This window comes from Pelobates fuscus, chromosome 8 (assembly GCF_036172605.1).
Source record: "Pelobates fuscus isolate aPelFus1 chromosome 8, aPelFus1.pri, whole genome shotgun sequence".
NCBI lineage: Eukaryota > Metazoa > Chordata > Amphibia > Anura > Pelobatidae > Pelobates > Pelobates fuscus.
In genome coordinates, this window is record NC_086324.1 from 124718399 (window position 1) to 124862577 (window position 144179).

A 144179-nucleotide genomic window follows, 5' to 3' on the forward strand; every position below is an offset into this window, starting at 1 on the left:
TTCTGTTTAGAAGGATTTCATATATTTAGTAGGCTATTTTTTAGCCACTCTCTCTCTATTTTTGATGTTGGGCTATTTCCTCTGGCTGACTCTCTCTATTTAGATATACATTTTATTTATACATGTACTATATACCTTAATAAAGTTTTTTATTATTTTTCTCTTTATACTTACTATTGGAATTGGACTGGGTGCCTTTCCTCATGGTTGTCTCCTAGTGGGACAACCTTTGGATTTATTTTTCTCTATTTTTGTCTTGATGGTAAGGTATGTCGTTTTGCTGATGATACTAAGATATGTAACCGGGTTGATGTTCCAGGAGGGATAAGCCAAATGGTTAATGATTTAGGTAAACTAGAAAAATGGTCAGAGTTGTGGTAACTGACATTGTGGATAAGTGCAAGATAATGCATCTTGGACGTAAAAACCCAAGGGCAGAGTACAGAATATTTGATAGAGTCCTAACCTCAACATCTGAGGAAAGGGATTTAGGGGTGATTATTTCTGATGACTAGTGATGTACCGAACTGTCCGCCGGCGAACAGTTCCCGGCGAAATTAGCGTGTTCGCGTTCGCCACGGCGGGCGGACACATGCGCAGTTCGATCCGCCCCCTATTCGTCATCATTGGGCAAACTTTGACCCTGTGCCTCTTGGTCAGCAGACACATTCCAGCCAATCAGCAGAACTCCCTCCCTTCCACACCCTCCAACCTCCCTCCCAGCATCCATTTTCGATTCATTCGGAAGATGCATGCTTAGTGAGAGGAGGGAAAGTTTAGCTGCTGCTGATTAGATAGGGAAATTGATAGCTAGGCTAGGGTATTCAGTGTCCACTACAATCCTGAAGGACTCATCTGATCTCTGCTGTAAGGACAGCACCCCAAAAAGCCCTTTTTAGGGCTATAACATCAGGCTGCTTTTTTTTTTTTTTCCCCTGTGTAATGTAATTGCAGGTGCCTGCCTGCCAGCTTCTGTGTGAGGTTCACATTGGATACTGTGCCTACTTGCCCAGTGCCACCACTCATATCTGTTTTAACAATAGGTTAAGCTTTACATTTAAAATAAATATTTTTTTCACTGTAATAGAAGAGCAGTTGCCTGCCTGCCAGCTTCTGTGTGAGGTTCACATTGGATACTGTGGCTTCTTGCCCAGTGCCACCACTCATATCTGTTTTAACAATTGGTTAAGCTTTACAGTTAAAATAAATATTTTTTTTTCACTGTAATAGAAGAGCAGTTGCCTGCCTGCCAGCTTCTGTGTCAGGTTGGATGCCTTGCCCATTTGCACAGTCAGTGCCACCACTCATATCTGTTTTAACAATTGGTTAAGCTTTAGATTTAAAATAAATAATTTTTTTCACTGTAATAGAAGAGCAGTTGCCTGCCTGCCAGCTTCTGTGTCAGGTTGGATGCCTTGCCCATTTGCACAGTCAGTGCCACCACTCATATCTGTTTTAACAATTGGTTAAGCTTTAGATTTTAAATAAATATTTTTTTTCACTGTAATAGAAGAGCAGTTGCCTGCCTGCCAGCTTCTGTGTGAGGTTCACATTGGATACTGTGCCCACTTGCCCAGTGCCACCACTCATATCTGTTTTAACAATTGGTTAAGCTTTAGATTTAAAATAAATAATTTTTTTTCACTGTAATAGAAGATCAGTTAGTTGTCTGCAAGCATCTGGGTGTCAGGCCTACTTCAGCGTGTGCTCTGCAGACCTGTGCCAGCGTGCTTTGACAGTTGCCAATCATATCTGGTGTCTCTTTAGCGTGCTTTTACAAAGAAAAAAGGTTTCCAGTGTAAGCTAATAGCAGACAGTCAGTGTCCTTCAAGCGGCTCTGTCAGGCCTTCCTTCAGCGTGTGCCCTGCACAACCCTGCCAGCGTACTTTGACAGTTGCCACTCATATCTGGTGTCTCTATAGCGTGCTTTTACAACCAAAATTGTGTTTCCACTGTAATAGAAGAGCAGTTGCCTGCCTGCCAGCTTCTGTGTGAGGTTCACATTGGATACTGTGCCTACTTGCCCAGTGCCACCACTCATATCTGTTTTAACAATTGGTTAAGCTTTACATTTAAAATAAATATTTTTTTTTCACTGTAATAGAAGAGCAGTTAGTTGTCTGCAAGCGTCTGGGTGTCAGGCCTACTTCAGCGTGTGCTCTGCAGACCTGTGCCAGCGTGCTTTGACAGTTGCCACTCATATCTGGTGTCTCTATAGCATGCTTTTACAACCAAAATTTTGTTTCCACTGTAATAGAAGAGCAGTTGCCTGCCTGCCAGCTTCTGTGTGAGGTTCACATTGGATACTGTGCCTACTTGCCCAGTGCCACCACTCATATCTGTTTTAACAATTGGTTAAGCTTTACATTTAAAATAAATATATTTTTTTCACTGTAATAGAAGAGCAGTTGCCTGCCTGCCAGCTTCTGTGTGAGGTTCACATTGGATACTGTGCCTACTTGCCCAGTGCCACCACTCATATCTGTTTTAACAATTGGTTAAGCTTTACATTTAAAATAAATATTTTTTTTTCACTGTAATAGAAGAGCAGTTAGTTGTCTGCAAGCGTCTGGGTGTCAGGCCTACTTCAGCGTGTGCTCTGCAGACCTGTGCCAGCGTGCTTTGACAGTTGCCACTCATATCTGGTGTCTCTATAGCATGCTTTTACAACCAAAATTTTGTTTCCACTGTAATAGAAGAGCAGTTGCCTGCCTGCCAGCTTCTGTGTGAGGTTCACATTGGATACTGTGCCTACTTGCCCAGTGCCACCACTCATATCTGTTTTAACAATTGGTTAAGCTTTACATTTAAAATAAATATTTTTTTTTCACTGTAATAGAAGAGCAGTTGCCTGCCTGCCTGCCAGCTTCTGTGTGAGGTTCACATTGGATACTGTGCCTACTTGCCCAGTGCCACCACTCATATCTGTTTTAACAATTGGTTAAGCTTTAGATTTAAAATAAATAATTTGTTTTCACTGTAATAGAAGAGCAGTTGCCTGCCTGCCAGCTTCTGTGTGAGGTTCACATTGGATACTGTGGCTTCTTGCCCAGTGCCACCACTCATATCTGTTTTAACAATTGGTTAAGCTTTACAGTTAAAATAAATATTTTTGTTTCACTGTAATAGAAGAGCAGTTGCCTGCCTGCCAGCTTCTGTGTCAGGTTGGATGCCTTGCCCATTTGCACAGTCAGTGCCACCACTCATATCTGTTTTAACAATTGGTTAAGCTTTAGATTTAAAATAAATAATTTTTTTCACTGTAATAGAAGAGCAGTTGCCTGCCTGCCAGCTTCTGTGTCAGGTTGGATGCCTTGCCCATTTGCACAGTCAGTGCCACCACTCATATCTGTTTTAACAATTGGTTAAGCTTTAGATTTTAAATAAATATTTTTTTTCACTGTAATAGAAGAGCAGTTGCCTGCCTGCCAGCTTCTGTGTGAGGTTCACATTGGATACTGTGCCCACTTGCCCAGTGCCACCACTCATATCTGTTTTAACAATTGGTTAAGCTTTAGATTTAAAATAAATATTTTTTTTTCACTGTAATAGAAGATCAGTTAGTTGTCTGCAAGCATCTGGGTGTCAGGCCTACTTCAGCGTGTGCTCTGCAGACCTGTGCCAGCGTGCTTTGACAGTTGCCAATCATATCTGGTGTCTCTATAGCGTGCTTTTACAACCAAAATTGTGTTTCCACTGTAATAGAAGAGCAGTTGCCTGCCTGCCAGCTTCTGTGTGAGGTTCACATTGGATACTGTGCCTACTTGCCCAGTGCCACCACTCATATCTGTTTTAACAATTGGTTAAGCTTTACATTTAAAATAAATATTTTTTTTTCACTGTAATAGAAGAGCAGTTAGTTGTCTGCAAGCGTCTGGGTGTCAGGCCTACTTCAGCGTGTGCTCTGCAGACCTGTGCCAGCGTGCTTTGACAGTTGCCACTCATATCTGGTGTCTCTATAGCATGCTTTTACAACCAAAATTTTGTTTCCACTGTAATAGAAGAGCAGTTGCCTGCCTGCCAGCTTCTGTGTGAGGTTCACATTGGATACTGTGCCTACTTGCCCAGTGCCACCACTCATATCTGTTTTAACAATTGGTTAAGCTTTACATTTAAAATAAATATATTTTTTTCACTGTAATAGAAGAGCAGTTGCCTGCCTGCCAGCTTCTGTGTGAGGTTCACATTGGATACTGTGCCTACTTGCCCAGTGCCACCACTCATATCTGTTTTAACAATTGGTTAAGCTTTACATTTAAAATAAATATTTTTTTTTCACTGTAATAGAAGAGCAGTTAGTTGTCTGCAAGCGTCTGGGTGTCAGGCCTACTTCAGCGTGTGCTCTGCAGACCTGTGCCAGCGTGCTTTGACAGTTGCCACTCATATCTGGTGTCTCTATAGCATGCTTTTACAACCAAAATTTTGTTTCCACTGTAATAGAAGAGCAGTTGCCTGCCTGCCAGCTTCTGTGTAAGGTTCACATTGGATACTGTGCCTACTTGCCCAGTGCCACCACTCATATCTGTTTTAACAATTGGTTAAGCTTTACATTTAAAATAAATATTTTTTTTTCACTGTAATAGAAGAGCAGTTGCCTGCCTGCCTGCCAGCTTCTGTGTGAGGTTCACATTGGATACTGTGCCTACTTGCCCAGTGCCACCACTCATATCTGTTTTAACAATTGGTTAAGCTTTAGATTTAAAATAAATAATTTGTTTTCACTGTAATAGAAGAGCAGTTGCCTGCCTGCCAGCTTCTGTGTCAGGTTGGATGCCTTGCCCATTTGCACAGTCAGTGCCACCACTCATATCTGTTTTAACAATAGCTTAAGCTTTAGATTTTAAAGAAATCATTTTTTTTTCACTGTAATAGAAGATCAGTTAGTTGTCTGCAAGCGTCTGGGTGTCAGGCCTACTTCAGCGTGTGCTCTGTAGACCTGTTCCAGCGTGCTTTGACAGTTGCCAATCATATTTGGTGTCTCTATAGCGTGCTATTAAAACCAAAATTAGTTTTTCACTGTTATAGATTGAATAGCAGTTACTTGTCTTCAAGCGGCTCTGTCAGTCCTTCCTTCAGCGTGTGCTCTGCAGAACTGTTCCAGTGCACATTGCCAATCATATCTGGTGTCTCTATAGCGTGCTTTTAAAACCAAAATTTATTTTTCACTGTTATAGATTGAATAGCAGTTACTTGTCTTCAAGCGGGTGTCTCAGGCCTACAGTGTGTGCTCTGCAGAACTGTTACAGTTCACATTGCCAATCATATCTGGTCTCACAGTAGCTTGCACGCATAGTACCACTAATCCCCAAAAAAATGACAGGCAGAGGCAGGCCACCCCGCAGGGGCCGTCGTGGTCGTGGTGCTGTGATTCCCTTTTGCCCTACAATAATGCCCAGTTTTCAGAAGCCACGTACCCTGAACTTGAAAAGTTCTGAGGACTTAGTTGACTGGCTAACACAGGACACCCAATCTTGTACAGCCTCCGCTCGGAACCTTGACGCACCATCCTCCTCCAGCTTAGCTTCAGGCACCTCTCAAGATAGCACTCACCCGCCTGCCGCCACCACCAAAACTAGCACCACAGCCGCTTTACTTGGTATGTCAGAGGAGTTATTCACACACCCGTTTGAAGAAATGAGTGATGCGCAACCATTATTGCTAGAGGATGTAGATAACAGGGATATGTCTCAGGCAGGCAGCATTAAACACATGGAGCTACGGTGTGATGATGATGATGTTGTACCCGCAGCTGCTTCCTTTTCTGAGTTGTCAGATACAAGCGAAGCGGTTGATGATGACGATGCGTCCATGGATGTCACGTGGGTGCCCGCTCGGCAAGAAGAAGAACAGGGCGAAAGTTCAGATGGGGAGACAGAGAGGAGGAGGAGACGAGTTGGAAGCAGGGGGGGGTCGTCGCAAGGAGCTAGTGGCACAGTCAGACAGCATGCATCGGCACCCGGGGTCAGCCCGACAGCACGCCAATCAACGCATGCTGTGTCCACCACCAGAATGCCGTCATTGCAGAGCTCAGCAGTGTGGCATTTTTTTTGTGTGTCTGCCTCTGACAACAGCGATGCCATTTGCAACCTGTGCCAAAGGAAACTGAGTTGTGGGAGGTCCAACACCCACCTAGGTACAACTGCTTTGCGTAGGCACATGATCTCACATCACAAACGCCTATGGGATCAACACATGAGTACAAGCAGCACGCCTACTCTAAGCCGCCATCCTCCTCCTGGTCCAGCATCTTCAGCCACGTCAACCACTGCTGTCTTTCTTGCCCCCTCTCAACCATCCGCCACTCCGTCTCCCGCCTTGAGCAGTTCCCGCTCATCTGCCCACAGTCATGTGTCTGTCAAGGACATGTTTGAGCGTAAGAAGCCAATGTCACCAAGTCACCCCCTTGCCCAGCGTCTGACAGCTGGCTTGTCCGAACTATTAGCCCGCCAGCTTTTACCATACAATCTGGTTGAGTCTGAGGCGTTCAAAAAATTTGTAGCTATTGGGACACCGCAGTGGAAGGTACCCGGCCGGAATTTCTTTTCACAAAAGGCAATCCCCAACTTGTACTCGATTGTGCAAAAGGAAGTCATGGCATGTCTGGCACACAGTGTTGGGGCAAGGGTCCATCTGACCACTGATACCTGGTCTGCAAAGCATGGTCAGGGCAGGTATATCACCTACACTGCGCATTGGGTAAACCTGCTGACGGCTGACAAGCAAGGAATGCGTGGCATTGCAGAGGAGTTGGTGACACCGCCATGAATTGCAGGCAGTCCTGCTGCCACCTCCTCTACTCCTCCTACTCCATCCTCTTCCATAACCTCCTCGGCTGAGTCCTCTTGTGCCGCTGCTTCTTGCTCCACATCAACGGCACCCCCCCCCCAGCTCCCCAGGTACTATTCCACATCCCGGATACGGCAGTGTCACGCCGTCTTGGGTTTGACTTGCTTGAAAGCAGAGAGTCACACCGGACAAGCACTCCTGTCCGCCCTGAACGCACAGGTGGAAAAGTGGCTGACTCCGCAGCAACTGGATATCGGCAAAGTGGTGTGTGACAACGGAAAAAATTTGATAGCGGCATTGAAGTTGGGCAAGTTGACACATGTGCCGTGCATGGCACATGTGTGTAATCTGATCGTACAACGCTTTGTGCATAAGTACACAGGCTTACAGGACGTCCTGAAGCAGGCCAGGAAGGTGTGTGGCCATTTCAGGCGTTCCTACACGGCCATGGCTCACTTTGCCGATATCCAGCGGCGAAACAACATGCCAGTGAGGCGCTTGATTTGCGACAGCCCTACACGTTGGAATTCAACACTCCTAATGTTCGACCGCCTGCTCCAACAAGAAAAAGCTGTTAATGAATATTTGTATGACCGGGGTGCTAAGACAGCCTCTGGGGAGCTGGGATTTTTTTGCCACGTTACTGGACGCTCATGCGCAATGCCTGTAGGCTCATGCGTCCTTTTGAGGAGGTGACAAACCTAGTCAGTCGCAACGAAGGCACCATCAGCGACATCATACCATTTGTTTTCTTCATGGAGCGTGCCCTGCGAAGAGTGCTGGATCAGGCTGTAGATGAGCGTGAAGAGGAAGAGGAAGAGTTGTGGTCACCATCACCACCAGAAACAGCCTTATCAGCATCGCTTGCTGGACCTGCGGCAACGCTGGAAGAGGATTGTGAGGAAGAGGAGTCAGAGGAGGATTGTAGCTTTGAGGAGGAGGAGGAGGAGCAAGACCAAACACAACAGGCGTCCCAGGGTGCTCGTTGTCACCTATCTGGTAACCGTGGTGTTGTACGTGGCTGGGGGGAAGAACATACCTTCAATGACATCAGTGAGGAGGAGGAACGGGAAATGAGTAGCTCGGCATCCAACCTTGTGCAAATGGGGTCTTTCATGCTGTCCTGCCTGTTGAGGGACCCACGTATAAAAAGGCTGAAGGAGAACGACCTGTACTGGGTGTCCACGCTACTAGACCCCCGGTATAAGCAGAAAGTGGCGGAAATGTTACCGAATTACAACAAGTCGGAAAGGATGCAGCATTTGCAAAATAAATTAAAAAGTATGCTTTACACAGCGTATAAGGGTGATGTCACAGCACAACGGGAATCTAACAGGGGGAGAGGTGGAAGTCCTCCTCCTCCTCCCACGACCACGCCGGCAAGGACAGGACGCTTTAAAGACGTGTTGTTGATGGAGGACATGCGGACCTTTTTAAGTCCTATGCATCGCCACAGCCCTTCGGGATCCACCCTCAGAGAGCGACTCGACCGACAGGTAGCAGACTACCTCGCCTTAACTGCAGATATCGACACTCTGAGGAGCGATGAACCCCTTGACTACTGGGTGTGCAGGCTTGACCTGTGGCCTGAGCTATCCCAATTTGCGATAGAACTTCTGGCCTGCCCCGCTTCAAGTGTCCTGTCAGAAAGGACCTTCAGTGCAGCAGGAGGTATTGTCACTGAGAAGAGAAGTCGCCTAGGTCAAAAAAGTCTAGATTACCTCACCTTTATTAAGATGAATGAGGGATGGATCCCGAAGGGACTGACACTGGGCGATACATTCGCTTAAAAAAGGCCTGATGAGATGAGCTGCCTTGGGCTAAAAATGGTCCACACGCTGCTGTATTTTAGCTCTGAATGACGTTTGACTTACGTGACTTATCCGCCACCAACTAGGGTTCAAGCCGCCATGTTTTAGGGCACTTTCTGCCTGTGAAACAAACATAATTTTTTCTGGCCGCTGCTACAGCAGCGGCTGCAACAATACCAAATTTTTCAGGCATGTGTACATGCCTAATTTTTAGGCCCACTGGTGCAGCACTGTGGCTTCAAAAACCAAACCAAAAATTAAAATCCTCCAAGATGGCACCAATATACCAGTGGTCTAAGCATCTTCCCACCTTGGCCTAAAAAGGGGAGGTGATTCAACAATTAAAAATCTCTGCCATTTACACGTCCACTGATAGGAGACGCGGAAGGTATTAAACTGATATGAACAATACTCCACTCCTATCAGTAGGTCCGTCCCATTGTGATTTATGCCCCCCACCCACCGCGCAGGGATGGGGGCCGGGGGGAGGAAAGTAGGCCCCCCCATTGTGATTTATGCCCCCCACCCACCGCGCAGGGGTGGGGGCCGAGGGGGGGAGGACAGTAGGTCACCCCATTGTGATTTATGGCCCCCACCCACCGCGCAGGGGTTGGGGAGGACAGTAGCTCCCCCCAGTGTGTATCAGGGGCTTTGAGGACAGGTGTCAATCCATACCTGCCAAGTGACCCTGTGTAGGGGGAACAGTCTCTATTCTGCTCTGTGTCAGTGTGTATCATGGTCTCTGTGGACGGGGAACAGTCTCTATTCTGCTCTGTGTCAGTGTGTATCATGGACTCTGTGGACAGGGAACAGTCCCTATTCTGCTCTGTGTCAGTGTGTATCAAGGGTTTTGAGGACAGGTGTCAATCCATATCTGCCAAGTGACCCTATGTAGGGGGAACAGTCCCTATTCTGCTCTGTGTCAGTGTGTATCATGGTCTCTGTGGACAGGGAACAGTCTCTATTCTGCTCTGTGTCAGTGTGTATCAGGGGTTTTGAGGACAGGTGTCAATCCATATCTGCCAAGTGACCCTATGTAGGGGGAACAGTCCCTATTCTGCTCTGTGTCAGTGTGTATCAGGGGTTTTGGGGACAGGTGTCAATCCATATGTGCCAAGTGACCCTATGTAGGGGTACAGTCCCTTTTCTGCTCTGTGTCAGTGTGTATCATGGTCTCTGTGGACAGGGAACAGTCTCTATTCTGCTCTGTGTCAGTGTGTATCAGGGGTTTTGAGGACAGGTGTCAATCCATATCTGCCAAGTGACCCTATGTAGGGGGAACAGTCCCTATTCTGCTCTGTGTCAGTGTGTATCAGGGGTTTTGAGGACAGGTGTCAATCCATATCTGCCAAGTGACCCTATGTAGGGGGAACAGTCCCTATTCTGCTCTGTGTCAGTGTGTATCATGGTCTCTGTGGACAGGGAACAGTCTCTATTCTGCTCTGTGTCAGTGTGTATCAGGGGTTTTGAGGACAGGTGTCAATCCATATCTGCCAAGTGACCCTATGTAGGGGGAACAGTCCCTATTCTGCTCTGTGTCAGTGTGTATCAGGGGTTTTGAGGACAGGTGTCAATCCATATCTGCCAAGTGACCCTATGTAGGGGTAACAGTCCCTATTCTGCTCTGTGTCAGTGTGTATCATGGTCTCTGTGGACAGGGAACAGTCTCTATTCTGCTCTGTGTCAGTGTGTATCAGGGGTTTTGAGGACAGGTGTCAATCCATATCTGCCAAGTGACCCTATGTAGGGGGAACAGTCCCTATTCTGCTCTGTGTCAGTGTGTATCAGGGGTTTTGAGGACAGGTGTCAATCCATATCTGCCAAGTGACCCTATGTAGGGGGAACAGTCCCTATTCTGCTCTGTGTCAGTGTGTATCAGGGGCTTTGAGGACAGGTGTCAATCCATACCTGCCAAGTGACCCTATGTAGGGGGAACAGTCTCTATTCTGCTCTGTGTCAGTGTGTATCATGGTCTCTGTGGACGGGGAACAGTCTCTATTCTGCTCTGTGTCAGTGTGTATCATGGTCTCTGTGGACAGGGAACAGTCCCTATTCTGCTCTGTGTCAGTGTGTATCATGGTCTCTGTGGACGGGGAACAGTCTCTATTCTGCTCTGTGTCAGTTTGTATCATGGACTCTGTGGACAGGGAACAGTCCCTATTCTGCTCTGTGTCAGTGTGTATCAGGGGTTTTGAGGACAGGTGTCAATCCATATCTGCCAAGTGACCCTATGTAGGGGGAACAGTCCCTATTCTGCTCTGTGTCAGTGTGTATCATGGTCTCTGTGGACAGGGAACAGTCCCTATTCTGCTCTGTGTCAGTGTGTATCAGGGGTTTTGAGGACAGGTGTCAATCCATATCTGCCAAGTGACCCTATGTAGGGGGAACAGTCCCTATTCTGCTCTGTGTCAGTGTGTATCAGGGGTTTTGGGGACAGGTGTCAATCCATATGTGCCAAGTGACCCTATGTAGGGGTAACAGTCCCTTTTCTGCTCTGTGTCAGTGTGTATCATGGTCTCTGTGGACAGGGAACAGTCTCTATTCTGCTCTGTGTCAGTGTGTATCAGGGGTTTTGAGGACAGGTGTCAATCCATATCTGCCAAGTGACCCTATGTAGGGGGAACAGTCCCTATTCTGCTCTGTGTCAGTGTGTATCAGGGGTTTTGAGGACAGGTGTCAATCCATATCTGCCAAGTGACCCTATGTAGGGGGAACAGTCCCTATTCTGCTCTGTGTCAGTGTGTATCATGGTCTCTGTGGACAGGGAACAGTCTCTATTCTGCTCTGTGTCAGTGTGTATCAGGGGTTTTGAGGACAGGTGTCAATCCATATCTGCCAAGTGACCCTATGTAGGGGGAACAGTCCCTATTCTGCTCTGTGTCAGTGTGTATCAGGGGTTTTGAGGACAGGTGTCAATCCATATCTGCCAAGTGACCCTATGTAGGGGTAACAGTCCCTATTCTGCTCTGTGTCAGTGTGTATCATGGTCTCTGTGGACAGGGAACAGTCTCTATTCTGCTCTGTGTCAGTGTGTATCAGGGGTTTTGAGGACAGGTGTCAATCCATATCTGCCAAGTGACCCTATGTAGGGGGAACAGTCCCTATTCTGCTCTGTGTCAGTGTGTATCAGGGGTTTTGAGGACAGGTGTCAATCCATATCTGCCAAGTGACCCTATGTAGGGGGAACAGTCCCTATTCTGCTCTGTGTCAGTGTGTATCATGGTCTCTGTGGACAGGGAACAGTCTCTATTCTGCTCTGTGTCAGTGTGTATCAGGGGTTTTGAGGACAGGTGTCAATCCATATCTGCCAAGTGACCCTATGTAGGGGGAACAGTCCCTATTCTGCTCTGTGTCAGTGTGTATCAGGGGTTTTGAGGACAGGTGTCAATCCATATCTGCCAAGTGACCCTATGTAGGGGGAACAGTCCCTATTCTGCTCTGTGTCATTGTGTATCAGGGGTTTTGAGGACAGGTGTCAATCCATATCTGCCAAGTGACCCTATGTAGGGGGAACAGTCCCTATTCTGCTCTGTGTCAGTGTGTATCATGGTCTCTGTGGACAGGGAACAGTCTCTATTCTGCTCTGTGTCAGTGTGTATCAGGGGTTTTGAGGACAGGTGTCAATCCATATCTGCCAAGTGACCCTATGTAGGGGGAACAGTCCCTATTCTGCTCTGTGTCAGTGTGTATCAGGGGTTTTGAGGACAGGTGTCAATCCATATCTGCCAAGTGACCCTATGTAGGGGGAACAGTCCCTATTCTGCTCTGTGTCAGTGTGTATCAGGGGTTTTGAGGACAGGTGTCAATCCATATCTGCCAAGTGACCCTATGTAGGGGGAACAGTCCCTATTCTGCTCTGTGTCAGTGTGTATCAGGGGTTTTGAGGACAGGTGTCAATCCATATCTGCCAAGTGACCCTATGTAGGGGGAACAGTCCCTATTCTGCTCTGTGTCAGTGTGTATCATGGTCTCTGTGGACAGGGAACAGTCTCTATTCTGCTCTGTGTCAGTGTGTATCAGGGGTTTTGAGGACAGGTGTCAATCCATATCTGCCAAGTGACCCTATGTAGGGGGAACAGTCCCTATTCTGCTCTGTGTCAGTGTGTATCAGGGGTTTTGAGGACAGGTGTCAATCCATATCTGCCAAGTGACCCTATGTAGGGGGGACAGTCCCTATTCTGCTCTGTGTCAGTGTGTATCATGGTCTCTGTGGACAGGGAACAGTCTCTATTCTGCTCTGTGTCAGTGTGTATCAGGGGTTTTGAGGACAGGTGTCAATCCATATCTGCCAAGTGACCCTATGTAGGGGGAACAGTCCCTATTCTGCTCTGTGTCAGTGTGTATCAGGGGTTTTGAGGACAGGTGTCAATCCATATCTGCCAAGTGACCCTATGTAGGGGGAACAGTCCCTATTCTGCTCTGTGTCAGTGTGTATCAGGGGTTTTGAGGACAGGTGTCAATCCATATCTGCCAAGTGACCCTATGTAGGGGGAACAGTCCCTATTCTGCTCTGTGTCAGTGTGTATCAGGGGTTTTGAGGACAGGTGTCAATCCATATCTGCCAAGTGACCCTATGTAGGGGGAACAGTCCCTATTCTGCTCTGTGTCAGTGTGTATCAAGGGTTTTGAGGACAGGTGTCAATCCATATCTGCCAAGTGACCCTATGTAGGGGGAACAGTCTCTATTCTGCTCTGTGTCAGTGTGTATCAGGGCTGGGCTTTGAGGACAGTTGTCAATGTTAGGTGATTTCTGCCCTTTATGGATTAAAAGCAGACTCTGCATCAACTGTGCAATTTTCCATGGGAGTTTTGCCATGGATCCCCCTCTGGCATGCCACAGTCCAGGTGTTAGTCCCCTTGAAACAACTTTTCCATCACTATTGTGGCCAGAAAGAGTCCCTGTTGTTTTTAAAATTCGCCTGCCCATTGAAGTCAATGGCGGTTCGCGCGGTTCGCCGGTTCGCGAACATTTGCGGAAGTTCGCGTTCGCCATTCGCGAACCGAAAATTTCAAGTTCGCGACAACACTACTGATGACTTAAAGGTAGGCAGACAATGTAATAGAGCAGCAGGAAATGCTAGCAGAATGCTTGGTTGTATAGGGAGAGGCATTAGCCGTAGAAAGAGGAAAGTGCTCATGCCATTGTACAGAACACTGGTGAGACCTCACTTGGAGTATTGTACGCAGTACTGGAGACCGTATCTTCAGAAGGATATTGATACCTTAGAGAGAGTTCAGAGAAGGGCTACTAAACTGGTTCATGGATTGCAGGATAAAACTTACCAGGAAAGGTTAAAGGATCTTAACATGTATAGCTTGGAGGAAAGTCAAGACAGGGGGGATATGATAGAAACATTTAAATACATAAAGGAAATCAACACAGTAAAGGAGGAGACTATATTTAAAAGAAGAAAAACTACCACAACAAGAGGACATAGTCTTAAATTAGAGGGACAAAGGTTTAAAAATAATATGCGGAAGTATTACTTTACTGAGAGGGTAGTGGATGCATGGCATAGCCTTCCAGCTGAAGTGGTAGAGGTTAACACAGTAAAGGAGTTTAAGCATGCGTGGGATAGGCATAAGGCTATCCTAACTATAAGATAAGGCCAGGGACTAATGAAAGTATTTAGAAAACTGGGCAGACTAGATGGGCCAAATGGTTCTTATCTGCCGTCACATTCTATGTTTCTATAGAAGTCCACCCAAACATCATCTGAGACTTGATGAAGGGTGAAACAAAATATATTTTATTGTGCAAAACACACACATTCATACCTACAGTGTTTATCCACCCCACAGGGGGTGATCAGCAAAATAATAGTATAATCCCTCCTCTGAGCCACTCTGTCTGGGTTGATAAGTCTTATCACCATCAGGCAGTAGTTATTAGAGTATCCTCCTGTTGAGTACCAGACATCAAGATGCTGTTCTGCAATAACCACAAAACACCTCTTTTTTAAAACAGCTAACCCCTCAAACATTATATATCCCCGGATAGCTCACGTTGTCAGCAACCCTGCGTCCAAATACATAGTTGTCCAAGTTCCAGATAACTCAACCAAGTTCTCCTTCAATCAACAACCTGTTTACACACGTCAATTATATCCTTTAATATTCTATTTATGCAAAAAAGCATTCAAGCCTCTTTTAAATGTATCTGTAGTATTTGATAACACAAGCTCTTTATCCTGTGGTACCCAATCACCGGTTTGCTGTGAGGCTTTTGTAGGGATTTTCAAATCTACAGCCATAGATTATTCTGTTTGCATATCTGGTTGGAAGATATTACTTCTCATACTCATCAAAATACCCCTGAGTGGGTGAAAGGCCTGATTACCTCATCCGTTTGTGAGTGCATTCATATCACATCTATTTCACATCTTTATATTATACTATTTTACGCTTTGTTAGCTATTTGATTTATTTACAGAGAGCAAATACCTGGAGAGTCTACTTAAATACAGGTCATTCTATTATATATTATTTTTATACGTATTCTGGGTGATTTCTACTTCTTTGCATATATGTATATTTTCCTAGGTGGCTGTGAAGTACACCTGGGATCACTTTCAGCTATACGGTTTTTTCACTTCTAGTGTATATATTTCTTTTTTTGGTTTTATAGATTATTCTTCACAGGAAAAAGTTATTTGAGTGCTATGGTTTTACATATCAGGATATAATAACAATCATCTGTTCCATAGCATGTCTTAAAATTAGGTAAATATAGCCTAAGATGACCAACAACACATGACATATTACTGTGTGTAATGAATTATTTAACACAAATAAAGTCAAAATATAGAAGCCATGTGTGACTCTTACTGCTTCCATAAGAATTAAGGGACTTAGTAGCAGACAGGTGCTGCTAATCAAATGCCCTTGATTAATGAATCATCAGCAAGTGTGACCACCTCGATTAAAACCAAAGTTTTAGCAGTTTGCTTGTCTGGAGCATTCAGGTGTGTGTTTGCACGATGCGAAGGAGAAAGGACATCAGCAATGATCTTAGAGAAGCCACTGTTGGTGCCCATGAAACTGTGAAGGGTTGTAGGATGATTTTAAAAACTAATTCAAGTCCAATATTCTACAGTGACAAAAGATTATTCAAAAGTGGAAAACATTCTAGACCGTTGCCAATCTTCCCAAGTCTCAGGAAATTCACCCAAAGTTCAGACTGTGCAATGCTCAGAGAAATTGCAAAAAGAGTTACAGCTCTGCAAACCTCCGTTAGCACATTACATGTTAAAGTTCATCACCGTACAATTAGAAAAAAGCTGAACAAGTATGGTTTGTTTGGAAGGGTTGTCAGGAGAAAGTCTCTTCTCTCTAAAAAGAACATGGCAGCACAACTTAGGTTTGCAACATTGCATCTGAACAAACCACAAGATTTCTGGAACAATGTACTTTGGGCAAGTGAGACCAAAGTGGCATAACTCACAGCGCCACATTTGGTAAAAACCAAACCCGGCACATAAGCACTCATACAAACTGTCCAGCATGATTTAGGCTTGTTTTGCAGCCAACAGTCATTGAGTTGATCATGAACGCCTCTGTATACCAAAGTATTTTTTAATCATATGTAAGGCCATCTGTCTGACAGCTAAAGCTTATCCGCAATTGGGTCATGCAACAGGAAATTGATCCAAAGCTCGCCAGCAAATCAACAGAATGGCTGGAAAAAGAAAGAATCAAGGTGTTGCAATTGTCCAGTCAAGGTCTAGACCAGTGGTTGCCAAACTTTTTAGGTTCAAGGCGCCCTTAATATTTCCGTATTTTTCCAAGGCACCCCAAGTCAAAATTTCTAGGTTGTATATCTGTACAGCGCTGCGGCATTTACTGGCGCTATAGTGTAATAAAGTTTTAATAAAGGGGTTTATTTGTATGTAATGTTTGCGTTTGATTACAGGGGTGTGTCTGAATGTAATGTTCACTTTCAAATGTGGATGTACATTTGTGTGAAGTATTTGTGTTTGAATGCAGGAGTGTATTTGTATGTAATATTTGTGTTAGATTGCAGGAGTGTGCTTATATGTTGTGCTGGTGTTTGACTGATTGGTTGTATGCAAATACACTACCACATACATAGCTACTTACACAGATATTTATGCACATTAACTCACAGATGCATATATATACACCGACACATACACACAAATTCATATAGACACCGACACATACACACACATATAGATACACACTGACACATACACACACATATAGATACACACCGACACATACACACACATAGATACACACCAACAGGCTGCAGAAGAGGGAAGAGCCACAGTGCCTCTTCTACTGATTAAGAAGATGCCGACCCTCCGTCCTCGCTCTCTTTGGCTATTGGTTTTTCATTTACAAGTTTAGCCCATCTAATTTGCCCTTTTGCAAGTCTTATTGGCATGCTTATATTTGTGCAACTGGCCCCTCTGATTTAAATGTTTTAATTTTGAATTTAACCTTTTTGTACAGCTCATATAAATATGTGGGTTGTTTTGAGTTCATTTCGAATGATACCACATTATGGTCACTATTTTCTAAGTCCCTAAGATAGGCGAGTGCCACCTGGTAGAAGGTTGGACAGGTGGCATGTGAACAGGCCCAGACAAAGAGTCAGTCACTTCCTCTATGGAGTACCAGAAACATATGCATTGAGCTTCTATTAGCTCTCTGGAGCTAAACCCAAGTTGATCAAATAAAGTGAGCTAGCAGCTCTCACAGATGCAGTGACCAATGACTGGCTGTTAAGGTTTGACAGGAGGAGCCCAGGTAGAAAAAATAAGCCAAATCAAAGTACAAAAGAGTTAAGCATAAGAGTAATCAGCCCATTAAATATATTGTTCGTGGGGACTTCACCCAGGGGCGTATTAGCCGCGAGGCAAACAAGGCATTTGCCTTGGGCGGCATTTTTCAGGGGGCGGCAAAAAAAGCCGCCCCCAAATGCCTTGTTAGCCTTGCGGCTAACAAGGCATGCTGTGCGGCCGGCGGGCTGCTGGGAAGTGCGGGTAGGCGGGCGGCCGGCGAGGGAGCACTTCCTCTGAGCGGTCTGCTCAGCTCCCTCGCGCGCCGCAGAGTGAGGCTGGGAGCCGGAATATGACGTCATATTCCGGCTCCGCCTCCCAGCCTCACTGTGCGGCGCGCGAGGGAGCTGAGCAGACCGCTCAGAGGAAGTGCTCCCTCGCCGGCCGCCCACCTACCCGCACTTCCCAGCAGCCACTGGACCACCAGGGAGACAGATACCCCCCCCCAGCATTCCCAAAGGTAAGGAGGCTGGGGGGTTAAATTTAAAAAAAAATTATTAAATATGTGAGTGATTGAGTGTGTTTGTATGTCTGTGTATGTCTGTTAGTGTGTGTGTGTATGTCTGTTAGTGTGTCTGTGTGTGTGTGTGTGTGTGTGTGTGTGTCTGTTAGTGTGTGGGTCTGTGTGTGTGTCTGTTAGTGTGTGGGTCTGTGTGTGTGTGTGTTTGTGTGTGTGTTAGTGTGTGTGTATGTTAGTGTGTTTGTCTGTTAGACTGTGTGTGTGTCTGTTAGTGTGAGTGTGTGTGTGTATCTGCTAGTGTGTGTGTGTATCTGCTAGTGAGTGTGTGTGTCTGTTAGTGAGTGTGTGTGTCTGTTAGTGAGTGTGTCTGTTAGTGTGTGTGTGTTTCTGTTACCTAGTGTATGCATATTTAACAGTGAATGTGTGTGTGTGTATTTAGAAGGCGGGACAGGGGAAGGGTTGGGTGGGGGTGGCGCGGGCGGGGGGAGGGTTCGGTGGTGGTGGCGTGGGCGGGAGGGGGGCACCTGAGTTTTGTCCTGCCTAGGGCAGCACAAAACCAGGATACACCACTGACTTCACCCCCATTGCGGGCGATGCTGCCCCATACTTTGAAAGCACTGCAGGCTGCAGAGAAGAGGGAAGAGCCACGGTGCCTCTTCTACTGATTAAGAAGATGCTGACCCTCTGTCCTTGGCAGTGACCACGCTAAAGGACCCTGCATGCGCCCAAGAGGGGATGCGTTGGACAAGGTGTGAGGCACAGCAAGGGAAATCCAGGTGAGTGAATCGGGGACCTAGACATTGGCGGACCCACAGAAACTATTGGCGGTTTGACTACTTGCACAGGGGATGGTGCCAGATCACTCCTGGCACCATAACTACTACAGCACACTGACTAAAATTGTCAGATATTGTTCTTTTGTTGTTAATTATGCCTACCCGGTTTAAAATTTTGCCCACATTGTTTTGTTATATGTACACTATTTCCACATGAATTCAATAAAATAAAAATAAAAAAATACCTCAAGTATAGAATTATTTTTGAACCATATTTGCAATAATTTTCACATTTGTATTTATGAATATGGAATATTTGTATTATAAAATGCTCATTAAATGAGAAAATATTTAATTTTAAGCTTTTTTTCCACAATTCCATAAATATACTCAGAAAGATTATAATAGGAATTTGGATTAGTAAAATACTTAAACACATAGAATTTAGTGGGGATGTGATGGGTTGCCGAATAAATCTCTACTTTAAAATTACGTTTCTGTTACCCACAGATATTTTTAGCTATGCCTCTTTTGAAAAATGTTGTTCCAAGTGGCAGTCATTTCTTGTGAGTACAAATAAACCAAGCCAAGAAAACAGGCCAATTTCATTACTAGTGAAAGCAACAAGCATCTAGAAAACAGATTTGTTTTTTCTGGACATAGAACTGTGTATTTTTGTTTAACTAGGTTTAACAGTCATTTCCTTAAATTTAATATATAGGAAACTTAGTTGGCATAAGATAGCCTTTAATTTAATATGATGGTTCTCCTATAACTAGAACCTGTAGTTCCTGCTGTGCGTTGAAAACTTGTACTTTTTTTAATTCTTCTTTCCCTTGTAGTGAATACTATTTATATGGAGATGTTTCCCGACAGTTTTTTGTAATTAGAAGTTATTACATCCTCGACCAGTTAACGAAAGATGACATTTTTACTGTATATTTTATACCTGCTTATGTGACTTGTATGTTTTTGTTTTGTTTGTTTTTTTTGTATTTTTTTAAACAAAATTTTAAATGACTGTGACAATAAATGTCTCCTCCTTCTGGGTTACTTTTTATGTTCTGTAATGTAGCTAAAAGCTATTTTAACTGATTTTTGTTTGGTGGAGTTTTTAAAATTGAATTTATTTGCTTATGATGTGAGCAGGATATTACTTTGCTGCAGAGGGATTTAGATAGATTAGGGGACTGGGCACTCACATGGCAGATTAAATTTAATGTAGATAAATGCAAAGTTATGCACTTTGGGGCAAAGAATGCACAAGCAACCTACACCCTAAACGGTAGTGAATTAGGAATAATAACACTTGAGAAGGATTTGGGAATTGTTATAGACAACAAACTAGTCAACAATATGCAATGCCAATCAGCAGTTGCTAAAGCTAAGGCCAGTAAGGTATTGTCAAAGGGGTGAAAATATAATTTGCCTCTTTATAAATCAATGGTAAGACCACATCTTAAATATGCTGTGCAATTTTGGGAAGCAGTTCTAAAGAAGGATATTAAGGCACTAGAAAGAGTGCAGAGAACAAAATTGATAAAAGGAGTGGATCGTGGGGGCGGGGCCGGGCCGCCGAGCCGAAAGGTCGCAAGATAGATCGGCTCCCGCACAATATGACCTGATAAACATATAAATTGAATTTCTCGGGGGAATTAACGGTCACCATCCACGACCCTCGATGCACACAGGCTACCGGAGCTGGGGAGAGGCTTGCTCCTCGAGTTCTAGTCCCTCGGAGGAGAGGCACCTACTGTACCAGACGGAGGGCCTACCTGGCGGTGAGTGGAGTGGACGGCCGCCACTCCACTATCCTGCCCAACGGAGCCTGATGTGAGCATGGATCACGGCGGACCCAGCCCCGGTTCCCCCCCCCTCTGGACCGGGGGGGTGATCCCGGTCCATGCCTCAGAGCTATGCCCGGGGACCCTGCCGGGCCATCGGGCCCAAACTTAAGATGGCGGATGCCAGGCGAGCGGGAACCGCACCACAGAGCCCATGGCGGTATCCGGATACCGTCTACCCGACGGCAACATGAACCAAGCGACCCGTACCTCACGGCAACGCCTGCATAAGGAGACAATCCAGAGGCATGGCGCTGATCACCCGTCACGAAACACCACCCACGTGGACGGCCCGGCGGAAGAGACCGCTCACCCTTCTTCTGAGCTGGGAGCTCACCGGGAGGTACCCCTCCAGAGCGCGCCATACCCCCCAGGGGAAAGCCGGCACCCGATGGAACCCGGGGACCACGGTCCTGTTGATGGGACCAATGGCGATCGCACACGAGCCCCCACTAAGGCATCAGGCCGAAGAACAGCGGCCCCGGATGCAGAGTCGCCACGACACTGGGATGATCAGTTGCTTGGGGCTGTTCTACCATCCAGCTAAAAAGCAAGCGGCACCTACCCCGAGATACAGCGCAATACCCTGCGAACCGGGAAGACTGCAGACTAGAACAGCAATGGACTCCCTGGCAATAGCCATATTACTTACCATGGCTGGGACTTGGGCCTCACAAACGTAACTGCTCAAACCCTGTGGGCTCAGCGTGCAGAGATAGCATTGGCTAGGGCAATGTATGCTTTATATGTTTACTGCTGATTGTCTACACACTCTTAACTATCGCCCTGATGCACTCTCATCTCATTAGTCTAGCAGTTATATTCTCTCCTCCATGCTATTAACCTGATAGTTATGAGCAATGTCCCAATGACTAAACCATTGACTCTGCTGCTCCACGGGTGTATCAAACACAGCCTAGTTTTGCCAAGTCTAACAAGATTGTTGTTTTACTACCTAGCTGCGCATAAACCATGTAATGTACATCTTACACAGCTGAATCCCATGCATCCACTGTCCATACTGCAGATGCTACTAATAGGTCTTAAGCCCCAGCCTGCACCTGGTGTAAATCTAGCATGTCTTACCTGTTTTGCTAATAAGCTCAAAGCGAGTCCTGCATATATCGTCATAAGCGACGTGAACTTCCCTATGATCCTTGATTACATACTTACTTATACTGCTAATGAGTCCACACTGCTTGTGCCTTAAGCTTCAGTTAAACAACCGTAAATATATAACACTCTCGCATGTAGCCAATCGGATCCTATGATTCTTAGCATGCATTTAAACTCGAATACTAAGACATATATTACAGTACATCTGTTTTCACAAATTAATGTTATATAATACTCTAGCATGTAGCCAATCGGATCCTATGATTCCTAACGTGTACTTAAACTTGAATACTAAGACATATACTTCTGTCCACCTGTTTTCACAATTGATGTTTTAAGCGTGTTTATATACATATAAAATGAGGCTGATAAGTCTAGGAGATGATGTACTTTGTTATGCTGTCCTTAACCTGTATAACCCCTGCAAGTCTCCTTCTCTTTATTCTGTATCACCATAATCATATGCCTCAATAAAAGAAAGATTTACAAAAAAAAAAAGGAGTGGATCGTTTTAGTTATGAAGAAAGGTTAACAAATTTAAATGTGTTTAGTTTAGAAAAACAGAGCCTCAAAAAGGATATACCATTTTACAAATATATTTGAGGACAATGCAAACCATTATCTGGAAATCTATTCATAAGAAGGACTATACATAAGACACAAGGTCACACATTTAGACTTGAAGAAAAAAGATTTAGCCTTAGGCAAATGAAACATTTTTGTTTGGTAAGAACAATAAGGATATGGGATTCTCTGCTTGAAGAGTGGTTTTATCAGACAGCAACTTGATGAATACTTGCAAAAACACAAGATTCAGGGATATAATTTTTCATTTGTGGGGTAATAGATTCTTAATCCAAGCAGATATCTGATTGCCGTTCTGGGGTCAAGAAATATTTTTTCAGAGGCGGAGCCAAGCAACCAACCTGAATGACCGCACGCCAAGCGAGCTCCACAGCAAAAGAGCACTTTGGGCCAGCTAACGAGAACCCTTCCCATTGGAACCGGCACCAAATCGACCCGCGGGCTGCCACCAACGATATGGGCTGCAAAACCAAAAAGCCCAAGCCCGTCAACCCGCAGCAACATCACAGCATCAGCGACATGTGGAAGCAAACGCTTAGCGCCCAAGGCTCAAACATGGCTGCCTACAACGACTACGGCTCGGATGTCTCCGACGACTTCACCATAGAGGCGGAGATGGAGCACCCACATGCGGGAATACCACGCCACCAGTCACCCCCGAGACCAGACTCCTCAACGGTGACCGTCACGGTCATGAATGACCTACTAGTGGAGCTCTGACTAACAATACAGGCCGACATGGCCCAACTACGCAAGGACCTACAGGGCCTAACGCTCCACATAGGCACACTGGAGGCAGACTCCCAGGCACCAAACAACAAATGCAACTTCTGCAGCAAACGGTCCAAGAGCTTAAACTGCAGCATTTTACCTACAAGCAGCGCATAGCAACATTAGAGGATTGGAGTCGCAGCCGGAACATCAAAATCCAAGGCATTGGAGAGGAGATACCGGAGACTGAGCTCCCACACACACTGCAGAGGCTACTACAAACACTCTTGCCTCCCAAGCAAGCCAAACAGGTGCCCATAGAAAACTTGTTTCGCCTACCACCAGCAACTAAGGCCCCAACAACGGCCCCACGAGACCACCTGGTTAGTTTCCAAAATCACGGGGACAAGATGGCGGTAATGCAAGCCACACAGAACCACTCACCGTATTTGTTTGAAAACATGCAACTCTCTTTCTACGCAGACGTGTCGGGGTCCACTCTGGCTTGGCGACGCACACTCCAACCCTTTACAGCCCTCATACGCTAGCATAAAGTCACCTACCATTTGAGAGGTTCGCGCACACTACTAATCCACCACGGGAATGCGGTCTCTGCCATCCGGGACTTACAAGAGGCAAATGAACTGCTACCGACACTGGGACTTCCCTCGATGTCTCATCTCCACTTGGAGACCAAAACCACGCCGGCTCATGGCTCCACCTGGAACCCCGCAACGGTGGTCCCGTTTGTCCCTAGACAAGCAGTTACAGCAACCAACGTGGCAGCCAAAACCTGAGGTAGCCCTGAAGCCACCCGGTTTCTTGACCAGTATATTTTAGCTGCATCACTTACTGCACCTACTGAACTCGTGAACCAGTTACAACGTGTTATTGTTGAAATCTTCTTGCAGCTTCTTGTTAAGGAGGAGCCACACTAGCACTGGCAACTAAGGGCACTTTATAGCCATTTATGTATAGCTCCTCCGAACTCCCCCCCCCCCCCCCCGGGGTAACAGGGGTTATTTAAACAACAGCTAACAGGGTGCACTAAATTACCTGCTATAGCCCGGCACTAGTTAGACAGACCACAAGAGCCACCAGCTTATTGTATTGTTACACAGAGAGGTCCACACCACTACAAAATGAGAACCTTCTCAGCAGCTACGGTGTTACAACCTCTCATTAGGTACAGCTTTGTGTAATGCCACTGTGAAAAAATAATGACCAACCCATGCGTGCTGTTGTGGCACTTGACAATTGCCTGTAACTACCTCTGCACAGAAAAATAAAGAATTAAAAAAAAAAAGGATTTTTTTCCTAGATTGTTACAAAATTGGAAAGTGTTTTTTTTTTCCTTCTTTTGGATCAACAGCAAAAACAGATTTGAGAAAGACTGAACTTGATGGACATATGTCTCTTTTCCGCCTATGTAACTATGTAAATACAAGAACAATATAAATCAAGTATGGAGTGACTGTTTACTGAGATCTTTTTGTCTCCCTACTGACTTCTGGTCAATGGTAGGGCCTGCTGGTGGCACGGTACCAAGCAGCTGTATAGTTCAGGCCCATTGAACCAGCACTCAAGGAGAAAGACCACAATTTTTCACTCTTACTGATCCTAATTTTCCTAAGCCATTTTTAATAGATAATAATTGAATACCTGAGTCAGTGTCTCTGACCATATCGCATATCAGATGTTCCTAACATATTTTTGACATAAAACTAAATTATGTACCAATTAATGGCTTTTACTGGTTGCTCATTCTTTAATTTACATATATTACATTATATATCACAAAATAATTCAAAAAAACACAATAAATCAATTCTTAACAGTATCAAATTGAACCATCATTGTACTGGGGAGGGCAGTGCCAAAACCGTAACTTGTATATTGTGGGAAGTTGCCTATGTCCTGATGATACTATGTGCCTATTACAATGTGATGAATATGATGTTTTTGTTCTGGCATATGTTACCCCTCTGCTTACTCATTTTCTTCATCCCCTCTACCTTAGTCTCTGCATTATGTTTAAAAAATACACTTTGGGCTCATGGGCCAAGTAGTATAGCCCACTATTTGGTTCACAGAGTCTGGCCCAAATCTGTTGCAACAAGCACCTGTGTGACCTTGCAGACAGGGCCGGCCCGTCCATAGACCGCGGTGGAGCCACGGCTCCAGGCGGCACTCTGACAGGGGTGACATTTTGCTGCCCCTGTCATAATCTAAAACAAGAGTTCCCAACCCATGACAGAAAATCAATTCCTCCCAGCTCACACACACACAACCTTGAGGGAGGAGGGAGGAGCCGTGAGGATGGGGCTGGATCAGGACAACAGGCCCCCGACTCCCCCCAGCCACAGCCAGCAAAAGGTAAGAACCTGCTGGTTGGCTTAATTTCTTTTTAATGTGTGTATGTGTGTGTGTGTAGGTGTGTAGCTGTGTGTGTGTATTTGTTTGTATGTGTGTAATGTGTGTGTAGTGTGTGTATCTGTATGTAGTGTGGGTATCTGTGTGTTTGCATGTGTGTAATGTGTGTAGTGTGTGTAATGTGTGTGTATCTGTGTATGTGTACCTGTCTGTAGCATGTGTGTATCTGTATGTGTGTAATATGTGTATCTGTGTGTATATAGTGTGGGGATCTGTGTGTTTGTATGTGTGTAATGTGTGTTTGTGTGTGTGTGTATATGTGTATGTGTGTGTGTGTATCTGTTTGTTTGTGTTTGTGTGTGTGTGTGTATGTGTAGTGTCTGTATCTGTGTGTAGTCTGTGTATCTGTATATCTGTTTCTGTATGTGTCAGTGTGTGTATCTGTATGTGTCAGTATATGTGTGTATGTCTGCGTATCAGTGTGTCTGTACATCTGTATGTGTGTCAGTTTTTGATACATATACCGACACACATGCAGATGCACAGACACACATACAGTTGGACAGACACAGTGATACACATGCAGATATACAGACAGACACACAATTGCACAGATATACTGATACACATGCAAATATACAGACATACAGCAGATACATAGACAAACAGATACAACCACTGACACACATACAGATACAGACACACAGATACAAACACTGACACACATGCATATACACAGACACAGTGTATAGGTAAGTGTATTGGCTGCAGTGCACACACAGACACAAGCTACATCCCCAGCATACACACAGAAACACACTACATCCCCAGCACACACAGACATATACTACATCCCCAGCACACAAACAGACACATACTTCACTTCCAGCACACACGCAGACACACACTTCATCCCCAGCACACCCACATAGAGACACTACCATTGCAGAAGCATATATATTTTTTGATGGGTAGAAGGGGGGTGGGGGGGAAGCGGGGAAGCATTTCATCCTTGGACCCAGGCAGCACAATGTCTTGGGTATCCAATCGCCTCTCCCAGATAAGCAAAGAATAAAAAGGGAGAATCTGTGGTTTGCTGAACATTGGAAACAGCTACCAGAGAGACTAGTAAAATCCATGTTTTTATTTAAAAAAAATGTACATCTGCTTTAGATAATAAATGTGTTTTAAATCGTACATTATTACTCCATGTGCTCTATTTGCACTAATCCCTTTATAAAATATTTTCATACGAATAAGAAAGTGGCACTATATAAGTTTTAAAGACGCAGAGTGGATGAATTACAAGTACTTCTAATGACATAAGATCCACTGCCAGGCTTTTAACCTAATTAACTTTGCATTTACTGGAACTGAACTGGTTCATATATTTGCTGCAACGTGGGATACTCAATATATTGTTAATACCTTTTCATGTTAGGGATGTATATAACTCCATTTGTTTCTCAAATCAATGCTTTCTACAAACCACCCTTGAATCACAACTTAGCACAATATTTAAGCAGTTGCAAAACACGAATAAGTCTCTTCAGGTAATGTGATTATTTACCAGACAAAGGCAGAACTTAATAATGGAATATTTATTATGAGCAAAATATAGTCACAGTGCAAACAACAAATAGATGATAAACAAATTACACCAATAACAGGTAAAAACAAAAGGGATAAAATAACAAAAGTCCTAATCACTTACTCAGGTTTTCAAAGTAAAACTTTCTGCCCAGGGGGTCTCTGGTAAGGGAGATGGTGACTCACTCAGAATTAGATTCTGCCCCCCATGCAAGTACATAGAAACATAGAAACATAGAATGTGACGGCAAATAAGAACCATTCGGCCCATCTAGTCTGCCCAGTTTTCTAAATAATTGAATAATTAGTCCCACTCCCTGGCCTTATCTTATAGTTAGGATAGCTTTATGTATTTAAATGTTTCTATCATACCCCCCCGTCTCGTCTTTCCTCCAAGCTATACATGTTAAGTTCCTTTAACCTTTCCTTGTACAATACACACTTCAGTATCATTAGATATATACCCTTTGGATTACCAAGCCTCCCCCAGAAGTGGAGATAAGGCGTACATATAGTAGCTATAAGTGACCACCCCCTTGTGTTCCAGACCTATATCAATCCAAATGGAAACATTTGGTTCTATCTCCTCTTATGTACTTGCCACAGAAATAATAATTGCATTAATACATTTGTTACCATTTTTCCATTCCATAGATATCTCACACACCTTACTTGTGACCCAATATCATCTAAACGTCATCTAAACAGACTCGGAAGCCTTTACAGCCAGAGCTAGGTTTAATAGCTCTGCGATATGTGAGTTTTCCATGTTTGACATTTCTATATATGTGCTAAAAGGTTTTACACTAATTCGTATATATTTGCTGTTTCCTTAAAGTTATACAGTCTGGATTTTTGAAAAATAAAACATCAGATAACTGACACGTTTTTGTTGTTGTTGAAATTACTATTACATTTTATTTTGCCACTTATGTTTTATTGATTGCACTCACTTAAAATACAGAGCTCTACTTTACATATATTTTATGGTTTAATGCTTTTTTGTGTGCGTTTTGGGTGAATTACACATGACAGTGTGATAGCAGCTGATTTCATCAATATTACTTACAAATGTATTTATTTATATTGCTTTTTGTATTAGATTAGCGCTTTACACCACATTTATTATTCTTTTGAGTTATCTGAAAATGTCGAGACATCATTTCAGCAGCTCAATATTAACTCTGAATACCAAAATAGTTGACACAGAGAACATGAGTTGCAGACAAATTATTTTTGTAACCATGTTTTCAGTGTTTTCAGTAGAAGCATTTAATATTTGATATTCTGTTGCTGAATACTATTTTGCAACATTTAAAGGACAACAGTTCTTTAAATAGAATGCAATATATATCAAACAAAACATGCTAAGGATTATTTGTCAAACAGAAAATAAAACTGTGGCGGACCCTGTCCTATCCCCATTCGGTTGCCCGTATTCCCCTTTGATTTCACCGAACAAACAGTGTTCCCCCTCCCAAATTTATCCAAATGCTCGCTCCCTGGCAGTAGTTCTGGCTTATGTATTTGTGAACAGGCTTCAGTGGTACTTAGTCGCAACCGCTATGGAACACAAATTGGTTATGTAACTTCACGGTTCCCGGTCACCTTGACCCAGTGTGATAACCTACTTGCCGACCTGCCAGGAGAGAGCTAATTGGAGGGAAGGTGCTATGGACTATGAGAAACATTCGCTCCCTGAGAGCGGGGGCCTCCTTTTGTTTGACCACAGGAGCTCCCAAAATTTGACCGGCCAAGACCACTTTCGCTCTAGAAGTATTTTGGGCTTCGCCCATGTGTGTGGCCGGTCAAAACTTTACCCTATTGGCGATTGGACAATTCCTTATGGATTCGGGGCTTTTTGGACAAACTGTGCACTCGGACAAGAGCTATCTGAGGATGTATGACATGTGGGGTTCCTGTGTGTTTTAACTGTGTTTTGGGGTACTTATATGGTTTTTATGTTTGGCTCTCTGTATCTAGGAGATGATTAACTTACTGGTCTTTGACTCAATTGTCTCCCAGACACAGAGACGCCTGGACAGGGATTGAAATGGAGACCCCTGTGCATAAAAGGCTGAGTTTGGCTCAATAAAGTCTGTTGTAAATGTACTCCCAGAACTGTGTTTTGACCAGTTACTGGGGGAATGGGCTATATTCACTAAGCAGTTCTTTGTTCCAGCTTGATAGGATTTTGGCAGAGATATTCAGTCTCAGCATTGCAGCTCTGCTACAAAAACAATAAAATAAATATTGCCTATACCTCACTGATGATACCTTACAAGGTAGAAACGATCGTCTGGGGTTGCCGTATCTCTCGTCCAGAGGGAACTTGCTGGCATTTCGGATCTGGTCTGCCCGTATGGGTGGGACCAGTCTGATATGCTTCGGATATGTTCTCTCTGTAATGGCACAAGTTGAGCTAAAACCAACTTGAGATCTGAGCGGGGACCCACCGAAGGGCAGGCTATTTGAGCTGTTGTCCGTCCTCACCTCTTGCTACTCTTTTTTTCAGTATAACAAAGTCACCTGACACTGGACGTCCTCATGCTTGTAGGGCTTAAAAGTAAACAAAAGACAAGTTTATTTTAAGGAGAAGTGTATTTGCATATAACCAACATTTTAGTCCAACTACCTTGACATATAAAGAAATTTTTGGTAATGGGACTGAAATGGTGGATGTTTGCTGTTGCACAGCTGTAAAAAACAAATTCTGTTATCTTGTTTTTTTTGAAGTTCTATAAGTGTGTTCTTCACTTTGGCTGAGATAATCAAACTTGATGATCTCAGCCAAACCAATGCTTTCCAAAAGCAAAGCATTGGGAGGCTATTGTGCATGTGTTGAAAAAGCTGCGCGGCCAAACAGCATCTCCATGGGGAGCGTCAGCGCCTCCATGCAGACCCAATCTAACACACTGTCCATCTTCCCATTCTAATACACTGCCCACAAATCCAAAACATTGTCCCCCCTCCCTCCACTGTTATACACTGCCCCTTCACCCAATCTAATACATTGCCCCTTAATCTAATACACTGCCCCTCCTCCCTCCACTCGAATTGAATAGACTACCCCCACTCCACTTTAATACACTGCCCTCCCTACCCCTAATTTAACACACTGCCCCCACCACTCTAATACATTGCCCCCCTCACTCAAATAAATATATACACTGGCCCCCTCCCTTCCTGAAAAAAATACACTGCCCCTCCTTTTTTCAAATACACTGCCTCCTCCCCCCCCCCCCCAATTTAATACACTGGCCCCCTGACTTCCCTAAATTAATACAGTGCCCCCTCCCTCCCTAAAATTAATACACTGTCCCTTCCTTCCCATTAATATACTGCCCCCTCCCTCCCATTAATACACTGCCAACACTCCCTCCCATTAATACACTGCCACCATCCCCAATTTAATACACTATGCCTTCCCATCCCCAAGTTAATACACTGTCCCTTCCCACTTTTAACTTAATACATTGCTCCCCCCACCCATTTTAACACACTGCCCCCCACCACCACTCTAGTACACTGGCCCACTCCCTCCCTCAAATTAATACACTGACTCCCTCCTTCTCTCAAATTAATACACTGCCCCCCTACCTCCTACTAATACACTGCCATCCCTCCCCAATTTAATACACTGGCCCCTCCCTCCCCCAAGTTAATACACTGTCCCTTCCCTCTCTTAAATGAACACACTGCTCCCCCCACCCATTTTAACACACTGCCCCCCCCCACCACTTTAATACACTGCCCCCTCCCTCCCTCAGATTAATACACTGCCCCCCTCCCTCCCTCAAATTAATACACTGGCCCCCTCCCTCCCTACAAATACACTGATCCCCTTTGTCTCTCAAATTAATACACTGCCCCCCTACCTCCCATTAATACACTGCCATCCCTCCCCAATTTAATACACTGGCCCCTCCCTCCCCCAAGTTAATACACTGTCCCTTCCCTCTCTTAAATGAACACACTGCTCCCCCCACCCATTTTAACACACTGCCCCCCACCACCTCCCTTAAATTAATACACTGGCCCCTCCCTCCCTCAACATACACTAGCCCCTCCCTCCCCCAAATGAATACACTCGCCCCCTCCCTCAAATTAATAGAGTGCCCCATTCCTCAAATTAATGGTGGTACACAGTCCATAAGTCCCATCATGTAAGAGACAGGCAGCGTTACCCGTTGGAATAGGCAAACATAATCCTGTTCTAGTTCCCACTCCCAGTTAGCAAAAAAAGATAGGTCTGGCTGAATGGCAGCGATCTCAGTAAGGTCCCAGTTGTCTGCCTACTCAACACCGATGGGCCAGAATGGAGCAATGTCGGTTTCTCCAAACCAGAGACTAGTTTTAATAGTATCCCACAACACACCAGGGCCATCGTAGTCTCCTCCTTCACTACACTCGTACTCGATCAGCCACGGGTAGAGGTGGTAAGCATGTCACGCAGGGCTCAGAAGGAATCATCCAGCCACACCTCAGTCTCAATTAGCTTCTCCAGTTCACTTACCCATTCCTCTGAGGGCTGGTTTCCCAGGAACGGCATCCACAGCTCTAGCTGTTCTGCTTGGTGCTGCTTGGTGGTCAGGATTTCCTCACTCCGGAAGGGTCGGATTTTGTCGAGGTCCTCCTTCCAGAGATCTGTTCGAAGTGCCACCCTCCACTATGTCTCTCTATCCTCTGGGATAGGGTACTCCATACTGTGCAGCACACCCTGTAGTCGCTGCTGGAGCCTGGCGTCGAAGCCGGATACTGCCCGGCAGTACTTGCCTTTCATACTGCAGTAGTGCTGGTTTTCCCAAGGCTAGGAAGCCATCCCACCGCTTGCCACCAATGTAATAGAGCTCCCTGTACCCCTGGCTGGGTACCTCTGCCAATGACCGCTTCTTGCTGGAACAGGGGACAAACCGCAGCACTTCTGCCCACAGTCGTCGTGGCTTGACTGGGGCCCTGGAACCGCTCCTTCCTGGAGCCGAAAAGGGGAATTAGTTGTAGTCCTTACAAGGACTTTCCCCGTTGAATCCCCTGCAAGCTGGAACAGCAGACACAGGAGTAAATCTTCTTTCCCTCCAATAACAGGACGACACACAGTTTTGGAGTGTAAGCTGGAATAGATTATAATGGTGCCTGGCCACACTGGCCTTTTACAACAATCCCCAAGCAAGGTGTACACCCACATGGACCTTGTTGGGGACAGGGGCACAAACATACAAACCAATGATAACACATTTACAATGTAAGGCACTCCCACACATGACACACAATCCCTCCCCTCTGCTTGGGAGATAATTGAATCATTAATTGTACTAATTCTAATCCAATTATCTCCAAGCACAGAAAAAACATACATTTCTAAACAGTCCCCAAAGTACCCCAAAACACATGCTATCCCAACAAATTACACCCCCTGATAGCCCTGATCTGGGCGACCAACATATCCAAAAATCATCCAGATCAGTTCAGGGGTTCAGGAATGTCCTGGAAGTCATAATTTTGACAGACCGTGCACATGGTCCTATGCTCAAAACAGTTCCATGAAATCCGTGCTACAGTCAGTCAAGTTTGGTAGTCTTTTACAGGTTTCCCTGCAGTGCCCATAGTCTGTGGGCAGGAAGCTGGCAAGCAGGCTCCTCCAGGAGCTCGTGGCAAATCGCTTGGCGAGGGGAGTTTGTCATAATTACCACTGTAGGGTTAAGGGACATGGGACATTGCACCCAGACCACTTCAATGAGCTGAAGTGGTCTCGGTGCCTATAGTGTCCCTTTAACCCCTTAAGGACCAAACTTATGGAATAAAAGGGAATCATGACATGCCACACATGTCATGTGTCCTTAAGGGGTTAAATACAGCAAGTCAGTATAGTTGCCAAAAATTAAATGAGTGCTAGAGCGGAATTTGCTAAATCTGTCATGGCAAAGCAAACTTGTTTGTATTGATCTGCACTGCAAAAATAAAGATTGTAAAAAAAAAAAAAAAAAACTAATTGATATTTTATTTTCACAGAAAAAAAGTAACACGGTATAATATCTTCTCAGGCAACTTCCTGGTTGGAGTTGTTGGAGTTCTGCTTCACACATATTGGCTTTCAATTCACTTCTATTCATGGGAAAAATTCAAAAGACCACATAGTCACATGCCACATAATAGCTATCCAGACTACCTTTCTTATTGTCCAGCTCAAATTGACTGCTTTCAAGTCTGACAACTCTATACATTTTCCAAATCAAGACCTTCAGCAGCTCTCCACCTGTTCTCCACCTGTTGTAGCTATTCGTCAGGACTGCTTGGGCAAAGTTTCTGTACATGTTCCTTCACAGTAGGCATCACAGAATGACAGCTGTCATCTTAGTAGCTTGTACCATCCGGCTATATGTTTAAATAAATAGCAGTGTGAGGGTGATTCCTGCTCGTAATTTTCTTTAGCAATGTCTAATGGACCTTTGGGATGTTTTGTATGTAACAACTCAAAACGTTAAAGGCATACCTCCCAGCATCTCAAACGGACAAAGAGGAACCCTTTAATTATAAGAGTATAAGTGGGGTTGTAGTCATAGCGGGGCTGTTCTCAGACATGTTAGATGACTTACTAATAGCAACTAAAATGTAATGTTGCACTAGAACAATGTATCATATTTACACAGACTGATTTCAAAAGTAATTTGGGCTCAAAAGAGGGTCTGTCCCTCCTAAATAGGCACGATTGGAAGGTTTGAAAAGGTCAGTGGAAGTTTGTGGCACCTTTCTTCTGTAGAACATCAGATAGGGAAATAAATCATGAGAATTCTTAGCATCTTTGTCAGCTACTGTTCTTAGCATACTGTATATATTATATATAACGTCATGCTAAGTGTATTTGTTTTACTAACATATATTTATATATATAAATATAAAAATACAATTAAAGTAAAATTACACACATATATATAATATATATAATAATTATATATATTGTATATATATATATTATAAAAAAGTATTAAAAATAAATAAAAGTTTTTAAAAATAATAAAAACATTAAAAAATATATATATATAATATAGTAATTTTATTCTAACTATATTTTGATATAAATATATTTATATATTTATATCAAAATACACTTAGAATTAAATTTGATATATATATATATATATATATATATATATATATATATGTATATATGTATATATAAATAAATAAAAATAATACGAAATTTACATATGTCCATATACATAATTACATAAATAATTTAATAAATATACACGTAGACTTCAACTATATAAATATGTATATATATATTTAAATTCTACGTGCATATTCATGTAATATTTTGACATAATTAAGTAATTTTATTGAATGCAATTTGGGGGACCTGCCTGACAACCCAGGCCGAAAGTCCAGAGAATTTAATTTGCTAGCACTATATTTAACCCTGTAACTTTCCAAGACACCCTAAAACCTGTACATGGGCGGTACTGTTTTACTTGGTAGACTTCGCTGAACACAAATATTAGTGTTTCAAAACAGTAAAACATTTTACAGCGATGATATTGTCAGTGAAAGTGATGTTTTTAAATTTTTCACACAGAAACTGCACTTTCACTGATGATATCATTGTTGTGATACATTTTACTGTTTTGAAACACTAATATTTGTGTTCAGCGAAGTCTCCTGAGTATAACAGTACCACCCATGTACAGGTTTTATAGTGTTTTTGAAAGTTACATAGTCAAATATGGGGCTTGATTTGTAATTTTTTTCACATTGAAATTTTCCAAATTTGTTATGCTGCCTTTGAGAGCGTATGGTAGCCCAGGAATAAGAATCACCCCCATGATGGCATACCATTTGCAAAAGAAGACAAGCCAAGGTATTGGAAATGGGGTATGGTCAGTCTTTTTTTTAGTAGCCACTGTAACATATTCATCCTCACCCTGCGGTCAGCGGCCGTGCATCTGCATGACTAACACTTGCGGCATGTTAATGGATGCCGGCTGCTGCGGATCCACGGCTAATTATACCCCCACGTCCGCTCACGTGATTGACGACGTTGGTGTGCACATTTTGGGGTCAAAGAGCGATCTCGGCCAATCGGAAAGGTAAAGCAGGTATTTAAACCTAAAATTACCTTTCCTCATTGCCCTGTCGTGATTTCCCTAGTGGTTGTCCGAGAGCGCGTTCCTGATTCAAGTTTATTCTGGTTTTTGACTTTGGCTTTGATTTTGACTTCCCTGTATTTGGGTATCCCTGACCTCTGGCTTTCCTTTATCATTGTGTCCCTTTCTGTGTCCCCTGACCTCGGCTATTATCCTTACTATTCTTTGGTACATTAGTCCGGCCATTACCTATTAGTCATCTGTGTGACACAATACTATGTGCTGGATCATATAGTAATCCTGACAGCCACTTAGTCACAAACACTGGCCAAAGTTAGCGTTCATAATAGTTTTTTGCATTTTTAACACACAAACAAATATAAATGCTAATTTTGCCCAGTGTTTGTGACTAAGTGGTTCCTAAAAAAGACTGGACATACCCCATATTGAATACCCTCGGTTGTCTACTTTAAAAAAATATGTGCATGTGAGATGTGATTCAGAGGTTTATGACAGATAACAGTGTTACAATGTCACTATTGATAAATTTAAAAAATATATATTTTGAAACAGCAATGTCCTACTTGTACTTATAGCCCTATAGCTTGCAAAAAAAGCTAAGTACATGTTAACATTGGGTATTTCTAAACTCAGGACAAAATTTAGAAACTATATATGGGTGTTTTTTGGCGGTTGTAGATGCGTAACAGATTTTGGGGGTCAAAGGTAGAAAAAGTGGTGTTTTGAAAACTTTTTTCATCATATTTTATAATTGTTTTTATGGTAAATTATATGATATGATGAAAGACCATTTAGTGGCGAGAAAAACGGTATATAATATGTGTGGGTACAGTAAATGAGTAAGAGGAAAATTACAGCTAAAGAGAAACACAGCAGAAATTTAAAAACAGCCCTGGTCCTTAACGGTAAAAAACATAGAAACGTAGAAAACTAGAATGTGATGGCAGATAAGAACCATTCGGCCCATCTAGTCTGCCCAATTTTTTTAAATACTTTTAAATAGTCCCTGGCCTTATCTTAAGTCTAGGATAGCCTTATGCCTATCCCACACATGCTTAAACTCCCTCACTGTGTTAACCTCTACCCAGGGACATATTAGCCGCGAGGCAAACAAGGCGTTTGCCTTGGGCGGCAATTTCCAGGGGGCGGCAAAAAACGCTGCCCCCAAATGCCTGGGCAAATGCCTGGGCAAATGCCTTGTTAGCCTGGTGGCTAACAGTCCAGGCAGGCGGTTGTCCGGCAAAAAATCCGGTCGCGCGGCGCTGCCGAGGGAGCACTTTCCCCTGAGCTCTGCTGCTCAGCTCTCTCGCACGCCGCAGAGTGATGCCGGGAGCCGGAATATGATATCATATAATCAGTGCTTCCTCGCCAGCGCCACCCTACCGGATTTTTAGCCGGACAACCGCCTGCATGCCTCCCTTCCTGTGAAAAGCCTCACTGGACCCCAGGTAAAAAATCCACTCAGCACTCCCAAAGGTAGTATTTAAACTAAAAAAATAATAATAAAAGTAATCGGTTAATGTTTGCGGAGGGGAGGGGAGGGGAGTCAGTGTGTGTATGTATGTCTGTCAGTGTGTATGTAAGTGATTGTGTATGTATGTCTGTAAGTGTGTATGTGAGTGATTGTGTATGTATGTCTGTCGGTGTGTATGTGAGTGATTGTGTGTGTCTGGCTGTCAGTATGTATGTGTGTGTCTGTGAGTGTGTATGTGTCGGTCAGTGAGTGCGTGCGTCTGTCAGTGTGTGTTCAAGTAATAATGTGTGTGTATGTCATTGTTTGTCAGTGTATATGAGAATGTGTGTCTGTCAATGAGTGCATGCGTCTGTCAGTGAGTGAGCGTCTGTCAAAGTGCGGCCTTGACAGGAAGGGGTGGGGAAAATTTAAATTGGGGGGGGGGGGGGGGGGTAGGGGAGCATGAGCACCATCCTGCCTAGGGCAGCCCAAATCCTAAATACACCACTGCCTCTACCACTTCAGCTGGAAGGGTATTTCATGTGTCCACTACCCTCTCTGTAAAGTAATACTTCCTGAAATTATTTTTAAACCATTAACCCTCTAATTTAAGACTATGTCCTCTTGTTGTGGTAGTTTTTCTTCTTTTAAATATAGTCTCCTCCTTTACTGTATTGATTCCCTTTATGTATTTAATGTAAGAAAATTGAAAAACGGTCTGTTCACTAAGGGATTGAATTCAATAAGCTTTCATAATTCTTTCAGAACATTAGACAAAACATTGGTACTCTGATCTGTTAAATTCTCTTCTGGCATTCCCAATTTGATAAACTAGTCTTTGCTAGCATTTTAGCTGACATGGTATTATAATGCCTAGTTTGTTTATGTTTGTTTATGCCTAGTTTGTTTATGTTTGTGGTGGGGTGTATTTATTTAGCTTTAGAATCTGTAAATTACAGTGAATTTGTGTGAAATTTGTCTATATTTTAGCTACGTTGGTATGTGTGTTTGGAATTAATATAGCTCAATAATTTTCACCGTCTGACACCGGTCCAAGGCTCCCCGTCCAGTGCAAAAGCAGTGCCGGCCAGAGGTGGTAGGAGTTGTATCTCTTGCTGGTTTCAAGATTCTGTGGAGGAGGTCCTGTAATCTGTGTCTGGGCGCCATTAAGCACAGGCACCCCCCCTCCCCCCAGCCATCACCATTTGGACCTTGTCAAAGTCACTCAGATATTTCTGCTTACCCATGAAGTTCAAGAACTGACTGTTCACTTGCTGCCTAATATATCCCACCCCTTGATAGGTGCCATGTAATAGTTATCCTGCATACATTATACCTTCTATAGCAGGGGTGGGGAACCTTTGGCCCTCCAGATGTTCTGCACTACATTTTACATAATGCTCTTAAAGCCATAATGCTGGCAAAGCATCAGGGGAGATGTAGTCTACAACATCTGGAGGGCTGAAGGTTTCTCCACCCCTGTTCTATAGTGTCAGGGGGTTAAAGTACTAACAGGGCCGGTGCTAGGATTTTTAGTTACACAGGCGAAGATGCATTTTGGCGCCCCCAACCCTCATTAAAAAAAAAAAAAAATGCATCTTCACCTGTGTGTCTTTCCTCCCAAGCCACAGGCACACAGGCATCATTTTTCAGTCACACAGTCAAAGTCATACAGGTACACTGTCATACAAAGACAGCAATAATCATACAGAGACATACAGACACATATAGTCAGAGACATACAAGCAGAGACATACATGCATACAGAGACATGCAGGCATACCGTCATACAGACACATACATACAGACAGGCATACAGAAACATACATACAAAGACATTCAGGCACATACATACAGACATACAGGCATAAAGAAACATACATACAGAGACATACAGGCATGCAGACACATACATACATACATACATACATACAGGCACACAAAGACATACACACATACAGATACATGCATGCATACAGAGACATAACGTCATACAGACACATTCATATAGACAGGCATACAGACACATACATACATACAGAGGCATACCGTCATACAGACACATACATACATACAGAGGCATACCGTCATACAGACACATACATACATACAGAAACATGCATACAAAGACATACAGGCATACAGAGACACACAGACACACACATACGTACATACAGAGACATAAAGGCATACAGTTACATACATGCATACAGAGACATATATACAGACATTCAGAGACAAACATACATCCAGTTACATACATGCATACAGAGGCATACAGAAACATACGTACAAGACATACAGGCATACAGACACATACATACATACAGAGGCATACCATCATACAGATACATACATACATACAGACAGGCATACAGAAAAATACATACTCACTCACACACACACACACACACGCACACAAACTCACAGACACATACTCGAACACACACACACACATACTCACATGCGCACACACACACTGACATACTCACACACACCGACAGACACACTCACTCACACACAAACTCATAGACACACTTACACACACACTGACAGACACACATACTGACAGACACACACACTCACTCACACACACACTGACAAACACACAAAAACTCACAGACACACATACACACTGACATACACACTCACACACACAGAAACTCATAGACACACTTACACACACACTGACAGACACACACACACTGACAGACACACACACACTCACTCACACACATACACACTGACATACACACTCACACACAAACTCATAGACACACTTACACACACACTGACAGACACTCACACTCACATGCACACACACAGTAATTAATAAAGTAATTAATAATAAATTACATTTAAATGTCCCACCCAGCCTCCCTACCTGGAGTGCTGGCGTGGGTCTCTCATTGGTGGTCCAGTGAGGCTGCTGCGCGGCGTGCGGCTGAAGTTGATTAGGAGGCGGCGAGGGAGCTCTCTGATCTCTCTGACCGGCTCCCTCGCAGGCTGTTTTCTGATGCCGCGGGAGCCGGAATATGACGTCATATTCCGGCTCCCGCGGCATCAGAAAACAGCCTGCGAGGGAGCCGGTCAGAGAGATCAGAGAGCTTCCTCGCCGCCTCCTAATCAACTTCAGCCGCACGCCGCGCAGCAGCTCCGGGGATCCAGGAGGTGACCAGGCAGGAGGGAGCACTTCCCTCCTGCCGGTCACTGGAATTTTGCGCCCCCAGAGCCGGTGCGCCCTAAGGCGGCCGCCTGTGCCGCCTTATGGACGCGCCGGCCCTGAGTACTAACATAAACATGAGACCTGTGAACTTAATATCCCACTGCCTATGATATATCCATGGCAAATTAATAACTACCAGCATTATTTAAAGGGACACTATAGTCACCAGAAGAACTACAGCTTAATGAATGTGTTCTGGTGAGTAGAATCATTACCTTCAGGCTTTTTCAGAGAAAATGCAGTGTTTACATTACAGCCTAGTGATAACTTCAATGGCCACTCCTCAGATGGCTGTTAGAGATCCTTCCTGGGACATGGCTGCCTAAAATGCATCCAAACATTCAGTGTCTCCTCCCTCTGCATGCAGACACCATGGGCGTAGGAACCGGGGGGGATGGGGGGGACGCATCCCCCCCAGCAAATCATGCGGGGGGGACAGGTATGGGGAAATCCCCCCCAGCTCCGCCGCCCCCCCCCTGATGCTGCAGCCGCCCGAGCGCTCTGCAGAGAGCCTCAGGCGGCTGCAGCTTTGCCCGGGCTGGTGCGTCCATGAGAGCGCACCGCCCGGGCGCAGCATGAAGAGAGGAGCTGACAGGAGGGAAGCGCTCAGCGCTCCCTCCTGTCACTCCTTCACTGTAGCGTAGCCGAGCGCTGTATAGTCCGCCGGTACAGGGAGCATCTGTCTCCTGTACCCGGCCGGACTAACAGGAAGTGCACACTGAGTGTGCACTTCCTGTTAGTCCGCCGGGTACAGGAAACAAAAGCTACCTGTACCGGCGGACTATACAGCGCTCGGCCACGCTACATCATAGGTAGGGGAGGGAGGGAGAGAAAGAAACAGGAAGGGGGGAAGAGGGAGGGGGGGGAATAAAGAAACAGGGAGGGAGGGAGGAAGGGGAAATAAAGAAACAGGGAGGGGAGGGGGGGGGGAATAAAGAAACAGGGAGGGGGGGGGAATAAAGAAACAGGGAGGGGGGGGAATAAAGAAACAGGGAGGGAGGGGGGAGGGGGGAATAAAGAAACAGGGAGGGAGGGGAAATAAAGAAACAGGGAGGGAGGGAGGAAGGGGAAATAAAGAAACAGGGGGGGGAAGGGGGGGGAATAAAGAAACAGGGAGGGAGGGGAAATAAAGAAACAGGGAGGGAGGGTGGGGAAATAAAGAAACAGGGAGGGGGGGGGAAAGAAGCAGGGAGGGGGGAGAAAGAAGCAGGGAGGGGGGGAAAGAAGCAGGGAGGGGGGAAAGAAGCAGGGAGGGGGGGGGAGAAAGAAGCAGGGGGGGGAGAAAGAAGCAGGGAGGGGGGGAGAAAGAAGCAGGGAGGGGGGGAGAAAGAAGCAGGGAGGGGGGGAGAAAGAAGCAGGGAGGGGGGGGAGAAAGAAGCAGGGGGGGGGAGAAAGAAGCAGGGAGGGGGGGGAGAAAGAAGCAGGGGGGGGAGAAAGAAGCAGGGAGGGGGGGAGAAAGAAGCAGGGAGGGGGGGAGAAAGAAGCAGGGAGGGAGGGGGGGAGAAAGAAGCAGGGAGGGGGGGAGAAAGAAGCAGGGAGGGGGGGGAGAAAGAAGCAGGGAGGGGGGGGAGAAAGAAGCAGGGAGGGAGGGGGGGAGAAAGAAGCAGGGAGGGAGGGGGGGGAGAAAGAAGCAGGGAGGGAGGGGGGGAGAAAGAAGCAGGGAGGGAGGGGGGGAGAAAGAAGCAGGGAGGGAGGGGGGGAGAAAGAAGCAGGGAGGGAGGGGGGGAGAAGGAAGCAGGGAGGGAGGGGGGGGAGAAGGAAGCAGGGAGGGAGGGGGGAGAAGGAAGCAGGGAGGGAGGGGGGGAGAAGGAAGCAGGGAGGGAGGGGGGGGAGAAGGAAGCAGGGAGGGAGGGGGGGGAGAAGGAAGCAGGGAGGGAGGGGGGGAGAAGGAAGCAGGGAGGGAGGGGGGGAGAAAGAAGCAGGGAGGGAGGGGGGGGGAGAAAGAAGCAGGGAGGGAGGGGGGGAGAAAGAAGCAGGGAGGGAGGGGGGGAGAAAGAAGCAGGGAGGGAGGGGGGGAGAAAGAAGCAGGGAGGGGGGGAGAAAGAGTGACAAGGGAGGGAGAGAGATTGACATCCACCACACACACACACACACACAATCACACAATCATACCACCCTTACACACACAGAAACACACAATTCATCCTTACACACACTCAATGCACCCCGTGCACACACACACACACACTCACACAATCATGCAACCTTACACACTCAATGCACCCCGTACATACACTCAATGCACCCCTTACAGACGCACACACTGCATCCCGTACATACACAGAATCACACCTTGCAGCCCTTACACATACAAACACAGATTCACACAATGCATTCCTTACACACATATCAGGACATCCCCTACACACTCCACCCCCTGTGAACAAACTCATTGGTGGAACATGAAGGTGGACCCTGGGATCCAGACCTTGAGCTGTGTAAAGGACCCCCAAAAAATGGAGCTGCTTCCCGTTCTCACAGAACATTGATTTTTGTGACCACAGTTACAAACAGCCTCCAGAGAGCCTGTTCTACACCAGACCAGTGGAGCCAGACTGCAGCTAGAGCCCATCATCATCCTCATCTGGTTGTAAGTAGGCAATCTAGCATATTATTCGTTGCACTAATCTCTAATTTACCTCACATTAAAGAAACACTATAGTCCCCAGAAGCACTGCAGCTTAGTGTAGTGGTTCTGGTGTCTATAGCCTGTCCCTGCAGGCCTTTTAATGTAGGCACTCCAGCACTGGCGTTAGTTAACATGGCAGAAAAATAATTGGAAAGGGTTAGAGGGGCTACTAATAAGGATAGGGGAGAGGGGTAGGTAGAAAAATAATTGGAAGGGTTTAGGGGGGCTACTAATATGGATGGGAGGAGGGGGTAGGTAGAAAAATTATTGGAAGGGGTTAGGGGAGTACTAATATGAATGGAAGAGGTAGAGTGGGTTCTAATATGCATGGAAGGGGTTAGGGGGGTACTAATATGCATGGAAGGGGTAGGGAGTTAATGTGCGTGGAAGGGGTAGGTGGAGTTCTTTTGTGCATGGAAGGGGTAGGGGTGGTTCTAATATTCATGGGAAGGGTAGGGGTGGTTCTAATCAGGAGGATCCCGGCGCTGTATCCGGGTAAGTAAAACCCCTTCCCTGTGGTGACCCTTTAATGTTGTTATTATTTAATCATTTATATAGCGACTGCAAATTCCGTAGCGCTGTACAATGGGATAAACAACTCCTAGTTTACGGAATAAGAATATACCCGGCGAGTAAAAATGCTATCCCCCCCAGATTTTTTTGGGTTCCTACGCCCATGGCAGACACTGAACTTTCCTCAGAGATTCATTGATTCAATTCATCTCTATGAGGAGATGCTGATTGGCCAGTGCTGTGTTTGCTGGCTCTGCCCCTGATCTGCCTCTTTGTCAGTCTCAGCCAGTCCTATGGGAAGCATTGTGATTGGATCAGGCTACAACATCTGATGATGTCAACAGACTGCTTGTTTTTTTTTTAGGCAAACAGCATTCAGAGTTACAGCTTCAGGCTTGAATACAAAAGAAAAAAGAGGGATGGAACAGTGCTATCCAATCTGATCACAACTGGGAGGGGGAGGTTGCACGCCTGAATGGAAGGGTAACCCTCAAAACCCTTCAAAGGACTGGAAAAACAGAAAACAACAAGTACAGGGTGCGCCAAGAACAAAGTGAATAAATAAAATAAATAATAGAAAAAAATACCTGGGAAACAGGCAAATTAAAGTCTCTAATTCACAGGTATATTCTTCAGAAATTCTCAAGACGTCTTGGGTCAAATCCTCATCAGCATATATGAAAGAAAAAAACACACAGAGGGGACCAATGGTGCAGTAACTTAAAGGAGTATGGCCACAGACAACACTGAGGTTAAGAAATGCCAACTCACATTTATGGGAGCTATAACCAGCTCGAGTTAAAACAGCATACAGTGGTATTTAAACTCCCCACATGATTATAGAAACAACTACACTATTAATATAAAAGACCACAGTCCAATCTGTCCTAGACCACCCATTTTTAGTCAACAGGAGCTTTTTATCACACGAAATTAAAATAAAATGGGAAATCGCAACTTTTAAAAAAAGATATTGATGAAGGAATTACCCCCAGAGGTTTAAGATTGTTTAAACTTCCCTCTTCAGACCAAGAAGATGAGGAATTTATGAATGAGTGGTACAGCAAGCTATAAACTTGTACTTTTGGCCTGATGGATACATTAAAGGACCACTCTAGGCACCCAGACCACTTCAGCTTAATGAAGTGGTCTGGGTGCCAGGTCCAGCTAGGGTTAACTAATTGTTTTATAAACATAGCAGTTTCAGAGAAACTGCTATGTTTATCAATTAGTTAAGCCTTCCCCTAGTTCCTCTAGTGGCTGTCTCACTGACAGCCGCTAGAGGCGCTTGCGTGATTCTCACTGTGAAAATCACAGTGAGAGCATGCAAGCGTCCATAGGAAAGCATTATGAATGCTTTCCTATGTGACCGGCTGAATGCGCGCGCAGCTCTTGCCGCGCGTGCGCATTCAGCCGACGGGGAGGAATGGAGGCGGAGAGGAGGAGGAGAGCTCCCCACCCAGCGCTGGAAAAAGGTAAGTTTTACCCCTTTTCCCCTTTCCAGAGCCGGGCGGGAGGGGGTCCCTGAGGGTGGGGGCACCCTCAGGGCACTCTAGTGCCAGGAAAACGAGTATGCTCTCCTGGCACTAGAGTGGTCCTTTAATTATAAAAAAAAGCAAAAAATTATCCATCTTAGATAAAGAAATTAATGACCTTAAAGAACAACTTGCACCATTCATAGACTCACCAGTGTTCAAACAAAATTCGATCCTTATCCAAAATAATATCGAAAAAATCGAAATGGACACAAAACATATAAAGGTAAAAAAATATGTTGAAGACAAACATGACTACGCAAATAATCAAATCAGGACATACCACCAAAATAAGAAATACAATTCAACTCTACCAGATCACAACAATAAAAGTCCTCCACCATACTATCAATCTAAACACTTCACTCACTCTCAAAGATTCGATCCCTCACACCACACAAAAGAATCAAAATATACATCATATCATCCCCAGATGTTTCACACTCACAATAACTTTGACTATGGTCAGACAGAGAAAATCCATAAATCACTTCCATCAAGTAGATATCTCAGACCTTCTCACTATGCCCACACCAGAAAATTCACTAACTCACCCAATTATCATCACCACAATAAACGTTATTATCACAATTACCCCACATCTTACAAAAATGACACACACACCAACTATAAAACATATAAAGATTTTTCCCCAAGACCACAAAGGTCAAGATATTCACACAAATATTATGACCGCACAGATCAACCGAGATCTCCTATTTCTTATACTCATCCAAATAGGTACAAACTTCTATCTATGGACTCAGAGGGAGACATAGAAGAATTTTTTCTAGAAATCAGAACAAACACCAACCCTCACCCACCAACCAAGAGCAAGAAAAAGGAGCCTAACATTAGAGGAGGGAGAGGTGGAAGAAGACAACAAAAGAGAAAGGCTAGCAGATTAAAAAACACTAAAACTGAAAAAGAACTTGGTATTTTTAATTTATCCCAAAAGACACTCACATCTACTCAAATAGCTGTGTTAAGTAAGGGATTAAAATTTACACCAACTAACTCGTTCAAACCATTCCAAGCATTTCTGGACATTAACAAATTTGAAAAGCCACTTTAAAGAGATTTTTTAATGAAAAATAAATCACACCCTCCCAGAAGACCCAACAAACTACACCCGCACATTCTGTTTTAACCACAAATCCAAAAATGATTAACACAAATCTTAAATCACAATCAAAATTGTATCCGTCTAATTTTAAATCCGGTCCACTAGAAGTATTTCAAAAGCTTGTTTTAAAAGATTTTAATATTAAGAATAACAAATCAGAAAAAAAGAGCTACAGGCAGATGAGGACATTGTTATAAAACCAGCAGATAAGGGAGGTGGTTTGGTGATTCTTTCTAAACAAATGTATTTAGATGAAGCTCTGAGACAATTAAATGGCACTAACATATATGAAAAATTGTCTTTGGATCCTAGTTCCCAAATCCAAATGGTTTTAAATAATTACTTACTAAAAGGAAGTAATCTCAATATCCTTAATAAACAAGAGTACAACTATTTAAATAAATTATATCCAAAAATGTCAGTAATTTATTTTTTACCTAAAATACACAAAAATGAATCCTGCCCTCCTGGTTGCCCAGTCATCTCAGGTATAAACTCTATTTTATCAAATCTGTCAGAGTATATTGATATTTTACTTCAACCATTTGTAAAAGAAAATAAATCTTACCTAAAGGATTCCATGTCCCTTCTCCTATTCTTAAATGATTTTATCTGGCATCCAAATTATATTCTGGTGACTTGTGATGTACAGTCGCTCTATACTATTATACCACATCAAAATGGATGTGAAGCAGTCACCAGAATATTAAGAGAAGAGAATAAGATTTCAGAATCCCAAATTAATTTGATTATAGAGGGTATTATGATTATTTTAACTAATAATTTCTTCTGGTTTTTAGATTCTTTTTACGTTCAGAAAAGAGGTACGGCAATGGGGACTAGGTTTGCTGCCAGCTATGCTAACTTATTTTTGGCTGACTGGGAAGCAGACGCTGTACGGGGCGATCATAGCTGGCGGCCAAACCTGGTCTCCTATTTTCGGTATATCGATGATTTTATCTGGAATGGGCCAGAAAGTTCTCTTATCTTGTTTTTAGAACATTTAAATCATAATGATAGGGGAATTATTCTAACTACTGAATTTAGCAGAGAGGAAATCAATTTTTTAGATCTTAATATTTTTTTCAAATAAGGCAAGATAAACACCAAAACCTTTTTTAAGAAGGTGTGTACAGGGGGCGGGGCCTGAGCAGCATGGCGGCTGGACGTGCTTCGTGAGAGCTCCGAGCTCAATCCTCTTTCTAGCCGACATAATTGCACTCCAGCCAGCCAGGAACCGTAAAACCGACTGAAGCCTGATCGTACTCTCCTCAGGACCCCACCGAGGTGCCCCGGGTCTGCAGCCTACGGGTGCACAGAGCGTCCGTCGAAGATATAGGGAGTGAGGCCTAGCAGTATCGCCGGACGGGTGAGGCGGCCGATCCCCCGCTCTGCGCGACCTAGTGCCCTCCCAAGCCTGAATGGAGCCCTGTTCCCCCCCCCAGGACCGGCGGGGGTTATCCCGGTCCACCCTAGCCTGCACCGGTGACCAAGCGACTCAGCAACAAGCTCTCGCCTACACTTTCACCTCACGTGACGAATCGGGCTCGATGCGAGACGGGCCTCGCACACAGGCCATACCACAAATGGCGCCCACACAGACAGACTCTAACGAGGACCCGACTGAGCGCTCCCTCCGACGGATAGATGAGGCCTTCCAGCGCTTTTGGGAAAGACTAGAGCAGCGCATGGCACTGCAACTGCCAGAGTACGTGCGGGAGAAGAGGGAGGCCAAGAAGAAGGGGCCGAGCGAGCCCCGTTCGGGCAGATTCCGTCCTGGAGCACACGCCACCCAGGCTCTCTGTCCACCTGGGCCGAAGGCCAAATGGGGTATACCCCCACAGCATCGCCCACGACGCCGGAGGGCCACGCGCCGCAGGCGGCGTTTCACCACCGGAGCCCTCCGTAGCGCCCATAAAGGGGAAGACCCGGCTGCACTGCATACCCGAGTCTGTGGTACACGGATGCGGTCCTTCCAAGTGGCCTGGGGCTGGAGCGGGGTCCGCCATGGCACACGTAGCACCGCCTTCGTCAGCAGAGCCGCAGAGGCCTCTGAGCTCCCCTCTGACCAGAGCATAAAGCCACCACTATCCTTACGCCTGAACAACCTACAGGAAGACCAAGCGACTGCTTCACAACTGCCAACCACGGGAATCGGGTGATGTTGAAACTACCCCTACACCCTGGTGTCAGCTCGGTAGGCGACAGCGAGCACATACCCGCACCACATAGAACACTTGAGTAAAAACCTGCCTCCAGTTCCTATTGACATATAATCCCCGGCTTCCGAACATCAAAGTGGAGTGCCAGATTTACGCTGCACATGGGACTGTTCAACCTACCAGCTGTACATCTACGGCGGCCTAACACAGAGGGGCATCGGCTGTGTAGCCCACTGGGACTTTAAGTATCCTGGCAGGAATTACGGCACCCGAGCCCCGACACTGCCCTACTCACCTTTCATGAGTCACGATGGACGCACTCCAGCCCTATCTGCAACCCTCCAGGTCTGCTACCTGCAAGAACCAACACGGCGCCCTTACATCTGACCGATATATACATGTTGTCTCTCCTGCTCTTATCACGCTAATGTTTATTTGGTTAAGTACATAATCTTAAACTCGCAGAAACTACCGCTATTACACTAAGCTGAACATGCCTTCATTTACTAAATAGCGACAGCGCAAATTTCGAGGGGAGGTCCACAGTTACTACTGTGTGCGCAGCATGCTGGAGACTCCCCATTTTATGGTGCGGTCATATTAGCTCAGCCTTGTACAGTTCGTAATTTTTGACCATATAGGTCCTGCAGTTTGATGTTCCTGGGCCTGTACCCAGAGGCATACTGGTGCTACCACATGCATGCCTTCATGTTTAGCTAGCCGGCCCACACACACAGCCACTAATAAACAGCACCTCTTAGCCTGATGTCAATAGCCCACATAGCCACATGAAAAGCCCCCAGATTCTATACAGTAGCGCTAATAAGCAAAGCTAGCGCGTTTTGGCTAAACAGTCAGTCCACAGCACACGTACGCCATTTCTAGCCCGGGCAACCGCACTAGCCTGTTCATGTTCTAGCATGTTATCACCAATTTTGCAAGCAATTAATCATTTATTGTGTAAGCGTGTTCCTACTATCTTAGTTCAATTTGCGCGACAAGGAAACACTGAACCTGCGCATCTATTCTGTACAAAGTTTGCGCACTTAATCCCTCGCAACTAGTTAATGTTAAGCGAATTCAATTGCGTATAGACTAAACCTGTTTACAAATGCGACTTTAAATCATTATATATAAAAAAGAGGTATTAATGCTAAGGGAATGTTAGATGCCATTGTTATTGAACCCTATACTGTATTCGAATTGCAAACTTCCTCTCTCTATTCTGTACCCCATCTAATATGCCTCAATAAAATACAGATTGACAAAAAAAAAAAAAAGAAGGTGTGTACAAATACTGAGATTGACCAAAAAAGCTGTCATCAGTGGCGTACATACCGGGGTCGCAGGGGTCGCGGCTGCGACCGGGCCCGGCCCACCAGGGGGCCCGGCCGCCCTGCGGCCCAGGTATGTAGGTCACTGGGCCAGCCTCTTCTCCTGGGGGGCCCAGGAGCCGCCCACCTCAGGGCCCCCCGAGGCTGGCCCTGCAGTCACCCGGCTGGCCGGTCCTGGGGGCGCGCGGGGGAGCACTTTCTCCTGGGTGCTTCCTCTTCAGCTCCCTCGCGCACCGCACTGATACCGGAGCCGGAAGATGACGTCATCTTCCGGCTCTGGTATCATTGCGGTGCGCGAGGGAGCTGAAGAGGAAGCACTCAGGAGACAGTGCTCCCTCGCACGCCCGCCAGCCGGGTGACTGCCGGGTGACACCACTGGACCCCAGGGAATCCCCTCAGCTCTCCCACAGGTAAGGAGGCTGGGGGGATTTAAAAAAAAAATGTGTTTGTGTGTGTGAGTGTATGTTAGTGTGTGTGAGCGTATGTTAGTGTGTGTGAGTGTGTGTTAGAGTGTGTGTGAGTGTGTGTTAGTGAGTGTGTGTGAGTGTGTGTTAGTGTGTATGTCTGTTACTGAGTATGTTTGTGTGCATCTGTTAGTGAGTGTGTATGTATGTCTGTCACTGAGTGTGTGTCTGTCAGTAAATGTGTGCGTCTGTTCATGAGAGTGTGTGTGTGTGTCTTAAGCACTTACCTTTCTCCAGCGCCGGACTCCCTTGGCGCTGGGAATCTCTCCGCCCGATCCGCCTCTCAGCTCCGAATGCGCATGCGTGGCAAGAGCCACGCGCGCATTCAAACCGCCCATAGGAAAGCATTACTCAATGCTTTCCTATGGACGTTCAGCGTCTTCTCACTGTGATTTTCACAGTGAGAATCGCAGAAAATCCTCTAGCGGCTGTCAATGAGACAGCCACTAGAGACTGGATCACCCTCAGTGAAACATAGCAGTTTCTCTGAAACTGCTATGTTTTCAGCTGCAGGGTTAAAACTGGCGTACATACCGCGGTCACACAGGTCGCAGCCCTGCAACCTGGTGCCGCGGCCATGTGTTGCGGCCCCAGCCCGTGCAGAGTAAGCGCGATCAGTTTTCGCACCGGGGACGCATGGGTTGTGTGTACGCCACTGGCTGTCATTATACCCCGTGGCTTGAAAGAGCTCCAAAAAGCCCGTTTTTAAGACTAAAAAGAAATAGCGCTATACCAGAAGATTTTAATACACAAACCACCATTTTAAAAAATAAGTTTTTAGAAAAAAATTACCCGGAAAATAAATTAAACTCTATAATTACGAAAGTAGAGCTCAATGATAGAAATAGTATCCTTAAATATAAAGAAAAAAGTAAAAATAAGACTGTTACATCAATCCCAATTATATTTGAGTATAATAATAAAAATAGAGACATCAAAAAAATTATTCAAAAATATTGGCACATTCTACTTCAAGATAATGTCTTGAAGGATATCATCCCCACAAAACCAAATATTATCTTTAGAGGTACCCCTAATTTTAAAAGCCTTCTCACTAAAAACTACACAAAAAATAAGACAATTAAATCCTCTACCTTATCCAATGCTAAAGGCTTTTTTAAATGTAGAAAATGTATCATATGTTGAACTACAAAAGATTTGGTTCCAAATAAAACCACTCATTTTAAATCCAATATCACCAATAAAACATATAATAAAAAACATTTTATCGCATGCAACACAAAAAATGTAGTCTACCTATTGGAGTGCCCTTGTGGCCTCCAAAACCTAGGCATGACATCCAGATGTTTAAAAATTAGGATATCCGAACATTGCAGAAATATCATGAATGGTTATGAAAATCATACGGTTTCCAAACATTTTCTGACACATCACCAAAAAAAATCCTTGCGATCTAAAATTTACAGCCGTTCAAACATGCACAACCCCATGGAGAGGAGGAGAAATAAAAAACATATTGGGGGGAAAAACAAAATGGAATGGGTTTTTAACTTGAAAACATTAACACCAGATGGCCTAAATGCGGATTTTGGCCTTTTTAACTTTTTATAATTATCCCCTTTAATCCTTTTTTATTATCATAAAGATCAAATATTAAATAAACAAATTTTATATATGTGTCTTTAATAAGAAATGGGATGTACATGTTTACTCTCTACAAAATTATATATTTTGACTCCATTGTTTATCTTACTGTCAATGATGTTTTAAGAAATAGGGTATATTTGCTCATTTTGTACATAATAATATATTTTTACCCCTATATTTAACCTTATTGTCCTTTTATTTCTGTTTTTACTTTGTCCCTATTTTATTTTTATTATAATATTTGTAAACCCCCTTTTTCCCTTAACATAACCAGTATATTGCTTTTTTTGCCTGGGAGGGATTTGAACTTGCGGCCCTCAGGGGTTGGGCATATTTTACTGGTGGTACATCAGCCAACTGAGCTGTTTTTTCAGCTCAGATTTATGCTTACCGAGTCTACTATGTAACATTGTTTTTATTGTTTTTAGTTTTTCTACTTCCTGTTTATATGTCCTTTGGCCTTTGATACATGTTATGTGACCTCATTTAGGGTCAAAGGTCAAATAAGACACCAATTTCAATTCGATGATTATTTGGACCTTATATAAACCCACATGTGCCAGGCTAACATTAGCCCCCTTGTGGCGAAACATGTTGTTTTTACTCTAAATAAAAGTATATTTTTTCTGACTACCTAATATTTTGGTTAATCTCTTTAATTTTAAATACTTTTATATTCATCCTAATTTTTTTATCTGGCATATACGAACATCTGAAGCTTTTATACCATCCAAAGAATCCATGGTGGGGATTGTTCCACCCAGGCGCTTTACACAGAGAGGTTTGTCCACTCTGTAAATTGTAAGTACATCTCCTATTTAATCCAGCACTTTTTTAATATAGAGAGCACTATGGGCCTTCTCTTGTGTTTTTATTTCATATGACCTGCACTGAAAATATCGTCAGAGGAATATCCTACATGTCTGGAGTTTAAATACCACTGTATGCTGTTTTAACTCGAGCTGGTTATAGCTCCCAGAAATGTGAGTTGGCATTTCTTAACCTCAGTGTTGTCTGTGGCCATACTCCTTTGAGTTACTGCACCATTGGTCCCCTCTGAGTGTTTTTTTCTTTCATATATGCTGATGAGGATTTGACCCAAGACGTCTTGAGAATTTCTGAAGAATATACCTGTGAATTAGAAACTTTAATTTGCCTGTTTCCCAGGTATTTTTTTCTATTATTTATTTTATTTATTCACTTTGCTCTTGGCGCACCCTGTACGTGTTGTTTTCTGTTTTTCAGGCATGAATACAGTAAGATTTTGCTATTTTTATGGAAGAATGAGGGGCCCAGGGAGGGGGGGGGGGGGGGCTAGATGATTTAAACACTATAGGGTCAGGAATACATGTTTGTGTTCCTGACCCTATAGTGATCCTTTAAAATTATATGTGCAACTCCGATACATGTCTCCATAGCAGGTCTGTATAACCAGAACAACAAGGTCACAATATGCCTTTATGCAGCAGTTTTTATATCCTTTGTCTTTCAGCTCTGGAATTGGATAGTTGAATAACTCTTCTTGTTTAAAAAGAACCAATACATTTGCTGCTCAGCTGTACAATGGAAGAGGTAGTACAGAATGAAATCCTTTAATCTTTAAATGTATCTTTTAAAAAGAAGATTGTTTTGATTTGATGCTTTGAATACATACATAACCATCATGAATTTAGTAAAAAAACAAAAAACAAAAAAAAACAGCTGAAACAAATGCAGTAAATAATGCTGGATGATTTAATGTACGATATATGTGATGAAATGACCACAATCCTTAGAAGGGCTATGCACCATATTTATAAAGCCATGTACAATGGAATATATTACCCGGCTGAAACGGAAACCAAGAAATCTCTAATTTAAACAAGATGCTCTTCTGACATTTTACATTATGAGCAGTAGGATCTCATGGTAAATTATAGCTTAATATTCAAATGGGAACCACCGTTTCTACTGGGCAGGATGCATGTAGACCTGCTTTTATAGAGCTTATAGAGAGTGTTTATCCAAAATCTCTTACTGTGTATATTAAAATTGTAAAATAAGTGAATTTAAAAATATATTGTCCATGCACCATACACCTCTGGTTTATAATCATAACACATGCTCACATGCATAAAGAATTTGAAAGGAAAAATGTTAATATGAACTAAACCTACCCTCTGACATGTATTGCTGACAAATGCATCTTTTTGCGTAAATTTTGAAGTAATTTAGGTTAGTACAGTCATAATAACACTACCAACTTCTCATCAATTAAATTACATTTTAAGCAAGCTGATTTCACTCTTTGATTGCAAGAATTTCTTATGTTGGGAGCAGGAAAGACGGGCAAGCGAAAAGATCTGAGTGACTTTGACAATCGCCAAATTGTGATGGTTAGACAATTGAGCTTGAGCAGCTCCAAAATGTCAAGTCTTGTGGTATGAAGTGGTTAGAATCTACTACAAGTGGATGCAAGGATGGACAACAGATGAATCGGCGTCAGGGTCATGGGCACCCAATGATCCTTCATACAAGTGGAGAGCGAAGACTAGCCCATATGGTCCAATCACACAAAAGAGCTACTGTGGCTTAATTTCTGGTCATGATAGAAAGGTGTCAGAACACTCAGTGCATCGCAGTTTGCTGCGTATGGGACTACATAGTTTCAGATCAGTCAGAGTGCCCATGATGACCCCTGTCCACTGCCGAAAGTGCCTTCAGTGGGGACGTGAGGATCAGAAATGGACCATGGAACAAAGAAAGAAAGTTGCTTGGTCTGATGAATAATGTTTTCTTTAAGATCAGGTGGATGGCCGAGTGTGTGTGCATCGTTTACCATGGGAAGAGATGGGAGCAGGATGCACTATAGAAAGAAGGCAGGCCGGCGGAGGCAGTATTATGCTCTGGGCAAGACGTTACTTTGACACATACCAACTACCTAGAGATTATTGCAGACCATGTACACAACTTCATGGCAATGGTGTTCCCTAATGACAGTGGCCAGATCGAGTATCTGTGCGATGTGCTGGAACAACAAATCAGGTCCAACGAGGCCCACCTCGCAACTTGCAGGACTTAAAGGATTTGCTGCTAATGTCTAGCCAGATACCACAGGACAAATTCAGAGGACTAGTTGTTTTGGCAGCACCAGGGCTGATATTAGGAAGGTGGTTTTAATGTTGTGGCTGATCAATGTAAGTGTATAGCAAATGCACCCACATCATGCATATGGCATACTGCAAGGCTGGAGTCTGTGGTATATGCACATCACTTTTAATGAGAGCCACAGGGGGATCAGGATTAGCTGAGGTGTTTGTACAATCCCTGATTACTGTAGAAGTTGCAGATCCTAGGAATTTGCATTAATAATTTAAACCTTATTATGAGAAAAAATATATAAATGGTGCGCAAATATTATTAAAACGCATATACACTCATCAGAAATAAACACATATATAGTGTAATATTAATTGAAATATGTGCCTGCCCAACATACTCCCATTGACCAACTCACAAACAAACACATTTGAGGAAGCCTCAGGAGAATGGGTGAACCTAGTCGTGACGTCAGTCTCCGGGTGCGTGAGAGTGTTTGTCTACATGATGCCGTGCACACACAAGTCTGCATTGTACACATAGAAGCGGGAAAGTAACCAAGAATCACAGAGCAGCTTTGTTACATTATAATTTTTTTACTAGATATTTTGGTTTGAAATAAAGATTGTTGTTACCCGGATTCTGCAGATTCTGTTGTTTATATGGAGGGTTGATACTCACCTGTTTCCTTTGGATTAAACAATCTGCAGGCTGGATCTTCCCGTACTCAGCAGTTTGTGTGGCACATAGCCACACTTTCTTTGTGAGTTGATCTATACGGGAATGTGTTAGGAGGGCACATATTTGAAATTATATTTCAATATGTCTTTTTATTTTTAAGGTTAGCAGAATATGCCTTTTAAAGGGACACTATAGTCACCTGAACAACTTCAGCTTAATTAGGTTGTTCAGGTGAGAACTATAGCTCCCTGCAGCCTTTCTCATGTAAACTCATGTACATTTTTCTGAGAAAATACAGTGTTTACATTGAAAGCTAGGAACACCTCCAGTTGCAGTCACTTAGAATGCCACCAGAGGGACTTCTGAGTTGATGGAGGCATAATATGCCTCCATCCACTCAGATCTGCTGTGCATGAGCATCCTGTGATTCAGTATCTCCTCCCACTGCATGCAGACACTGAACTTTCCTCATAGAGATTCATTGATTCAATGAATCTCCATGAGGAGATGCTGATTGGCCAGGGCTGTGTTTGAATCATGCTGGCTCTGCCCCTGATCTGCCTCTTTGTCAGTCTCAGCCAATCCTATGGGGAAGCACTGTGATTGGATCATGCTATCACATGTCTGCAGCCTGCTTGTTTTTCCTGAGTCTAACAGCATGCAGAGTTACAGCTTCTGGCTTGAATACAGTAAGATTTTTACTATATTTATGGAGGCATGAAGGGCACAGGGTGGCTAGATGGTGGTGTTAACACTATAGGGTCAGGAATACATGTTTGTGTTCCTGGCCCTATAGTGTTCCTTTAATATTGCTCGCTTACCATTTATACTTTTTTTTTCAGGTTGATGTTTGCCTTTAGATGCAAAGCACTGTAGGCTTCTGCTTGTTATTGCAAAATGCATTTAATTTGCATTATTTGTATAAGTAGCCCTTTAGACATTTCAGCACATAGCACTCTATATTTCACTATAAGAAGTAAGGGCACTATAAGTCAGCGCCTATTTCTTCACCTTAATGATTTTTTAGCTGATTTAAACTTCAATTGGTCTTTTTATTTTTCCATCTTTTATTTAGTTATTTATTTTACTTATTGTCTGTGTTTTTTGCAATGTATGTTCTATATAATGAGTTAGAAAATGGAGGTCAACTCTAGTCTGCAGTGTCCCTTTAAGCAAAATATTGTGTGTTTACTTCCACTTATTTCCCAGTTTGCTTTATTAAGCTTGGTGTAGTGGGCATCTAAAGTCAGGTATTGAATATCAACTGTGATTATACATTCCTTAGTCACCCTGAGGGGGTGTACTTTAGATGGCACAGCTGCGGACCTGAGACCTAAGACAAATAGCCCATGTGACAGTGGTGGATAATAAGCATGCTGGTTCTCTAACTGTTTTATTCACTTAAGTCCAAATGGCCCGATCCGATTTCTTCAAAACCACACGACTGCATGCATGGCCACTCGGACAGCAAAATCCAGACATTAACAAAAACTAAAGAGCTTGAGCACTTACTGAATTAAATGCAACAAATATTAAGAAACATATCACTATGAAGTACTGTATACATGCAAATAACAATATATTGCAACACCACCTCCAATCACGGATACAATGCAACCACAGAGTGCTTTGCTTTTAATAATGCTGACTGTGGAAGCCTTGTTTTCTTGAGATTAGAATTACTCTCTTGAGTTTTATTTTATTATTGTTTGGGAAATTTGGAATTTGTTTACTGAATTGGATCTCTCTCTGACAAAGTTTCTTCTAGAACAAGGGGTGGGGGATTCTGATTGGCAACTAGGCATTAAAACATTTTTGAGTGAGCCAGCTCAGTGTGGCTCTGGATCAGGTGAGTGAGGAGATTTGACATTCTTTTATTATCTACACTATAGCATTAGTATTGCACCATATCTATGCTCCATGTTTGAGGTTAAAGTAAGGAAAGATGTGACGAAGGAAGTGAAGGACTCCACCACATTGCATGGAAGAGACATACATTTGTGTTACTATAGATGTGCATATTGCGTGCACTATTATATGTTTTACTTTTTTTCTTCCCTGATTGATTGATTATGAAACTGATATCACAGAATTTGAATCAGGACACTGATGCATCTGGGCATTTGGTGCAGATTCAGGCCAACCAAATTCCGACCATATTTGGCTTTAGTAAATAATTTTTACTAATAAATTGGGGTTAGAATTTGGATATTTTGTACTGGCTATTAATCGTTTTCCACATTCTGCTAGCAGACCTTTATGAAATTCCAATATTATGAACTGGCACCCAAAGCACAGCTATCTCTTCACCAAATCAATGGCAAATTGACAACTCATTGGGCCCCAGGCAACAGGAGATCATGGTGCACCTTTGTGCCGCCAACTTGCAGGCTACACCCAGGTCAACCCCGCCTACATAAACAGACTTCCCAAATGTACATCCTCCTGTAAGAAGTGTATGAACTGTTAATCAGAAGTATGAAAGTCTCAAAAAGAAAATATAATACACACATAATAGTTACACACAGAGTACACGGGCACACACACATTTGCACACAGAGTACACTAACAAACACACATTTACACACAGAGTACACTAACACATACACATTTACACATAGAGGACACTGGCCCACACAATTACACACAGAGTACACTAACACACACACATTTATACACAGAAGACACTGACACACACACACATTTACACACAGAGGACACTGCCACACATTTACATACAGAGTAAACTGACAAACACACTTACACACAAAGGACACACTCACGGATTGACACTAGAGATGTCGCGAACATAAAATTTTCTGTTCGCGAATTTCCGCAAATGTTCGCGAACGGGCGAACCGCCATAGACTTCAATAGGCAGGCAAATTTTAAAACCCACAGGGACTCTTTCTGGCCACAATAGTGATGGAAAGCTTCCGAATGAATCTAAAATGGATGCTGTCCAGGAGGTGGGAGGGTCTGGGAGGGAGGGTCTGCTGCTGATTGGCTGGAATGTGTCTGCTGACTGTGAGGTACAGGGTCAAAGTTTACTCAATGATGATGAATAGGGGGCTGACCGAACATCGCATATGTTCGCCCGCCGTGGCGAACGCGAACAAGCTATGTTCGCCCGGGAACTATTCGCCAGCGAACTATTCGGGACATCTCTAATTGACACACTCACTGATTTGACATCCAGTGACAGAAACACTCACTGACACACTCTCACTTACAAATAGTTTTTTTTAAAAAAATTTTTATTTAAGTCTTCTCAGCCTCTCTACCTTTGGGAGATCTGGAGTAGATCCTTCTCCCTTGGGTCCAATGTGGGGTTGCGTAATCTTCGTGCTCTTCCAGCACTGCTCCTTGTGCGCTGTTTAGCAATGTCATAACCTAGCTCCCAGCATCACCATAGGGCACAGCCAATCCCCTCCTGGGCCAGCCAACTCTTGGTGTATCCCTCTGCCTTACAGTTTATGCTTACAATGGGCAGAGAAATGGGCATTCCCTGATTCTATATGATGTTTGAATTGGAGGGTGGCACTATATTTGGAACAGGAGGCTTTAGGAGCTCCTGGCCAAAGCATATAGCATATTTCAGGGAAAATCTGAACAATAACATCTCAAACCCTAGAAACTTTTGGAAAATCATAAATAACTTACAAACTACTCCAACCCACTCCCAACCCTCCACTGTCAAAGTGGACAACCAAACCCTGCAACTCCCCTTAGACGTAGCAAATGCCTTTAACAATTATTTTGTTGAATGCTCCACCACTCTGATTGCCAAGCTAACAAATTACACACATCCTGAAACTACAAATATGGATCAGGCCCCACTAAATTTGCAAGGACCCAATATAGACAAGTTCAATTTTAGACCTGTACCTATCGGTGTAATTAAGTCTGGACCTGATCAAATCCCAGCAATGCTATTGAAGCTCAGTGCGCCAGCAATTCCTAAACCTGTCACAACCCTGATTAATTAATCCTTGGTGTCTTGATACATACCCACACTTTGGAAGACTGCAAGAGTAGTGCCTATCCATGAAAGTGGTTACATTACTTTGGTTTCTAACTATCGCCCAATATCATTGCTCCCAGTATTGTCAAAAATGCGTCCATACGCAACTATGTGAGTATTACCAACAATCAAACTATCTGATCCCTGATCAATCGGGCTTTCGCCTGAATCACTCAACTACAACTGCCCTCTTAAAAGTTTGCAATGACATCCAAACTGACATGGAACAAGGAGACCTAACTGGAGCAATGTTCCTTGATTTTGCAAAGGCCTTTGACACAGGCTAACCTGGTCTCAATCCTATGTATCGGATCGGTCACAATATGTATCCATTTCTGACAGGGACTCCCTTCCTCTGCCAGTCACATGTAGTGTTCCCTAAGGTTCCATTCTTGGCCTCCTACTATTCACATTTTTTTTATAAATGATCTGCCTAATGTCTGCAAATCCTCAAATGTACACATGTATGCAGATGGCACAGTAATCTATGCGAGCAAATCCGATCCACCGCAGCTTGAGGCTGTACTCCAACACCAGTTCACAGAGGTAGAAAAGTGGATCACAAAAAAGCAAACTCTTCTTAAACACTGACAAAACTGTCACAATGCTCTTTGGAACAGTACCTAAAGTACACAAATTACGAAATCCCTATCTATGCATCAAAACAAAATCAAATAGTACACCTACCGCAGTCCACTCTTTCAGATATCTGGGTATGTTGTTAGACCCCAATCTATCTTTTGGCCTCCACATAGAAAAACTTGCATTTAAACTTTATCCAAAACTAGGTGCCCTGTACAGAAACAAATGCTGCCTAAGCCCTACAGTAAAGGAAAAAATTGTACAGCAAATGCTGATGGAAAAAGATTGTACCGCAAACTCACCTAAATAAGCTTAATAAATTGTATAACTCGTTCTGTCGCTTTGTGCTACAATGTAATTACATGACCCACCATTGTAACATGCTAAAAGAACTAAACTGGCTGTGGCTGGAATCCAGATGCACCTTTTATCTTTACAGCCTAGTGTTTAAGATTTTTTCTGGGAAGCTCCCACCCTTCCTGAGCAGAATGCTCTCCCCGGTTGTTTCCACCTCCTACAACCTCCGGTCCAATACCAGCACTTTATTTAGTCTACCCCAATACAAAAAGAAAGCAGCCCGATCCTCCTTTTCCTACAGAGCACCGCAATTATGGAACGACCTCCCGCACACTTTCAAATCTTCCCCAAGCCTAAAATCTTTAAGAGATCCATCTCTACATATCTCAAAACAGAATGCACCTGTCATGGTTGATTATATATTTCTTACCTGTTCTATATTAAATTGTATTTATATTGTGTATTAATATTGTTTTTGTATTTTATTGTACCCTATTGTATCAATGCAATGTTTTGTAAACCCAGGACATACTTGAAAATTAGAGAAATCTCAATGTATCCTTCCTGGTAAAATATTTTTATAAATAAATAAATATAGAAGGCCCAGGGCACTGGGTATCATCTGGTCCTTGAATGTGTGGAATAGGCCTCCTAGCTAATTATGTAATACATTGTGCTCTGTCCCACAGCATAAGGATAAAGGAAGAAGTTCACCAGGCTTCTACACTGTTCATGATTACTCTTAACCCCCACATACAGGATGGAAGAAGTGAGGGCTAACTGTTAAATGAATACTCCAAACACCTAAAACACTTTAACTTGTTGAATTGCTTTATGTGTGAAGAGTGTATCTTCTTATTTGCATGTTACAAAAAGTGCAGATTTTGAAAGAAATCTGTACTTTTATGATTTCATTTTGCTACGCTCAATTAGACAACCAGTCCTGTTAATTCCTGGTAGTTCAGGTCAGTGAGGATAAACTCAAGAGTAATTGCTCAGAGCCCCTGCCTTTCATGCACTTCTCAATGAAATGAATGGGGAAGTTTGTGAATGGGTCTGTGCTGGAGAAAATAGGGTGGGCTTGCAAAGGCTGCAGACATCAGATATGCAGCTTTATCAAGCTGTTTTTAAATATACCCTCAATTAAAAAGATGCATCAATAAATGCATGCAGGTTTGCATTGGGGGAATATCTACTAAATTGTAAAACTATATTGGACTGTTCTTTTAAGTCCCATACGTTACTCTTGCTCTTCTGGAGACTCATCTTTACATTTTCGTTGAATATTGTTAAGTGACTTGTGTCCCTTATGCTCCAGAGACACATTGCTGTACTAAAACAAACTGTTTTACCCAAACTAAAGAAATTAGGTGCTATATTGCCACCATCATGCCTCTTTGCGGGCCTGAAGGGTTTAATCGCATAGAGTACAAGGAAGCTGCATATCGTGCAGACTGTGGGTAGACAAACAGCAGGGGGTCCTGGTATTGTGAAATAAGATTATGGCAATGTTAATGTCATTTCATAATCGCGCATCAATTACAGATACAATATATGTTTTGTTCTTTGTATAACATTTCTATAACTAAGTGTACTAATAGATCATATTGTTAATGTAATGCAAGAGGTAAAATGATTGATTTTCTAAGCACAACATAATGTAAATCTGGTTCCGTTCGAAGTAACAGTCAAAGCCGTCAAGACAGTTTTTATTTATTTATTTTTTAATATATTATTATCCTGATGGGATTTTTCATGGCTTATGTTTCTTATTATGTAAGTCAATCTCTGCTCTGCTTCTGGAAATTTATTTATTTTTTCTCCACTTTAAAAATATTAACCTCATCCCCACAAAGGGTTTGAAAGTGCAGAATGAAAGTCAATCATCCAGTGGTTTCAGTAAGTGCAAATCTCTTTCAGTTCTTGCACTTACAACAAATACCTAATGTACTTTATGACTTGCAATTTCATTGTGTCTTTGAATCACCAACCTCCTTTTCTTCTCAAAGGATTGCATGAGGGGCATCATTGTCTAAACAAGTCTTGGTTGTTAAAGGATCACTATAGTGCCGAGGATGCCTCCACCCTCAGGGTCCCCCTCCCGTGGCGCTGAAGGGGTTAAAACCCCTTCAGCAGCTTACCTTATTCCAGCGCCGGGCTCCCTCGGTGCTGGTGACCTCTCCTCCCCGTCCGACGTCAGCTTCCCCATCCGACGTCACTGGAGCCGAATGCGCATGCGCGGCAAGTGCCGCGCGCGCATTCAAAGTGTCCATAGGAAAGCATTTCTCAATGCTTTCCCACGGACGCTCTGCACGATGGAGGCGAAATTCGCCTCCAGCGTCGCAGATGCGCCTCTAGTGGCTGTCCGGTAAAAAGCCACTAGAGGCTGGATTAACCCCAAATGTAAACATAGCAGTTTCTCTGAAACTGCTATGTTTGCATCTGAAGGGTTAAAACCTGAGGGACCTGGCACCCAGACCACTTCATTGAGCTGAAGTGGTCTGGGTGACTCTAGTGTCCCTTTAAATGCTCAATTGTGGGGGGCTTGAAATTCCCTGTGAATTCCTGACATTAAACCCGAATAACCCTACCTATGTATATATGTCTCACCAGTTACACATTGCGCAGTATGCAGTCTTTTGGTGATGTTTGTTGTTTTGTTTTTCCTGGCTGACAATTATTTTCTTTAAACTTTTTTCCCCCCACATTTTCTGTGAAACAGGCGTTGTACATGAAAGATCGGCATTACCATGTAAGGTCACATAAGTAAAAAAAAAAAAGACAACATATAAAAAAGAAAGCAAAGGAAATTGTGAGAAATTGTGAGTTTTTTGTAACTTCAAAGCACATACTTGCATTAGCGTAACATTTCTTAAAGAGCAACAATTAGTGATCATACTGGACATTTACTGTATATAGAATTTATACAATCTTAATTAGTCCTGAGAATGAATTTGCAGTATATTTTTGGCACAAAGCACAATTTAATTAACTGTTAAATTGGTGTACTTGAGGTGTAGAAAATAAATACCTAATCGATCCTAGATACATAAAAGGTATAGAATAAAGTTATGAATCTAAAACATTCTGCTCATCTGAGTCATCTTCAGGTCTTTAAAGTATTGGTATCAACAATTTGACATAATTTAATATAAGACTTTATGCATTGGGAGTTAGCAGTGCAAATGTGATTGAGAATAAGAATAGCTGGGTTCTGCGGATGGAGGTGGTAAAGGGATTGAGATCTAATTACTGATGTGGAGGTACTCTTCTTCGTCTCAATTCCGAAGGCAATAGGAACATTTTGTGGAAGTAGTTAAAACAAGTTGCTAACTGGATAAGAAAGCATATGAGGATTTGTGGACTGTGCAACCAATTTAAAATATTCTAAACAACTGTGCTCGAATAATTCCAAGGCACCAGTATTATTCATAGGTATGCATATTTGAGGAAAGAAGATGTCCATAAAGCAAAGTAAAGTAGGAAATATGATGACACATGCTATTTAAATTATATGCAGAACACTTGTGTGGAAGTTGTCCATAATTCTAGCATGTGGAAGTGTTAGAGTTGTCCATAATTCTAGCTAATATTAAGCGTTGTAATAGTTGTAATTATGGGTTATCCTTAGTCCATCATGTAGAAGTTATTTACTAATTTGTGCATTTTTATACCAAATGCACCTGATCATGATGGACCTAATGGAAGTTGGTAGGTACGGCATATGTACACACTTGGCTTCTTTTCTTATTAGTAGACCTTTGGTCAAATCAGTCTAACATTGTGTATTTCCTTGTCTCACTTTGGGTTTGGACTTTTTACTTTGATCATTCCTGTTGCTAGATTTTTGCATGTCTTTATAGAATATTTGTTTTTAGTTTCTATACACGTTCATGTTATTTTTTCATTTGATGGGGGTCCTTAGAAATCCCCGACACTTTTGATTTTCTGAGCTGAATGGAGATCGCTTAATGGGTTTTCCATGCTGTGCCTTATTCATAGTACTGGACACTTTAACTAGAGCTCTCTCATCTGTGATTTAGTGATGTTCCATTTACTTCTTCTCTTTCACCTGTTTGGATTACGTCTGCAATTGTTGCTTAAGTTCTGCTTGATAAATGGCCTTCTGTCTTTTTCTTCTGCACATATACACACAACAGCAGAAAATGTATAGTCACCCTGGACATGCACTTATTAAATATTTTAAGTGGAGTTTTGCTAAAACAACCAAAATACACAAAGGAATTAGTGCACATTATACAAACTATAAATCTCTCTAAAAGTACATAAAATTCCCATTTAAGAATGAAAAGATAGGGATTTACTAACACATGTCTGGCCATTTCATGCTTAGTCCTTACGTTAGCACATATGTAACTGAGTATTCTACGGTAGCGGTTAGCAAAAAATTATAGCTGAATAAATGTGACCTTTTTATAGTTTGATGTGTAAAGGTGGCAAAAGGCAACTTGATGGTAGAAAACGGTAGTGACACCAACTTCATGGCATAGTTCTTTATCCTAAGGGTGATGGATGGATGATAGATTATTATCTGGATGGATGGATGATAGATGATTCTCTGAAACTATATACCAAACTGATAAGCGACATTCATTTTAAGAAAAAACACTGCATGCGTCTAAACTACTCTCTCTAGTCTAAATAGTACCAGCTGACTAATTTTTACAAGTGTGCCCAAAGGGTGTACCAGATGTGCACAGCCATACCTAATGCACTGTCAAATTATCTGTTCTCTGTTAAGGTCACTTCTTTTGTTGTTTTTGTTTTTTTGACATTCTCTTTTTTTGATGTGCATAAAAAGAGCCATGATGGACACAAGGCACATGAGCCATCCACACCCTAGGGTAACTGCTTGAGGAATGCAGGAACCTTGGGATGTTAACCCTGCCACTCGATCTGGAGTGTTTAGTGGTATCCAGACACCGGCTTGTCAGTCGGCCTGGATCGGGGAGTGGAAGAGCTGGAGTGCATGGTGGGGCATAAAAAGTGACTTTCTCACTATGCCCCAACAGCATTGGCAAGACAATGGGAAAAATAAAACATACCATAAAGTAAGGCATTTGTGTAAACTGCCCAGTATTTGGGGAAAAAATAGAACAGGAAAGAATACAAGCTCAGATTAAAATTTGTGAGTACAGAGACATCAAGAAATACCGCACTGGTTAGTTTTTAAGATAGTATAAACTAGGATATAGCAGCTGAGGATGGATAAACAAATTCGAATCATGAGTAACTAGGACATCTCAACTATGTGTTTTTTAACAACATGAGGAGATTCACTAGGTAGACATCTAACAGGTAGTAGAAATAATAGGCTGGCCACTTTGAATCAAACAAAAAGATTTTGTTACAGCAAAATGCTAATAACATAGAACAAATCATCTGACAGTAAGAGATAAAACAAAAACCAAAACCAAACTAAAATTCTGAACTAGTGTGGAACAACTGCAAGTTACATGTTTATGGATAAGTAATTTCAGCCACTTATCTGTGAACCAGTGCTACAATTCTCCATGAGTTACCTGGTGTCAGGGTACCTGTGGTCTCTACCTCCGAAAGAGGTAGAGACTTAGCTGTTCCTCCATCCAGACGGTCTGATGGCTCCCTTCCCCGCGGTCTATCCGGTCATGCTAGGCCGGCCGCGAGGGAGTGACTGCCTTTTACAGCATCTAGGCAGGAAGTAGTCATCAGGACACTCCCCCGGAACAACCTGTCAGTCAATGGCTTCAGGACCAATCAGGACGCCTTGGAGGCGTGGTTACTGCTCTGAACAGGGTATTTAACAGAGCTTCTTTCATTAGCTCATTGCCCTGTCGTGGTTCTAGCTTGTTCTAGTCACTCAGTGCTTGTGTATTCTATTATCCCTTTTGGTTTTGACCCGGCTTGTTTACCTTACTCTGCTTATCTCTGTTACCCTTGATTCGGCTTGTCTCTCGCTTACCTGTCTTCTGTTACCCTCGACCTCGGCTTGTCTTTGACCATTCTATACTGTACTACTTACGTTAGTCCGGCCATTCTAAGGTCCGGTATACGTATCTGGCTACTGTTTGTACTCTGCGTGTTGGATCCCTGTCCCAATCCTGACATTACGACAGGGCCAATGGATCCTGCAAGTACAAACAGTCGGCTGGCTGCTCCTGATCCTAGGTTCGAAGCCATGGATCACAGAATGGATCAGATGGCGCTTGCGCTACAGGCTCTATTAGCTTGTGCCAATAACCCACCAGAGGAGATACGTAATACCCCTGTTTCTCCTGTCTGTTCAGGTCTAGAGGTAGCCACAGTGGGTGCTTCTTCTCGCATTACCCCCCCAGTACGCTATGGTGGGGCTCCTGAGAAGTGTCGTGGTTTTTTAAACCAAATTAGTATTCACTTTGAATTGCAACCTCGCTCTTATCCTACAGATAGGGCAAACGTAGGATTTATTATCACCCTACTCATTGAGAAAGCTCTGAGATGGGCCAACCCACTATGGGAGAACGATAACCCATTAGTTTATAACTATAACGCATTTGTAGCTGCTTTTAGAAGAACATTTGACCCTCCAGGTAGAAAGGTTAATGCAGCCAGATTACTGTTGCGCCTGAGACAGGAGAACCGAACACTGGTGGATTATGCACTAGAGTTCAGGTCTCTGGCGGCAGAAATCAAGTGGAATGAGCAGGCGTATATGGATGTATTTTTGAATGGCCTATCTGATGTAATCCTTGATGAGGTTGCTACCAGAGAACTTCCTGAGAATTTAGAGGATTTAATTTCGTTCATCTCTCGTATAGATGAACGTCTAAGAGAGAGACAGAACACTCGAGAGAGGAACCAGAGACCTTCTTTTAGGTTAGCTCCTGCTTTTCCAAGTCCTGACTCCACGATATCTTTGCTTACTGAACCTATGCAGATAGGGTATACCCGCCTCTCTGAGGAGGAAAGACAGCACAGGAGAAGAGAGGGTTTGTGTATGTATTGTGGAGCCAAGGGTCATTTACTCTCGAACTGTTCTAACCGCCCGGGAAACGCTTGCACCTAAGTCCCTCTAGAGGACAGGCCTTGGGTGTTTCTATTTTGTCCTCTACTCCTAATTATAAGGATCACAGGCTTCCAGTTTCCTTAACTTGGGGGAAGGAAGTAGTAAGGGCTATGGCATTGATAGATTCCGGTGCTGCTGAGAATTTTATCGACCAAGCCTTTGCTAGTAAGAACAATTTTCCATCCCAGCTAAGGGAGACACCTTTGGCCGTTGAGGCCATAGATGGTAGACCACTACTAGACCCTGTTATCTTTCGTGAGACCGTACCCATTGATTTAAATGTTGGTATCCTACACGTGGAGAATTTATCTATTCTGCTCATTTCGTCTCCTTCTGTTCCCATAGTTCTGGGGTACCCATGGTTGAAAAAACATAACCCTATTATCGATTGGGAGTTAGGAGAGATACTCTCGTGGGGCCAGGGCTGCCAGGATCGGTGTTTGTGCAAGGTTTCTCCATTAGCTAATATTAACATACCGGAGAATCCTACTCAGTCCACAGAAAGACAAATACCAGACCTTTACCTAGACTTAAGGGCAGTGTTTGACAAGAAGAATGCCGATTCTTTGCCTCCACACAGGTCATTTGACTGTAAGATTAAGCTGCTACCCGGCACTATGCCTCCGAGGGGCCATGTATATCCTTTGTCTGTTCAGGAAAACTCGGTTCTAGAGGAGTATATTCGGGAGAATTTAGAAAAGGGATTCATCAGGAGGTCTTCTTCTCCGGCCGGGGCTGGGTTCTTTTTCATTAAGAAGAAGGATGGCACGCTGAGACCTTGTATCGATTACCGAGGCTTGAATAAAATAACTGTCAGAAATGCCTATCCTATCCGACTGATTACCGAGTTATTTGATCGTCTTAAGGGCTCCAAAATCTTCACCAAGTTAGATCTCAGAGGGGCTTACAATTTGGTGAGAATCCAGCAAGGTCACGAGTGGATGACGGCATTCAATACCCGGTATGGCCATTACGAGTACACTGTTATGCCATTTGGACTATGCAATGCTCCTGCAGTATTTCAAGATTTGATTAATGAGGTACTTAGGAAGTTTCAGCATGATTGTGTTATTGTTTACCTGGACGACATACTAATACACTCTAAGGAGATTGAGACTCACCATAGACAGGTCAGAAAGGTATTACACAAGCTGCTGCAACATGGTCTATATTGCAAATTGGAAAAGTGCAGTTTTGATCAGTCTCAGGTAGACTTTCTTGGATACGTGATTTCTGGGGAGGGTTTTAAAATGGATCCTGTAAAACTCCAATCTATTTTAGACTGGCCCTTGCCCAAAGGACTCAAGGCTATCCAAAGGTTTATTGGTTTTTCCAACTACTATAGGCGCTTCATTAAAGGATACTCCTCTATCATTGCGCCTATTACCAATATGACCAAACAAGGGGCTGATACTAAGTTCTGGTCTAAGGAAGCTCTTGGTGCTTTCAAGACTCTCAAGGAACTTTTTGCCTCGGCTCCCATTCTAGTCCATCCTGATACGACTCTGCCTTTCTTGCTCGAGGTCGATGCCTCTGAGACAGCAGTTGGGGCTGTTCTGTCTCAAAGGTTAGGGGTGGATAAACCGTTACACCCTTGTGGTTTTTTCTCTAAGAAATTTTCTGGGCCTGAGAGCAGATATGACATCGGGGAAAGGGAACTGTTAGCAGTCATTAAAGCCTTAAAGGAGTGGAGACATTTGTTGGAGGGGACCCTACACCCTATTACGATTTTGACGGACCACAAAAACTTGTCCTATATTGGGGAGGCTAAGCGCTTATCCTCTAGACAAGCTCGTTGGTCCTTATTCCTGACTCACTTCAATTATGTACTGACTTACAGACCTGGTTCTAAAAACTCTAAAGCCGATGCATTATCTCGCCAATATGAACCTTCTACTGTACCTGAACCAGTTCTTTCTTCTATAGTTCCGAAATGCAATATCATTGCTAATACGAATCTCAGGATTCATTCTCCATTACTGGCCGAGATCATTAAGTTGCAACATCTAGCACCTAAACAGACTCCTGCGGGCTGTCATTTCGTTCCTCCTGCTCTTCAACTGGAACTTTTACAGTGTTTACATAATAGCAAGATGGCGGGACATCCTGGTATTCGCAAAACTTACGCGTTGATCTCTAAGGACTTCTGGTGGCCTGCTTTACGGAGGGATATTGATGAGTTCATCGCTGCATGTGAAGTTTGTACTAAAACCAAACAACCCCATACGCTTCCATGTGGATTCCTGCACCCCTTGGAGGTTCCAGAAAAACCATGGTCCTGTTTGGCCATGGACTTTATTGTCGATCTACCTATCTCTAAAAGACAGACTGTTATCCTCACCGTGGTTGACAGGTTTACTAAGATGGCACACTTCATTCCACTGCCTAAACTCCCGTCTTCTCCCGAATTGGCAGAGATATTCGCTAAGGAGATTTTTCGCCTACATGGGATACCCTCTCAAATTGTATCGGACAGAGGCTCCCAATTTGTTTCCCGCTTTTGGAGGTCCTTCTGCTCTCAACTTGGTATTAAATTAAACTTTTCTTCTGCCTATCATCCTCAGTCTAACGGAGCTGCTGAACGTACCAACCAGAAAATTGAACAATATTTACGATGCTTTGTTTCTGAACACCAGGATGATTGGGTCGGTTTGATTCCTTGGGCGGAGTTTGCACACAACAATCTCGTTTGCGATTCTACTCATTCAAGCCCCTTCTTCATGAATTATGGTTTTCATCCGTCTATTCTTCCTTCGGATTCCCCTTCCCAGGGGGTGCCGTCGGTTGATGTTCATGTTGCCAATTTGAGGAAGTTGTGGGATCAAACTCGACAAATCCTTGTGCACAACTCTATGTTGGTCAAGAAACACGCTGATAAACGTAGAAGGGCGGCTCCGGTCTTTGTTCCAGGTGATAGGGTATGGCTGAGCACGAGGAACATCCGTTTAAAAGTGCCCTCCATGAAGTTCGCTCCTCGTTATATTGGACCCTACAGGGTGCTGACCTGTATCAATCCAGTTGCGTATCGTTTAGCTCTTCCTAATACCTTACGCATCCCGAACTCGTTTCACGTTTCATTGCTGAAACCACTCATATGTAACAGATTTTCCTCCACAATAGCCCCTCCTCGCCCCGTTCAGGTGGAGGGTCAGGAGGAGTATGAGGTTAACTCTATTATTGATTCTCGAATCTCCCGGGGGAGAGTACAATATCTGGTTGATTGGAAGGGATATGGTCCTGAGGAGAGGAGTTGGGTACCTCAGGAGGATGTTCATGCTCCCCGTCTCCGCAGGGCGTATCACTCTCGCTTCCCATCTCGTCCCGGTTCATTCCGCCCGGTGGGCGTATCTGAGAGGGGGGGTACTGTCAGGGTACCTGTGGTCTCTACCTCCGAAAGAGGTAGAGACTTAGCTGTTCCTCCATCCAGACGGTCTGATGGCTCCCTTCCCCGCGGTCTATCCGGTCATGCTAGGCCGGCCGCGAGGGAGTGACTGCCTTTTACAGCATCTAGGCAGGAAGTAGTCATCAGGACACTCCCCCGGAACAACCTGTCAGTCAATGGCTGCAGGACCAATCAGGACGCCTTGGAGGCGTGGTTACTGCTCTGAACAGGGTATTTAACAGAGCTTCTTTCATTAGCTCATTGCCCTGTCGTGGTTCTAGCTTGTTCTAGTCACTCAGTGCTTGTGTATTCTATTATCCCTTTTGGTTTTGACCCGGCTTGTTTACCTTACTCTGCTTATCTCTGTTACCCTTGATTCGGCTTGTCCCTCGCTTACCTGTCTTCTGTTACCCTCGACCTCGGCTTGTCTTTGACCATTCTATACTGTACTACTTACGTTAGTCCGGCCATTCTAAGGTCCGGTATACGTATCTGGCTACTGTTTGTACTCTGCGTGTTGGATCCCTGTCCCGATCCTGACACCTGGTAACTTTGCTCCTGCGTCCACTCTGCATAAAGAGGCCCACCAGGCCACGAGGATCAATTAAGCGGCACTCCAGCTAATCCACTCCCCGAGCCAGGCCAACTGACAAGCCGGTGTCTGGATACCACTAAACCCTCCAGATCCTGTGGCAGGGTTAACATCCCAAGGTTCCTCCATTCCGCAAGCAGTTACCCTAGGGTGTGGATGGCTCATGTGCCTTGTGTCCATCATGGCTCTTGGTCCAGAAGGAGTGCAATTCGCCAGGATGCTGCCAGGGCCCTCTTGACCAAGGGTAAGGTGAGTATTCGGTCTTCCTAATGGGACTCCTATCCGTTTCAGAATGCCGAGCAGATCACATCAAAGACTGCGTGACATTTGGCTTCCCAGGTGCTCACTAAGTGTTCAGTCATTGTGGCGGCCATTTTAACTGCGGTGCGAGGTCTTGCAGAATTGGAGTAAGCACAAGCTGTATTGCTGCAGTGTCCACAATAGCTTTATCCCTGGTGGGGACCGGGATATCCCCTACCAGTCCAGAGGAGGAGGTTAAACGGGGCAACCGCTTCAAGCATTGCCGAGGTTGGTAGGGCCTTGCCGAGAGATTGACCATTTCTCCCCTCCGAGGACAACTTAAGGCTTGTAGGCTGCAATATAATTTTGAGCGCAGATCTGGAATGATGCTTCAAATGTGTACAAGTAAGCCCCTCAGCATACAGGAGTAGATATTTAGTTGCTGGGGAGTCGTCTGGGAGACGTATCCTCAGCAACTAAAAATCTTGTACTTTGTATAGTAATTTTGTGAGGATTCTTGTCACATTTAGCACGTCTGACTGTAATGCTGATCAGGCCCGCACAGCTGTTTTTGTTTTTTAAAGAAAAATTGTAGATTATACTAGCTTTAGTGTATCTATAATCTTAATTTTATTAATTACAGGAGGTGAATATTTTGCTTAAGTCTCTCTTTACTTAAGCTCCACAGCAGCACATTTAACATAAAGAACCAATCAGAAACAAGAAACAATCTCTAACACTATGTGCTCTAAGCTCCTCCTCCTCTTTCTAGCTGAGACACAAACAGGAACCAGATGATTGATGAAGATGATAAGCGAATAACCAAAGTAAAGAAATCCAAGATCCGGGGATATTAATCCAAACTTGGCAACTGGAGGAAGCTTTAAACTGAAACGAGAGAACAGAGTTGAAAAAGGGGATTAATCAGATGTATTGAACTACTAAATGCATGTAATCTGGAATGAAAAACCAGTAAACAATGTATGGAAAACACTTCTGAAAGTCAGTGGATAACAGTGTTAAACAAAAATGCAGTGAAAATGTAGTTGGAGTTAAATTTTAGACGGAATGAGTAAACATAGCCCCTTATGACTTACCCAAAATGTAAAGAAGCCGGGTCGGGTAACTGAGTTGGGTGGGAAAATATTCACCTCATGTCATTAATAAAATTAAGATTATAGATACACTAAAGCTAGTATAATCTACAAGTTTATCACATGACAGGAGGCTTCATATTTTGCTGTTTTAATGCTCAGACAATAATGCAAAGGATGCATGGGCAGTCGGCCGGAAATAAAAATGACGAAAGGTCTGTTCTCTTGACCAATCCGCAGAACTGAGCATATCCTGAAGTGAAGCACCTGCCATGAAAGCTCCCGAGGCCGCAGCTCCTCGGACTGAATGATGAATCAATACCTGCCAAGGAGAGCACCCATCTGATCCACTGTGCTAGACAACTAACTGCAGACAACTAACTGCTATTCAATTTATTACAGTCAACATTTTTTTTTTTAAATGTACACTACTGTTACACCAGATATGAGTTGCACTGGTGTGACACTGTGCCCTGGCAGGCCCTGTAATGCACACTAGTGAAGGAAACTGACTGCTATTATATTACAGTCCAAAAAGTTTTTTTTTTTTAAATGCAAGCTATTGTGACACCAGTGAGTGAGTGGTGGCACTGGGCAAGTGGGCACAGTATATGCTGTGAGCCTGACACACAGGCTGGCAGGCAGGCAACTGCAATTACATTACACAGAAAAAAAAGCAGACTGATGTTCTAGCCCTAAAAAGGGCTTTTTGGGGTGCTGTCCTTACAGCTGAGATCAGATGAGTCCTTCACGTCTGTAGTGGACACTGAATACACTAGCCTAGCTATCAATTTCCCTATCAAATCAGCAGCAGCTACACTGTCCCTCCTCTCACTAAGAATGCAGCTTCACAATGAATGTAAAATGGATGCTGTCCAGGAGGTGGGAGGGTCTGGGAGGGAGGGACTCCCTGCTGATTGACTGGAAAGTGTCTGCTGACTGTGAGGTACAGGGTCAAAGTTTACTCAATGATGACGAATAGGGGGCAGACCGAACAGCGCATATGTTCGCCATCCGTGGCAAACGCGAACAAGCGATGTTCGCCAGGAACTATTCGCCAGCGAACAGTTCGGGACATCACTAAATAAATGTAACCTTGTGTATTTTATTGTATTTTACTGTCTTTTTACTGCCATGTGCTTAATGGAGTTTTGCCTCTGTCCTTGGAGATAATTGGATTACTTCCCAATTATCTCCAGGATAGAAGACTCTGTGGAACTGGTTTTGGGCAGAAAAGCCATGCTTCATTTGGTCACAAAGGACTACGATCTATCTTTTGAACCACTGGACCAATTTGTATGATTTTGACGTATGTTTGTATTTGGAGTATGCTGATTCTGAAAATGTAAGTTTTATGTGAATGTGCATACTTTTAACGTTATAAATAATGTGGAAAAAGTATTTCTCTGTCTGTGATAATTACATTATCCATTGTGTAAGGTAATTGGGGCAGAGGGGAGGATTTTGTGTGGGAGTGTCTGAGTGTATTGTACGTGTTTAATCGTATCGCACGATTAATTTGTACAGGTCGGCCGTTTCTTCGGCTCATCAGGGTTTTGACGGTTGTCCCCTGGGCCAACACACCTTGGTGTGCTGATTGCTTCAGGGCTCCTGACTGTCACGCCCTTCCACTTAGGATGTCTTCTGCGTGTTGTCTCTCTTAAGTTCCTGGCCTCCTAACTCGGACCTATCCTTACGACAATTGTCAGCCAAGTTGGTCTCCCTCTTTTGCCTCATTTCGTGCAAGCGGTTTCGGATGTTCGTGCTCTGGACTGCGTCCGGACGGGGGGACCTTTAACATCTCCAGACGTACTAAGACGGCTAGTTGGTCGGTATCGTATCCGGTTTTTCCAGCTTCTCCGGCGTTGTGTCCTGTTGCTTGTTTGCGCAAGTATGAGCTTCGGACAAGTGCGCATCATTCTGTATCGTCTCTGCAACTATTTCTCTCGATTAAACAACCATTTTCTCCTGTTTGCAGTACTACCCTGGCTTGCCTGGTGAAGTGGGTGATGTTGCAGGCTGGTGTGGATACGTTTTTGGCGCCCATTCTTCCAGGGGGGCGTCAGCCACGTCTATGGTGGCTTCAGGTGCGCATCTGGAAGACTTGATGAGGATGGTGGACTGGTCGCGTAAATCCACATTTTGCGAATTTTATTTTCGACTGGTCCCTTTTACCTCGGTTGTTGGTCAGCTTTAAACTTGCAATATGAGCCTCTGTGTCTTGACATAAAATTACATGATTTTGCTATTTCATGACACAGTCATGATTTTATTAAAGACACGGAGGTGAGTATTGTCCCACCCTTCTAAATTTGTTAACTTGTTTCTCCCTCCCTGCTGATTTTTTTCTCTTGTATAGGGATTCCTGGGTGCGGTAGGTATTCTGTTGTATGCACATTTATTTAGTGGTTTTATGATCACGTGTGGCCTGGTTCGATTTTCATGTTCTTGTAATGTGGGTTTTGCTCTGTTTGTAATACGACCTGCTATCTGTGAGGTTTCATGTGTATTTGACATTTGCAATTTGGTTTTAGTATCGATTTAACCGTTGGGCTCCTGTTCTTTGTGTTTTCACAGCTTGATTCGGTGTTGCTTGATGGTCCTCACTTCCTCCTGGTGTGTTTCGCTTAAGATGGCTGGTTTCCGTTACCGTCTTGAAGTTTGTTTCCGGTTGAGAAGTTCCATGAACTGCCATTCACTGGATTTCGTTACCGTGTTTACCGGATGTTCGGATTGTCTATTGGTTCCTGTTTTCTGTCTCTCCTCGTGATGTGTTGCATCTCCAAAGAAAGAGGAAGATTTAGAGGCAGTGCTTGCTGTTATACTGGGACTTTGATGGGGATTGGCTGGTGTCTCACTGTATTTGATTTATATTTTTTTCTATTTGTGTTCTTTGCTGCTATTGGTGGACAGTAAAGAAAGGGTTAAGCAATACTCGCCTCCGTATTTTGACATAAAATCATGACTTTTCATCATGAAATATCAAAATCAAGTAATTAGCAACTAGTGAACTTCATATATGTGCTGATCTTGCTTTTATCATAACCTAATGCTTGTATTCAACAAAAAAATATTTTCTTGTGTGCCAGTTTGGCTTCTGACATTAATTGTTTAAGATTCCTACTGTTATACAGCTGTATGCTGGGATAATAATAGTTTGTAAATTGCTAACATCTCAATAAAAATACACAGTACAAAAAATAGAAAATAATAAATATCTTAATCCTCAAGAGCAACTGGCCAAGTTCTGAACCAGAACAAAACCTAGAATTTGCCTTTGTTTATTCCACCGTATTTTAATGTTTTCTGTTTAAGTCCCCCTAGACATATTATATATTGTTTTTTTTTTTTTTTTTAAATCTTTATTTTTCTTGTGCATACGTTTACAAACAGGCTTGTAGCGCCACGACAGCGAGTACAAGCTATACATTGGCATACAATATCATGGCAGAGTTATCAATACATTTAATTTTCTTTTATAAAATGACACGCTTGGGGTTCTTGAGTAACATTTATATAGCTTAATTAAACTATACATGCATAAGTAAGTGGTTGTTACATTGTTAATGAGTTTACTGACTGTGTAAGCTAACATCAGGTACACGCTAGTGACTACAGTAAATAAGCATGCATATTTTATCCCGCTAAACATAACATTACCATTCGAGTAGTTGATGACTGCTAATAATACAGTTCTGAATGCTAGTAGTTAAGCTCTTCTTAGGCTGACTAAAATAATGAGTAGACATCTTTCTTGGCTGCCTGAGCTTTGAGAGAGTGGTTGCAAGTTATGTTAGGCTTGAACTAGAACATGAGTGGCTATAATTAACATTAAAGCAGCCTTAACATTTAAGGTTATACTGAATGAGATGCTTTTGCTGGTGCGGTATCTAGGCTAGCTAGGGGCCGAGATGTTATCCTGCTAAGGTGTATAATAGAGTAACATAAACAGATGGCTCCTTTATACAGATTGTCTTATCTAGCCAGCACATTTATGTACTAAGGGATGCTAGTAGCTTTGGTTCAAGTTGAGAGTTAACTGCCTTTGTGAATACCGCTAAATCTAAAGAGAGGGGTGAGGTAACAGAGGTTTATAAGTTTATCAAACTGTTCGTCGTCTGCGTGGGCTCTTCTCCTGTGGGTGGTCTGGTTCAAGATTAGGCCCCGACATAGTCCGTGTCGATCAGCTGACTCCGTCCCTTGAGGCTGGATATGTGCGCTGGGAGTGAGGGCAAGCGAGGTTGTCGATGTGGAGAGCCGCAAGGAGGTTGGTATTGTATGTGTAAATCAAGCTGCTGTGCGGCGTTGAGACACTCCTCCTGTCAGTGGTCTGTTCCAATGCCTGCTCCACATTGCCTCGATCTTGTGGTCCCGTTGTGACCCGACAGAGACCATTTGGGGGATGGCAGATAGTACCCGTAGGCCTGAGTTTGAGTTTGTGTTGGCAGTCCTTATTCCTTGGGCCTCACCCATCTCCTCTGCAGCTCGTGGGGTATTTTATAAGCCTTCCGGCTGGTCAAGCTTGGTGAGCATCGGGGAGGGTGAGGGGAGGCAAGTGGTGGGTTCGTGGTCTGCTCTCGCACCTCTTCCAGAAGTCGGTAAACAGCCTGTCGAGTCGGACTTCGAGTGGCTCCAGTAGGTCTCGCGAGGTGGAGGTCCGCCATCTTGTCTGCGGCTGCACAGTGTGCAGATCGTTGTCGGGTTACCCCTCCGTCGCTTGGTAGCAGGCAGTGGGTGGCAGGGACCGGGTAACCCCCACCGGTCCAGAGGGGGGGGGGAACGTGGGTCCGATCTCACTGTGAATGCCGACGGGGGAGCAGTCGCCTCACCCGCGCCAGCCACGCTCGTAGGCCTTGGACTGCGTTGCCGGGTTTTCTGCGGTTGGTGCCTTGTGTTTGGTGCCAACGCGTAGCCCCTGTCAACAGCTCCTTGTTTGTGGCCTATTTAGTAAGTTTTATAGTCGTTTTGTGGCTATTAGGCATGAAAAATGGCCGCATGGAGCAGCTCTGTCCTGCGTCCGCTCAGCTCTGCAGTCAGGACCCGCCCCTATATATTGTTTTTTAAAGGACAGAAAGGGATTTTCTTTTATATCCTTTATGTATACCTAACACAACATTAATGTGAATAAAATTAAAAAAATTAATTGGGGAAAAATGCATATTTCAAATGTTTGGTTACAATATATTTCCATGTATTTCTTTTTAATTGAATTTTAACTTTTACACATCCAGAGCAACTATATAAAAAATAAAAGTGCAAAATAGATTCACATATCAGTTCTAATTGTTAAATGCCTGATATTTCTAGGATCTAAAATAATTGTTGTTACTATTATTTAATAATCAGTGTTGAGGGTATAACTATACACATACACACACATACCATACACAGGACATATTTGAAAAAGAGAAAGGAATCTCAATGTATATTTCCTGGTAAAATAATTAAAAAATAAATAAATACTATACACACATAATACACATACACACATACTACACATACACACGTACATATAGTCATATAAGTATACATATATACACACACATACATACACACACATTGTTTCATATTTGTCAAATGGCTCATTTAAGCTTGACGGAAATCCATTATCTCTGAAAATCACTTTGCATTGGAAGCTATGGCTTCACAGGGAAATGTAAAAGTTCACATACATTTTACAAAGTAGTCCCAGGACAGCTGGTAACATGCATGTTGCATTTCATCTTACTTAATTTTCAATATGAGTCCATTCTATTATCATAACCCTAGCCATGAATTGAAAACAGGATTTTCTTCATGTATAAATATGACCTAATAAGTTGATAAAGTTGCATTTTTGCCAAGAAATCATCATAAACAGTAAGAAATATCATCTGTGGGGATTTGAATAAGGATTTGAACACATCAAAAACAACATTTCATTTTATGCAGAGCTCTGTGTTTTGGCAACTTCATATGGTGTTTGTGCAATGTATTAACTTATTGTGAACCTCAAAAAGTTTGTATATTGCTATATGACTCCTGAACATAAGATACAGCAGTCCATATCACTTGCGTCCATTTTAGCACTCTTAGATTTTTTTGCTGTTAGGCAAAAGTTCTAATTGGCTCTGAATTGATAAAATATAGAAGCTTTTATTTTATTAATAGAATTAATACAGGTCTGTTCAATTTCAAGACAATGAGATAGTTATCAGCAATTCGAAATTACTGAGTAAATAGCATAAAGGGCCACTTAGGGACCAAGTTCAGACAGACTGCAAATCACCAAAGTGGTCGCGGTGCTTGGAGTAACCCTTCAATGATAACCTATGTTTGATTGGTATTCCCATTTCTACTTGCTTTCTACCTTCTTATCCTCCAATCAACGTAACTTTTTTCTTTACTACGATAGTGTTATGAATTTGTATGTTGCAATTCCCTGTATACAGAGTTTTGGAGATTCAAAAACAACTTTTGACTAGAACAGGGCTCTTCTGGCCCTCTGATGTGGTTTAGCTAATGCAGGAGTAAGTGCTGGGGGAAGGTTAAACTATTTGCACTACAACTTATTTAACACGCTGTAGTGGTTATGGTGCTTAGCGTGCCCCTTTAACAACATAACTGGCCTCCAGATGTTACAACAGAAATAAAAACTACCCGACTCACTTAAAAAAGGTCACTGTTTTTCCCTAGACATAAAACTACAATCAAACAGGAAGTCCCATTGTAGTGCTAGTGGGCTCTCACTTCCCTGGAAACATAATTTAAAGTGATTGACTTGAGCACAAAGAAATGTAGTTCAAGGTCTTACCTCAAATGTAGTCAGGGCTGCCATCAGCTCTAGTGCAATCTTATTGTTCTGCTCCCTTCACACACTCCTTTTCTCTGCCTTGGCTGTTTAAATGAATCCGAGAAGAGGCTCATATTGCCACAAGCCATTTTAAAAATAATCTTACTTAATCTGTAAAATAGGCATCCTATTTCTGCATGGGCCCTTCTCTATCAATTACAAGACCAGACATGACCCTGAAGGCCTATGATGACCCCAAGGCAATTCCTAAACCCCAATAATTCACAAATCTATGTGGGGCAAGGGCTGTGGCCACACCTTTATTACAAATATAATCTGGCATAACATTAACACAAATTGTACCATGCTGACTGCTGCCAGTTTTTTTCATGCTTGCAATCACTGTTTTCATTTTAGTAGTTGTATCATTGCCTTTAGTTTTTTTTTTCCAGTTAAAATTGTATTAGTCAAATTAAAAAGTTTTAAGAGATTCACTAGACTGCATAGGATATCACATAAACCAAATGATGTGTTTTCAGAATGTTTTTTATTTTTGCTATTTTTTTTTTACCTCTGTTTCGTTTTTTTATTAAAATATTTGAAGCAAGAGTAACAGGAATGTATACACGACTATGACGTTTACAGTCTACATCTTTGATAAGGGAAAATGGTTTATGAAATGCATCCAGTCGCTAAAATGTTTTTATTATTATGTTCTTATTTATATAGCGCCAACAAATTCCGAGGTGCTTTACAGTGGGTGGACGTTGTAACCAGAAAAGTTGGACACACAGGAACCGAGGGATTGAGGGCCCTGCTCAATGAGCTGCTTGACCCCCTTCAGTCTGGATTCCGCACTGGTCACTCTGTCGAAACTGTTGTGACCAAAGTATCCAACGATTTACTTGCAGCTAAATCTCACGGCCAATACTCTATCCTAATCCTCCTTGATCTCTCTGCTGCATTTTACACTGTTGATCATCAACAGCTTCTTCACATTCTTCATAACTTTGGTCTACGGGATACTGCTCTCTCCTGGTGCTCCTCCTACCTCTTCCAGCGCTCTTTCAGTGTTTCTTTCTCTGGTTCTGCCTCTTCTCCCCAACCCCTCTCTGTCGGCGTCCCCCAAGGTTCTGTCCTCAGCCCCCTATTGTTCTCTATCTATACTGCCTCCCTTGGTAAACTCATCAGCTCCTTTGGTTTCCAATATCATTTATATGCAGATGACACGCAAATCTACCTGTCCTCCCCTGATCTCTCTCCGCCACCTTGAGTCGTGTTTCTGACTGCCTCTCTGCTATTTCCAACTGGATGGCTGCTCACTTCCTTAAACTCAACCTGTCCAAAACAGAACTTCTAGTTCTTCCCCCCTCAAGTGCTCCTCCTCCTGTTATCTCCATCCAAGTCAACGGCGCTACTATCACCTCTACCTCGCAGGCTCGCTGCCTAGGGGTTCTTTTCGATTCTGACCTCTCTTTTACTCCCCATGTCCAATCGATAGTCAAATCCTGTCGCTTCCAACTCAAGAACATAGCGCGCATCAGCCCATATCGAACGCCGGACGCAGCTAAGATACTGGTTCATGCTGTTGTTCTCTCTCGCCTCGACTACTGCAATCCCCTTCTCACCGGTCTTACATGTTCCCAGCTTGCACCACTGCAATCTAGAATGAATGCGGCTGCGAGGCTTATTTTCCTGTCCAGTCGCACCTCCCACGCCTCCACGCTCTGTCAGTCCCTGCATTGGCTTCCAGTTAGATATAGGGCCCAATTCAAAATTCTGGCGCTTGCTTACAAATCCCTACATAATGCTGCTCCAACATACCTATCCTCCCTCATACACAAGTATGTCCCGTCGAGACCCCTACGCTCATCCCAAAACCTACGCCTATCCTCTGCCCGGATCCCCACCTCTGACGCTCGCCTTCAAGACTTCTATAGGGCTGCACCTATTCTATGGAACTCCCTTCCCTCCTCAATCAGACTTTCACCCAGCCTCCATTCCTTCAAAAAATCTTTGAAAACCCACTTCTTCATTAAAGCGTATCAATTAAACTGTCAGCAGGCTTCTCGTCCCCCACCCCATGACTCCTTTCCTGCAACTGTCAAAAATGACCTACCAAGCACTCAATAAACCCTTCTCTAACAAACTATTTAATCCCCCTACTTTAACCCTTTGTGTCACTATACCCCACTCCCTCTAGCATGTAAGCTCATTGAGCAGGGCCCTCAACCCCCTCTGTTCCTGTACGTCCAGTGGTCTGATCTCAATTATGTGTCTGTTAGTCCACCCATTGTACAGCGCTACGGAATTTGTTGGCGCTATATAAATAATAAAATAATAATAATAATAATAATAATGAGCTTACATGCTAGAAGGAGTGGGGTAAAGTGCCACAAAAAGGTAAGGATAGTATTAGACTAATGACAGTTGCAAGAGAAGAATCAGTCGGCAGCTATTAACAGTTTAATTGATACGCTTTTATGAAGAAGTGGGTTTTTAATGATTTTTCGAAGGAGTGGAGACTGGGTGAGCATCTAACGGAGGAGGGAAGCGAGTTCCACAGGAATGGTGCAGCCCTCGAGAAATCTTGGAGGCGAGCATCAGAGGTGGGAGTACGAACAGCAGAGCGTAAGGGCCTAGATGGACATACTTGTCTATTAGGGAGGATAGATAGGTGGGAGCAGCATTATGTAGAGATTTGAAAGCAAGAACCAGAATTTTAAATTGAGCCCTATATCTTACAAGTAGCCAATGTAGGGTCTGATAGAAGGGTGAGGCGTGGGAGCAGCGGGCAGACAGGAAGATGAGCCTCGCCGCTGCATTCATTATGTATTTAATATAAGCATATATTGATATGTATATATTTTTTGTTTTATACTATATACAAATAATAATATAATAATAAATATACATTTGAGGAACACTCCAATGTTAAAAGCCACTATATGGTTTTAAAGTATGGGGTATTCCTTAACCCCAGTAGGTGCCAGGCACCCCCCAAAATATCTGACAGTGACTCTTCTCTTACTGCTCAACCCCTGGGAGACTGTCAACAGTGTCCCTTCCTTTCTTGGTGAAATTGGCTCACGCTCTGCAATTACTGCAAATGCACCAGGGGGGCATAGTGAAAGACACAGGCAAAGACACAAATTTGAATGCATTTTCGCCTGTGTATTCATTAATCCTTGCACCGGCCCTGCCTGCACACCCTACATTCCTGACATAGACATTATGAATCACCTATGCATACACTAGATCCCCTGTAAGCAAACACACTACATTCCATTAATACGCACTCTTTAAAACCCCTACACACACGCACTACAGCCCCTATCCACACACACGCTATATCTCCTATACACACACTTACTCTCTATAGCCCCTAGTCACACATATTACACCCAGGGACGTATTAGCCGCGAGGCAAACAAGGCATTTGCCTTGGGCGGCATTTTCCAGGGGGGCGGCAAAAAAAGCTGCCCCCAAATGCCCAGGGCAAATGTCTTGTTAGCCGCTAACAAGAAACCCGGTCGGGCTGCGCTGGTGAGGGAGCACTTTCCCCTGAGCTCTCTGCTCAGCTCCCTCGCGCGCCACAGAGTGATGCCGGGAGCCAGAATATGACATCATATTCCGGCTCCCGGCATCTCTCTGCGGCGCGTGAAGGAGCTCAGCAGAGAGCTCACTAATCGGTGCTCCCTCGCCAGCGCAGCCCATCCACCGGCCCACCCAGCAGCCCCACTAGACCCCAGGGAAAGGGAGAACCCCCCCAGCATTCCCAAAGGTAAAGGGGTTGAATAAAAAAAAAAAGTGAGTGTGTTGTAACGGATCGCCTGGCACCCCGACTGGGTACCTCCGTTAAAGGATGCTCCTAGCGTTTCCTGAGGACTCCAAGCACTCTGGCAGACACCACAATCACCGTATTGGAGAAGCATATGAATCCTCTCAAGCCTCTGAATGCTGTAGACAGTTGAATAGGAACCATACGAATAGGTTTTCAATCCTAGCAGTCAAACTGGAACAGCATACAATAAATCCTCCCCCAATAATGAGACGACACTTCACTTTGAGGGTAAAACAGGAACTCTGGACTGGCACATCCAGCCTGGCTTTTATTACAACTGTACACATACAGGCCACACCCAGGGGGAGGCCTAAAATAACCAATAGCATCACGGGTGCAACCCACACATCCCCTCCCCTTAGTGTGACACATAATCCCATTATTCATACAGTTTAACCCCTTAAGGACAGAGCTTCAGAAGCTTGTCTTTCACTTAATGACAACGGCATTTTTTGCTATTTGCGTTCAACTGCAATTTGCATTTTACTAATTTATTGCACCGACACATATTATATACCGTTTTTTAAAGGACAGAAAGGGCTTTAATTTGATGTAACACATATATATATAAATGCTTATTTATTATAAAAAAAATACAGAAATATGCAAAAAAATTAATTTTTGTGTGTTTTTTTTACAGTTTTTGCAATAATAATGTGTACATAATTAGTGCAGGTTAAGGAAAGTAATTAAAAATAAATTCATTTAGTTGTTCTGAATTACAGAATATATAATGTGAGTTTTTTTTGGTAGTTACAGGTCCCAAAGCACAAGGAGTAAAATAAACTTTTTATGTGGAGCGATTTTAGAATTTGGTATGTTTGTCTTGTAAGCCTAATAGCCATAAAAGAAAACAAAATTGCCACACAAAAGTATATATTTATATAAAGTAGACACCACAGGCTATTTACCTAAGGTTGTTTTGACACTTTCTACGTAGCCATTTTACCGCCAACCTCTGCTAAATATTGGAGTAAAATTGTGTTTTTTGGGGGTTTTCGCACACAAACTTATAACAAAGAACTTCTCATGTGTATTTTGTAAAGTTGGTGTGTGCTATTCCTGTACAAAGTTTTATTATTTTTTTTTTTTTTTATTCTTTATTTTTATTCGTGCATGGAGTAACAATAAAGCGTACAGCGCCACAACAGCTGCTGCAAGCGGTTTGTCATCATTTCAACATGTGGCTTGTTATACAGCACGATTTTTATATTTTAGAACATGAAAATAACAAGATGTAAATAACAAGATGTAGGCAGTTGCATAAAAATACAAAACGTGGTAAACATGCGATTTAAATTATGCAACACTCTGAATTATTATGTCTAAGGCAGTAAGACACGATAGGGTTACAGGCTTGTTTCGGTAGACACATATGCCCCTTCCAAACATGTGAACGTACGCTGTCTCACCTATGAGGCAGAAAAATATACAGATAGCTTGACATTTTAAGCGAGTTACAAGCGTGGGTTAATGGTGCTAATTAAACCTGCTGGGTGTGCATTGCTTGAGGTGCAGGAACAGGTATGTTAAAAAGGATGTATGCACAATTTTGACAACAATACTGTCAATATTAACAAGCTGAACAGAGCTTATTGTGTGCGTTAGGGTGTGCTTGACAACGATTTTTAGAGTATATCATCTATCATGCCAGGCCTTACGCGTATAGAACATTGATAGCTGGGCTTAGGTTTAGGCAGGGCTAGCTAGTAACAAAGTACGGTCACATTATACATATGTAGGCCATGACGTAAAATGCTTAAACCAAGGTAGCGCCTAGCCTGGCAGAAGTTCTCAGTAGAGTCAAAATATAAATACAACCTATAACTCGCCTACTATATAAAGCATGCCTAAACATCGCTATTCTCCCTAGGTGCCTGCCCTGAAAAACTTTACTAGCCGTCCTACGCATTCCTTGCATGGGTATTAACTAAACATATAAGTACAGGCCGAGCAGGGAGGCCAGCGTTGCCGGAGCATTAAAACATCATATGAGGGTAACAGTATTTTAGTTGCTATTTATGCTAGCGCCTAAACAGCGGTGTAAAATGGCACGCAATTAAATGTTAAAGCTAAACAATTATGTAATGTATGTTGAACTTTATGCTCTTATTTAAAATAAATGAGACTTCTGGCATTAATAAAAAAAAAAAGTAGCAATAAAAGGATAATAACAGCAGTCCCGATGATGGTGTCTGGTCAACCCTTGCCTGTTCGGGGTATGTCATCACCCCATGGTGCAGTCAGTGTCCAGAGAGCCTGCAGTCCAGACATGGCAACGTGCCAGGTGTAGGCAAGGAGTTCGCTGGGGTGTATCACTGTAAACCTGCGCCATGCTTTACTTGACTGACTGTCCGAGTATTGGTTAGTCCCGGTTGGAGATCTCCTTGCTTGGTTCGGTTGCGGGCTGCTTGGTTTCCTGCGTCGTCGGTTCGCTGTGTCCGCCATTTTGGATCTGTCTCGAAAGGCTGTGTCTCTCCGGTTCTTGTGCCTGGAGTTGGTAAGTATGCGGTGTAGCCGATGGTGTCTGCTTGCTGGTTGCCCCATGATGGTCTTTTCCAAGCCTTGCCTGCTCTCTGTGGGTTTCTCTTTTGCCGCCTTTGGAGCGGCCCGGTGAGGATGCCTGCTCGACTTGGGAGTGAGGTCCGGGTGGGGAGTTACTGCTGTCCCTCCGGCTGCCCCTGTTAAGCCCTGTGTAGTGCTGTCTGGTGGCATACCTTGCGCTGCTGGCCAGAAGAGTGCCTCAAGCTTCTCCCATAAAGCGCTGAATAAGCCATTGAGCCGGAGCTCGGTTTCTTCCTTGGCACTGTACATGGCTGCGGCGTGCGGGCTAGACGCCATTTTGTAGGCCTCAGTATCGTTTTCTCGTTTCAGAGATCTCGTCGCTTGGGTACCCTTCGTTAGGGAGACTGTGAAAGGGTGGTCTGCGATAACCCCCGCTGGACCATGGGGGGGGGAACGAGGGCTCTGGGTCCACGGTCTCGCCGTCATTGGCGGCAGGAGAGCGGCCGTCTCCCCTGTGCCCGCCATGCTAGTGGGCCTTGCTGGGGTGTCGGGTGCATACCGGTGGAAACGTCGCTGGACGGGTACCGATTTGTGCACCCCGTTGTCCCCTTGCTTGTGGTGGCATTTTTGCAGCTGTAAGTAGTCTTTCGAGTGGTACATATTGCCTTTCAGTCGGTTTGAAGCAGGAGCTCCTACAGCCTGCGACCGTTCAGCATGGCCTCCAAGCCCCGCCCCCACAAAGTTTTATTATGTGTTCAGTTACTTCTGCTGAGTACAACGGTACCCCCATTGTATGTCTTTGGCACTATTTCGTGAAGCTACAGTGCCATATAGGAGACCTGTCCTTTTCAGTATTCACAGTAGAATTTTGAGAGACGGATTTAATGAGCCTATGCTTCCATTTGGGGTATTATAGTGATACCGGAGAAACTGACGGAAGCGAAGCACAGAGAGATGGACACAGGTTTCTTCAGGAAGGAAGAGATTCTTTATTGGATCACCGATCGGGACTCAGAGGGACTAACGTCACCAAAATACAACAAGTTCTGAGCCCCGGACAATAGTGCAGGCTCCTTATATAGGCATATAACTCCTCCCATATTAAGCTCCACCCGCACATTCTCTTGACCAATCAATACAAATAAGAATTAACTTCCTGCTTGACCGCATGGCCTGTCCAGCACAATGGAGGAGGGGAATACTACATCCTGTATTCTTGCACATGCTCCGTACACTACTGATCGTATCTTGCCTCGTGCAACCAACTGATCGATACGTCAGCATATGCACGTACACATGCCACGTGGTAATCTCGGCCTACTAAATTTATTTTTACCGAGATTCCACCACATTCCCCCCTTTGATGCCTCTTGATATTTCACAATTACTTGAGGCATCACTTAACCTTAGTTTGCATACACCGCAAGTTACCCTGAACCAGACCAGACTTAACTTATGATGTGAATCTTCAACACTCATCTTCCTGCATTGGTTCTCCCTGATCTAGAGCCTCATATTTATAAATTGCCATTATCTGTGCAGCAGCCTTCCTCTCTGCTATATTTTCTATCAGGCTTTGCACAGACCTAACTACTAAGGGTATAAGACACGGCAGGAGTAGACACAACATTAAAATCAGTAGGACTCCACCTACCACTGCCTTAAGCCCTCCAAACCACTCATACCAGCTACCAAACCAACTACTTGGATTGTACCCTTTCCATACCTGAGTAGGCACATGCGCTAGTTTAACCATATGGCTAGTAAGCTCAGCTATTGCTTGCCCTTCGTCATCTATTTGAAGACAGCAATTGCTCAGGTTAAACTTCCCACATACACCTCCCTCTACTGCCAAAAGGTAATCCAAGGCTAATCTATTTTGGTAGACTGCTGTCCTCATCCTGGTATTATGCTTCGCTAGAAGATTGAGCGCTTGTGATGTCTCGTTAGTAATAATCTCAACCACCGCCTGTAATCTTATAATACGGTTGAGCATATAAATAGGGGTTCTATAACCAAAGGTACCATCTTCTGCCCACGTGGCTGGCCCATAATAATCTATAATACGCTGGGGAGGCCATTCATTATCTTCCCAGGCGCCTATCTCTATGGGTCCCCTTTTCTTCCTATGATTCACATCATACACTTTAACACCTAAAGTCTCACCTGTTTCAATCGGTAACAAGAAGAAGGATGGTTTGAGCATACCCAACACACATGCCCCTTCCCAGTCCTGTGGCAACTCCGAATAGGCTTTCTTACCACAGATCCAGTACAAATTTGCTGGGGCTCTCCAGGTAGATGTGATGGATAAATCAAACCACACATCCTTTAAATTGGCGTATCTAGCAAACGGGTTAGATGGTTCTGAGACATTTGAAGCCGACCACCAAGTTGTATTCTTTGTATCATCATCATAAGCTTTTTGCCCTAGACAAGTTAATTCTCCTACAGAAGTATTATACATTATTCCTTTCCTTGCTATGCAAACATAACCTATGATGGAGGTCTTTAATCTCCACTCAGATTTACCTCTAACACTCATATGATAATCGGCTTGTGTAGATATTAGTTGGTCAACTGCCTCAGAACCGGACATTACCTCCTTTGCTTCCCAAGGCCATTGGTCTCCCATGTTAGTACCTCCACACACATAGCAGTTGGTAACATTAAGACTACCGGCAATACTTTCAGCTAAATCAATGAACAGGTTTTTAGCATTATGGGGGATCTTATTATCTATGCTCATCTCTTCATAAAAGGAATGGTATACTTGATGAGTTTGGAAGGATACCGTATCAGTCTCTATCCCTATAAACAATACTGTCCCAGGATCTAAACCCGTCCCATATATTTGAAACCCAAATAAATTGCGATACTTGTCTAAGAACTTGTCGGGGTTATTTATAAGTATATGGACTGGATTGCATTCCATAGACTTACAATATGGGCTGGTAGGCAACTTAGTCACTATCATGTCTTTGTCTACTGTCTGTCCCCAAGTTGCCCACCCCACACAAGACCAATATGGGCAAAAGTTATAATCTCTATTTGGGCATCTAGGACTCACATATTTATTTTTACTACTGGGACAAATACATTTATCATTAGACCCATACGTCCTCTCCCATCTAAGATCCCCACAAACATTCCACGGCTTTCTACCACTTGATATCGCTTTACACGCATCAAATAGCAGAACACCCGAAGAATGTACGGATTCTAACACCGTCTTATTAATTAGGGTCCCCTGAGGATCTCCATTCCTGAGAGTCAACCAAATTGTACAAGGTTGATACTCCGGACTGAAGCACTTAGGTTCTCCTACTCCTAAATGGCACACACTATATTCTATATTTAGGTATCTACATCTCGATACATCTCCTTTACACTCGTATTGTGAATGCCAAATTAGGGTTTGGGAAATATGGTTACCTGTTCTTGTAGTCTTAATGCATACCTCACAGCTAGGAGTGTCGGTACCTCTACCTTCCTGAATATAAAAATACACATAAATAAACATTATCATCAACACATCTTTCGCTGTCATCCTCAGTCTTCGTCCGTGCGAAGGCACCTCAGCTTCCAGGATGTAAGGGCTGCAGGGAATGGAGTTCTGCTCGTCTTCACAGGAGTCCCTTCGAGACTTTCCCTGGCTTATACACTATACGTTGGTGGGCGGACAGGCTTTATTATGGCCTTCTCACTCACGCACCAAATCCCTAAAATAATAAAATTTTGTAATCCACACACAGTTCCTCGTTACTCCGACTGAGTCGTGCGTTTTAACCGGATCTTGCAGGGATTCTCTGGATCTGCTGTAACTTGCCAAGAATCGACTGCTGCTGGTTTAACCCTGGAGTGATGTATCCACGGAGTCACTTCGGCTACTTTTATCGCTGTAGGGGTAGACAAAAGAACAACATAAGGACCTCTCCACTTGGGCCCTAACGGTACATTATTCCACTCTTTAATCCACACTTGGTCTCCTGGATGGTAACTATGAACAGGGGGATAAATATTCACAGTTAAACTATCTTGTACCCATTTCTGTACCTCCTCCATAGTCTTACCCAACTCTACAACCTGCTGCCGGGTAATTCCTTCTCCCAACTGACTCAAGTCCCCCCTTAAGTTACCAAGTACGGGAGGTGGTCGCCCATACATGATTTCAAAAGGAGAGAGGCCCATCCTTCTGGTAGGGGTACTGCGGATTCGCAATAGAGCTATGGGTAAGAGAACGTTCCACTTAAGTTGCGTTTCCTGACACATTTTAGCCAACTGATTCTTAATAGTTCTATTCATTCTCTCTACCTTACCAGAACTCTGGGGTCTATATGCCGTATGAAGCCTCCACTTTATACCAAGCATATGAGTCAGTTGTTGTAGGCACTGATGAACAAAAGCTGGACCATTGTCCGATCCTATAGAACAGGGTAGTCCATATCGGGGTATTATTTCTCGTAGCAGGAATCTCACAACTTCTCCTGCTTTCTCTGTACGAGTAGGACATGCTTCTACCCAGCCTGAATAGGTGCACACAATTACCAGCAGGTAACGATGTCCACCCGATTTAGGCATCACTGTAAAGTCAATTTGTAAATCGGACATGGGGAGTCCCCCCATAAACTGGACTCCTGGTGGCTTTACTGGTCCTTGTCTTGCATTATTTTTAGCACACGTTACACATCTTCGTACAATGGCCTGAGTCAAGTTGGACAATCTTGGTATGTAGAAATGTTTTCTGAGAGATTCTTCTGTGCTGTCTCTCCCAGAATGTGTCCCGTTGTGATAATTTTGGACAATTTCTACCGCTAGTGATGCTGGTATGACTATTCTTCCATCTTCTAGCTGATACCACTTGTTCTCCAAATACTTTCCTGGTTCAGTCTTTAACCACTCCTCTTCTTGAGCTGTATAAACTGGAGTCCATTGAGACAGTGGAGTTGGTATAAGAGCAGCTATATGCCCCACATATTCCTTTCTTCCTGATTCAGCAGCACGCTTTGCTGCACTATCTGCCATCCGATTTCCCTTAGTTACATCACCATCTCCTCTCAGATGCGCTCGACAATGTATGATACCGACTTCTTTCGGCTCCCACACTGCTTCCAATAGTTGTAGGATTTCAGCTGCGTACTTGATTTCTTTGCCTTCTGAATTCAGTAGTCCTCTTTCTTTATACAAAGCTCCGTGGGCATGAGTGGTTAAAAACGCATACTTGGAGTCCGTGTAGATGTTCACTCTTAAACCTTCAGCCAATTGTAACGCTCGTGTCAGTGCTATCAATTCTGCCTTTTGTGCTGATGTTCCTTTCGCCAGTGGCCGAGCTTCTATCACCTTATCTATTGTTGTTACTGCATATCCTGCATAGCGGATCCCTTCTTTCACATAACTACTGCCGTCGGTATAATATTGAACATCGGGGTTCTGGATGGGAAAATCACGAAGATCTGGTCTACTTGAGAATACTTCATCCATTACTTCCAAACAATCATGTTGACTTTCAGTAGGTTGTGGCAAAAGGGTAGCTGGATTTAAGGTGTTTACAGTCTCTAAATGCACTCTTGGGTTTTCACACAACATTGCTTGATACTTGGTCATACGGCTGTTACTAAACCAATGATTTCCTTTGTAATCCAACAACGTCTGTACTGCATGTGGGACTCGTACATAAAGTTCTTGACCCAGAGTGAGTTTATCGGCTTCAGCTACTAGCAGGGCGGCTGCAGCTACGGCTCTTAGACAAGGTGGAAGTCCGCTGGCCACTGCATCCAATTGCTTAGACATATAGGCAACAGGTCTTTGCCATGATCCCAAGTACTGTGTCAATACTCCCACAGCCATTCTTCTTTGCTCATGTACATACAGGTAGAATGGTCGTGTGTGATCAGGTAGACCTAATGCTGGGGCACTCATCAAAGCCTTCTTCACATCTTCAAATGCCGTTTGCTGTTCTTGAGTCCATAAGAAGGGGTCGTGCTCTGTACCTTTGATAGCTGCATACAGAGGTTTTGCCAGTATCGCGTAGCTGGGAATCCATATCCTACAGAAGCCTGCTGCCCCCAAGAATTCTCGCACTTGTCTTCTATTCTTGAGTATCGGTATTTGGCACACAGCTTCTTTTCTCTCTGGCCCCATAATTCTTTGACCTTCAGAGATATGGAATCCCAGATATTTGACAGTTGGCAAACACAACTGAGCCTTCTTTCTAGACACCTTGTATCCTGCCTTCCAGAGAATGTGTAGTAGATCGTGCGTTGCTTGCTGACATATTTCCTTTGTAACTGCTGCTATCAACAAGTCATCTACATATTGTAACAATACACACTCTCCTGGGATGGACTCGAAATCCAGTAGATCTTGACTTAGAGCTGAACCAAATAGGGTAGGTGAATTTTTAAACCCTTGGGGCAGTCTTGTCCAGGTCATTTGGCGTTTTGAGCCCGTTACAGCGTTCTCCCATTGGAAAGCGAAAATACATTGACTTTCTGCGGCAATTCGGAGGCAGAAGAAGGCATCTTTGAGGTCTAAGACTGTAAAGTAAGTAGCCCCGCCCGGAATTAAAGCAAGCAGGTTATATGGATTGGGTACAACTGGATGTATACTAACAACCGCATCATTGACTGCTCTCAAGTCCTGCACAGGTCGATACTCATCTGTACCGGGCTTTTGAACAGGCAGCAATGGGGTGTTCCAGGGGGAAGTACAGAATTTTAGGATACCATACCGTATGAACTTATCCAGATAAGATTGGATGTTCTTCTTAGCCTTCTGCGGGATGTGGTATTGTCTTAGGCTTACTGGATAAACCCCAAGTTTTAGTTCAATTTTAATAGGTGGAATATTGCGGGCCAGTCCTGGTGGGTTGTTCTCTGCCCAAACTCCTGGTATGTTGAATAAGGACTCATCACTCCTAGGGTTTTGGTTAGTCAACGCTGTATAAAGTCGCCACTCTTCTTCCTTTGGTACGGATAATGTCATAATACCTGAAGGTCCATTAAACTTTAAGGATGTTGTTCCATTTGGTAGGAACGTAATCTGCGCTTGTAATTTAGATAGCATATCACGTCCCAGCAATTGGACTGGACATTCAGGCATATAAAGGAATTGATGTTTTACTACGTGGCCTCCCAATGTACAGAGTCAACTTTTAAGAACCGGTTTTTCAGCACTTCTTCCAGTTGCTCCTATTACAGTAATAGTCCTTCCAGATGGAGGAGCAACTAGATTAGTCACCACTGAATGTTCAGCACCAGTGTCGATCATGAACGCACTCCTTTTTCCCCCTATTGATACATCGACCATAGGCTCCGCTCGACCAAGGGGGATGGAGCCCGGTCGGTATCAATAGTCCTCCATGACCGTGTCAGCCAATCCTACAAAGTCCCTACCTTCTCTATCGCGGGACCTTTGCGCTGCTGGGAAATACCTATCTTCCCTAACACTTCCTCTGTTCCCATTGCTCCCTCTATTACCATTACTCCCTCCGGGGCCTCCTCTACCTCTCGCTCTGCCTCTAAAGTTTCCGTAACCTGCCCTGGGTTGGTCTCTCTCGTACTGCTCTCTTTGTGGACATTCGTTCCTCCAATGCCCTTCTTCCTTGCAATACGCGCACTGATTCCTACTCAAAGGCTCCCTACTCCATCTACTATCGCCTCTATCTGGGCCCCGTCTATCTACGCCTGCGATCGCTACCGCTAGCATGTCTGCCTTTCTACGCATCTTGCGCTCTTCCTCTTTCTTACTTTCTGTTTCCCTGTTCATATACACCTTATTCGCTACCTCCATTAGTTGGGTGATGGACATACCTGCAAACCCTTCTAACTTCTGTAGCTTGCGCTTAATATCTCCGTAAGCTTGGCTGACAAAGGCGGCGTTCACAATTCGGGAATTATCTGCGTCTTCCGGATTAAAGGGGGTATACAAGCGGTATGCCTCCAATAATCGGTCATAAAAGACACTGGGCGCTTCATCACTTTTCTGAATCACCTCAACTGTCTTCGACATATTAATGGCTTTCTTTCCTCCGGCTTTCATGCCAGCAATTATAGCGTCTATATAGGCTCTGAGTTGAACCATATCAGCACCATTTACATTCCAATCGGGATCGGTGTTGGGATAATGTGTTGCGGCCCATGCTGATGGATTGGCTTGATTCAAAGTACGGGCTTTATCCTCTAACGCTTTAATGGCCGCTTGATTAATTCTTGTCCTTTCCTCATTGTTAAACAAAGTCATTAATAACTGCTGGCAATCAGCCCATGTCGGGTTATGTGTCTGTACTATTGAGGTGAACAGATCAGTCATAGCTTGTGGTTTCTCAGTATACGAGGAATTGTGGGTCTTCCAATTTAAGAGATCGGTTGTCGTGAACGGGACATATACGAAGACTGGGTCAGCATGTGCCATTTGGCCTGCGGCATCGATATAGGCTGACCCGGGATTCAGACGAAGAGGCATCTGATAATGTTTTAATTGTTGGGTACCAGTCAGTTGTCGGGTTTGTATGGGGCTACGTAGAGGGGCGTCAGTTAGAGGTTCCAGTCGGGGAGAAATAGGGCATGAGGATGTGGGAGCTTGGTTTTGGGAAAAGGTAGTAAATAAAACACTTCGAGCCGAGCTAGAAGAAGCTTGACCGGAAGTCTGAAGTGGCGCCAAATCAGGATATTCGGATCTAATGGGGATTGGCTCTGGTTCCGGAAGGGGAGATTTAGTACGAGAGGGGGTGGATTCTGTACTGGAGGAGGAAGCGGAAGTGGATGAGGGCAATGAGGGAAGGGTTGCAGGACTTCCTGCATTTGCGTCACTTCCTCTTAACGGAAAGTAAGGGGGCGGCAAAGGGATCTCGGACTCAGGGGGCGTGTCCAAAATGGGCCTAACACCAGTCCTAGTGGACAAACAAGTCCTAGCCACCATGAGGCGACATTGCTCCTCGTGGCATGTCTGAATCCATTTTGGCGAGTCATTTACGGCCTGTCTCCAACAATCAATATAAGGAAACTGGCCGTAAAGTTCAGGCCTACCTGATACAGCCACGTGTAAGCGCTGTACCAGAGTTGGATCCAAACTGCCACGTGGCGGCCATGCCGCAACCAAAGTAGGCCACTCCCTAGTACACAAAGTGACCAAAGGTACAGGAGACATTTTAACCCTAAAATCACAAGTTTTGAATCCCTTTTTAAAATTCTTCACAATACAACCTAAGGGATCCGGAATCGTTGACTGCGACGCGCCCATACTTATCAATGGAACGTCGCTGACAACGAATACTATGCACGCGTACTATTCGACAATCACACCCGTTTCCTCTGGGAACAGCACCACGTGGTACAGTTACCAAGTGAAACGTATACAATAACACAATAAACACTCAGGGAATTCCCGTACACACACAGCTGTTACACCAGTCACTAGATAATCAATATTATGCCCTTTGGCGAAACTATACAGTCACCCACGCTATAATTCTCTATATACGAATTACCCGTCTATAACACACCCCAGTAACATCGTCTTTTACAAATAGCGGTTACAGTACGGTTAGCATAGGTCAAAGCACAATTTAAGGTCACAATACAATTATTAGTGGTTATGGTGTTAAACATGCAATGGACGACAATTATTAGTACTTATATACAGTGTCAGTAAATATACAGGGTTATGGTACCGTGCACTATAATACAGCAACACACTATTAACACTCTCGCTAGACGGCTGAGCTCGCGCTATCTAACAAGATATACACTTTACTAAACAATCTTTATCACATTTACAATTCCCAACTAAACTATTGGCCAGTACCTTGAATGGACTACCTAAAACTATATACACCCGTTTTGGTTAGCCACACTGCCCAAGCACCTCTTAGTCGATTACTATCAAAAATCTAGTGGGTTCCAAATTTACACGCCTTCCCACTTAGCCAAGATAGGTTGAGAGCTAGCGAACCGAATTTACACAGGCGCCGCTTAGTCTCCCGGTCCCTCCGACCTAGCGAACGTAATATACACCCTAGAACGCTAGTCTAGACAAGACACCGGTGTCCGGCTAGGGCTATTTACACAGGACCCCGCCTGACTAACCAAATCAAACGGTCTGACTAAAGAGCGTTCGATTGAGCGGTGCGCCTTCGCTCCTTCCCTCCGACAGAGGGGGCAGATTCCATACACAAATAACCCCTTATGGGCCTACCGCACAATCGGTATACCCCTAGTGGGTCTGCCGTCTAAAACAGCAGTTGTCTTACCTCCTCGTTCCTGAACCTGAGTTCACACTCATCGACGGGGACACCCCAGCACTTCTTACGTAGAGGCCGATGATCTCCTGGACAACAGACCAGTGGCGCCGAGACGAAGGGAGGTCCACGCAGAAGTTCAGGGGTGCAGCCGTAGAGAACGTGGGCAAAGATAGACCGTCTCACGCCTCTGCCTCTCAGCTACCGTTGAACGATGAGCTTCCCGGCCAATGCACCAAATGATACCGGAGAAACTGACGGAAGCGAAGCACAGAGAGATGGACACAGGTTTCTTCAGGAAGGAAGAGATTCTTTATTGGATCACCGATCGGGACTCAGAGGGACTAACGTCACCAAAATACAACAAGTTCTGAGCCCCGGACAATAGTGCAGGCTCCTTATATAGGCATATAACTCCTCCCATATTAAGCTCCACCCGCACATTCTCTTGACCAATCAATACAAATAAGAATTAACTTCCTGCTTGACCGCATGGCCTGTCCAGCACAATGGAGGAGGGGAATACTACATCCTGTATTCTTGCACATGCTCCGTACACTACTGATCGTATCTTGCCTCGTGCAACCAACTGATCGATACGTCAGCATATGCACGTACACATGCCACGTGGTAATCTCGGCCTACTAAATTTATTTTTACCGAGATTCCACCACAATAGTAGTTTGACTGTTCAAAAAAAACCCACAAAGGCCTACCATTTGTAAAAGAAGACACTCCAGGGTATCTCATAAGGTGCATATTGTGCTTTAACATGCCCCCATTTTTTTACCATTACATGCCAAAGTATGTGGTAAAAAATAATTTTGTGCATTTTTTACATACGGATTGCATTTTTGCTGGGCATTTTGTATATTTCATGTGTGCCACTGAGTTCAAACCCCCCAAATTATGCTCAGCTAAGTCTTCTGAGTAAAAGGACACCCCCATTGTATGTCTATGGCACTATTTTGTGAAGCTACATTGCCATATAGGAGACCAAGCCATATCAGTTTTGACCGAGCTTTGAATTTTGACGCCGGGCCTATGTGCAATTTCCAAGCATCTTTGCAGGTTTTAAATTCAAACAATACCACAAAGGCCTACCATTTCTTAAAGTAGACACCCCAGGGTATTTCAAAAGGCATATTTTGAACCTTAGCGTGGGATAATTTTTACGCTAGCGTGTACCAGGTGTAGTGGTTATAAGCGTTTTTTTCTGCCTTTTTGACACACAAAGTGAGTTTGCACAGTATATTTTGCAAACCATATGTGTACTACCACTGTATAATACTTCATATTTTGCTCAGCTATGTCTGCTGAGTACAAAAATACCCCCGTATGTACCTTTGCCAGGTATATGTGGACATCGGAGGGGCACATTTGGGACACAGCCATTCCATTTTTTTTAAAATTTTGAATTTTTACGCTGTGCCCATGTCCCATTTTAGAGTATTTTACCAGGCTATATAATCCAAATACCCCATAAAGCCATACCATTTCTTAAAGAAGACATCCCAGGGTATTTCAAAAGGCATATTTTGAACCTTAGCGTGGGATCATTTTTCCGCTAGCTTGTACCAGGTGTAGTGGTAATAAGCGTTTTTTCTGCCTTTTTGACACACAAAGTGAGTTTGCACAGTATATTTTGCAAACCTTATGTGTACTACCACTGTATAATACTTCATATGTTGCTCAGCTATGTCTGCTGAGTACAAAAATACCCCCGTATGTACCTTTGCCAGGTATATGTGGACATCGGAGGGGCACATTTGGGACACAGCCATTCCATTTTTTTTCAAACTTTCAATTTTTACGCTGTGCCCATGTCCCATTTTAGAGTATTTTACCAGGCTATATAAACCAAATACCCCATAAAGCCATACCATTTCTTAAAGAAGACATCCCAGGGTATTTCAAAAGGCATATTTTGAACCTTAGCGTGGGATCATTTTTCCGCTAGCTTGTACCAGGTGTAGTGGTAATGAGCGTTATTAAATATATTATTTTACTTTTTAAAACTTTTTTTACTTTTTAAAACTATTTTTTAAACTTTTGTTTTGATTATTCATTTTTTTTAAGTTTCCTAAACTTTCGTAAAACTTTTTTTTACAGATTTAACATTTTTCTAAGCTTTTTTTTTTACGTTAACCCCTAACTAGCAGTAAGCAGCACTAACAGTAAATTCCCCATTTTCCCATAACTCCCACCCACCCCAGCTAGCAAAATATTTAATTATACAATATTTAAATTAGTTAATTAAATTAATTTAACCCCTGAGGGTTAAAAAATAAATAAAAGTTAATCGTCAGGGGTTAAAAAAAAAATTAGAACAGTATAATACTGTGATCTGTATTTTGATCACTGTAGGCAGTGATCGACTGGCAGGGAAGGGGTTAATTTTTATTTGGACTGGGTAAAGGGTTTATTTTTTTTAATTTTTTACTTAAACGTTATTAAAACTTTTTTTTAACTTAATTTTTTAACTTTTTAAAGCTTATTTTTAAACTTTTTTTAACGTTAACCCCTAGTTAGCGTAATACTAAATCCCCCAATTCCCCACTAACTTCCACCCTCCCCAGCTAGCTAAATTTATAATTTTAAAATATTTAAATTAATTAATAAAATAAATTGAACCCCTGAGGGTTAAAAAAAAAAAAAGAATTAACCCTCAGGGGTTAAAAAAAAATCAGATCTTAGTAAAATGTAATCCCTGCCAATTGATCACTGTAGTCAGTGATCAATTGGCAGGGAAGGGGTTAATTTTTTATTAAAATGGGTAAAGGGGGGGTAAAGGGGGGTGGGATTTTAATTTTACTATTTTTTTTTCCACCAGGGGGCAGGATCACTGAAGATCCGTCTCCCTGCACTTCACACAGAACCAGGAAGTGCAGGGAGGCGGAGGTGAGTATAGAGAGCACATGTGCCCGCTCAGACATGCTGTCAGAGCGGGCACATGTACTGGGGCAGCCCGATCCGGTGCTCCCGGTCTGCCTCTAATGCAGAGGCAGACCGGAGCACCATTAACCCCACGATCGCCGCGATTGCGGCGATCTGGGGTTAATTTTAACGGGTGACGGACGAGGTCCGTCACTCGTCATTAACGCATTCCCCTGAGTGACGGACCTCGTCCGTCACTCGTCGTTAAGGGGTTAAAATGTACTTTTTACCCAATATTTATAACTTCAAAACCATACATCACATTCACATAAAAATACATATCCACAATCAATCCATTCAGGGGAACAACATATTAAAAAATGTCATGAATCAGACCAGGGGTTCAAAAGTTAGTAATAGTATCTTTTAAAACCCCTGTCAGCATGACTTTCCAGCTCAGACCGGTTACCTCCCACAATGCCTCACAATCCCTCCCCTCTGGCCTGGAGATAATTGGGGAAGGAATCTAATTAGCTCCAAGGACTGAGGCAAAACTCCATTACCCACATGGCAGACAAAAAGACAGTAAAAGACATAAAATTACATACTGATACATTTAACACATAAAACACACATTTCTACATATCCCCAGTTTAACCGAACACATAAATACCTACATAATATTTAAGACAGTATTACTGTGATATGTTACAAAGTCTTAAAGGGACATTATTCCCAAACGTCCCAATATGTCCACGGATGATTCTAAAAGGGCCAGCAGCAGCAATATAAACTAAAACATGCCCAAACATAGTTCAAACGTACCAATTTTCCAGGGGCCATAGTCAGCAGGTAGGAGGCAGGCAGCCAGGCCCCTCCAATGTCCCGTGGCGAGGCGGTTTCCGCCACATGTGTTAATGTGAGTGAGTGTGTGTGTCTGCTAGTGTGTGTGTGTCTGTTAGTGTGTGTGTTTGTTAGTGAGTGTGTGTCTGTTAGTGAGTGAGTGTGTCTGTTAGTGTGTGTTAGTGAGTGTGTGTGTGTGTGTGTGAGTGTGTGTGTCTGTTAGTGTGTGTGTGTGTGTTAGTGTGTGTGTGTGTCTGTCACGGAGTGTGTCTGTTAGGGAGTGTGTTACTATGTGTGTGTCTGTTAGTGAGAGTGTATGCGTGTCTGTTAGTGAATGTGTGTGTCTGCTAGTGACTGTATGTGTCTGTTAGTGAGTGTGTATGTCTGTTAGCTAGTGTATGCGTGTCTGTCAGTGAATGTGTGTGTGTGTATTTAGAAGGCAGGGCAGGGGGAAGTGCTCACTCTACACACACGCAATCCCACAAGCAGGCTCCATACACATGCACATGCGTTCCTGGCCCTTTGTCCTCTGGTATCCCACTTATGGAGACACCAGAGACAAAACACAAGCAAACACTGCGCAAGCATGTTAATAAATTTGCTTGTGCTGCGCAGAACAAATACAGAGCCTTTTTCTCATGCGCAAGCTCTTCAGCAGAGCTCTGCACATTGAGCCAACATCCTCTCTGGCCATGCCCCCTTCTCAGTGGGCCTCTGTGATTTAAAAACTGCCTGGGCCAAATTTTGTCCCTAGTCTGGCCCTGCACATGACCCCTTACACAGTTACACTTCGTCCCTTACTCAAACACACATACATTACATTTTCCTAAGCACAAACTGTACAAACACACCAGATCATACACACACACACACACACACACACACACACACACACACCATCTATACTATATTCTAGTTAAAATATGTGGGTGTGTTTTATATTCCGAAAAATACTGCACCATGACCACTTCAAAACACTGAAGTGGTAATGGTGCTTGGAATAATTCTTTCTTTATAGATTTTGTGATAGTATAAAAGTATTATCCTTTAAACATAATTTAAATACCCTAACCAGCAAATTCTCTTTAATTTCAGTAATTTTAGAGTTAATACACGAATCCTAGAATTGTGAAGGACTCAGTTGCACACACAGATGCACAGATGATGCACAGATATTGCCAAATTCTGCTCAGCTAGAAATCAAAGATTTACAAAGAAACCTTTTCAATTTTCCACATCTCTAACAATCTGTAGTGCATAAACCTCTGAACCTGATACGTGTCTGCTTTATGCTTGCTGAATAACGCATGCAGTCACTTTAACTTTCACATAATATTCTGAAAACATAAAAAAATTTATAATCTTTTAGGTTGGAAGATTAGCAATACTTTTCTTTATGTGAATGTGATAAAGGTTAAACCCACATACCAAAGCTATAAATAAACCTTTAAAAAGCTTAAAACATAATACAAGGAGATTATCTAAACCAAGCGTATAAAACACAGTTGAAACCAGAAATATTTGACATTTTAGCAAAATATATCTCCGTATAGGCACGGACGGGGTTCGAACCCGTGATCTTCGGTTTACGAGACCGACGCCTTACCACTTGGCCACCGCGCCTGCGTCTGATTGTGTGATCAAAAAACAACATGAGCTTCTCACTGGCGGGATTTCACAACTGTGTATATTTATTCTAGTGTTCGATTTACTAAACAGCAGCTCGCAGACACGCAAACCGTGTGTAGTGCACACATTCGACTATCAAACATTTCTAAAAATAAAATAAAATATATATATATTTCTCGAGAACAGTTTGTAAGGAATGCACCAGCGCGGAGAAACGTTTTCAAGTTATTAAAAAAAAAAAATAAAAAAAAAAATATATATATAATACGGGAAAAAATGCTATATATTTAAAATACTGAACAAATATAACACGATATGGAAAAAAAATAATTCTGTATATTAGCCCTAGTAAGTCAATAAAAAGTGTTTTTAGCGTGTGGTCGTTTTGCATGGGTCTCAAGCAATATATATTATATTATTATATGTCTTGCTGAATATTCAGACAAAGAATGGAGTGTTCTGAATTCTATTCCATTTACCAAACTGGACATTCCATGGCGTTCTGCTATCATTAGTATTCGTCGTCCAGCCTTTTTTTTTTTTTTTTTTACTGTCCATTCCATGAAGGAGAGGCTGACAGAGTACACAGCACTTTACATGCAGGCTGAGAGCTTCCCGCCCTCTGTGTACCAATTCTCTCAGTATATGCTATTGCCAACATGCTTGTATAGCACATCCATAACTAGGTCAGTTTATTTGATCTATTATAGTAAACGCTGGCAGTGAACGTTGATGGATCCAGAAGAAAGGAGGTGAAGTCCTGTACTGATTTAATATTATACTTTTGGGTAAGGAACCAGCGGGGCTGCATATTCAGGTATTACTGAACTAAAGCAGGGCGTTTTAAAGCATTTTAAAAATTTCATTATGTTCAGTAGTGTGTTAAAAGATAACTGCTAGTAGCACAGATCTTCCTCTTAAACCATAAAACGTACATCATTCCTCACATTTTAAATTGACAAGAAGGGATATTTTAATTTTGGGGGTGTGGACAGGGGAGGGTCTTCTCTGAGAAACTTTAGTTTATTACTTACAACAATTTATGCAACTTAAATGGAAGTTAGAACAACAACACTGCATTTTATTAATGCAGACTGATTCCTAAGCACATTTATTTAAAGTATTTTTTTTTTCTTTTTACTTTTTGGAATGCAGCAAGCCAGGCATATGGCGATCTGTACACAGATTGTTAAGACAACAACATTGTGTGCTTATGGGAGAAAAGGCAGATCAATGCAGTGGCTGTGGAGAAGCTTGTTAAGGCATCATAAGTCACTATTCACAAGAGGATTGCCCTCAGCTATCCAGAGGATCCAATATCATAACTAGAGTATTGTGGAGGGCAGTTTCTTGACACGCCGCTGTGCTAGGATCGAAGATTTGATTGGCTGCAACTGAGGAGTGGGCTTAGAACTGTTTAAGGCTAAGTATGTGGCAGCCATAGAAACTTTGACCATCTGTACATCCTGCCGATTGAGTTCACTCTGAGGTAATAAATGTCTCTTTGTTATCCATTCATGATTTCAAACTTGGCATGCAGTAAGTCGGCGATGAGGATTCACGTGGAGCATACGAGTTATTAAATCCTTTGCAGAGTCAGAAACTGTGTTCCAGTTTTCCCCCTCTCAAGGTAAATGTTCCTGCCCCAATTCGAGTCAAATTTTCTTCAGGGGAGTCTTCTGGGCCATTTGCAAACGGGGTATACCCAGCCAACATGGTATACAGAAGGATGCCCAAGCTCCAAATGTCACAGCCCTCGTCATAACCATGTCGCTTCAACACCTCTGGGGCCACAAAGATAGCTGTATAACAAGGAGTCATGAGTAGCCCATTCTCAGCCCGCAGTTGCTTTGCAAATCCGAAGTCACATATCCTAATAGACTCTGGGTTACCAGATTCGTCAACATAGAGAATGTTACTGGGCTTTAGATCTCTGTGAACAGCCCCTTGGAATTGCAAATATTCCATAGTCTTGCAAATAGTCAGAAGGACGGCACTGGCTTCACGTTCAGAGAAGAATGTTTGACGCAGGATTCTGTCCAGTAACTCCCCTCCTCGCATAAGTTGAGTCATCATGTAAATGTGGTTCCCTTCTTCATAAACATCTTTCAGTGTGACAATCTGAAAGCTACGGAATCTGTTGGCGCTATATAAATCGCAATAATAATAAAAAATAATAATGTTAGGATGTTGACTATATCTCTGCAAGATTTCAGTTTCTTCTGAAGGATCTCTCTTGGACTTGTCTATAACTTTCACGGCATACTCCATGTTGGTACCCTTGTGAATGCATCTTTTGCACATAGAAAATGAGCCAACGCCGATTGTCTCACGCACATTGTATACATCACTGAACAGAACATTTTTGCTGCAAACCTTTGGTAAAGACAGCTTTGTAGAACCAACCGGTGGATTGCTTATCCTCCTGGTCAAGAGTTGGAGCCACAAAACTGAATCCATGAAACATCTGGTGGGCTCCTGCGTTGGGGGGATTCCAGGAAAGTCTTTTGGCGTTCGTGAAGTGAACTCTGTGTCAAAGTAATAAGAGTCGTCTGGCTGAGTAACTGCTAGTTTGAAAGGTGGGCTAAGCGCCCTACGATACAGTCTATTCCAATCAATTGTTGAAAAAAAGGGATGGCGTTTAATTTCTTCTGTACCATCTACGCTTGATCCTAATCTGTTTGTGGGATTCCGCTTAAAGAGAGCACGTAATAATGCCTGCACCTCATTGCTGAGAAATGGAGGCATCACGAGTTTGGCTTTTAATATTAGCGTCATTGTTTCCTTGCAGTCTTTTCCTTGAAATGGCAGGGAACCAGTCAGCTTCTCAAACATGAGAACTCCATAAGACCACCAATTGGCACTGTGCGTGTGACCTTGCCAGTTTACAACCTCAGGATTCAACTGTATTCAACTGTACCACAGAATGAGTAAGCCTCCTTCTCATGGTCTATTGATTCTTTACTCAGACCAAAATCGGTCAACTTTATGTGTTCTTCATCAAGCAAAATGTTCTCAGGTTTAAGATCACGGTAGATGATTCCTAGACTGTGCAAATGATCAAAGCCCAAAGCCAATACAGCCAAGTAGAACTTCACATCCTCCTCTATAAACATCACCTCCTTTGAAAGACGAGTGAAGAGATCACCTCCCCTCAGAAAATCAAGGATCAGGTACAGTTTACCCTCTGTTTGGAAAGCACAGTGTAGCTTCACCAAAAAAGGATGGTGTACATCAGCTAAAATATAACTTTTCATCTTGATCCTCACTCTGTCTCGCACTTTAAGAGTGGCTTTCTTAAGGACCTTCATTGCGTACAAATGGTTGTCAACACGCGGAGTTATCTTCTGTACAAAGAATACTTTGCCTAATGATCCCTGTCCGAGCACCTTGAGCAAGACAAAGTGTGATGAATCAGCCTTCTCTGAGCCTTCTTTAACATGATGCGTTATATTAATCTCCTTCACAACCACTTCATACTTATTTGCGCATTTTATTCCATCTTCTGGGGCTGCGTGTCCGTTCTCCGTTTCTTCTTCCACCAGTTCCACATCGGGCCACAGCTCCATGAGTTGAGCGAGAGGCATGTTCACGGTTCATTGCCCTGAGCTCTACAACGTTAAAGATGAACGTGAAACGTGAAAGCCTTCTCTGCAGCCAGGTCCCTGCGTTCTGATCAACGGCCGCACCTGACAAACACACCGATCCCTGTCACTGCGCTCCGAGCCGCTGTCTCTCTCCTGAGTACAGAGCCGCACTTATTTAAAGTATTTTAAAGACACAATGCAGTGGGTATTATTGGTTTAGAGATCTATTATACACTCCGATACACTAACAATATGGAGCTCATAGAAAAGAGGGTAAGTTTGATTTAGGCCAAAAATAGGTACTGTCCCTTCTAACTAGGGACAGTTGGGATGTATGGACTACAGTGGTATATTTATGTTTTATTATTCCCTTCACTAGGGCATCCAAATGCATCCCCCTTCACCATTAATTACACACTCTAAAATAAGATAATGACTGCTGACCAATCCTCTCCCCCACGTTGCCCCCAACAAAAACACGAGACCAGAAATATGGGTAAGGGCAACGGCCACAGCTTTATTAATTGTACAACTTTTTTAATGGACCAGCATTCTATCCAATTGTCAGTTGTTGGGTAACTTCCCCCAACAGACAGGTACCACTTACTTGTCCAGAGTTCGTATCCAGAGACGTCTCAGCCCATTTCAACAAGTGCCATAAAAAGGACCCTAATGGGCTAATCTTTCTGGGTATCCAAATAGTTAATAAAGCCTGGAGAGGGGGAGACCATATAAATGCAATAGGTAGGGAAGAAATGAAATGGGTACATCGTTTGGGAACTTTAGAACCAAGAGGTTTGAACATAGAATTTGACCTGTATAATTTCCTGTAAAATGGGTAATAGATTTTGCACCTTAAATTTCCTATTTGGAATCTAATTAGAATAATTTTTATTTTTTAGAATACTGTATGATAAAGATTTCTAGAGATTTTTAACTTGGTTTTTAATAAATGTAATATCTGACTGAGTAGATATGTGTAATATGTATATAATTAGCACACAATAAGATGATAAAGATATGTGTTACAAAACGCCATTTAGGCGATATGGACTTTAAGGATGAAGTCTGTAGTGAAGAGCTTTTGGACTGATATTTAGAGACTGAATTTTAAACCAATGAGAGAACGCAATGGGCGGACATATGTTAATGAGAGTGGATTTAAATGAAGACAGCAGCAGGATGGGAGTGTGATCTGAGGAAGCCGAATCTGAGGCGAAACGCGTCATCAAGCACGTCCCGTGGTTACGTCACGTAAGCCCCGCCTCCAGGAAGTGTCTGCGGTAGTGTGTTTGCCGGCAACCAAACCGAACATTTTGTCCAGAGGAGGATTAAGGGAGCTAAGTGGCACCGTTTTTATACTGTGGAATCTTGCAGATATTAAAAGTTATTTTTCGTTTACAAGCTGCTGCCGTCCTGTGTATCTTTCATATACAAAGCGGATACAGTTGGAGCAGGCTTATCTGCTCCCCACTTGTGAGTGAACCCAGAGAGAGTTTGTCTCCATATGCTATATTTACCTTACTGTATTACGCTATGTACTTTTCTTTTTATTTTCATGTATATGCACAAATAATTTGAAGCAACCAATTCGAGGTTACATACAGCTTGGTATTGTATCCACTTCAATTTTTTAATTTTGAGTTGCACTTAAGCACTGTGATATCAGTGATATCAGCACATTGGCACTTTTGTGTATGTTCACGTGTGTATTAAGTTAATACTACACTCACAATACTAAGATTGTGAATTACTATCGCACAAATATTTTACATTGGTTTTTAAAGAGATATTGCACAATTTTTTGTCTTAAAGGCACAGCGCACCCTTTTTCCTATACAGCAGTCATGTCTGCCCTTCCTTTCAATCCAGAGCAGTCCTTAACCACACCTACCTAAAAAGCCACATTCACTCCCATAGCAAAAAACACTGATACACATATATACCTCCCAACAGTTCGCAGTATATACCTCCCAAGAGTTAGGCAGTACTTTCTGCCTCCTGTTCGTCTTTTCCCAGCCCCCTGTTCTGAGTTCATACATCTCAATATTGGGAGGTATGCTCATATGTATTTTTTTTCCACACTCACAAACCATCCAAACAGAAAATCACATTCAGCTAACTCAAACACGCACTTAGCCAATTTCACACCATTACACTCAAAACCCCACACACAATCACACTCAGACAGCGCTCACACACAATTACAGTCAAACAGCTCCACACATGCATAGCACACTTAACCAACCACCACTACTTAGGTAGGGTTACCAGAACCACCATGTTTTCAGGGACACATATCACATAGACATATATATATATCACATAGACACACACACACACACACACACATATATATATAGGCAACACATGAACAGGGTTGCCCTGTAATATGTAGAAATCAGAAGAAGATGTATAAGATTAAATCATTAGGCAATGAAGAATCATACAGAATATGCATTATACATACTGCAGGACAACTCTTTATGTGTTTTCATAAATATAAGAAAATGTCCCTGAAAACATGGTGGATATGGTAGGGGGCTGTTGTAATTGGGAGAGATATGTGAGGATACAATATCCACCATGTTTTCCAGGACACATATCATTTATACAATTAAGGGATTAAATACTGTAGCATAAAACTCTCAGGCAGACCCTCCCACTTCCTTTTTCTTTGATGAGTTCTAGCAGGGGAGCAAGAAATCCGACAGAGACAACTATAAGTAGACACAACCAAACAAAAACCACCGGGACCAGAAGAAGTCCCAATCAACTGTAAACAGATAGAGACATCATGAAAGTAAATTGCCATGGCAGAATTTCATGCAAGTCACAACAGCACAGCGAATGGCACAGTGCAAACAGGCAACAAGCACCACAACATCATAGGAAATGATTAGATAAAACAGACACAATCATCAAAACATCTACCAACACTCAACAAAGAACAAGAAAAATCCCAGAGAAGCATAAGAAAAAACAAGCAGGGTGGGAAATATTTGCCTCCTGTCTTTAATAAAATGTAGAATATTGCTTCACCAAGGCTAGAATAATCCCTAATTTTATAGCAAGACAGGAGGGTTAATATTTGCTATTTTAAAACTTAGTATGGAGGCAGAAGAAAACATGAGAATGTGGATGAAAAATAGAACATACGGAAAGTCAGCTCCCTAAACCAATCCGCAGAATGGAGAATATCCGAAAGGGGCCCTCCAGAATCCAGAGCAGCGCCCTGAACCGAATGTGCACAAAGGACTTCTCCATGCCGGCAGAGGCAAAAAGCCACCGAACCCAATGAGCGACCGTAGGTGCGCAGACCACCCTAAATGGTTGCACGTAGGAAATCAGAATGTGTCCATGGGCCAAGGCATGAAGGCATAAATCCCTGTCTTCTTCCTGACAAGCAGGATGTCGCATAGAAAGCAAGGGGAACCTAACACCCGTTCTGTCGCTCCTTTCTCTAACAAGCAACTGCATCGAGGGATCCACGAACCCGATCCGGAAACTGGAGACCATCTGAAGCACCTAGGGTCTCCTATGAGAACATCCCACGGAGGAGAAAAATGAAACATCCTGCCAGCAATTGCTGAGTGTGGTAAGCAAGGAAGGACTTTTAGCCCGGGTGGATGAGGACCCGAGAAAGCAGCTCTGCTGGTCGCACATCCCCACTGCCGACCAGCCCTAGAGGAAAAACGACCACCAGAACGGAGGACCTTCATATGGGACAAACTGGGCCTTGATGAGGGATTTGTAGATCCACACGTCCTGGTTCAATTACTGTAAGAAGGCATCCCCAAAGAGCAAGCCTTTGACATCAGGTCCTAGTTCATTAGAGGCCAAGTCAGCGAGCTTGCCGTCCAATTTGTAAAGAGCTGCCTTGCTTTGCTCGATGGAAAGTGCCATATTGGCGGTGCCTAACAAGTAATTGGCACATTGAGCCCATTCACGAAGGTAGTATGGTCTGAGTCAGCAGGCCGCTGATATCCAGGAGCTTGTTTTGGGCAGAACGTACACCCTGCTCGAGGCCCTTGCGCAGGTTCTTCCTGGAACGCGTCATAAACGTGGCACACATTGGGTCACAGTCAGGGGTAAGAGCCACCTTATCCGGCAGTGTTGAACAAGGACACTCCGTCCTAAGCTTCGCCAGACTTTCTTATCCAGAGGGCGGCTAAGTCAATATCTGAGGATCTCCACAGTATGGCCAGGGGGCACCCATTCAGGGGAGCGTGGTGCTTGACCAGATGTGGGTCGAGGGGGGTTGTCCCGGAGGATTCAGAATCTCCATGGGGTCTTCAGCATGAGGAGACTGAGCATCAGTCGGGAAAAAGTTGACCATCGTCTCCATAACGTAGTTGGAGGAAACAGCGCCCGAGCTCCCAGCCCTCTATTATCTAAGATATCATAATCAGGGTCCCCCGAGAAGGTGGGAGAAGCTTGTTCGGCAATACAGAAGCCCAGTCTAGTAAACCGGGCGGCAATTTGCCTTTGACAGCAGGGGTGCCCTGGCCCTACCTGGGCCGCTTACATGAAACTCATATCCAGGTGGCAGAGAGACTGCCAGAGACAGATCCACTAGGGCCAGAGGCGAGAGAAGTAGGTTGCGAGGCAGCAGGGGTGGCATCCCTGTGGAGGGCGGCAAGCACCTTAGGTAGAGAGACTGCTATAGCAGCACACCACCAGACCTGGAGGCCTTCGGGTTCATGAAAAACTGATACTTCAGCCATAGTAGCACCTCTGAGACAGAGAAAAAAGGTACAGGTCCTTGTGGCAGAGAGAGCACGGCCGGCTTGAGGTCACCCAAGCACCATAGCATAAAGCAGTACAGCCCAACAGAAAGAGGGGGTCATCCTCGGCCCGATAGAAGACCTTATATTTTCCAGGTGAGGCCCAGTGGGCCGAGGACAGGGCTGGGGAAGGGGTGGGAGAAAGCAGGGGGTGTCACCCAACCTAACGCAGTGCACCCAAGCACCACACACACAAGGGCTATCCTGATTATTGGCAAATTGAAGACACACACCCCTCTTTCACAGGAGCACTCGTGATTGGCTGTATCACGATCTCCTGCAACCAATCCATGTACAGACAGGGAAATATATTTGTAAAATAGCAGGAAGTACACTACCAATTGAAAAAGCCGAACGGACCAAGCACCATAGAGTTCAACTTTTTCTCACACGGACACCACACCGACATGTCACACTCACTATTAATATAAACGTGCATGCATTGTTTATTTTACTTTTTAAAACTGTATTACTTCTCTTCTTGCCACAATATGTTGTAATGTGCCGGTTATTATTTGGCTTGCGACTGCTATTGGGGCTTAGCAGACCTACTGTTATAGTTATTATTATACTATTTGTAGATATTGGCCTAAAATCTCAGATGCTAACATTTGTAGCTCTCATAAGCTACCTGACAGGTGCAGCAAATTCTCACCACTTTTGCTTGAGTATTATAGATTAACGTGGATACCTTACAACATGTATTATATATTACTGGTGGAATCCTGACATGTAATTTAGTCCCCAGGCCACAATCCCGTTCATACCAATCTTGTTACTGCTTGTACGACTTGCCCTTACACGTGTTTTATATCTTGCGCTATACATAGTGGCATGACCACCTCCTTTATACTTATATTTTAATAATGTACAAGTTTTATCTGTTACCTACCTGTTCACATTGAATGTCGCAGCTTGTTAGACCATATTGATGTTTTAATCTTGACCAACAACATGAAAAGTGTGAAATCCTTGCCATGTATTTACCTCCGTTGATATACTCCTATAGGCTGTTATGTTATGCTTTTTTGTCAAGCAATTAGCATACACAGCGCGTCTTGCTGTGTTTTTATTTAACTCTCTTGATAAGCTCACAGGGTACACATGTGGCTTAGGGCACATAGTATTTATGCAATAAGCAACACTCATGCACCCACTCTGCCCCAGAGGCAATACTAACCTCGCAGGTTCAAACCATGGTAAATGCTTGATGTTTACATATATTCCTGATAATATTCCAATTGTCTACTCTACTTTTAGTGGGTACCAGCCTGGTTTAAGCTAAAGTTTAAGCAAATGTTATAGACCTTTATAAAAATTTATTTAACGAAAAAGCCGAACGGAATCGGCGAAACGCGTTTTGGACTCATCACCACTATGTATGTATTGTGATTATTTTATAGAAGTTTTTGTTGATAGAATAAATATAGATTTTTTAAATATACATACTAGTGGACTATTCATCCTGCTCAAAGAAGGGTAGAGTCACCCTAGAACTGGACTCATATACTTATATCCTTAGAGCCAAGTGACAGGCTCTTTTCAAGGTGAGAAGCAAACTATATGTATTTACATTATACCTCACTTGATTAAGGATTTCTGCAACCAAGTTTCCCTGTCTCCCTCCCCTACTCTTTATGTTTTACATGTCTCTGAGGAACATCCCATACGTGGATTCATAAGGTGTATGCCACCTTGAGTGCACAACGGCGCAAGTGATTAGAGCCAATCCATAATAGGCTCTAGACCACGTGAGTGCTTCTAATTGAAGTATATGTTTCCACTTCAAGTCTAATAGTGTTACACTATATACTCTGCAATTTTTTTTTCCTTCAGTTATTCGCACAATTATTATATCCCCAACAGTCTGGGAGTAAGTAATTCATTTTTAGCGCTACACACTTCCACTAATTTGGCACTTGTTTGTTAAAAGAGTGTTTTTTTTTCTTTGTATCTTGTTGTAATAGGAGTAGAGAGTTCCTATTTTTGTGTGAAAGCTGCTATAACCAAGAGCACCTTTATCTTTACTATCTTAAGCCCATTACATCACAGAATACTTTGTATATTAATCGATATATATATAGATAAATACATATAATTACATAAAAGATTACATTAGTATACACGTAGAATTGAAATACCTATAAATGCATATATATTAAAATTCTACGTGTATATTTAACTAACCTTTAACATAATTATGTGATTTTATTAATTAAAATTTGATTGACATGCCTGACAACAGAGAATTTAATTTGCAAGCACTATATTTGACCCTGTACATAAGGGGTACTGTTTTACTTGGGAGACTTCGCTGAACTCAAATATTAGTGTTTCAAACTGGTAAATTGTATTACAACGATGATATTTTAAGTAAAAGTGAAGTTTTTTGCATTTTTTTACAAACGAACGGCACTTTTATGGACGATATTATTGTTTTAATATGTTTTACTGTTTTAAAACAGTAATATTTGTGTTTAGTGAAATCTCCCGAGAATAACAGTACCCCCCATGTACAGATTTTATGGTGTTTTGGAAAGTTAGAGAGTCACATATAAGGCTTGCATTTCACTTTTTTGACATTGAAATTTGCCAGATTGGTTATGTTGCCTTTGAGAGCGTATGGTAGCCCAGGAATGAAAATTACCCCGATGATGGCATACCATTTGCAAAAGTAGACAACCCGAGGTATTGCAAGTGGGGTATGTCCAGTCTTTCTTAGTAGCCACTTAGTCACAAACACTGGCCAAATATTAGTTTTTTGTTTTTTTCACACAAAAACAAATATGAACGCTAACTTTTGCCAGTGTTTGTGACTAAGTGGCTACTAAAAAAGACTTTCAATACCTTGGCTTGTCTACTTTTTCAAATGGTATGCCATTATGGGGGTAATTCTCATTCCTGGGCTACCACACCGTCTCAAAGGTAACATTACTAACCTGGCAAATTTCAATTTGAAAATGGAACGTTCTATATTTGACCCTGTAACTTTCCAAAACACCATAAACCCTGTTAATGGGGGGTACTGTTGTACTCGTGAGACATCGCTGATTACAAATATGTGCATTTATGCAATAAAACCGTATTATGACATTCACAGCTAAAATGTGAGGCGAAACTACTAATTTTTTAAAAAAAAATAAAACTTTCTCACAGTTTTCTTTATTTTATTCATAATAAATTATGTTTCATATGTAAATATTTGATATAAAATAAAAGCCCTGTTTATCCTGAACAAAATTATATATAATAAGTGTGGGTGCATTTAATATGAAAGAGGTGAATTACGGTTGAACAGAAAAATAGCGCAAATTCCAGTTTTTGTTTATGTTTTGTTTTGATCAGAACGTGCACTATTTACTCCGTCCTGAAGGGGTTAACTCCTAAATGGCAGTGAATTGAGCAGTGAAACCTGAGAGGCATGATCTGTACACTAAAACTGCTTCATTAAGCTAAAGTTGTTTAGGTGACTACAGTGTCCCTTTAGCAAACACAGTTTTGAGGCATAATACCAAACACACATAGAAATACAGTGAAAATTCACAATCTAGTAATCTTGCTTCAGGGCGTCTCAAAGAATGCAGCTATTGTGGGAATGAGTCTTATACCGATCTACCTCTCTGTCCTGCAAAAGGAAAGGTGTGCAAAATATGTGGAAAGTTAAATCACTTTAACTTAACTGTAGTTCCATACGTGACAAAAAGGGTCCATGCAATGGGCAAGGAAAGCACTGTTCATGACTGCTGACCAGATTATATTCCTGTTACCCCCCAATAATGACATGACGCCTGAGTATTGGATAAGGGCAATGGCCACAGCTTCATTTGATTTAACTTTTAAACACCGACAGCATTATCACCAGCTGTTGGGGTGACTACCCATCAGACAGATAAACCGTATATTTCCAGAGTCTGTAGAGCCTGCCTTCTGCCATCAGCCCAAGCAGGCTGCAACTCCTCAAAGCCTTGTCACATGAATTATTTGCGCTGGCCAGGAACTCTGCCTTAGCTGTGACAAAAAGAAAAACAGAAACAAACAACACCACAGTAAAAGGGGAGGTAGGGAGGGAGGGAAAACCTGCTCCAAACTTTCCTTCTGCAAATGGTGAGTAACCTCCCCTCTACACCCCTTCTTATACAACAATTATATCCCTCTATATCCCACCTTTTACTGTGGGGCAGCAGTCTTGCTTACCCTTCCTTACAGTCCAGGGGATTCCTGGAAGTGTGCGATGAGATGTTTATCGATTCAGTGACACAGGAGAAGCTGAGCTCAGAGCATCAATTAAGTGTACAAGCTGCTATTACTGAAAAACTACTACACTAATAAGCGCCTATAACTCACACATTTGTTTCTTCTATATTCTATTGTATATTCTCCAACACGTGTGAAGGCTGCTGGCACTATGTCTATTTTTGAAAATAGAAAAAATTATTGTACCAACATAGATGCGGTATTTGTCCACCCATCCACGGATTCAATTAGAGCCACTGAAAGTGGTTTTGACAGTCAGGAATGTAAAAGATCTCTAATTAAAATTATGAGTCAAGGGGGGCGTGGCCGACTGCCGAGGTGGACGGACGCATGGAGTGAGAGCTCCCGGTCCGACACAGCCTAAAGCGTGGTTTACAGCAGCAATTCCACCCGACGGACATCGACACCCGGGCGTGACACCCTAACAACACCTGGCATGGCCCCTGCAAAGCAAACCAAACTTACAGACCCGATCCGCCAGACTAAACGTGACCGGCCGCGAACGGCGCAAGATGGCGGAGGTGAGGAGCTGGAAACAGTGCAGGCCGCAAATATCCACACTGAAGGCGAGGAACTGCATTACACAGACGCTCCGGTCACTGAAAAGAAGTTATTTGCCATGCTGCAAGACTTCAGATTTTCCCTGCAATCGGATTTAAAGAAGGCCACAAATGACATTAAGAAGGAGATAGCTGAGTTGGGGGAAAGAACGAACAATCTAGAAGCGCGCACTGACGATATTTGTGCTGCGCAAGATACCATGGCGGACACAGTTCAATCCCTATTGGAAGAACAACAATTCCTTAAAAGCAAAATCGCGGACATGGAAGACCGCTCACGGCGTAACAACATACGCTTTCGCGGCGTACCAGAATCCGTCACGAGAGACCAACTATCACAATTCCTCCTGTCCCTATGCAAAGCAGTGGTGCCAAACATGGCGGATAATGAATGGCTCATGGACCGAGCACACCGGTTACCGAAACCGCAAAACCTGCGGCAAGACACGCCACGTGATGTGGTAGTGCGCTTTCATTATTATACGACGAAAGACTCTCTACTGCAAGCGGCAAGAAAACTACCTAAACTACCGGACCCATACGCTACTGTACAGCTTTTTGCGGACCTGTCGGCCATGACGATGAGCAGGCGCAGAGAATTCATTACGGTCACAAAGACTTTGAGAAACAACGATATACAGTACCGATGGGGCTACCCAACAAAACTACTCGTATGGAGAAACGCCAAATCACACATTATTAATGATCCGGAAGTGGGGATGCGATTGCTGAAAGAATGGGGACTGTTCCCGCTACAAGACCGAGACGCTGCGAGCTCAAAATCGCCGAATAGACCACATGCAGAATGGCAAATGGCGGGCTCGCCACGAAAACACGTCTGAGACCTGGTACTTGCCCCGACTGTCACAAACTTGAACTTTGTCACATATGTCAACCAAAAGACACTCTGCCTTTATAATGTCACCATGATAAGTACCATGCAATACATTGGGTTGTGAGTATGACAAATATCGAATGTGTATATTATGTGAAATCTGTATGTTACACCTCAGTTACCCCAGATGAGTTCTAGGCCGTAGATAATATCCTAACCATATACGCGAATGTACAGTACGGGGCAAAATACAGACAACATGGGTGAGAACAATACCGCTTAATGACAGGCTGTTTCTCACTCGGCCCGTCTTACCGGTGCGACCCCAGGATGAGTACTGTGAGGAGGGCCGTATGCCCCCTCGCATCTCACCCACGAAGAGCGCCGACGCTCTTAATGGCGCTTTATATGTATTATAGTTGCTCGTTACTTATACCCTTTTTCTGTTCCCCCCCAAACCTCCTATGCTCTGGACTGACCCCACAACGCCCAACAAGAGGTGCAAGTGTTCCCACTAAACCCCAACGCCAGTCGGCATTACAACAGGACTATGGGTGACTCCCTGATAATATTTAATCTAAATGTTAAAGGTCTCAATAGCCCACATAAAAGAAGAATGGCGATGGTAGAGATGTCCAAATCTAAGGCGGCCATTGTTAGCTTACAGGAAACGCATTTTTGTGTTAAAAACCCACCCAAATTTTATACCAAACACTACCCCCAGAGCTACGATGCAATGTCCCCCACTAAGGCCAAAGGTGTCTCTATATATTTTCATAAAGATTGGGTATTTACTCCATCCCAACAATTCGCAAGTCGCGATGGGAGAATACTGATATTAGTAGGCTCTCTAAATGGCCTGCTGATGACGATAGCATCTATATATGCGCCTAACGTTAAACAACAATCCTTCCTCACTAAGGTTTTCCGCAAGATAGATAGCATGAAAATGGGTCACACAATTATATGTGGGGATTTCAACTGCGCCCCAGACCCTGAGGTCGATATACAAAGGGAAGACAATAAATCACCCCAACTTCACTCAGTCTCCCTGGGTCGACACCTTAGGAAATTATTGAATGACCATGACTACTACGACACTTGGAGAGGCCTTAACCCGAGTGGCAGAGACTACACATACTACTCTGCAGTCCACAGGACATACACGAGGATTGACCTCTGCCTACTAGACATTAAAACACTACCCTTTGCCACCAAGGCGTCGATAGGTCCGATTACTTGGTCCGATCACGCTCCACATATAGTGACTATGCGCATACCATACCCAGCTAGAGGTAGAGGCACATGGCGACTGAACGAGGGGCTACTGGACGTGCCGGTCCACCTCCAGAGGCTTCAAACCAGAGTAGTGGAGTATTTTATGACCCATGCAAAATGCCCGTCGTCCACTACCATGCAATGGCTGGCCCATAAGGCGGTCGTGAGGGGCGAACTGATTCAAATGGGAGCTAGGGCCAAGCGAAGTCAAAAAACGCTGCTAGAAAGTACAGAGCAGGACCTGGCTAAATTAGAGGCCATCCACAAAGCAAACCCAAACAAATCCACACACAAGAAACTGATGATACTCCGCAAGCAGCTACACAACCTCCACCTAGCCACAACCGAGCGCCACTTACGTTTTTTAAAACAATCACACTACATATTAGGTAACAAGGCGGGTAGACTGCTGGCAAGGAAAGCGAAACAAATAAAGTTACAATCTAAAATCCCTTACATAACCTCAGATACAGGGGATAAACTGTATAACCCCCAAGATATAGTAGACGAGCTAGCAAAATATTATGCCTCTTTATACCAACTAGAGACCAACTCCACTACACATCAACCTACAGATGACGAAATTTCCAGTTTTCTAGATAAAGCACCTCTACCTAGACTAACCCAGGCGCAATGCACTCAATTAGAGAGCCCCTTCACGCAAGACGAAGTAGAGACCGCGATCCTCTCTTTGCCCAAACACAAAGCCCCCGGTCCTGATGGACTATCCAACTATTATTACATAACACTAGTCAAACAACTAACCGGACCCCTCACATCGCTGTTTAACCATATCATAGATGTAGGGATTATGCCCAAAGAAATGTTGGAAGCACACATTGTAACTCTCCCCAAACCCAACAAACCCCCCACACAATGCGCAAACTTACGCCCGATCTCCCTTTTAAATGCGGATACCAAATTGTACGCCAAGTTACTTGCCTCCAGGCTAAAACAGATACTTCCGGACTTGTCACCGACAAGTAGGTGACAACACCAGACACTTCTTAAACCTGGTAGACTGGGCAAATGCCTCGAAGCAAGCGGGACTTCTACTCGCGCTCGATGCAGAGAAGGCATTTGACCGTCTACACTGGAGATACATGCTACTCACACTTGCTAAAATGGGGTTCCCACCGACCTTTCAATCTAGCATAATGGCCCTGTATCAAAACCCCTCAGCCAAGGTGTTTAGCACTGGTTTCGTATCCAAAACATTTGACATTTGTAATGGGACCCGCCAGGGCTGCCCACTTTCCCCTTTAATTTTCATCCTGTGCTTGGAACCATTGGTCAGAATCGTTAAACAGGACTCGTCTATTCATAGGTTGCACACCCCAGGGGGTACCAAAAAACTTGCTCTATTTGCTGACGACATCTTGCTATTCATTACCAAACCAGAGTCTTCCCTGCCCTCTCTCTTAAACCTGCTGAAAGACTATGGTTTGGTGTCATACTACAAAAACAATATAGCCAAAACGCAAGCTTTACCGATAAATCTACCAAAAGATGTAGCGGACAAGCTGACGTCGCACCACTCTTTTGACTGGCGCACAAACTCTATACAATACCTGGGAGTTAAACTCACCAAATCCCCTCATAAATTAACCAAAGAAAATCATTACCCTATGCTTAAACGCATCACAACTACCCTCGCCAAATGGGTGGGAATGGAGGTTTCATGGCTAGGTCGTATCAACTTGGTTAAAATGATGATCATGCCACATATCCTGTATCTCTTCCGAACCCTGCCTATTTCCCTGCCAAGTTCATTGCTCAAACAGTTCCAAAGCACCATCAATGCACACGTATGGAAGAGAAAACCCCCAAGAGTAGCCAAAGGATGTATGGGTCTCCCATACAACAGGGGAGGGTTAGGCGTACCCGACATTACAGCCTACTACAAAGCATCCTTTCTGGCACAGGGGATAAGGCTCATTAGAGAATATAATTCACCCCACGTCCCATTATGGATGTCTTTAGAAAATGCATGCCTGGACACAAAAGACATTGTTCACTATTTATGGACATGCGCAACGCCTCGGACATCAGCGGGCCCGAACCTTCACTGCTCGAGCATCTTGCTCAGGGCGTGGAGGATCTGGTGCCCTCTGGTGTTGGACCCAACACAACTTTTCAAAAAGGCTCCGCTATCAACACTGGCAGCCTACTCCCCAGACATACAGGTAGGAAAATGGATGGCTAAAGGAGCCAAGGCGGTGGGTGACCTTATGACAGGGGGTGAAATAAAACCTTTTCCAGAACTACAAGTCAAACTAGGACTAGACTCGAGAGACCTTTATCTGTACTTAAGAATTAAAAACATATTACAAACCCGCAGCAAACAGACACTATGCGGACAGATAGACCCTGCATTCACTCCAAGCCAAATATCGCTGTCCAAATTTGCAAAACCCCTTTCCTTATGTTACAACGCGATCACCACCAACAATATCCCTGACAAACTGCAATACATGACGAAATGGGAGAGGGAGCTAGGATATCAAGTCCCCCGGGAGGACTGGCAGGTGGCAATGAAAAACACAAAAAAAGCTTCGAGTGGCCTCTCATTGTGGGAAGCCTATTGTAAAGTAAACATGAGGTGGTACTTAGTCCCACAGAGGTTAGCGGGAATGTATACAGGTGTTACGGACATGTGCTGGAGATGTGAGGCAAGCACTGGTAATATGCTCCACACCTTCTGGTCATGCCCCTCTTTGCAAGATTTTTGGAAACAAATCCAAACCTTAATCTCTCATAAGACGGGTTTCAACGTACCCCTACGCCCAGAAAACTATCTACTCCATACTATACCTGACCTTAGCACACACCCCCACAAAAAGGTGGTTTTAAATATACTTACGGTAGCGAAAATAGCAATAGCCGGTAACTGGAAATGCAAGCAAGCCCCTCAATTGGAAGTGGTAACAGCCAAATTGGATACAATAAGTGCTTATGAGAAGATGGCATATAAACTGTCAGGGCGTTTGGAAAAATATGAACAAGAGTGGGCAAGCTGGCTGACCTCTTAAAAAAAAAAAAAAAAACACATGGCGAGATAAGACACGAAGTCCAGGTGGACAAAAGAGTAGTATAGTGTGCGTTCACACTAATATGTTCTGCACAACAACCTGCTATGCTACTACACTTGTACTATTGTGTATTATTGTGTAAGAGTCCAGGGCTCCCCCCCACCCCTCTCCCCTCTTTTCTTCTGTACCCCATCCCCCACCCCAGTTAGTATAAAATTCCTTAAACTACACTAAAACTGTTGAATGCATCACATTAAGTTCTGTATGTTGAAGACTGTAAATGATATGTACGCACAATGTTCTTATCTATGTATCGTACCTTACATGCTCTGATATGTGTTGCAGATATGCATAAATAAAAACGATAAATGAGAAAAATTATGAGTCAAGAAATCCGAATTAAATGGGAGGTAGCTACCTTGGAAAAATATCTTAGAGAGAATATCTCACCAAGGGGCTTAAGATATACTAAATATCCCACTTTTGATCTTGATGAACTTGAGTTCATGGATGAGTGGACTGAAATGTTGGATTCATTTGCTCTGAAATCTATGTCTTTAATTGTAAAAAGAAGAAATGTGACTGGTAAAATTGGACAAACAAATTAACAATTTGCAGGAGTTGTTAGTAAAAAATACGGAATGTGAGGAATATCAATCAATAGTTGGTGAAATTCAGGATATTCTGAATAAAACAGAAAGAGAAACCATATAAATCAAAAAAAGAAATATAAAAGGGATAGATATGATTTTGACCACAATCAGGTCAGATTGTACCAAAAATCCAAACGCGAGAATATGAGGGATGTATATCCCCATGTATCAAGTGATAAATATAGGAGTAATCCCTACAGACAACCATATAGGGACAACAGAAACACACTATCTAAAAACGAAATAGTCTACCGCCAAAATATAGCTAGTAAAAGAAAACCATCTATCAGAAAGAGAACAGAATGTCCACCTACTCCCCACCTTGATTTACAACACAAAGATAGGCAAACAAGGGACAGGATAGAACACCCATCCACCTCACACCAAGATTCAAGACGACCCATAAGGTTGGATCATAAAGAGAAACATCAAAAACCTAGATCCCCCATTTCTCATTACAATAGTAGGAAACCCCACAACCTAACTATTACTCATAATAGGGTCAGTGCTTTAAATAGAGAACCCGAAATTTTTTTTCAAGACGAGAGACTCAAAGACAAGCACAAGAGTATAGCCCCCACGTGGAGAAGATCTGCATACCCCGACTCCCCATACAAGAGAAGAAGGAGTGTAGAGGAAGGGGAACTATAGGAGGAAAGAGAGTTAAGAAGAGCAAAGAAGGATTGGACACATCAAAATCATTAATTTTCAATTTATCCAGTAAAATATTGACTAAGGCCCAAGATTCAGTTTTGAACAAGGGATTAAAGTTTGTCCCAACTAAAGAATTGGACAAATTTGATATGTATGTGGATTTGAATAAATTCAAGAGACAACTGTGTTTGAAAAAATGTTTTTTGAGAAAGGATAGACATTCCAATGAAGAAACCATACAATCTGAGTTTGTTCATACAACACTCAGAGAAAAATCTGTATTTTTTCCACATAATTTCATCTCTTATGAAATGATAAGCTTTGAAAAAGCAGTCGTGCAAGAAATCAATAATATTAACATTAAAGCACCCAATAGGAATCTAAACAAAAAAGAGTGGCTAGCCTTGAAGGAGTTACAAAGAGATCACAGTATAGTGATCAAACCTGCGGACAAGGGGGGAGGTATAGTCGTTATGGATGTTGATAAATATCTCCAGGAGGGTATGAGGTTGGTGGGCGATGTGACCACCTACCTCCGACTCCCTGGCAATCCAGCTCTTGAGATAGAAATGAAATTTAGGAATTTTTTTGAGGAAGGCAGAGACAAAGGAATCCTAAGTGATCAAGAATATAGATATTTGAATATTCTGCATCCAAGGGTCCCAGTACTGTATCACCTCCCTAAGATTCATAAACATTCCACTGTTCCACCAGGCCGTCCGATAGTCTCTGGAATTAATTCAATTTCCAGTAGACTATCGGAATATATCGACCACTGTCTCCAACCCCTTGTCCTCCAGACCCCAAGCCATCTGAAGGACACTATCAGTATACTCCAAACTCTACGAGATATAACGTGGAAGGAGAGCTACATATTAGTTACGGCTGATGTTAGCTCTCTTTATACAATCATTCCCCACAGTAGAGGAGAGGAAGCAGTAAGGTTCCATTTGGAAAAGTCAGAGTTATACCACCAGGACCAGATAGACTTTGTTGTCCAAGGTATACACCTTATATTATGCAACAACTTCTTCTGGTTCTCAAATTAGTTCTACTTGCAGACCTGCGGTACGGCGATGGGAACGAGGTTTGCACCCAGTTATGCGAATCTTTTTATGGCCCTATGGGAACATGTTTTTATTTTTGATAACGCAGACTGGTGTGCAAACCTCCTATCGTCGTTATATTGACGATATTTTCTTTGTGTGGGACGGCCCGGAACAGAGCCTTAAGATGTTTCTGGCATATTTGAACTTTAACAATTGGGGGATCAATTTAACAGTAGACTACAGTAAAATGAATGTAAACTTTCTGGATCTGACCATTTATATTGAAGAAAGTGTTGTAAAAACTAAAACTCACTTCAAGTTGGTGGATGTCAATAATTATATAGACCTACACAGCTGCCATTTCTCGCCTTGGCTCCTAAATATCCCAAGGTCCCAGTTCCTTCGAATACGAAGGAACTGTACTGACATAACAACATACAACACCCAAGCGGAGAAACTAAAGAGCCGCTTTATAGAAAAGGGATACAACAACAGCAGCCTACAAAACACAATTGAGGAAGTAAAGTCCCAAGATAGACTGCCACTTTTGGAATATAAGGACAAAAATGATAATGGAAGTGAAAATATTCCCTTTATATGTAACTTTAACTCAAAAAATAAGCAGGTGAAAAAAATCATTAAAACATTTTGGCCACTCTTAAGGGCTGATCCTCTACTGTACAATTTACTGCCGGAACAACCAAGAGTGATATATAGGGGAGCTCCAAGTTTATCTTCAAAGCTAGTCAAAAATCACATAAAGAATAACAATCAACCCAAAACTTTCTTGCATAAAGATGGTTTCTTCGGTTGTGGAGTATGTATAGCATGTAGGCGGACAAGTAGCGTCAAGAGACATGTAACCACCTTTAAACATCCACAAGGTAAAAAAGAATATACAATAAAAAGTTTGATTACTTGCTACACCAAGCAAGTAATATACCTACTTAAGTGTACATGCAACTTATATTACGTAGGAAGGACAAAACGGTCACTGTATATAAGGATAAACGAGCATGTCCGAAATATTCAGAAAGGATTCATGCAACACAGTGTTTCGGCACACTTTAAAGAACATCATGGCAGTGACCCACAGCACCTAACCTTCCTTGCAATCCAGAGGGTTCATTTGAATTGGAGGGGAGACGATGTAATCAAAAAATGGGACAGGCAGAGATGCGGTGGATTTTTGATTTGAACACTTTGGCCCCACAGGGTCTGAACGCAGACTTTGAATTGTGTCATTTCTTGTGATCCACCGCATCTCTGTTTTGCCTTATGGTGTATCTGACACACTGTGTATAGTTTCTTGTCTCTTTTTATATATTTTTCACATTTTTTCTATATATACTTTTTTATATTTTTATATATTTTTTATATTAGTTTAGTGACCCTGCAAAAGCAAAATGTAGTGTTTTGAGTCATGGAGTTATGTTTGTTCTTCTTTTCGATAATTGCACTTTATTCCTGTACATATATGGTAATATTCCTTGTCCTTTTTTCCCTATGTTATCTATGGGTTATCAAATGAGAGTGTATTGAATTTGGGACATTTTTCGCTATATTTTGAACACAATTTTGCCAAGTATGATGGGAGTGATGATTTTGCCGCACAGGAAATGAGAGAACATTGCGGCCGCAATGCATTCTGGGCAATGTAGTTCCGCCCATCCGTCTGCAACACATAAACGATTATGTGAAACCAGGAAATCAACTGCAGGTGGAATAGCTGTGAGGGGGAGGAGTTAGACGGACGGACAAACTCCAATAGGATCAAAACTGAAAGGGGCGAGTAGCAATGATGACGTAAATACCGGAACCAGGAAGTAAGACTATGCCGATTGAAAAAGCCTACAGGATAGGTGAAACGCGTTTCGGAGGATCCACACACTTTTTATTTGAATTTTAATGTGTTTACTTTTTAACTTTATTAAATTAGCACTTTTTTGTGCATTATTTTACCAAACAACTGGATCCAGTCTTCAGTGTTGCCAGGTTCCAAAGGGAGTTGTCACCCATATTTGACACAATACTTATATACTCAGAGCCAGTTTTGAAAGGCTCTGAGCCAGGTGAGCATATTCTGTAATTTTTACAACTTTGCTCTGCACTTACAGATCTCACTTAGAGTGTATATTCTTTTGTGTCTCCTTTTCTTACAACACACATTGGAAGCACAACCTCTGAGAAGATTCAAAAAGGGGGGTGTATGTTACCCTAAAACATACTTGCTGAGGAGTTTAGAGCCTGTTTTCTAAAAAGGCTCATAAGCATGTGAGTTTGTTATTTTGCATTTAATTCTACTCACTGGTTGAAACAACTCTGCACTATATAGCCTTTATTTTGTTTCTTTACATGAAAATATATGTGACCCAGTTGAACTGTCCAATTAACTCAAATAGGATGAGTTTATTTTATTATATAGCGCTGCACTACTGTCCCACAGAGTGGTAGAGGGTCTTTTCACTCTCTATCTTCTCTGTGTGTTCTTATTGTACTTTTCCAAAATAGAGCTGGCTTTGACCAATATTCAAGTAGGCTCAAAACAATCTGTAATCCCCGAAATCCCCCAGATCCATATGGTGATACACAAAATAAGAGACATCCACGTCATGGACCACCTCACGGCACTGGTGAGAGGTACCATAAAAGCATATAAAAAGGTCTGGGAACCCTGGAAGGCCACTGATAGAGAGAACTGAGGCAAGAGCAGAACAGAGGGCATCGCCACCATTAACCAACCCCAAACGTAATCCAGACGAAACTCCGATCTCCGTCTGAGGCCCCCCCACCCCCTTCCCCTCTCTATCCGTTACTCTCTTTTCTTATGTGTTATCGGGAGAATTGGAGACCTCGATTTGATGCCATCCACTACGAGCGGAAGGCGACCAAAACAGACAAAGCATTATACTAGGGTCTCCACTCTTCTAATTAGTTAATTGTACACTGTATATTTGTCAACATGTGACGCCAACAACAGTACACCTAAGCTTGAGACAACGAGGATAATACTGTAAGAACCGCATCACACGATGTATACTTGTACTCGACAGTAAAAATGTATGTACTGTGTTATGCATATTTAACCACCAAAGAGCGATGTAACGACACACCAAAAATAAAAGAATTTAAAAAAACAAAAAAACTATCTGTAATCAAGTTTAAGCTGGACACCGGGTCCTCAGTTAACACCATCCCCCTATATGAATACACCAATCTGCTCGCAATGACAGTACAAACACACCTGACCATAACAAAGCACTGTCTACCCCACACCTACATTTTACAGAACCAGGTAAGGATGCCAGATAAAGCCCAGAATTATCCTGGATCTGTGATTATACAAGGGTGTATGTAAGTGGATCGCTGCCCTTATTTTAAATATATTTATATATAATAAATGTGTATTCATGCAATGTTACCCTGTTTAATGTAGTCCTAACGTTTTATAAGTCAATGATTGAATACATATGGCATGCTATCCTCAGTTTGATAGTTTATTCATGTGATGTTTAATTCCTTTAATCTGTTTTCCTCAAATACAAGATAATGTTGTACCTTTTAAATTGTTTAAAAAAAATAAAAAAGGACAGAGGTAGTATTCTCATATTATACAAACACAATAGGTGGAGCAATTTGTATACTTTCCTCTCTGTTCCACTCGTCCACCGGCGTTACATTCCAATTGGAATGTACACTACTTATAAAGACCTACATGGACTCAGGAACATTAATAAAGCCAACTGAAGAAGCCACGCTGGGCGAAACGCGTTTTGGCGATGTTATATACCTTATAGATTTTATCTGCATTTATTTTTATCTGTATACCAATACATTTTTGTTTTTTACCCATTTGGATTTCCGGCTATTCACTGCTGGGAGGTGACTATTACAAGCATCCAGACCAAGCATTTAAACCAGGTATCCAGGCATCCAGACTACACACAGAGGGATTTGGATCACCCAAAAAAGACCCTAAGGTCATCCACACCAGAGCCAGGTTCAATATATGGCTCTACTCTTGTGAGTGCATTCTTTATATGTAGTATCTCTATATAATATTGTGAGTTATCTGCACTATTGTATACCCCTCTGTCTTTGCAGCATTGCTCAACCGATTGAATAGAGAGGAAAGTATACAAATTGCTCCACCTATTGTGTTTGTATTATATGTATTTTTCTTGTTGGTATAGGGGATACCACACAGGTGTTTAGGGCATTCTATCACTATTATATATACACCACTTGTATTGTTTTTAGTATTCTCATATTTGTTGTAAACTAACCACCTGTCAGAAATGCATGCTTCATTCTCATTGGTTACGCCTGTCAACCAAATAACTGTCAACTGAATGACAGCATTCATGCTGTATGTTTGTACAAGTTTAATATAAGTTTGCATGTTTAACTAAAGTTTACCGGTATCCTGAGCATCCGTATATGCCTCACTGAAGAGCATGAATACTACACTAATATTACATCCTGACTCCCAGCATCATGGCTCTCAGTACAGGGTGGCAAGGGAGCTGTGCACCCAGCGCAGGGTATCCTCGCCACCTGTACCGCTGTCTGTTTAGTTAAGTAGGTTGAGCAGGCACTAGCTGTACAGCACCACCGTCAGTAGGAAGGTGTCTGCTCTGTCGAGAGCAGGTTGCTCTGTACAACCCCTGCCACCTGTCAACTGGGGCAGACTGCCACCTGGTTAGCATGCCACTGCAGTGGAGCTCTGTGATAATTGTTATACAAAATGCACATTACTCTGATGTAGAGCTGTAGAGCGGTGGTTCACTACTATGCACATTAATATGAGCATAGGTGTGCACAGCCTATTGTGATGTGGGATTATTAAAAAAAATCCTTATTGTACTTGTATTGAATTATTGCACTAACTCCATTTTAACTTTATACTGTGACAATCCTCCATTTTGTCCTCCTAACCTGACTTCTTCAATCCTCCATTTTGTCCTCATAACCTAACTTGTTCATTTTAAAACTACCTTACATGACAGAATTTCCCAGCACATCTAATACAATAGACAAAGACTGTATTTTCTATAAAGACATGATTAACACAGGAATTGCTGACTTTTCCTTAAACTTGCAACATAGTATAATTTGAAGGCCATGAGAACACAGTAGTAATGAAATGTTCTATTCATAAGAGACCTTGCACCTGGCCACGAGGCCTGAGATCACCGACCGTGTAAAATGACGCTCAAGACCCCCTTGTCCCCACCCGTGTCCAGAACAATCCCACCTCTTGGTGGGTGGACACGGGACTAACCACTTAGTTTTCGAGCCAATTAACAATATTGATAGGTGGACATTGACATAGCCACTTAACACTTAATCCAATTAATGATGCTTATTTACTGATATTCTAATAATCAATGATGACGTAAAATGTCTCTTAAAAGGGCCTGCGCGTCCGCTTTTTAATCACTTGCCAATAAATTTTCTCGAAGTTATTTTAACCTGAACTTTGTGTGTCAGACTTAATTACTTCAGCGTATATACGCAATTTAATTTTATTGATTTGGACAGGAACAGATAGACATTTAAACATTTTGGTTTACTGCTAAAAAGTACCATAACAACTTGGCGCCCAACGTGGGGCATCGGGCTATGTCCGGCCGGTGAGCCGTCCTAAGGAAGACAAGGGTGGACGGAGGAATCCAGGGGGAAGGAAAGGAGATTGATCACCTCCAGGTACACGGTAGAGACTTCTGCAGAGCCACCGGTATGTTCCGGCCCCTTTGATTGACCCGTCCACGTGTCTGTGACTGCTTCCCGGGAGGACATCAAAGACAGGTAATATCTTGCCCGGTGCCTCGTTACTCACTTGTTTACCTGCATTTTAGTCTATCTGTTGCCTGGGTGTGTTTGAATTGTTTGCCTGTTTCCCCATTTTGAGATAAAGGGGGGGTGGACCTGCAGGGGATTTGCCTGGGGTTCTGTCTTGCTTGTTTTCCCCTTTTTGGGATAAAGGGGGGTGGACCTGAGGGGACTTGCCTGGGTCTTCAGTATATCTGTCTATCTGTTTGTATTTTACCCCTTTTGGGATAAAGGGGGGGTGGACCTGAGGGGATTTGCCTGGGTCTTCTGTTGCCTGTTTTACCCCTTTTAGGAACCACGGTGCTGTGGTTGTAGGGAAAAAGGGGGGTTGACCTGTGGATGTGTTCCTGGGGGTCATCTTTTCCTGTTTAACTCTTTTAGGAGCCTCGTGGCTGGGGCTGTAGGGAAAAAGAGGTGTGTTGGATCTGTGGAGATTGTGTAGACTCATAGTTTCCTGGGGATCCTTCTTGTGTCACTTTGATAGCCTAGCTAGCTTCTCTGTGCACGTTACTCTGCTTGCAGAGTGGTGGTACCCTCCAGCTTTGAGCGCTGAGCTGGAGCCATTCCAATTTTTTATTTGTGGTGGATGAATTCGGGCAGGCATTGCTGTTTTCATCGCCACGGAGTAGTGAGACTTATAAAGTGGGTTTTTATAGGGGCACTACAAGGGTGAGGGTAGCGCAGACACTATTAGTGGGCTGCTGTGTCGAGGGAGGCTGGCGGAACTCGGACCGGTGTCAGTTGTTTTCCGCGGCTGCAGGTAGTGGAGACACTACGGGGTTGAGGGAGGTGACTTTGGAGTAAGCACACGAGTAAAGGAAAGGAATTACTGTTGATTTTATTTGAACTGTGATGCATGCACTGTATTTCAACTGTATTGTTGTCTTGTTTGTTTAATGAGGAGTCTCATGAACTCCTGTGTCTGTCTCTAAGGATTTTTTTCCTTGCCTTTCATCTTTTCTACACTTTCTATATTATTATACTATCCACTCCCATTCCTCTTAAAAGAGAAGTGATTGGTCACACACTTCTCACTTCGCTCCAATCCGTGTCTACCACCCCGGGTAGGCGGATTCAGTGACTGGTCTACGTTTTGGGAAGACGCACCTGAGAAAGTCCCACGGTTCTCGGGTGGCAGTCGAGCATTGTAGACGTTCCTGTTCAATTTTCCTTCTCTCTCTCTATATCTAGGATGCTGGTATAGGGGTAAAGGGACTATGGGACAGGATTTAGATAAGCCCAGCAAGGGCTGGTTAGCATGTGATTTAGTAGAGAACAGAGAGGGTGAAGAGATGGTTAAAGGTGTTGAGAAGATTGCAAAAGTATGTAAAATTGCTGTACCGACATGTGGAAGATTGCAACCAGAAAGTTGGCGCAAGTTACTGGCAGAAATGAAAGGCAAGCTTACAGATAATGGTTTATTAAAGACTGCTGAAGCATGGTACAGAGTAGCGAAGGCTATTCAGTTAGAAGGTTGGGTCGAGGAAGAGATAAATCACAAAGGTGTGAAATTGTTTGTGTATCATAAGAATTGTGTTGCTGGGGTTTACCCTCAGCCGGCGCCCCAAAATGGCGCCCAGGGGATGTCTATCCCCAAGGTTCAGTCAGCAATAGGTGATAGCCAGCTGACTATGTTCCCCACTCCCAATCCTCCCGAATCCCATCCCATCACCTCCCCTGTCTGCCCGGTCCTGAATTCTGACGGATCTTTCTTTACCCCTTCCCCTTCTCTAACAGTCCCATCATCCTCATCCATCCCCATGCTCCCTTCCATGCCTAATCCTAACATCTCATCTGCCATTTCCTCCCTGCAATCCCTCTCCATGACTAATCCCCTCCCGTCAGCATCCGCCCAACTAACTGCCCCTCCCTCCCTTGCTCCGACTCCTCCTTCTGCACCCATCCCTACCAATCCCGTCCTGTCTCCTCCCATAACCAGCTCCGCCCCAGTCCAATATCCTACCTCCTTAAATGTACCTACCCACCCTACTCTTCTGCCCTCCCCTGCCTGGCCCTACCCCTTCCCATATCCCATGGCCCTGCCCTACCCCGGTTACCCTCCCTTTCCCCAAGCCACTCCCCAGGTTCCGGTCATGCCCAGTCCGGCTCAGTCTGCCCCGGAAGTGCCCATATCAAACATGGCCGCCACTTCTTCCCTTAATCCTAATGCAACTCCTTTCCCCGCCGCCAATATGGCGGCCCCCAGTTCAGCCCTGATGCCGGTAATCCGCGATGACTACCTGTCCCCAGGTTATGACTCGCTAGCCACCCCTGCATCTGGGGCTCTTTCCCAACCCCCGATCCTTTCACCTCACGCGGGCCCTGCACCGCGTAAGAGAGCCAATATCATAGAATTCGATGACGAAGAGGAGGACAGGGTGTCCCATGTCTCATCGGAGGTTGCTGCGGGAGCCTCAGCTCATCGTTCTATCGATGACCCCTTTGGCCACAAGGGTTGGGGAGAACGGGCCCCTCCTAAATATGTTGCTTTCAACCCCACTCAAGCTAGTGCTCTAATGAAATCACTCCCTGACCCAGAAAAGCAGCCTATGCCCTTCTACCGAGGGATAGTTCAAATTCAAAAGACTTATTCCGCCGCATGGCGTGATCTACTGAGCATTTGTGCTATTAAAGCAGGGGATGCATATTGGCCAAGCATGGCCCGACACCTCAGTACAGATCTGCTCAGCAGTGACGTTGATTACCCCTCTGGAGTAACTTTTTGCACCCAATTAAGAGAATGGGCTAAGGACAAACTTGCAGATCAGGCTGCTGGCCTTACTGATGTTATTCAAGATAAAGGAGAATCAGTGGAAAGGTTTCATGCAAGACTGTATCAAATGTTTACAGATTTGGGGTTTGATCTTACTGACAAGATTCATTCACAAATGCTGTCTGGTGCGTTTGTCCAAGGTGTTAAAGGCTCTATACGCAAGGGAATTATTGCTGCCCGCCCAGAATATAAGGTTGTTCCTCTGGATACCCTGCTCTTAGTTGCCAGAGGGTTAGAATCTGCTCAGACCCCAAGAAGACCCACTTCAGCTCCTCTCATGGTCTCCCGCTCTACCCCTGTTCCCAAGGGCGTCCGACCGGAGGATGGCCATTGCTTTAATTGTAAGGCTAAGGGACATTTTAAAAGTGATTGCCCAGAACCCAAGAGAGAGCCAAGAAAGCCATCCAGGCCTGCCCCGGCCCCCAAGGCCGAGAAAGAGGTTCCGATAATTGAGGAACCCGATGATTAGGAAATTGGCAAGCCTGTGTCTGTAACCCCTGTAATGGCAGTGTCTACAGGGGATAAGGGGGGGCCACTTGCCACAGTGACTTTGCCCATTGAAGGCCACCCTACCACATTTCTGGTTGACACAGGTGCAGCCCGTAGTGTTCTGCGAGAACAAGACCTGCCAGACCCATCCTTCCTGTCCAATATTGATGTTTCTTGTGTTGGAGTGGATGGCCAGCCAAGGCATAGCCCTCTAACAACTCCACTACGAGTTGGCTCTAGCCTGCTTGCTCGCTTTGTGGTATCCTCCACATGCCCAATTAACCTGTTAGGTGCTGATGTTCTTTCACGCCTGCAAGCCTCTATCACCTTTACCCCAGACGGTCAGGTAGAAATGTCTACACCCCTATCTGAATCAGACACCTCAGCCTTGTGCTCATTGCCTCTGATGCTGCATTTAGAAAAGCCCCGTGAGAAAGCAGCAGAATTAAGGTCCAATGTCCCAGAGGTATTAAAAACACAGGTGCCCGCCAAGTTATGGTCCTCAGGCCCAGAGGACATAGGTCACCTAAATGTTCCCCCTGTGGTGGTAAAGCTTATCCCAGGAGCTAAGTTACCAAGAAAACCACAATATCCTTTAAAACCAGCACAGGCTGCAGCCATTTCTACCCAGATCAAGGCACTCTTGGAGAAGGGTGCCTTGGTAAAATGTAAATCTGAATGCAATACCCCGCTATTTCCTGTGAAAAAGAAAACTCCAAAAGGTGAGCCAGAGAAGTACAGGATGGTTCAGGATCTCCGTGCCGTCAATGAAGCCACTGTCCTGGACACCCCTCTTGTACCAAATCCCCATACTTTGCTCTCTGGAGTCCCACCATCTGCAAAATTTTTCACAGTCATTGACCTAGCAAATGCCTTTTTCAGTGTCCCACTGGACCCATCCTGCCAATACCTGTTTGCTTTCACCCATGAGATGCAACAGTATACCTGGACTGTCATGCCCCAAGGGGCACAAAATTCACCAAGTCAGTTTGCAAAGGCCATGGCCACCATCCTTGACCCATGGCAAGCTGAGCACCCAGAAGTTGTTCTGCTCCAGTATGTGGATGATTTGCTGCTCTGTGGAGATGATATACCCACTACTGAAAAGTGCTCAATTAGTCTTCTTTGTTATTTGGCAGAACAAGGATGCAAAGCTTCGCTCATCAAGCTACAGTTTTGCCAACCCTCAGTAATTTTCCTTGGACATTGCCTATCTCAAGGTACCAGACATCTTACTCGGGACCGGGTAAGAGCTGTACTGGATATTCCAACTCCAAGGACTTCAAAATCTCTCCATGCCTTCCTAGGCCTCATTTCCTACTGCAGAGCATGGATCCCAGAAGCCTCCCTGCTCATGCAACCTCTCTATGACGCACTTAAGTCTGACCCTTTCTGTTTGACTAATGAAGCTCTGGACAATTTCAATGCTCTCAAACGTGCCATTGCTTCTGCTCCTGCCTTGGGCCTACCTGACTACTCCAAACCTTTCAAATTATTTGTCTCTGAAAGACAAGGCCATGCAACAGGAGTTCTCACCCAAACTAATGACTTAAGAGGCCGCCAGAGGCCTATTGGATATTTCTCATGTCAACTGGACATTGTGGCCAGAGGGACTCCTTCCTGTCTCAGGGCTGTTTTTGCTGCAAGAGAGCTCATAGAAAGAACCTCAGACCTGGTCCTTGGCCACCCTCTGGTTGTTTTGGCCCCTCATGACATTTCTGCCATCATCAACCAAGTCCAGCTCAAGCACGTGTCTCCAGCCAGACACCTACGCCTCCAGTGCCATCTTCTTCTACCTGACAACATTTCCATCCAAAGATGTCAAGTTCTTAACCCATCCACTCTTCTTCCACTCCCTGAGGGGGGTATCTATTATGGATTTATCACGGATGAAACCTACATTTACCTGCTTTGTGGATGTATCAAGAAAGTCATGCATCCACATTTGACATTTTATGAAGATGAGAAGCCTCTCTGTGAAGGCCCAGATTACGCCTTCTGTACCATGTGGTACAAACCAAACATTACTCCCGAACCTTGCTATGAAGATGAGCTTTACCACTGGACTGATGTGAAGCTCACTGCTCAAGATTTCTATTGTGACTCTGAAGGCAATAGCATGGTCTTGGTCCAACTACCTCAACAACTTAACTACCTCTACCGCCATTGGGATACTGCTATCCCACATATTCCTGTTACCAAATTGAAGACAAGGTCATGGAATGATCTTGGGCCCATGGCAAAGTTATGGGCCACCACGGATGAAGAACAGCTACAGGAAAATGGTATTGTCAAATACCCAACAACTGACCTTCTGGAAGCATGGCCACGCCACTTCCTAGAAAAAGAATTTCAAGATCTGGTCATAGTGAATGATTATGACCCCGAAACACCTCATGACTGTTTTGAACAGATGAAAATGGAGACAGTGCACCTACCAACTGTGCATGAGAATCCATTACTAGATCCAGATTTTACCCTGTTTGTGGACGGCTCAAGATATGCTGATGAAGAAGGAAGATATCATACAGGATATGCCGTAACCACAACAGATGAAGTTATCAAATCATCATCCTTACCGCCAGCAATGTCTGCGCAAGAAGCTGAATTACAGGCTCTGACTTCAGCATGCAAAATTTTCGAAGGAAAACGTGCCAACATCTATACAGATTCAAGATATGCTCTGGGCGTGGCACATGACTTCGGCCTAATTTGGAAGACAAGAGGATTTCTTACCACCGCCGGTACACCAGTCAAGCATAGTACTGCAATCAAGGAGCTAATGGATGCCCTCCTACTCCCTAAAGAAGTGGCCGTTTTGAAGGTAAAGGCCCATGGGAAATTGGATACAGATGAAGCAAAGGGCAACCATTTGGCTGATCAGGCTGCTAAGCTAGCAGCCAGGGATCTGCAGGAAGTGGATGAAGAAGTGTCCGGACAAGAAGAAGAAGAAGTCCCTATTTTTGCTCTGCAAACTCTTCCTACTGATTTGCGAATTCTGCGAGAACAGCAAGCTGCAGTCACTCCTGAAGAAATCCAGAAATGGAAAAAGAAAGGAGCTGTCCAAAAGGACGGAGTATATTACAATAACTTCAAATTTTGTCTTCCAAAAAATTTATATCCAGCAGTTGTCCAATGGGCACATGGGCCTGCACACCTGTCAAAGGAATTGATGGCCGCCCTCATACAGAAGTATTATGAAGCACCCGGAATCACAACATTGATCAGCAGCTTCTGTAAGGCCTGTGTCATTTGTGCAAAATGCAATCCAGGAAGACCAATCAAGGTGCCTGCGAAACACCTGGCAAAGCCCATGTACCCCTTCCAGCGAATTCAAATTGACCACATCCAAATGCCCAAGAGTGGGCCCCATGAATATGCACTAGTCACTAGGACATGTTCTCAGGATGGCCAGAGGCCTACCCAGTGGCCAATATCACTGCAAAAACAACCGCAAGACGCCTACTTACAGAGATAGTATGTAGGTTCGGACTCCCAGAAGTCATTGAAAGTGATCAAGGCCCAGCCTTTACAGCAACAGTGACTAAAGAAATTTGGACTGCTCTAGGGGTGACCCTAGCCTTCCACACCCCTTACCACCCACAAAGTAGTGGTAAAGTAGAGCGCATGAATGGCACTCTAAAAGCCAGAATGTTAAAAATGTCACAAGAAACGAAAATGCCCTGGCCAGAAAGCCTGTCAATAGCTTTATTTAGTGTTAGGCACACACCTAGAGGGAAGCATTCACTGTCCCCATATGAGATTCTATTTGGGACAGCACCCAGACTAGGTTGTTATTATCCGCAGCAGTTACAGCTCCAATCAGATGTTTTAGTAGATTATGTAACTGAACTTGCAAGTGCCTTGAACAAAATACATGCCCAAGTTTTCTCTTCAATTCCAGATCCCGAATTGGATACAGGTACCCATAACCTGCTTCCCGGAGATTGGGTTCTGGTCAAGAAATTTGTGCGGAAAAATACCCTGGAACCAAGATTTGACGGTCCATTCCAAGTTCTCCTGATTACCGCAACCTCCGTCAAACTGGCCGGTAGGCCAAATTGGATCCACGCTTCTCACTGCAAGAAATCTCCAGCCCCCGAGGAAGCAGATACCGCACAAGCATGTACCTCTGGTACACCTTCTCCTTAATTAGCCTCATAAAGGCCCAGCAAGTAGCCATCACCAAAGATATTAGTGGGTATACCTTCTGGTACAATTCATCGTGCACCCATGTGGCTACTTACACCTTTGACTATTGTGATATTGTAGAATGCCTGTTCCCCACATCACAAATCCAGAGTATCTACAGAGATATCCCTCATTCAAAAGACCCATATGTTTGTGTAGTTGACAAGCAATGGGGGCACAATTGTAACCATTGGGGGGCGGCGGGATGGAATGCCGGGCCTGCCTGGGGTTACAAACCAAAAAGTGCCTTATCTAAAGTAGATGATCAAGGTAGATCCCTTCTCCAGAGAATGACTTTGAGAAAGCCTGGGGGGGGTACACCAATGAAATTAATCCTTAACATTGAGCATCCAAGTTCAACGGATGCAGACCAGTATGTGATGGGAATGTATTGGAAAAAGGGTTCCTACCATAAATTAGGGCATTTCTTCCTAAAAGATATGTGCAACTCTTCTGAGTGGCAAGGGGCCACCCATATGGTCCCTAACCCATTAAAACCTCATATCCAGACCTTTCAAGACATGATGGCCATTGCTAACCCCACCTTTGAAGATACCATGGCCGCTGAAACAGGTTTTAATGATGTAAATTTATGGTTAGAATGGATGAAATATAATGCTAATAAGCATAATAAGACTGCATGCTATGTGTGTGGCGGTGCCCGGCCTCACCTGGGTACTGTACCTCTAATCCTGCCAGTAGATGTAGAGGAATGTGTTTTAAGCCTTTTTGCCTATCACTATGATTTTAACAGGTCCATATGTATTGCATGGACAAAGGAGTATCCTCTCCTAACAAAGGATGTCAAACCCACAGATGGTATTACCGTGTATAAAGGTAATTACACTTGTTATGCTAATTATGATGGAATTGGTAAATTCTTGGGTAACTTCTCTAAGGGGTATTGTGCTACCTACAGAAGTGTCTCTATGAACTTGTTGCAGTTTCACACCAGGTCATTAGGGGATATCTACTGGTTGTGTGGGGATTTACAGCTAAGATCCAGAATGGACAAGGAGTGGTGGGGGGAGTGTACTTTGGCTAAAGCCATTATGCCTATACATATCATCTCTGACACACACCTCGTCACCCATGAGTCCAGGCACACTAAGGTTAAGCGTGACGCCCCAGTGAAAGGAAGTTTTGATCCTCATGTGTATATTGATGCCATTGGAGTGCCTAGGGGGGTGCCCAATGAGTTTAAAGCAAGAGATGAAGTTGCTGCAGGATTTGAATCACTTTTTGCCATAGTTACCACAAACAAGAATTTAAATTGGATAAATTACATTTATTATAATCAACAGCGTTTTGTTAATTATACCAGAGACGCCCTCCAGGGATTGGCCGAACAGTTGCAGGCCACATCCCAAATGGCTTTTCAGAATAGAATGGCCCTAGATATGATCTTAGCCGAAAAAGGAGGGGTTTGTAAAATTTTGCCCGACACCATGACATGTTGTACCTATATCCCAGAAAACACAGGCCCTAATGGTAAAGTTACATTAGCCATAGAGAAATTAAATGACCTGTCTGAAGAGTTAAAAAGGAATTCCGGGATAAAAGATCCCTGGGAAAGATGGTTTGGTTGGATGACAGGATGGCAAAAGGCTTTAATGCATATTGGTATGGCTATACTAATTTTTCTTTTTATCTTTGCTCTTCTCTTTTGTTGTATCCTCCCATGTCTGAGAAAATCCCTCATGAAGACTGTTGACCAAGCGGCACCCACTTTCACCCATCTCGAAGTTGATGACCAAGATTTCCAAGACATCAACTCACCCTGTCTGCCGCTGCAAACAATCCCTTTTGTTGATAAAGTGCAGGAATTCTAGGAAGGGACTAGCTTAGGGACAGCATCTGTCAGTGAATGGTAAAGGCCCCGTGTGGAGAAGTGGTGGGTTAGCTGCCATGGGACACCCATGGGTGTGAAGTGTTCGAGAGCCATACTGACGGATGAGTTAGCCTATCAGGGTCAGATCTAGGGACAGTCTTGCACTTTGCATTAACACCTAGCTAGCGGCCACGGGGTTTCTGTGCCTTTGGGTTAACATGTCTTCCTGATACTAACTTAATAAAGTTTTATCTCTTAGAATCTAACATTTCATAGGGGGGACTGATGTGGGATTATTAAAAAAATCCTTATTGTACTTGTATTGAATTATTGCACTAACTCCATTTTAACTTTATACTGTGACAATCCTCCATTTTGTCCTCCTAACCTGACTTCTTCAATCCTCCATTTTGTCCTCATAACCTAACTTGTTCATTTTAAAACTACCTTACATGACAGAATTTCCCAGCACATCTAATACAATAGACAAAGACTGTATTTTCTATAAAGACATGATTAACACAGGAATTGCTGACTTTTCCTTAAACTTGCAACATAGTATAATTTGAAGGCCATGAGAACACAGTAGTAATGAAATGTTCTATTCATAAGAGACCTTGCACCTGGCCACGAGGCCTGAGATCACCGACCGTGTAAAATGACGCTCAAGACCCCCTTGTCCCCACCCGTGTCCAGAACAATCCCACCTCTTGGTGGGTGGACACGGGACTAACCACTTAGTTTTCGAGCCAATTAACAATATTGATAGGTGGACATTGACATAGCCACTTAACACTTAATCCAATTAATGATGTTTATTTACTGATATTCTAATAATCAATGATGACGTAAAATGTCTCTTAAAAGGGCCTGCGCGTCCGCTTTTTAATCACTTGCCAATAAATTTTCTCGAAGTTATTTTAACCTGAACTTTGTGTGTCAGACTTAATTACTTCAGCGTATATACGCAATTTAATTTTATTGATTTGGACAGGAACAGATAGACATTTAAACATTTTGGTTTACTGCTAAAAAGTACCATAACAATTGCATTAGGGTGTGCACCCTAAAGCACAAGCACACGCCGCGTATATATATGTATTATTATGTATCTATGTATATATATGTGTATATATATATATATATATATATACACACACACATACACTGCGGTGTGTGAAGGTGCTGTTAGTGTGCTATGTAGGTGAGGGTGTTTGTGCGCGCTTGTGAGGGTGCTGTTAATGTACTGTGTGTGAGGGTGCTGTTTGTGTGTGTGTGCGCTTGTGAGGATGCTGTTAATGTACTGTGTGTGAGGGTGCTGTTTGTGTGTGAGGGTACTGGTAGTGTACTGTGTGTGTGTTTGTTAGGGTCCTGTTTGTGTTTGTGAGGGTACTGTTAGTGTGCTGTGCTGTGTGTGAGGGTGCTGTTTGTGTGCTGTGTGTAAGGGTGCTGTGTGTGTTTGTTCGGGTGCTGTGTGTGTTTGTTCGGGTGCTGTTTGTGAGTGCTGTATGTGTGTTGGTGCTGTGTATGTGTGTTGGTGCTGTGTATGTGTGTGGGTGCTGTATGTGTGTAGGTGCTGTGTATGTGTGTTGGTGCTGTATGTGTGTGGGTGCTGTATGTGTGTATGTGTGTGGGTGCTGTATGTGTGTAGGTGCTGTGTATGTGTGTTGGTGCTGTATGTGTGTGGGTGCTGTATGTGTGTATGTCTGTGGGTGCTGTATGTGTGTTGGTGCTGTGTATGTCTGTGGGTGCTGTATGTGTGTGGGTGATTGTAGGGGGTGGAGGTGGGGTAATCTTACTTTATGTAGGGAGGGGGGATTATTGTTCGTTGCTGCCTTCCCTGGTGGTCCAGTGGAGGTGGGGCAGATTGCTTAATATCCCCCCTCCCTTCTTACATTATGCCTGGGAGGGGGGATCCTTTCTGCTGCTGCCATCCCTGGTGGTCCAGTGGAGAGTGAACTCTAGCCTGCGGGGCTAGAGTTCACTCTCGCGAGATCTGAGCGTTTCCGCGGCAACGCTCAGATCTCGCGAGAGGAACCCGGCAGAGCTGCTGGCAATAGCTCCCCGGGTCCTCTCCTGCCTCCCTCCCTGCCTGTGGGTCGGTGGGGAGGGAGGCTGAGAGCAGAGCCGGTGCTCGGATAGCGCCGGCTCTGCATGAGCGGACAGGGGAGATCCTGAGATCTCCCCTGCCGGTATCACTCCATAGGCGTGCCGCGGGGATTAGGGTGTGCCCAGGCACACCCGGCACACCCCGTGCGCACGCCTATGAATATGAGTTGTATTGTGGAAAAGCTCTGTAATTAATTTATACATAGTGCATATTACTGAGTGTTATTGCCCTGGAGCACTGTGACAAAGTGACATGCACTACACATTACTGTGAGTTTTAATGCCAAGGAGGTCAAAGTAAATTAGGAATTCCCAGAGCTCCGAAGTAATACAATTTACATTATAGTGTGTTATCGAGGATAATCTTTGTTTTTGTACGTGGTGCATCTGTGTGGGTGGACACGGGACTAACCACTTAGTTTTCGAGCCAATTAACAATATTGATAGGTGGACATTGACATAGCCACTTAACACTTAATCCAATTAATGATGTTTATTTACTGATATTCTAATAATCAATGATGACGTAAAATGTCTCTTAAAAGGGCCTGCGCGTCCGCTTTTTAATCACTTGCCAATAAATTTTCTCGAAGTTATTTTAACCTGAACTTTGTGTGTCAGACTTAATTACTTCAGCGTATATACGCAATTTAATTTTATTGATTTGGACAGGAACAGATAGACATTTAAACATTTTGGTTTACTGCTAAAAAGTACCATAACAATTGCATTAGGGTGTGCACCCTAAAGCACAAGCACACGCCGCGTATATATATGTATTATTATGTATCTATGTATATATATGTGTATATATATATATATATATATATACACACACACATACACTGCGGTGTGTGAAGGTGCTGTTAGTGTGCTATGTAGGTGAGGGTGTTTGTGCGCGCTTGTGAGGGTGCTGTTAATGTACTGTGTGTGAGGGTGCTGTTTGTGTGTGTGTGCGCTTGTGAGGATGCTGTTAATGTACTGTGTGTGAGGGTGCTGTTTGTGTGTGAGGGTACTGGTAGTGTACTGTGTGTGTGTTTGTTAGGGTCCTGTTTGTGTTTGTGAGGGTACTGTTAGTGTGCTGTGCTGTGTGTGAGGGTGCTGTTTGTGTGCTGTGTGTAAGGGTGCTGTGTGTGTTTGTTCGGGTGCTGTGTGTGTTTGTTCGGGTGCTGTTTGTGAGTGCTGTATGTGTGTTGGTGCTGTGTATGTGTGTTGGTGCTGTGTATGTGTGTGGGTGCTGTATGTGTGTAGGTGCTGTGTATGTGTGTTGGTGCTGTATGTGTGTGGGTGCTGTATGTGTGTATGTGTGTGGGTGCTGTATGTGTGTAGGTGCTGTGTATGTGTGTTGGTGCTGTATGTGTGTGGGTGCTGTATGTGTGTATGTCTGTGGGTGCTGTATGTGTGTAGGTGCTGTGTATGTGTGTGGGTGCTGTATGTGTGTTGGTGCTGTGTATGTCTGTGGGTGCTGTATGTGTGTGGGTGATTGTAGGGGGTGGAGGTGGGGTAATCTTACTTTATGTAGGGAGGGGGGATTATTGTTCGTTGCTGCCTTCCCTGGTGGTCCAGTGGAGGTGGGGCAGATTGCTTAATATCCCCCCTCCCTTCTTACATTATGCCTGGGAGGGGGGATCCTTTCTGCTGCTGCCATCCCTGGTGGTCCAGTGGAGAGTGAACTCTAGCCTGCGGGGCTAGAGTTCACTCTCGCGAGATCTGAGCGTTTCCGCGGCAACGCTCAGATCTCGCGAGAGGAACCCGGCAGAGCTGCTGGCAATAGCTCCCCGGGTCCTCTCCTGCCTCCCTCCCTGCCTGTGGGTCGGTGGGGAGGGAGGCTGAGAGCAGAGCCGGTGCTCGGATAGCGCCGGCTCTGCATGAGCGGACAGGGGAGATCCTGAGATCTCCCCTGCCGGTATCACTCCATAGGCGTGCCGCGGGGATTAGGGTGTGCCCAGGCACACCCGGCACACCCCGTGCGCACGCCTATGAATATGAGTTGTATTGTGGAAAAGCTCTGTAATTAATTTATACATAGTGCATATTACTGAGTGTTATTGCCCTGGAGCACTGTGACAAAGTGACATGCACTACACATTACTGTGAGTTTTAATGCCAAGGAGGTCAAAGTAAATTAGGAATTCCCAGAGCTCCGAAGTAATACAATTTACATTATAGTGTGTTATCGAGGATAATCTTTGTTTTTGTACGTGGTGCATCTGTGTAAATGTAGGAAACAGCAAATGCATCAAATATATCATTGCCTTCGTAGTCAAAAATCCTTACACCGGCCCTGCCTGTATGCTAGTAGCATGCTTACCAGCCTTCCCCTGAGTTGGATGCAAACAGGGCCGGACTGGGAAAAAAATTAGGCCCGGGCATTTTTCAATCAGAGCGGCCCCCTAATGACAAGCACGCCCCCTCTCAAAGTGAGCATGTTATTTCAATGCGCAGAGCCCCGCTGAAGAGCTCTGGCATTAGAAAAAGGCCCTGAATTTGTTCTGCGCAGCGCAAGCAAATTTAATAACATGCTTGCGCTGTGTTTGCTTTTAAATTGTCTCTGGTGTCTGCACAAGTGGGATACCAGAGGACAAAAGGGCCAGGAAAGTGCATGGTGCATATGTTTGGAGCCTGCTTGTGGGATTGCGTGTGTGTAGTATTGTGTAAATAGGTCAATTTAATTTGTGTTTGTGGTGTAATATGTGTGGCTAGGCGCTGTAGAGAGTGTGTGTATAGGGGGCATAGTGTTATAGGGGATGTAGCGAGTGTGTGCATACGGGCTGTAGTGTGTGTGTATAGGTGACGTAGTATGTGTAGGGGTTGTAGAGAGGGTGTGTTTAGAGACTGTTGTATGTGTTTGCTGACAAGGAATGTAGTGTGTGTAGGTGGTGCAGTGTGTGTGTGTAGGAGATCTACTGTATATAGGAGATTGTGTGTGTGTGTGTGTGTGTGTGTGTGTGTGTAGAGGATTACGAGTGCATATAGGGTAAGGGATCTAGCGTGTATCTGGAGCGTAATATGTGTAGTGGTGCAGTGTGAGGGGTGCTGTAGTGTGTGTGTGTGTATAAAATATATATATATATATATATATATATATATATATATATTTGGACGTATTGTATGTCTGAGGGGTGCTGTGTGTGAGGGTGTTTTTATGTGCCGTCACATTCTAGGTTTCTAATTTTCTTTGTTAACTCACTGAGGATTATTATATATATATATATATATATATATATATATATATATATGTGTGTATGTATGTGTGGGAGTGTGCTGTATATGTGTGAGCGAGGGTGCTGTGTGTGTTTGGGTGCTGTGTGTGTCTGAGGGTGCTGTGTGTGTCTGAGGGTGCTGTGTGTGTCTGAGGGTGCTGTGTGTGTCTGGCTGCTGTGTGTGTCTGGGTGCTGTGTGTGTTTGGATGCTGTGTGTGTCTGAGGGTGCTGTGTGTGTCTGAGGGTGCTGTGTGTGTCTGAGGGTGCTGTGTGTGTCTGGTTGCTGTGTGTGTCTGGGTGCTGTGTGTGTTTGGGGGTGCTGTGTGTGTTTGGGGGTGCTATGTGTGTCTGGGGGTGCTGTCAGGGCCGGATTAACATAGGGGCTGATGGAGCTGCAGCTCCAGGCCCAGGCCCATGGAATAGGCCCATTTAAAAAAAAAAAATGTAAAAAAAAAAATTTTTTTTTTTTTTTTTTTTTTTTTTACACACTACTCTAGGTTTACTCTTAGGTTTGCCATCTGACTGGTATTTTACTGGTTTGCCACCTGACTGGTATTTGAGGCTGCCTGGCCGTGCCAGTATTGCAGTAATACCGGCAATACAAATGCAGGTATTTTTCTCAGAATAAATGGAGATTACTCTGCAATACCAGCACCGGCCAGTAGGGGTCACTGTGTGTGAAGAGAGGCAGGGATAGGAAGTTACAGCATATCCCTGCCTCTCTCTACTACTTACTGATCCGTGGGGGAGCAGCAATACAGCACAGAGTCCAGACAGCAGCTCTACAGCTCAGGTAAGAGAGGGATGGGGGGAAAGGCAGCAGGGACACACGGGGACACTGAGACCCTAGGGGACACTGAGGCACTAGGGGACATATGGGGACACTGAGACACTAGGGGAAACAGACACTAGGGGACAAATGTGGACACAGACACTAGGGGACACTGAGACACTAGGACACATGGGGACACAGACACTGGGAGACCTGGAAACACTCAGACACTTGGGGACACTGGAAAACATGGGGACACTGAGACACTAGGGGACACTGGGACACATGGGGATGCTGAGACACATGGGGCTGCTGTGAAACATAGGGACATTGGGAGACACTGAGAAATTGGGACACAGAGACACTATGTCCCCGTTTCTCCCCATGTCCCCCATCCAGTGTCGCTAGTGTCTCAGTGTCCCCAAGTCTCCCAGTGTCTGTGTCCCATGTCTCTCAGTGTCACTAGTGTCCCCATGTGTCCAAGTGTCCCTATATGTCCCAGTGTTCCCATGTCTATGTCCACAACTGTCCCCATGTCTCCCAGTGTCCCCAAGTGTCTGTCTCCCAGCCAGTGTCCCATAGTCTCCCGGTGTCCCCATGTCTCTGTGTCCCTAGTGTCTTAGTGTCCCCAAATGTTTCAGTGTCCCCATGTCTCCCAGTGTCTGTGTTCCTAGTGTCTCAGTGTGCCTAGTGTCCCCATGTCTCCCAGTGTCCCTATATGTCCCAGTGTCCCCATGTCTATGTCCACAACTGTCCCCATGTCTCCCAGTGTCTCCAAGTGTCTGTCTCCCAGCAAGTGTCCCCAGTGTCCCCTAGTCTCCCAGTTTCCCCTAGTCTCTCAGTGTCTGTGTTCCCATGTCTCTGTGTCCCTAGTGTCCACAAATGTTTCAGTGTCCCCATGTCTCCCTAGTGTCTCAGTGTCCCCATTTCTCCCAGTTTCCCTAAATGTCTCAGTGTCCCCATGTCTCAGTGTCCCCATGTCTCAGTGTCCCCATGTCTCTGTGTCCCCCGGTCTCTCAGTGTCCCCGGGTGTCTCAGTGTCCCCCGGTCTCTCAGTGTCCCCGGGTGTCTCAGTGTCCCCGGGTCTCTCAGTGCCCCCATGTCTCACTGTGTCCCCAGTATCCTAGTGACATGGGGACACACTGAGACATTGGGACACTGGGAGAAATGGGGACATTGAGACACTGAGAGACTAGGGGACTGGGCGACATGGGGACACTGACACTGTGATACCTAGGGACACTGAGACACTGGGTGACTTGTGAGACTGAGACACTGGGAGCAATCCACCTATACAGCAGAATCAAACTGTGAGTAGTCTGTTGGTGATTTTACAGAATTTTCTCTGATGTCACTCCTTGTGATTATACAAATGATTAAGGCTGGTATTTTTTCCAAGAAAGGTGGCAACCCTAACTACTCTTCACATACTCTTGTTTAAAGGAGCACTATATGGTCAGGAACACAATCATGTATTTCTGACCCTATTATGTTAAAACCACCACCCTGGCCCCTTCTTGCCTCCCTAAGTATAGTTAAATATAACTTGTATTC

The 144179-nt window shown here is 43.6% G+C and overlaps 1 non-coding gene and 1 pseudogene across 1 annotated transcript; both read right to left on the reverse strand.

The window, feature by feature from the left end:
- Positions 1-100655: 100655 nt before the first annotated feature.
- On the reverse strand, positions 100656-100727 carry TRNAT-CGU (transfer RNA threonine (anticodon CGU)). Its single transcript has one exon. It is a non-coding gene; the product is annotated as a tRNA-Thr (tRNA).
- Positions 100728-101914: 1187 nt separating this feature from the next.
- LOC134570856 (ribosomal protein S6 kinase 2 beta-like) lies at positions 101915-104320 on the reverse strand (annotated as a pseudogene).
- Between the last annotated feature and the right edge of the window lie 39859 nt (positions 104321-144179).